Raw genomic sequence first — 117,026 nt, 5'->3', positions numbered from 1 at the left:
ACACTGCTTGTATTGACGAGTATTGATTCATCAATGTCTTCCTTATAATCAAACTCATGCGTCGCAATGTCCATATTACGCCGTTCAAACTCTTCCAGTAGACGCTTTTGAAGCTGGGCCTTATTGCCTGTTGTCGGCACCTCCAGTTTGCTCAATTCCTTTTTTAAGTCTTCCACACGAAGCTCATTAAACTTCATTGTAGATTTTTTTCCGTTATTTCACTTTCGACACCACTTGTTACGTTTTTATATTTAGGCGTTTTTAATTACCCGACAATTAAAACACAGTTCTTTTAAATAACGACAATCTACAATTTATTTACTATGACCTCACACTTTACAATTCGTTCACACTGGAGTTATTCGTTTGACGCTTTAATTAAGACTGACTCGTTAGCAGCATGCGAGCGCTTTTATATATGACGGTGTGGCAATTCGAGAACATTCTGGTAGCACTACAATATTCTGGCAACGCCAGAACATTCTTAGACAATGATAGAAGGATCTACGACCATTAAGTCATTCATCTGGTGGCTGCCAAACACATACACACTCACATAGATATGCGCTCGCATTACTACAAGAACAAAAACAATGACAATATACAATGAGATGAAATGAGAATGCAAAATAACAAAACAAAGGGGTTGTTATCAAAGAGAGTGAGAACTTACATGAAAATAAGCAAACAAAAGAACATAAAAGAAATTCAGGAAAGTGCTAGAAAATGAATAGATGATTCCAACAAGTTATAACGAAATTTTATCGTTACAATTTGAAATTTAAATTAACGGAAACTAATTTAAATAAACTTAAACTATAATTATCAAATTCGTAACAATACATTTAAATATCACTCGATCTGGAAGAATTTGATAGACTTCTACAAAATCTATAGACTCGAAATTTAAGTCGGCTAATGCACAAGGGTGGAACACAATGTTAGTAAAAAAATATGGGAAACGTTTAAATCTGAAGCAATTTTAAGGAAACTTCGAAAAAGTTTATTTATGATTTATCGCTCGATATATATATGTATTAGAAGTTTAGGAAAATTAGAGTCATTTTTACAACTTTTCGACTAAGCAGTGGCGATTTTACAAGGAAAATGTTGGTATTTTGACCATTTTTGCCGAAATCAGAAAAACATATATATGGGAGCTATATCTAAATCTGAACCGATTTCAACCAAATTTGGCACGCATAACAACAATGCTTATTCTACTCCCTGTGCAAAATTTCAACTAAATCGGAGTTAAAAATTGGCCTCTGTGGTCATATGAGTGTAAATCGGGCGAAAGCTATATATGGGAGATATATCTAAATCTGAACCGCTTTCAACCAAATTTGGCAAGCATAGCTATATTGCTAATTCTACTCCCTGTGCAAAATTTCAACTAAATCGGACCAAAAAATTGGCCTCTGTGGTCATATGAGTGTAAATCGGCCGAACGATATATATTGGAGCTATATCTAAATCTGAACCGATTTCAACCAAATTTTGCACGCATAGCTATAATGCTAATTCTACTCCCTGTGCAAAATTTCAACTAAATCGGAGCAAAAAATTAGCCTCTGTGGTCATATGAGTGTAAATCGGGCGAAAGCTATATATGGGAGCTATATCTAAATCTGAACCGATTTCAACCAAATTTGGCTCGCATAGCTACAATGCTGATTCTACTCCCTGTGCAAAATTTCAACCAAATTGGGGTAAAACTCTGGCTTCTGGGACCGTATTAGTCCATATCGGGCGAAAGATATATATGGGAGCTATATCTAAATCTGAACCGATTTCAATAAAATTTGGCACACTTGACTATAGTACTAATTGTTCTTCTTGTGCAAATTTTTAAGCAAATTACGGTAAAACTCTGGCTTCTGGGGCCATATAAGTCCATATCGGGCGAAATATATATATGGGAGCTATATCTAAATCTGAACCGATTTCTTCCAAAATCAATAGGGATCTATTCTGAGCCAAAACACATACTTGTGCCAAATTTGAAGTCGATTGGACTAAAACTGCGACCTAGACTTTGATTACAAAAATGTGTTCACGGACAGACGGACAGACGGACATCGCTATATCGACTCACGAGCCCACCCTGAGCATTTTTGCCAAAGACACCATGTGTCTATCTCGTCTCCTTCTGGGTGTTGCAAACATATGAACTAACTTATAATACCCTGTTCCACAGTGTGGGGCAGGGTATAATGAATGGTCAGGTACGTGATTTTCCCGACAATGCAATGGTCTCAAATTCTATCATTTAAATAATAGAACATGTTTGCGGCATTTGAGAACCATTTAAATGCTTATTGCCAACATATATTTTTCTCCGCTCAAAAATTATTTTTACAAAGACAAAATACATGGTTTTCGCGACAATTACCTACTCTAGATAAGCATTAAATGGATGCGGCAACCATATCCAAACATGTTTTTCTGTGCGTGTATATATAATCTGTGCCGTGGTGAAATTCTGAGTCGATCTAGCAATGTCCATCTGTCCGGCTGTCCGTCCGTCTGTGGAAATCACGCTAACTTCCGAACAAAACAAGCTATCGACTTGAAACTTGGCACAATTATTTGCTTGTATATGTCGAATTCAAATGGGCCATATCGGACCACTGCTAGGTATAGCCCCTATATAAAACGACCCACAGATTTACCTTGCGGCAATTTGGTACGTGTTGTTAGTAACTATATACATGAACGGTGTGCTCATTTCAAAACGATCCGTTCATTAAAGTGGATCGACACACACGTGGAGTGAAACGGAGAATAGGCGGTGCCAACCTGACAGCGATTAAATGACGTTCATGAAAACGTAAAGGTTACGAATTTATAAACAAAAGATATGCGTTAACAGCCGCCTTACCACCGGTGAAGTTGCCATAACAACGTCTAACGAATTTCACGAACGGCCATGAATGTTCATGAAATCGTGAACGCCCGTGGACGAAATCGTGAACATTCCGTTTTGATTTTTTGTGAACGTTTCCGTTTCATTTTGTCACCGTCCGTTCACGATTATGGAACGCATTTTTGTATTAGTGGACACTCTAACAAGCATGCACAAATTGGTTCATATCGGTCCATATTTATATATTGCCCCCACATAAACCGATCCACAGATTTGAAAACCAAATTTCATCAGATCCATCCATTCCATATATCCTCTAACATCCATGAAAAAATTTGTCCATATCGGTCGATAATTATATATAGCTCCCATATAAACCGAACGCCAAGTTTGACCACCGAAGAGTAATTTCATCTGATTCGGTTGAAATTTGGTTCTCTAATAGCTATAGCTATTCGTTAATATTTATAGACTCCTCTGTATAAAACGATCAAGAACTAAAAAGAAAGACATTTTGCGTTTTTGACTCCATGGACTAAATATGGACAAACACTCAATTTAGAAGACAGTGTTAAGGAGGGTTAATATACCTTGCATCGATAACTGTTACCACAACCCAAGTAATTCCATTGCGGGTGACAGTCTTTAGTAGAACATTCTACGCAACCCATGGTGGAGGGCCTGGTCGAACTTACAGCCGTATATACGTTCTTTAATTGATTAGGTTTCAACTTCAATAAAATTTTTAATTGGATATGTTGGTGATATTTTTTTCTGTGTGGCTATTTTCTTGGGCCCACCGGAATTGTTTTAGCCAATAATGGGATTGAAGCGTCAGAAAAACGTCAACCAAAATGTATCCAGCCATTTTAGCTTTATTATACTCACCACAATAGAATGGTGATGGGGCTATAATAAGTTTGTAACACATCGAAATATCCATTTCCAACTATATTCTTGACCATGGAGAAATTCTAAATCGAATAAACCATGTCCGTCCGCATGTCTATTGTAATCGTGATACAGCCTTCAATAATGACGCAATCTTCCTGAAATTTGACACAGATTCGTTTTTTGTCTGTAAGCAGGTCATGTTTGAAAATGGGCTATTTTGTCCCAGATTTTGATATAGCCCCCATATAAACCAACAACCCGATTCTGAATATTTATCAAATTGAGGCATAACAGCAAACACAATGTTTGCTGATCGTATTTAGGAGCTTGTAAGTATATTACAGCGCAAAAACATACCAAAAACTACATTTGGTTCTTAAATATGATTTGGAGAAAAATTTATAACCCAAAAATTTGCTTGAAAGGTAGTGCTATTTCCCTTCACGCCAACAATGCTATACTCAATATTTTATATCACTTCTGAGCAATATTTCCATTAAAATGAGCAATTATATCAGCGCTATGTAGAAGCTGCTCCAAATCGGGACATCGCCCACAAAAATCTGACTGATTCGGTTGTTTTGTAAGCAGTTGGTACTGGCTCTCTCCCAATCCTGCTGAAATAGTGCTCCACTTTTTGCTGGGTTGCTTAAATTAGTATTTTCCAGATCCACCAGCAATCTACACTCAGAAGAAAGTGACCCCTTCTTTAAGTTAAAATGAACTCATTGTGAGGAAAGTTGAACTTCGTATAGCGCCAAAGACATTTTTATTTGTTTGAACGATGTGATTTTCGTAGAAATTAGGTAGAATGCATCCCATATATTAGTTAACATTTTCCTATATTTATGTACCACTATACTACAGGATGAAAAAAATTTAACTGAATTGAATTCATATATGGAATGATTTTATTGAACTTTTTTCATTCATTTGGACAAATCTTACATATTTGTGGTAAACCGTTTACTTCAAAATTAGAACTGCTTACCTTCGTTTTTAAATACAATTTATTTATTTATATAAGCATTCTTTTTTTTTTCTTCTATAAAATACACGTTTTATTAATATATTAAATATACTTATTTAAAATCAACAGCATCGACTGGCCTTGAAATATTAGTTTATTATTTCACTATTTCCAATTTCCATGTAATGTTATCAACTGTAAACCGCATTTTCTTCTTCCTGTACCTTTCACTTTTAATAAGTTGCTGCGTAACGATTTTGTCCTCCTTTACAATTTCAATACCTACAAATATAAAAAATCATAAACCAAATTTTTCCCAAAAGGTTAGCGTCACTGAATGTTACCTGTTAATTGAAGATTCCAAAATGAAGACGAATGAAGGGGTTGTTATTCTGCTTTCTTTCTTTATACACCATCACGAACATAATTTTTTCTCGCTAATTTAAAATAACAAATATTTTATATATTTTATTTGTTATTTATTATATTATTTTACTAAATTATTTTTCAACAATCCCTCCGTATATCATAACAACGCGATTCCAACTAAAAAAATAACCCACGCGCAAACATATCGATTACAGGTAGATAAAAGAAATATAGGAAAATTTCCTATATTCTAACAAGTGTGTTTCCTTAAGTTTTGAAAGGATTCAATAATTCTTAGTACGAATGAACTAAAATATTTTTCTATGCCAAGTGTCATTCGTATGTATGATAAGCTTTCTATAACAAAGGAAGTCAAAATTATCATTTTATAGGAAATTTTACTAAATTTGAGGAAACTTGGGTTTAGTTCGGTTATTTATTTTAACGAATGCTTTGTTATCAGGGAATAGAATTTTCTTTTTCAGTAGTAAATTCTTATACCCAGAGAATAAAACAGTATGTCATGCCTTATTCTAGTTAATGAACTATTCCTAACTGCTTTCAGTTTAGGATATTTTTTACTGAAACAAGGAAATTTTATTATTTCACAAAAAAATTTACCTTAAAGGAAATAAAATGGCTAAACTAAATTGATAAACATTTTTCCTTTAGTTTAGAAGGCACTTTTTTCTGGGTGTAAAGCTGTATGCCCTGTATGTAACAGCATTCTCATGCAGTATAAACTTGTTCCCTGGTATATGTAAGATAGTTCCCCGGTATATGTAAGATAGTTCTTAGCCTCGCAAACTCATCTCTTTCCTGGTATGTTCCCGTGAAGAGACACCTATATTAGTTGAATATTGTACTGCTCAGTCATCAGTAGCAGCTACACAATAGGTTTGTTGTTTCAGCACTTGTATGTATGCTGAAACAGCAAACTTACTATTCACTATTTAGGCAAAGAGTTGCTATCATTTAGCTTTTTATAAACATGTTTTAGTGTAATGGAGCTTAAAAAATAGCACTCAATGTTTTCAACAAATAGTGATTGCTTCCTTTTTCAGCAGACTTTTTGCTGTTTTAGCAGACTTACCTGCTTTTTCTACTAACAAATTTCTTTGGGTGTACCAACATTTGGAGAAAATTATACAAAAAATCTACTAAAGAAAAAAATCATATTTTCCAAAGAAAATTTTATTAACATTTTATTTCTACTACAAATTTTGTCAAATTTAATTTTTTATATAAAAGATGTTTCCATATAAAATGTTCTTAAAATTTTATTTCTATAGAAAATTTTAATTTTTATAGAACATTTTGTCAAAAATTTATTTTTATTATTATGGAAAATTTGTGAAGTACCTCTTAGTTGGAGAATATTTTACGAAATCTTTCAAAACATCAGACTTACCTGCGGTGTCTGCTACCACATTTCTTGGGTGTCACGGTATCTTTTCTTTAATAATTCATTTTAGTAATAGTCATGCCTGTTCTGGGTCTGACCTCACTGTACACCACACTACACACATTCTTCACACCTCACAAAAAGTTAGTTGTTATGTATGAGCCACGCGTGAGAACGCATTTTTGGAATCTGTTCGAAAATTGAAAACAATAGATTTTTTCTGCATTGCCGGTAAAATTGAAATAGAATAAAAAGTAAAAAACACTCCCTAAACATATACACCAGTAGGAAGAAATTTTGGTTCAAATTTTATATGTTTTTTATTAAATAGTATTTCGTGCAATATGCATGTGATTTTACTTAATAAAATGTGCAAAAAAATATGAAAAACACATTAAAGTTTCAGAATCTGTTATTTATTTGTGATAAAAATCTTCTAACTGTGCATACGATATCTGTACACTTGGCTCACACAGAAAAAATGTTCGTGTACATTTTTCAGGTCTGTGACGGTGTGAAGTGTAGTCCAAAACTTAAGTGTGACACCTCACAAAAGCAATACATGTGTGTACCAGAACAGGCACGAATAGAGAGGTCGGTGTATAGCGACTACATCAAAACATGTTTCGATGTCCATATGTACAGTAATCCCTCGATTTACGTTGTTTCGATTTACGTCGTCAAATTTTTTATTCCATCCAACTTCGATTTACGTCGCCATTCGTTTTACGTCGTCGATTTGTTTTGCCAACTTTATCAGAAACGCCTTCCATAAGTGAAATAAGTACCAACGATGATGACATCGAAACATTTATTTCTGAAATTCGTACCGAAAATTCGACAAATTTTGATTGATGTGGCATATATAACGCAATTGTCGATGTTTTTTATGTATTCATTTATTTTTTATGTATATCTGTATATATGTTCAGCAAAAAAATCGCAATTTGTTTTGTGAACTATATCATATTCCAAAATAACGATTAAATTTCAGGCAAGGTAGATAAAAATTTCGAGTATTATATGTTTACGAAGGCAATCGGTCTACATGTTGGATTTCATACATATGTATAAATCTAAAACAAAATGCTTGTAGAAAAACGCTTTACAACATTATGATATTAATGTGTTCAAATCTCTAAAATTGATACCTTGTTCAAGGAAGTTTTTTTTTCAGCGAAAAAAACGAAAATTTTTAAAACAAAAATATATATGTAACTAGGATGACTTATTTAGACGCACCTTATGTATAGTTTAGAAAGTTTATCAACTTTGCACAATTTTCTAATAAATATTATTTTATTATTTACTTTTCATATATTACAAAATATTATACACTTAAAACGTAATAACTACTCAAAGAAATAAGCGATTAGAATTTGGTACGTACCATTAAAAATTTGCAGGTAGATAGATGTGAGATTTGGGTCTTTGGAATCAAAGATAACAATTTGCAACACACGGCGGTCAAACAATTTTGTAATGCAAATCGCACTACTCACAAACTGTGCCAGACTCATACACAATACTGTATCGATATTGCATACACTCATTACCAAATAAATCGGGGCCTACCTGTTTATGTTAAAATAATTAAGGGGGAAAACAATATGTTTTGCTATATGTTAAAACTGATAAAAAAATAAAATTGCTGCATTTGTGGTTAACACATTGAAGTTGATGTTAATATCCTTAAAATCATAACCATGCACAAACAAATTGACGAGTGTGCAGATTAACCAAAGCTATCACGAAGGAGCGCATTGCAAACGTTTACACTAATTATTCGAATTCAAAGCCTCATTTTTTACGATCGCAAAGAAGCCAGGCGAGATTGCATTTCCTGTAATTCTTCTTCGTCTTCCTCTTCCGGATCATCCTCCACAGCTGGCGTTTTCGTTTTCTCTGCTGCCGCCAATTCCTCCGGCGGCATAGGAGCTTCTCCAAGTTTGCCATCGGTGATTTCCCACAGGACTTTATCAACTTCCTTTGCAGCCTCCTCCTCCATCTCCTCAGTGTCTTCCAATGAATCCATTGTTTCATCCAACATCTCTTCTATAATGCCGGCCTTCATCATTTCTTTGGACATATCCCGCATAATACCAGCCAATTCTGGATAACGAACTAAATTTTGCATGGCCTGCATGACTTCGGTGGACTTTGAAAGTGATCCAGCTACCCGCAAAGTGGCTAGAAGAAAATATTCATTTTATCAATTATACACAATCTTGAAATGTCCATATTGCACTCACCCAATTGATTCTTCATTTGCAATTGAACTGAGTTTAAATGGGCTTTTGTTGTGTATATGCGATTAATAGCTTTGCGCGCTCCCACGATTTCTTTAGCCAAAATGACGCAAGTATCTCGGTCTCCCTTTGCAGCAGCTTGTTTCAAGGATCTTTTGACCTTTTCTTCTTCACGTTGTATGCTTCGTATTTGCCTATCCAGTTGGTTACCTTCTTTGCGTATTTTGTGTGTCCATTCCTGAACCTGAAAGAAAATACGATGTTTTGTTTTTATTCACGGTTAGCTGAAGCTGATGTCATGAAAGGCAACCTTCAAAACAATTGCCATTGAAATTCCCACGTTTCTCAGGGAACGCATAGTAGATTACCTGTTCTTTGGGATCCTTGCTCTTTGATGCACCAAACAAACCCATTATGAGGATTAATTTCGCAGTTAATTAGGTTTAATTTAAGAAAATAATATTCTTACTACACATAAAATGACTCATTTAGTGTCAGTGTATATTTACTTTTATTTGGATTGTTTTGACATATGACATATCTAACCAATGTTGCCCAGTTTTAATATAAAACATAAACAAATTAAAGAAGTGTTCACACTGTTGTGGTAATTTATATATTGATACTATTACTCGTGTTATGCTATATTCCCACCGAATTGTTTTCCTCATTCGTTTTTCCAAAACATTTCACCGTTCACACCGGGTTGAGATGCTTTAATTTGACAGTTACCATGGAAACTAGAAATTCACATATATGCAACCTATGTCCAAATAATTACCGCGAGCGAAAAGGGAAAAAAATTTTTATGTTATTTTCACATGTTCATGTTCTTAAAAGCCTTTCCCTGCCAGCATTTCAAAGTTCCATTTCAACCTCATCGTTACCACAGACTCGTAAATGTCACTTCAACCATCATGAAAAGGTACATCAAAAAGTACATGCAAGTAATTTGCCATCCCTACTGTTAAAAAAGCCATTTTTTTTGTGAAACGCCAAGCGCAACCAGCTTGTTATATTTTAATTAAATAAAAACGAAAATAAAGTTCTGAAAACATAGATTATACGCTTAAAATTGTGAAAGGTATATTGGTGAACAATTTGGTGATTTTCCAAATGGAATAAAGTGATTGTTTTTCAGATATTTTACAGACACGCTGCCTCCGTGGAATAAAAACACTGGTTGATAGACGCAGCAACATGTAACTCGCTACTTGTAACTCAACATCATCATTAATAGCTCCGTTCGAGAACCCGATAATTTTTGATAATTATTACAATTTTTTACTGGAAGTCGTTCGTTTACACCAAAACGCCAACAAAAGAGAGCCGGAGAGAGACTACATTTGACAGTTATGAGATAGAGAAATTGCAAGTTTTTGCTAGAGATTTTTCCCCCAGTAAAATCTTGCAAACCATAGCATAGTTTGTCAGCTGGTTTATGATAACAAACAAAGTACCAATACAATGTACATGTTCGGCAACTACGATTGGAAGTTAAATATACAGGATTTATTTTTTGTTTTCAATGTTTTAGCAGCTGAAATTTTCAATGTGCAAATAGTTACTGCATACCGTTCGTGTACTTTTCAGCAATTTTAAGCAAAGAGTGTAAAATACACTCTTACTCTCTTGCTAGTTTTTACTGGATATTTTTTATTGGAAAAGTACGCGAACAGACCTAATGCCAAAAATTATGTTAAATGTAATGTGATAGTGGTATAAATGTTATATTTTTAAGAATTTGTAAATGTTTAATCAAATTAATAAATATCTAAACAAACGTGTTTTACTCGACCACAATGATTCTTTTACAACTATCTTAAAATGCACTTTTTCTGATTGTTTGGAGGGTCCCTTATTGGCGTCGTTCTACATTGATCTATAAAGGCACCTAATAATTGCACTCATGCGAAACATTTTTGTAGTAACTTGGCGTGGTACAACTTCTCAATAGTGACGGCGCTTTTCCGACGAGTTTTTGATGTCGTATATGATTGTTTTCGACGTAGTGGGGATTCTCAAAAGAGTCCCCAAATTCAAAAAATGTTGGCAGGGAATTGTTTATTCTTTTTTTCTATGAAACGTATTTCAATATTTTGACATATATTTTGAATAGGGTATGTTATTCTGGGTATATTCCAAATTAGGTGGGTTCACATTCTAAAATTGACGTGTTTTGGAGGAAAACTTGTGTTTCGAACTTGTTTTTTAGTATGGCGAAAACGACTCGTTTTGAAGTGCTTATAAAGGGAAAACATTTCAAACCCCAAAACATGCTTGGTGAGAACACCGCATAAGGTGAGTATTAGCCGCTAAAGTAAAAACTAAATCAGTTAAAAAGGCATGAAATTATACATATTTGTTGCAAATTTTATTATAACTAGATGGGGAATAGCCCTAAGCAACTTTTTATAAAATGTATATTCTTTAAAATGAATTATTAAAGAAAAGTAATCGTGAAAAATTGCGATTTTAGCGGCTAAACTCGAACCTAATACCCACCTTTACTCTAAATTCAAATATACGCACCATTTGTTCAAATAAATACTGCGATCGCAAAGGGAAAACGTTCGTTAAGTTATTTTCACATACCCATGTACTTCAAAGCCTTTGGTTATTTATTTTTTCTACGAAATTTATTTTAATAATTTGACAAGTATTTTGAAAAGAATATGTTCAGTTAGAACATATTCCAAATTAGGGGCGTTTACATTATAAAATTGACGTGATTTGGAGTAAAACTTGTGTTTTGAACTTGATTTTTTTATGGAGAAAACGACTCATTTTAAAAAGGGAAAACATTTCAAACTCCAAAATATGCTTGGTGAGAATATATTACTCTTGATTGATTTTTAGATTGGTAGTGTGGGTGATTCACACTGTTTTATAAACTGCAAAACTTGGCAGCATTTTTGACGTCTGATAGATGTCTTTCGTTCTCGTTTTTGTTGCGCCCACAACAAAAGTTTGACAGTAAGATGCCGTTATTTTCATTTCAATTACTCGGATAAGTTTTTTTCTGGATTTTGTTTCTCAAGATCATATATATCATACTATGAAAAAATCGTCGATAAATTCTCGCATGGATTATGCTCGTGAGCATAATCAACTTGCAGCATTTTCGAAAGTACATAATGCTACAAATCCAACTCCGCCACCTAAAATTGCGAGTGATCCTTGGAATATTGGTACATCGAAGAAGACACTTGAACCAGAAATGAAAGATGGATGTATTTGCAATAGGAAACATCAAATTGTGGTGTGTGAAAATTGCAAAATGCTGTGCTATGGACGTATATCGCAAACGTGTCCAAAACATCCGAATGTAAGTGGAAGTTGTCCCACAAACAACCTCAATTAATATTGTTTCCTTGTCATAGGTTACTTATCTGTTGGATTTGTTCTATTGTCCATCGTGTACTTGTTCTCGTACATTCCTGAAGATAAAGGAAGCTTCGTAAAATCATTTCCTTTTTGACAACAATGAGCAGAACGTTGAACGTTCTATCACTTTATTTTTGGTTTAAGTTTTCCTATTACATGTTATATACATTTTACATAATGTATAAAGCCATTTAAAGCCAGAATAAAATTTGATGTATTACATTATTTTATTTCTATTATCTATTCGTAACTTTATCCATATAAATTTTCTTAAATGTGGTACGACGTTCGCATTATCGAGCGAAAAGTCGTTTTCCCACAATTACATTTTCTTAATTAATTTTAAACAATATACACATTATGAATTACTCCTTTGCCTTATCAGTAAGTTGCCCAATAAGTTATATTAAAATTTGTTCTAAAAATGAAAATTTTTGTGGTTTTGAACATTGATTTTAACGGATAAACTTGGACTTGGAACCAACATTTAGCATATCGCTATAATGAAAAAGACGACTTTTGGGGCTGCGACTTAAAACTTTTTGATGGTTTGTCAACACAAATGATCTACACCACATTCTCCTCGTTTTCGTTCGTTTTTTTTTTTCTTCTTAAAGGTGGGTACTAAGTTCGAGTTTTTTCACTAAAGTGAAAACTAAATCAATACAAAAAGGAATAAAATTATACATATTTGTTGCAGATTTTACTATAACTTGATGGGGAATAGCCCAAAGCAAGTTTTCACAAAGTTTGTATTCCTTAAAAAGTATTATTAAAGAAAAGTAATCGTGAAAAAATGGCGATTTTAGCGGCTAAACTCGAACTTAATACTCACCTTAAAAGTCCATTGTGTTCACTATTAAAAGTCGATTATTTCATTTTGGCTAACATCAAGAGTCGAATTTGTTGAATACGAAAAGTCGACTTCGATATTTTTTTTTTCAAAAAGTCATTAAGTAGATTTTTTACTTTTCCGTTTGATTATGTAGTTCTGGGAAGCATAAGAAGTTGCACGGTTTCAAATTGGAAGAATAGGGTAGCTTGCGTGATGATTTAAAACTCGGCCAATTCGGCCGAGTTGACTGCGTCTGGCCGAGACATCATGCTGAAAAAACACTTTCGCCTTCTATTTTTAATCCAGTGTGACAGTGTAAATCATCGTTTTACTTTTCACCATGTAGTCTATGGCTATCAAACGTTATGAATCCAAAGAAGCTTTTCCTCCCGACCACGACTAAATACTGACTAAAGATGATATCTTTTGAAATTACTACTATCGTGATTTTTTGTCACTTTATGGTCCATGGTACCGGTTGCCGGGCTCCCGCAAATAAGAATCGACGTTGACTTAGATTCTCTGTTTCCACTTTTACTAGAATTCATAGATGTTCGACCTAACCTAACCTAACTCCTCTAGAGAGTAGTCCATTGTAATTATTTTATTTTAGCCAAATAGGCTTAGAATTACATGCTCTGAATGAATAAATAAATAAATAATTACGAGAATGCACTGCATGTTTGTAAATTACATAAAGCATCAGTTCAAAAAGCAATCGTGATTTGTTTATTTTCATTACAATTTGTTATGTTTTTATTGTTGGTTTATTCTTGCATCATATTTGTGTTTTTGATTTCATCTTAAAAGCATACGTTGACTAAACTACAAGAGTACTAATCTTGTAGTTTTCCTTTGTTGGTTAAGCTACTCTAAGAGTAAGAGGCAAAGCCCTATAGACTGCATGATGGTTGGATGGAGCTCATCAGTATCCTCTACTTGTAGCAAAACTATCAACCAATTATCAGAATAAATTCGGGTAATTCATTAAACCCAAAGTAAATTAGTCTCGAACCTACTGAAAAAAGGTTTTCGATTGCCTAAATAAATTGTATACAAATATTAAATTTTAAGGTTGACACATTACTCAATTGATGCGTTCGGTCTTTTTCTTAGGTTTGGCACACACATTTTAAAATATTTTAAAAAAGTAATAGCGAAAATAAAGTTGTATTCAACTCGAAAACAGAATATAGTCCCGGCCTTAAGATGAGGAGACACCTTGGTGCAAAGGTTAACATACATAGGGTTCAATCCCAGATTTGGTTGAACAACCTAAATTTTTTTCAGCAGTGGTTTAACCCCACTCAGTAATGCTGATGACAATTCTGATTGTATAGAACCGACTATATTATATCTTGTCAAGCCATGGATAGATGAGATCCAGTTTAATGACTGCGAAACATTTCATATTCTTTGATTGAAAAAAGTAATCGCGAAAAAAATCGTTTTCGGCGGGGAAGACGAACATATTCACCGTCAAGGTTATTATTCTAATTTTAACTATTTTGTTTGCTAATTTTATTATACCTTGAATCATAAACCGGAACAATCGAAACAGATTATTTTCTTTAAAATGAATTATTAAAGAAAAGTAATCATGACTGCAATATTAATTAACGGTCTTTAATGAAAATTATAATTTGATACGTACGATTTACTACTTATTTGTCAGAACCGGTTCTTTTTCATACATCAGCTGACAGCACTCAATTTCAATCTCCCATCTGACATTATCAATGTTGAGGTTATGTATTTTGACATTTCAAAATTGCATCACAAGTCATTTACTATGGATTGCTAATTTTTATTAAGTATTTTTTCTGTAATTACATGTGATTAGTGAATGAAATTGCCGTCGCCAAAATTATCAAAGTGTGTTTTATTAGTTTGCGATGCAAAATTCTCGAAGAAGCCTGCAGTTACTTTGTACGGCTACACAAAATCTTTCGCTAAAATGTCCACATAGGCAAGGGCTTCTTGTGACTTCTAGCAGGGTGTTACACTATGGAGTAGTACACCGGGCACGTAATAGGAAACAACCACCTGCCAATGTTTCTCAATTGTTCAAACCAGTGCCCGTGCAGCATAACGTTGATGAATTTGATGTTGGTTCCGAATTGGCGGGCAAGTTGGAAAAGTCTGCTGTGTTAAAAATTTTAAATAAATTCACTCAGCGGAGAGAGATAAAAGCCCTTTGTGTTGAGAATGGTTTAGATAGTAAGGACCTATTGACATAGATTATAAAATTGTTATCTATCATCGAGGAATTGTTTCTTCCTAGATTACCTTCAACAGCAGGCATTCGCTTCATTTCGTCGATTCTGTATAGAATCGGAGAATCTGCCAGTAGATTTGCACATCACTTTTAGCGATATATTCAATGGTGCAGGTCATGTGGATGATATTTTTCCATATTTTATACGCCATGCTAAAACTATTTTTCCACATTTGGATTGTATGGATGATTTGAAGAAAATTTCGGATTTACGAACTCCTGCCAATTGGTATCCTAGTGCTCGGGCCATGACACGTAAAATTGTCTTCCATGCGGGTCCAACAAATTCGGGGAAAACCTATCATGCCATGGAACGATTTCTAAGCGCGAAGTCGGGTGTTTATTGTGGACCCCTAAAGCTTCTGGCTACAGAAGTTTTTAATAAATCAAATGAAAAGGTGAGATAAGTCGTATAAACAAAAAAATTCCAAAGTATTATACAAAAAAATTGTCGTCTTAAATTTGTCTAGGGAACTCCTTGTGATTTGGTTACTGGAGAGGAAAGAAAATATGGAATAAATGAAAACACACCTGCAGCTCATGTGGCCTGTACCGTGGAAATGACTTCTGTAAATACTCCCTGTAAGTAAAATAATTCTACTATAAATCCATATCAAAATATTCAACATTTGTACTGTGCTGACTTTTTTAGACGAGGTTGCTGTAATTGATGAAATACAGCAATTGAAAGATCCCCAAAGAGGTTGGGCATGGACAAGAGCATTCCTTGGTCTCATAGCTGACGAAGTTCATGTATGTGGCGAAGCTGGCTCTCTGGAGTTGTTGGAAAAAATTTGTGAAACCACAAACGAAACCGTAGAAGTCCACAATTATAATCGTCTAACGGAATTGACCATTGAAGATTCTGCTTTAGTAACATTGGATAATGTTCAACCTGGTGATTGTATTGTTTGCTTTAGTAAAAATGATATCTATACGGTATCTAGAGAAATAGAAGCAAGGTTTGTCTTTCGATTTTATTTTAGTACCAATTGTGGTAAACGTTTTTTATCCATTTAGAGGTAAAGAAGTTGCTGTTATTTATGGTGGCTTACCACCTGGCACAAAATTGGCACAGGCGGCGAAATTTAATGATCCTGAAAATAGCTGCAAAGTGATGGTTGCAACAGATGCCATTGGAATGGGATTGAATTTGTGAGTAATGGCTTTTAAGAAATATTAACAAAGATAGGTTTTAAGCAAACTAATAACAAGAAAAAATACGAACATCGCTGAGCTGAAGATTATACACCCATCACCATTGACTTGATAATTCTCAATCACAAAACAAGCATGTTTTACTATGAAATTTTCTTTAAATTTCATATTTCTTTCGTTTATAGGAGCATACGACGCATTATCTTTTACTCGCTGGTGAAACCATCTATGAATGAAAAGGGTGAACGTGAAATAGATACAATTTCTGTATCATCGGCATTGCAAATTGCTGGCAGAGCGGGGAGATATCGAACACAATGGGAACATGGCTATGTGACCACATTTAAATCCGATGATTTACCAACTCTCAGAAAACTACTTTCACAAACCCCAGAACCATTGAAACAAGCCGGTCTTCATCCCACAGCAGATCAAATAGAACTATATGCTTATCATTTACCAAATTCAACTTTAAGCAATTTAATGGTAAGCACACATTTGTAATCTGCAAGAAATTTACAGCTCATATTTATTTTTGTATGTATTTCTGTAGGACATTTTTGTTAATTTATGCACCGTTGATGATTCACTATACTTCATGTGCAATATAGAGGATTTTAAATTTTTAGCTGAAATGATCCAACATGTGCCGTTACCATTACGAGCACGATATGTGTTCTGTTGTGCTCCAATCAATAGAAAAATGCCATTTGTGTGTTCTATGTTCTTAAAGGTAAGTGACTTTCCATAATTTTTAAATTGCAAAGTGAACCTCAAAATAGGCGTTAATTTCTTGGTAGAAAAAAAAGAAAAAAATTTAAAAATTTAGACACATAGGAGCAAAATATTACCTTTCTGTATAATATTTTTAAATGATTGAGCCTATCCAATTCCATATTTGAGGAAACTTGTCTTCTAGCTATTGAAAGATTTGGATGGTGGTCTGAAAAGAAAATAGCCCAATTTTTTCATACATAGCCAATCTTTAATTCAATACACTCTGCACCAAGTGTTCTAACAAATATGTTTTCCGCACTCGTTGCAGTCGGGTCTACGGTCCGGGCGGACACAGTGTTTTCAACCCTGTCCAAGGACTGCAAACCCCCATTTGGAGTATCGAAAATGCCAACTCCAAAGAGATACAACAACAACAACAAATATGTTTTCTCGGGGCTTACAAAATGGCCCCGTAACGGCGATGACCTCCTGTTCGACTGATGTTGATACCTAGCGAGTGATTTTTTTAATCAAATCAGATGAACACGGTGGATATGTCATCAGCCCATAGTTCAATTGGACCATGGCGAGGCATTTGGTGTGAACCGGTGCATTATCGCGCTGTAAGAACACGTTTTTCTTCCCCAATGAGGCGGTTTAGCATAATGCAGCCCTGTGATTATTTCAACCTTATCCTTATATGAATGTCACGAAACGAAACAGAAGTTTTATCGCGTAAACGGCGTCAAACACTGATTTGGTCTTCCAATCGCGATGATATTCCCCTAATGTTGAACAGGATATGATTCATGGGATCTTTTAAAATGCCTACTGTCTCAGCGATCTCGTGAACCTTTAATCGGCAGAGTCTCACTACGATATCATGGATTTTTTGTTTTTATTTACTAATTGTTTGTTTTGTGTGTTGACATCTGGACCTGATTCATCAAATAACAACGTTCGAAATTGGTTGAAACAATTGTTGATGGTAGCCACAGCGTACTTTCTATTCCTTGGCGTGATTTATCTTCCAAAGAAAGAATTAAATCATTAAGATTTTATTAATGTTTCTAAAATCTGCGAAAATTTCCGCTTCCCCGCGGTAAAAAACAAAAACAAGTTTCCGATATAGCCGAAATGTGAGCCTCCTGTAAGAAGGAAGAAAAAATTCATTTATTAGCATCCTATGTTCGATAAAATATTGACGTTCTTAATCAGCATGAAATTCGCTATCTATCTATGAAATTGATATCATACACAAAAAATACGATTCTCTGAAATTTTAGAAGTTTCAATTGAAATTTTGAAAATCACAAGATGGTCGACATTTGGAGTATTTGGAAATGTGGAAAAGTAAACTTTTCTAATATGCCTTAATATTATCCATTGTGGAATATAGATTAAAGGTAGATTTTGCCATAGAATAGCAATGATAGCATAGTGGAGTAGGTCTAAAAGCTGTTGATTTAATTGACTAATTTATACCATAGTATCCCAGTTTTTAAAGCTTTCAATTATTATTTACATTTGTTTTTTTATACTTTTAGATTGCCAGACAATATAGCCGAAGTGAACCTATTACATTCGATTTCATTAAAAAGAATTGCGGATGGCCTTTGTCTTTGCCAAAAACGATTGTTGATTTAGTACATCTGGAAGCCGTTTTTGATGTTATGGACTTGTATCTTTGGCTTAGTTATCGTTTTATGGATATTTTTCCTGAAGCAGCATCTGTGAGAGCTGCTCAAGCAGAATTGGATGAAATCATACAGCAAGGTGTATTCCAAATAACCAAATTATTGAAAAACACCGAAGCCAATCAAGGTGCAACGGATGGTGACACATCCTACAACATGAGACGCATAGTACAAACAAAAGGTAAAACAAATCGAATGAATAAACACTGCCAAAAAATCGTCAGAAATGTTACATGAGTTTGACACAGTTTCGAACCATTTTTCTTTTCGAGATCGTGTCCTAAACGGTATCTATCTATATTCAGTAACAAATTATTGACAGAGAGTATGATTTGAAATAAAATTTAAGTCAAAGTGAAAGGAATATAAACTGACAGGAAAATCGTTGGAAGTATTACAAGTGTTTGACATCGTTTTGTATCATTTTGCCATTCGTGATCTAATTCTATGCGGGATCTTAATTCAGTAACAAATTATTAGCGTAGGATATAATTTTGTTACTGGATGTAAATATCGATATTTACTATCAAAATTTTAATGAAGCGGTATCTAACAGCGGAAATATTTTTTTTAATATTTTCTTGGTGAACCAATTATGTTCTCAACGAACTATAATTCAAAATGTCAAAATTCTCCAACGTGAAAAGTTAAAAAACATTGCCAAAGTTGGGCATGGAAACTTGGTCAAATTTTAATACAAATAATGTATCTATCTTTTATATTTTCACTTTCAGAACCTCGCATACCTAGCACATCAAGAGGTCGATTGACTGATCGTCTAATATCTCAGGGCCTGCTTACACCAGGAATGTTAAGCGAATTACGAAAGGAATGGGATGCTCAACAACAAGCCCTCAAACATCGAGAACACACCTCAAATCCTCATCACAAATCTGATGATTTTCCAAATGATTCCGATGATGATGATTCAACGTATAACAAAAATATGAGAAGAAAACGGAGAAAATGACTCGGATACTGGCTTCACTTTAGACTAATTTCATATTTAGAATTATAAATACTGTTTTTATTTGATTTGTTAAAAAAAAAAAAATATTAGATTGTACAAATATTTTTGTTGTAAGACCGCATGAAAAGATTCTGTGAGATAAATGTTTACCAATAATGAATGGTAGAATAAAAAAAATAAGATAAACTGAATTAAATTGAGACTTTGAAGGGACAAAAGGCATATTATTGGTCATAGGCAAATTTTGTTTTTTCAATCCATCAACCATAATATTCAATTTAGCAGGTATTTATAAAAAAAATAACCCCAGATTGTGACTATTTTTAGGTTTAATTTGAACGAAACTCTAAACTGAGAACTTGGTTTGGCTCTAATTGTTCTTGTTGTAGCAGTTTTGAGACGCTTATGTGGAAATACTTATAAGTTCTTGTTGGTATTGTTTCAGCTTTAAAGCATTCGATTACCGCAGGAGATTATTTTGTCAAATCTTGCCTCAGTTCGTATATAGATATAGTTCTTAGCAACTTTATACGGTGCTGGATTGGAACGACTGTGTTAAACCCAATAATTTTATTAAATTGATCCCAACAATGAATGAATTTTATAATGAAAATAAGTCAACACTCATAGTAGTTTTTGGTATGTTTTTGCACTGTAATATGCTTACAAGCTCCTAAATGCGATAGGCAAACATTTTGTTTGCTGTTATGCCTCAATTTTATAAATATTCAGATTTTTGGGCAAATATATTCATAAAATATTGTTTTAATTGTGTTACGATAGCCTCTAAGTTGACATTTTTATTTGTTTCAGCCAAAATAAAAAATATTTTAGTGTAATCGAGATTAAAAAAAAAGCAGACAATGTTTGCTATTTCAGCAAACAGTGAATGCTTTCCCTTTTTCAGCAGACTTTTCTGCTGTTGCCACTAACAAATTTCTTTGGGTTCATATAGTCATTTAAAATACTCACCAATGAATATTTACTTACAGTCACTTTCATATATAAATTATAAAACCTTTTATTCTTTCTTTGTTTTCAGATTTTATTAACAAAATTTGATATAATTTTTATAAGTATTTTATTTTTGTATTGTTTCATGATTTTCCATTTTTTCTTTAAGTATCAGGATATTTTTTATTGGCAAATATTACTTTTGGTATTTTTGTTGGTTCCATTCATTATTTTAGTTTTTTTTTGTATTATTTATTCTTTTCAAAAAATAATGTTTTATGGGTCATACACAGAAATGAAGTACCTAGAAATTTGGGATACATTAAAAAATATATTTGCTTTGATAATCAGGCATTAATTAAATAAAACATAGATTCGGTTTAATAAATATTTTAAAATGTTTCATAAATATTAGTTATAAAAATAAACTATTATTAAAAATACCACACATATGACCTAAAATAGTGCAGATTAATTTAAAATATATCCATCTTTAAATCGATACAAAGAATCGGAGAGATATTGGACATGTGTTTGTATGTGTGTGTGTGGGAGTGAAGCTAATTTATTTCTTTCAGATAAAAATAACATTTGTTGTTTAAATGTTGAATATTTTATATTATACAAATACTCGATATTATTCGAATTTCATAAAAAAATTAGAGATGATTCAAGGTAGTCATTGATTTGTTTGAATTAAATTATTGTAATATAAAAAATATCTATAATGTATTTCTATAATATCCAATTAATAGGCAATAAGCAACCATCTTTCAACAAAGTTTTTAAAAGACTTGCCACCATTTCTAAGAGACGCTTTGTTGTAGGAATACAGTGTAGCTGATATGTATTTAAACCAACTTCACGTTGCTGTCATTTCTAGGCTGCTCGTCTGACAACTGACAGATTTAGTCCATTGACAGTTCATTTTATTTATTTATTTATATAGATAAAGTTTTTCGTGTTGTAATTTGCCTGGAAAATCACAATTGGCGACCTTTGCCCACCAGTATTTAAATGTGAATAGATCTTTTGTTTCTACAGTTTTGTAATTTTAATGATTCATGGAATTCATGAGCCCCACTCGTAAAATTTTGAGAAATTTTTCTATAGAAATACAATTTTCTATCGAAATAAAATCTTGACAAAATTTTATTTTAGAAAAAAAAAATTGACAAAATTTTCTGTAGAAATAAAATTTTGACATTTTTTTTATAGAAATGACATTTTGAGAAAATTTTCTATAGAAATTACATTTTGAGAAAATCTTCAATAGAAATAAAATTTTGAGAACATTTTCTATAGAACTAAAATTTGGAGAAAATGTTCTATAGAAATATAATTTTGAGAAAATTTTCTATAGAAATAAAATTTTAACATAATTTTCTATAGCAATAAAAATATGACAAAATTTTCTATAGAAATACAATTTTGACAAAATTTTCTATAGAAATAAAATTTTAACAAAATTTTCTATAGCAATAAAAATATGACGAAATTTTCTATAGAAATACAATTTTGACAACATTTTCTATAGATTTTTTGTTTGGTAGTTTTTTTTTGCTAGAATTTCCTCAACTTTTGGTAGATTTTTCTCCAAATTGTGGTAGAGTATTTTTGGCTTGAGTGGCAACCGTGACCTCAGACCATTAGACTTTTGCGTCTGGGGCATTTTTAAGAGTATGTTTGGTTTGGCACTAACCAATTCTAAAGTGATGATCATCTCAAGACTTAGTCCAGTTTATTTTATTCAGAGAGCCCACCAATACTTAAATGTGAATAAATATTTTGTAATTTTAACGATTTATGGAATGCATTAGCCCCACTCCTAAAATTTTGAGAAAATTTTCTATAGAAATAAAATGACAATTGACAATTTTTTTAATAGAAATAACATTTTTACAAAATTTTCTATAGAAATAAAATTTTGAGAACATTTTCTATAGAAATGAAATTTTGACAATTTTTTTTATAGAAATAAAATTTTGACAAAATTTTCTATAGAAATAAAATTTTGACAACATTTTGATAAAATTTTGACAAAATTTTCTATATGAATGAAATTATGAGAAAATTTTCTATAAATTTTTTTGTTTGGTAGTTTTTTGGTAGAATTTTCTCCAAATTGTGGTAGATTATTTTCTATAGAAATATAATTTGAGAACATTTTCTATAGCAATACAAATATGACAAAATTTCTATAGAAATAAAATTTTGAGAAAATTTTCTATAAAAATATAATTTTGAGAAAATTTTCTATAGAAATATAATTTTGATAAAATTTTCTATAGCAATACAAATAAGACAAAATTTTCTATAGAAATAAAATTTTGAGAGAATTTTCTATAGAAATATAATTTTGAGAAAATTTTCTTTAGAAATAAAATTTTGAGAAAATTTTCTATAGAAATAAAATTTTTATAAAATTTTCTATAGAAATATAAGTTTGAGAAAATTTTCTATAGAAATATAATTTTAACAAAATTTTCTATAGCAATAAAAATATGACAAAATTTTCTATAGAAATAAAATTTTGAGAAAATTTTCTATAGAAATAAAATTTTGAGAAAATTTTCTATAGAAATATAATTTTGAGAAAATTTTCTATAGAAATATAATTTTGAGAAAATTTTCTATAGAAATATAATTTTGACAAAATTTTCTATAGAAATATAATTTGGAAAATTTTCTATAGCAATAAAAATATGACAAAATTTTCTATAAAAATAAAATTTTGAGAAAATTTTCTATAGAAATAAAATTTTGAGAAAATTTTTTATAGAAATATAATTTTGAGAAAATTTTCTATAGAAATATACTTTTGACAACATTTTCTATAGCAATAAAAATATGACAAAATTTTCTATAGAAATAAAATTTTGAGAAAATTTTCTATTAGAAATAAAATTTTGAGAAAATTTTTTGTTTGGTAGTTTTTTTTTGTTAGAATTTCCTCAAATTTTGGTAGAATTTTCTCCAAATTGTGGTGGAGTATTTTTGACCTTAGACCATTGGACTTTTGCGTCTGGGGCATTTTTAATTTTGAGAAAATTTTCTATAGAAATAAAATTTTCAGAAAATTTTCTATAGAAATATAATTTTGATAAAATTTACTATAGAAATAACATTTTGACAAATTTTTTTATAAAAATAACATTTTGACAAAATTTTCTATTGAAATAAAATTTTGATAAAATTTTCTATTAGAATAACATTTTTAGAAAATTTTCTATTAAAATAAAATTTTGAGAACATTTTCTATAAAAATGAAATTTTGAGAAAATTTTCTATAGATTTTTTTGTTTGGTAGTTTTTTGGTAGAATTTTCTTCAAATTGTGGTAGATTATTTTTGGCTTTAGTGGCAACCGTGACCTCAAACCATTGTCCTTTTGCGTCTGGGTCATTTTGAAGAGTAAGTTTGGCATTAACCAATTCTAAAGTGTCGATCATCTCAAGATTTGATTTTATTTCCGATATATTTTCCTTTTGAACAATAAAATTAAAAAAAAAATAATAATAATAAAATATAGCGATTTACTTTGTCGCATTACATATCAGCCACCCTTTATATTGCTTTGGCCTTATTGTTCGCTCATAATTTACTTTAATTTAATGTTCATTGAATATTTACCCACCATCGAGTTGTGAACTGTGGCTTCAATTAAAATTGGAATCATCTGCCATCGATAAAATCAATTTGGTCAAAGAAAGCAGACAGCTATACAGAAAAATATCATCAATACTCTTTCAATTGAATTTGAAAAATTGTTAGATTAAAAGTTTTTTGATTAAGGATTGTTCATGTTTTTATTTTTTTCAGCTATTAAGTGTGAACTGAAAAGACTGCTGTGTTAATACCAAACAATGAATGCTGTTTTTAAGCAGACAAAAAAAAAATGCCGATTTAACAGTTAGGAATAGGTACTATTATCTTTTGTGTTTGTTTTAGCTAAACTAAAATAAGTTTTAGTGTAATAGAATTTAGAAAATAATATAAAATTTTTGATATTTCAGCAAACAGCGACTGATTTTCCCTTTTCAAGAGACTATTTGCTGTTTTAGCAGATTTTTCTAATAACAAATTTCCTTGGGTGTACAATCATTCGAATAACGTTAAAATTGAAAAAAATTGATTTTGACAGCTGCCAAGCTTTGTTAGATGATGGGTAAAATTTATTCACACAATATGGATAATATCCCTAAAAACGAGATGGTTGCTTTCATTGAAAAATATATAATTTCATTATTTTCAATTAGTTGAGTAATTTGTATTAATTCTTTAAGGATACATTAGAACAATATAGTATCAAATAAAACAGTATTAATTCATTTAGTTAAATTTTATAATTTTAGGAATAAAACTTAGCAATTTCTATGACGAGGAGAAATAGCAATTTTTTCAAAAATTTAAGACGTATGCACTTTTTTGTTGGTTTGACTTAAAATTAGAAATAGTAGTTTCTTATAGAGATTAAGGGTTAATATTCGTTACCAATTTGTTTTATTTTAAAGACAGTCTCAATAACACATTAGTTAATAGTTAGTGTGGCTTTACCGATTACAAAATTATGATATTTAAGGGCTAAATAAGTTCTTTATAACTTTTGCCAATTTAGGTATTTTCAAAAATAATTATTTTTGTTTTAGTTTCTTTGTTAAAGCATTACAAAAAATATATACTATGCTGTATAATGTTGTTGCTGTTGTTTCCAATATGTTTTCGAATAAAAATTTCATGTAGAACACATTTGCTTTTTCGTTATTTAGTTTTTTTTATTAAGACAATTGAGTACAAAAAATTAATACATTTAGATTAATTTTTATATAATACCAATTTGTTTAAAAAAATAGTTTATTTTTAGTAAATTTATTTGTAAGGGTATGTTGTACATAAAAACATTTAAAAAGGTAGAAAAATAATTTACTTAATTAATTTAATTTATTTGGTTTATTTTTTTTTTATTTTATAAAAAAAAAAACATTAAACATCGACTAAGTTTAATTTGAAATGTATTTAGGTTTCTTTCTTTTATTTTCTGGGGATTTTTATTTTTTTCATAAATAATTTATGTTAAAGCTTTTATATTTCAATTACAAAATTTGGGTAACTAATTTTTTTCGGGTTAAATTTTCCTTTAAAGGATATGGGTTCAATATACTAACTCCGTTTACTACTTGTAATTTGTTTAAAAACACCGTTTTACCACTAATTAAAATAAACTGATGGGAGCAGTTGGAGAATTAATAATTAACATATAGGTTTTTATATAGGTTTATATTGTAACTAGAGTGATCAAAATCGGTGGACGAAAACCGCTGAACCAGTTTATCTTATTTCGCCGATTGTAGTTTTTATTGGAAATTAATTTTTCGGTTTTAATTTTAATTTTTGTGACAATAATATCAGATTTTCCTTTCCATACTACGCGTTTTTAAAATTTTCGAGGAACTCGGTTGAACCGGTCATAGCTGTTATTTCAATAAAAAACAAGTAGATACGGCCGTAAGTTCGGCCAGGCCGAAGCTTATGTACCCTCCACCATGGATTGCGTAGAAACCTCTTCCAAACACTGCCATCCACAATCGAATTACATAAGTTGCGTTAACGCTTGCCGATGGCAAGGTATATTAAAACCTCCTAACACCGTCTTCTAAATTGTATGTAAGTCCATACGTGGTATATATTAAATCAAAAAAGATCGATCAAATACGTATATAGTTCAGTTTGACAAAATTTTCTATAGAAATAATATATTAACAAAATGTTCTATAGAAATAAAATTTTGACAAAATTTTCTATAGAAATAAAATTTTGACAAAATTTTCTATAGAAATAAAATTTTGACAAAATTTTCTGTAGAAATAAAATTGTGACAAAATTTTCCATAGAAATAAAATTTTGGTAGTTTATTTTTGGCTCGAGTGGCAACCATGATTATGAACCGAATAAAATTTTAACAAAATTTTCTATAGAAATAAAATTTTGACAAAATTTTCTATAGAAATAAAATTTTGACAAAATTTTCTATAGAAATAAAATTTTGACAAAATTTTCTATAGAAATAAAATTTTGACAAAATTTTCTATAGAAATAAAATGTTAACAAAATTTTTCTAAAGAAATAAAATTTGGACAAATTTTTCTATAGAAATAAAATTTTAACAAAATTTCTATAGAAATAAAATTTTTACAAAAGTTTCTATAGAAATAAAATTTTGGTAGATTATTTTTGGCTCGAGTGGCAATCATGATTATGAACCGATATGGATCAATTTTTGTGTGATTGGAGATCAGCTATATATAGACCGATATGGACCAATTTTGGTATGGTTGTTAGCGGCCACATACTAACACTACGTTCCAAATTTGTACCGAATCGGATGAATTTTGCTCCTCCAAGAGGCTCCGGAGGTCAAATCTGGAGAACGTTTTACATGGGGGCTATATATAATTATGGACAGATATGGACCAATTCTGGCACGATTGTTAAAGATCATATACTAACACCATGTTCCAAATTAAAACCGGATTGGATGAAATTTGCTTCTCTTGGAGACTTCGCAAGCCAAATCTGGGGATCGGTTTATACGGGGGATATATATAATTATGAACCGATATGGACCAATTTTTGCACGGTTGTTAGAGACCATATACCAACATCATGTACCAAATTACAGGCGAATCGGATGAAATTTGCTTCTCTTTTAGGCTCCGCAATCCAAATCTGGGGATCGGTTTATATGGGGGCTATATATAATTATGGACCGATGTGGACCAATTTTTGCATGGTTGTTAGAGACCATATACCAACACTATATACCAAATTTCAGCCAGATCGAATGAAATATGCTTCTGTTAGAGGCTCCACAAGCCAAATCTGAGGGTCCCTTTATATGGGGGCTATACGTAAAAGTGGACCGATATGGCCCATTTGCAATACCATCCGACCTACATCAATAACAAATACTTGTGCCAAGTTCCAAGTCGATAGCTTGTTTCGTTCGGAAGTTAGCGTGATTTCAACAGACGGACTGACGGACAGCTTAGATCGACCCAGAATTTCACCACGACCCAGAATATATATACTTTATGGGGTCTTCGAGCAATATTTCGATGTGTTACAAACGGAATGACAAAGTTAATATACCCCCATCCTATGGTGGAGGGTATAAAAATAGGGTCCACCGGTTTGGGAAAATAATTCGGATTTTTTAAACCGAAAATATTTGACTTGTACTTATAAAATGTATTTTTTATCACTCTTATTGTAATCAGATCTTTTGAAAATTGTATAACTATGAGTTGTAATAAAATATTACCAACATTTTGTTATGTTCTACGAAATCGATAGTACGGAAATGTACCTGATGGAATGATTAGCGTTCTAAACTAGTTCCTTCCAGTTCTTGCAATATTCGTCTAATATGATTTTGGTACGATGTCTCCTCACATATAATAATATAGATCTGGAGGGGTGAGATGATGCAATTTGGTCTAATATATTAATTTCCTATGTTTGTCATAAATTTGGGTTTATATTCTATACATTTTACACTGATTGAAAAAGATTTGTAATATTAACGAAAGTGATATAATTTCATAAATACAATAAATCTTTTCCTTATTGTTATGATGTTTTCACTAAATAACGTACAATTTCATACTATTAATGAATACTTTCATTGTCTCAATGAAACATTTAAGTTATATCAATGAAAAAGAGTCGTTCACACAAAAAAAATGTATTTTGTCTTCAATCACGAAATTAATTGATCCAATTAATTTTTTAATGAAATGTCGTCAATGACAGAAATTATAGTATCAATTAAAAAAAATAATATTAAAAAATTAATTGATAGTATTAATTTTTGTGATTGATTTTTGTATCAATTAAGATACTGACTCTGTGTTCCTCAATTCGAAAACGGCCATCGACAGCCGCAAATCTCTCAATGAGATGGCTGAGCAGTACAATATTCACCTAATATGGGTGCCTGGCCATAGGAACATACCGGGGAACTGCGAAGCGGATGAGTTGGCAAGGCTAGGGACTACCTTACATATTTCAGGGGAACTAGAATCTGTTGGCTACCTGCAAGCTCATGCTGCGTGAGAAGGCTGTTATGATGGCAAATGTTCTATGGGAGAATTGCAAGGGCTGTAACGACACCAAGCAAATATGGCCCAATTTAAACCCCACACTAGATATGCTAGTGTTCTCGACACGTCAGATATCACTCCTGATACCTGCTATAACGGGTCGCTGCCAGATAGGCGATTTTGCAAAAACTATAGGCGCGAAGTATAATGACTATTGTATGAGCTGTCATGATGCGGGGGAAAAGGAATCTATTAAACAACTCTTGTGTGAGTGTCCTGCATTTTGTGTAAAGCGCAAGCAACTTTAAGGAGCATATAGCTTCAGATTACTGGCGGATCTAGAAAACGTTAACTAGCTTGGTTCAACAAAGAAAAATAATCAAGGAGGTTCAGCGGTTAAAACTAGAAGTGCCCACATGTAATAGGTACTTTTAGTTAATGTGGTATCACAATGGACTGATTAGTCTAAGTGAGCCTGAATCTTAATCGGGCTGCCACTTTAACCTAACCATCAATTAAGAAATTTGTTGAATCAATTAAATTAATTAATTGTATATTTTTAAACTCTATTAAAACTTTAATTCGATAAATAAATAATAAATGTTCATGACTTTTTTCCTATTGGCTCAATTTTAATGAAATTTTCTTTCTGCGTAAAAAGGGGAATTTCGTTTGTTTAAAATTTCGTTCCAAAGGAAAGTATTTTATTCTTTGTATGCATCATGTGGAAGTGACAGGGAGAATGCTTCTAAGCTCTCAACCCGATGTAATCCAACAGAGTTCTCACGATAGTGGTCATCTTGACTATTTTTGGGAACAAAGAAAAAAAATTATTTTTGTATCAAAAACAAAAAAAAAAAAAAACACAAGAATAATTGATTGAATCAATCAATTATGAATAATTGCCATAGATTATTCAGTCCATTGTGGAATATCGTGTGGTGAATTTCTCTGGTATCAAAGGATTCTGGTCGATTCAATGATTAATTCAATGAAAAGGGGCCTCCATACTACGGTGAAACCACTTAGAGAGGCTATGATATATTCAGAAATGTCACAAGCACTACTGACAGGCGATAACCCACCGCTGAAAAATGTTTAGATGTTCTGTCGAAACCGGTATTGAAAACTGACCTTTGCCATACTACACCGAAAAAAAATAATGTCGTATGGCCAAATATTTCTTCTACAAATGCGAATTTTGCTTAGTATAGAAGATGCATTTTCAAAAAATCAAATGTTGATTTTCTAAAACATAATGAAAGTTTCTCTTAATTAAAATTTAAAAAAAGTTTACATTTAGAAATACCGAAATTCAAATTTTCATAATGGCTTGAATAATCTATGTGAGCCTGAAATAATTCGAGCTGCCACTTTAACCTAATCTATTTTTTACAAATTTTCAAATAAAAAAGTAGACTTTTACAACTGCTAAGGTCGAGCTGTAGACCGAAGAATTAGCTTCGGTTTCAGCATTCGAACAAAAATCGATAATCGGCCACGAATCGGCCTTCGGTGTCAATAGATTAATTAACTGAAGCCGAAGTTTTTTAATAACGCTAGTTTACACTGAAAATGTACACTTGAGAGAGTCGACTTTTCTTATGTATTTTGATCTGCTGAATTCGAAAAAAAAAAATGTTTAAAAATTTTTTATGGAACAGTTTTTGAGATATGCCGTTATTTTTAGTTTTTCGCTCTTTTTTCATTAAACAAATTATATCAACAACGATTATATCGTTGTTGGTACTTAAATGAAAGGTATTAAGATGACTAATAATCGTGTATTGGATCTGTGATAAGTTAAGTGGTTCAAAAAATATGGATGGCGGAAAAGGTCCATTGCAAAATAAGATTTTTTTTTGAAAATTTGGCTTTTTCGCATCGATATATATTGAACCACTTAACTTATCACAGATCCAATTATACACAATTATTCGTTATCTTAATACCTTTCATTTAAGTTCCAACAACGATATAATTGGACATTTCTAACTCGAGATATAATTTGTTTAGTGAAAAAGAGCGAAAAACTAAAAATAACGATATCTCAAAAACTGTTCCATAAATTTTTTTCAATTTTTTCAAATTCAGCAGATGAAAATACATAAGAAAAGTTGCCACTCATGAAGTGTACATGAAAAAAAAATTGTAAACTAGTGTAATTTATTTCATTAACTTTCGTTAAAAAATCACGAAAATTCTTCCAATTAAATACTTGGTTGAATTTTAAAAATATTCAATTAAAAATTTAATTGATTCAACATTTTTTTAATTGAAACGAAAATCAATCACAAAAATTAATAGTATCAATTATTCTTTTAATTGGATCAATGAAGTTTTTAATTGACTTTCAATTTACATTATCAGACTACGTTCACACTATGCTCGAAATATCCTTTTGAACATTTGAAATAGATTCATATATTACAGAAAAACGATTGAATTTGCATGGAGAAAATAAATATACAAAAAATCCTCTTTTGTCATTATAATATCAAACTACGAAATTTTGAATACTAAAAAGTCAGTAAGTTCGAAAATAATTATATGGCTTAGACTGATGGCTTAGACTGAATTTTATTTTATTATTTTTTAGACCTTTTATCAATAAAATATTCCAATATTGAAGTAAAACAACCCAAATGTCATTAATTATAAATTTTAGGAAAATTTGCCGAGCATCGGCTTCGACCAAAAAATCCTATACGGTCAAGCTCTATGTATCCAAACCGATCAGTTTTATGATCACCATTTTTGGTTCATACGTTTTCAACCTGGTCATATAGAATTGTATAAATAATCGTAAAGTTATATACAACTACAAATGTTTTTTTTTCTTAACCCGAAGGCATAACAAGGTGTTCAAAGCAGTTTTTGTGTGTTTGTCCAATTCCGAAATTGCTCCCATTACTCTCTACGGACCAGGCATTGGTAAACATCTTAGTTATTTAAATTATAATACAAGAGCTCGCCTTCAGTTTATTTTTACAGTGATCATTATTTTTTTTTTTTTTTCGTACAAAAACACATCATAATATTACCGTCCGGCAAAAAAGTAAATAAAGGCTGAATAATTTTCAAAGACATTAAGGAAATATATATTCCCTGCAGCAAAATTCAATTGAATTGAAATCTTATTAAACCCTGAATGACAATCTTAATATTCAGTTAATTTTATGAATAAAACACAATCATACAATAATAGGCGTTTTTTTCGTTTATTACACGCAGAGAAGGAAAATTTTAATTTTGGGATAGGGAGAATCCAACATCGATACCGCAAAAATGTTGTTTTCTCGCCAAACATAAAATGGTTATGGAAATCAGATACATAATATCCGAGAAAATAAAATGGTTGCGACAAACATGTAACATATTCGCCGTTCAAAAATAACATTTTTCTTCTTCTCTGGATGTACTGGATATCCTAACCCTAGTATTCCACAGTATTCGTTTATCCAGAATATCTAAAAAAATTGAGTCAAACTGGCATCAGATCTTTAAATTCAACTACAGATAATAAATAAGTGAAATTCTACACTTGAGAAAATATTGTCGTGTCCTTAAAATCCGAATACAGTGCCAAAAGAAAGATATTTCAACAATCCAATATAGGCCACCATGTTGTATAAGCACTTTAATGTTCGAAATGTCATCAGCTTTTTTAAATACAATTACAGATAATAAATAAGTGAAATTCTACACAGAAGAAAATATTGTCGTGAAGCAAAGATTTCTTGTCCTTAAAATCTCAATGCAGAGTCAAAAGAAATCAAATCTGGGCCACCATGTTGTATGAGCACTTTAATGTTCAACACGTATACAACCCAATGAACGTTATTTCTATACCGCATTCAAATTGGCCTGGCTCTAATTTCAATATTATACCCTGTTCCTCTATCTCATACGAAAGCTTTTTGTCGTATTCCAAACGGGAGAAAATTGAGAGGTTTTTTTTATTTCGAAAAGGCCAGTCAACATATGTTAAGAAAAAGGTAAGAGAGTGCATGAAATCTCAGACCGAAAATTTGAAAATACTCATATTTCACAATCAATGTATTCTCATACAAACTAAATGAACTTTCAAAAACAGAAAAAAACAAATTTATTCGAATTCCAGTAATTGTTAGTCGTTCATATGGGTTTTCGTACAATTTAAAGAAACAGGGCATTTGCTTTAATCGGCTGTCAAAATAAAAAATAAATAAAAATAAATTTTCTAAATTTTTTTTAAGAAAATATCTTTAAAATAAATTGGCTTTCGTAAAGTTAAAAAAATTGCCGGACGGTATCCTATCCATATCTTCATTATAATTTATCAATAATTTTATGTAGGTATGAATGTTTCGTATGTACGTATGTATGTGGCTAGTATGCATGCATGCACATTTTTCACTACAATTTCCTATCCTAGACTTTATGCGTATCATTTTCATTTTTCTATAATATTTGTATTTTAACCATTTGACCATGTTTCCTTTAAAATACTGACTGGTAACAATGTTATGTATGTGTTTAATTCAGCTAAATTTTCGGTATACATGAGAAATAAAAATTTCGTATATGTATACATTTGTGTTTACGTATTAATTTGTTTTTAAACATACTCTATGCACCTGATGATGTTTTGACAAAATTTTACTGTTAAAAACAATTAAGAAGGTGTATTTGAAAATTATAGACTCATTAAAATTTCCCCAATGAATGAATACTTGAAATTTTAAAAAAATAAATAAAGATCTTTTGATAATTTTGTGGAAAAAAAATGTTTGTCTAAAATTGTTACTGTAGTTACCCACCACTTTAGTTATATTTGTCTGCGCAAAAAAATTAAATTAAATTAAAAATTAAACGTCAGCATCAATTAAAAAGCATTTCTAGTGTAGTTTATTTTTTAATTATTAGGGGCATCTTGGCTAGTAAAATTGTTATTTTTATACTTATATGAAACAGAATATAATCAAATTCTAGGCGATTTTGGAAACTACATTGAATTTTTTTCTGATTAAATCTTGTTCGTGCATATTTTTGCAACACCCAGAAGGAGACGAGATAGACACATGGTGTCTTTGGCAATAATTCTCGGGACCGGCCCTTGAGTCGATTTAGAAATGTCCGTCCGTCTGACGGTTTGTGAACATATGTTTGTGTCCAATTAGGTCGCATTTTTAGTCCAATCAACTTCAAATCTGGCACAAGTATATGTTTTGGATCATTGTAGAACTACTCGTATATTGGATTTGGAATAAGGAGTAGAATTCACATTTTTACAAAATATGGCTTTAGATTGAAATATTCCCCATATTTGTATTACCGTCTATCATAGGATGGGGGGTAAACTAACTTTGTCATTCCCTTTCTGGGTTCTGGTGAAATTCGGAGTCGATTTAACGCAATCCGTCCTTGTTTTAATAACAAGGACTTGTTACTTGTTTTTTAATAACATTTTGCTCCGTCCCAAAACATTAAGTCTAGAAGTTATGTAGAAGTATAAACAAATTTTTTTCCAATTCAGTTCAGATTTAAATATACGTATGTATGTATATGGGAATATAATCATTTATATATCAGTATATCAGTGTATAAAACAGTCGGCCCCGTCCGTCTTCGGACTTTCCTTACTTGTTTAATTTAAATACTTGATTAAAAAATTAATTGATTATTTCGGCACTTATTTTGATAAAATTAAAAATGTATATGATTTTGATAGCAAAACTGGCCACCACCACCAGAGAGTGGGGTTGAGGCTACACTACAGCTCTATTTATAAAATACGCAAAAAATTGTTTGTGATTCAATCACGAAATTAATTTATCCAATTAATTTCATAATTGAAAATGCTCCAATCACTTAAATGATAGTATCCATCACAGAATTAATTAAAAGTAAACAATATACTTGATTAACTTGATTCATCTCTTCGATACATTAATTTTTTAAAATTTTTAAATTTAATTGATTTTGGTCGCAATAGTCAATTATTTTTTTAAATTGAGACATTCATAATTCATATTTTCATAATTATTTGAATAAATTTTCTTTAATGGACCAATGAAGAGCATGTATATAGAAAATAATTAGATATTCCCGAACAAATTCGTTTAAATTCAAATTAAATTTTTAATTTAATATATATTTTGATTTAATTACAATTTGATTTTATTTTCTGCATACTGGTAATACTGGAGTTGCATGCGATTATGTAATTTTTGCTGATTTTTACATAATTACCTGTAATTACATCTTGTAATAGGAGGTAACTCTGGGTTATCGTAACTTTAGTGGAAAACAATTTCCAAATAAAAATGATCATTTTTCTATAGGCCAACTGGCTTTGTTTTACTGCACAGAAAAAATTTTCATGAAAATTTTTCCAATTAATGTTTTAATTGAGCTTTAAAGAATATTGAATTAAAAATTTAATTGATTCAACAAATTTTTTAATTCAAACAAAAATCAATCACAAGAATTGATAGTATCAATTAATTTTTTAATTCAATTTCAATTAATTTTGTAATTGAATTTCAATTAATTTTTTAATTGATAGTCTCATTTCTGTGATTGAAGACATTTCAATTAAAAAATTAATTGGATCAATTAATTTCGTGATTGAATCAGAAGGTTTTTTTTTTTGTGTGGCTTTTTAATATAAATGAGCGACTATGACTTTCAGATACACCTTCTTATTGTTTCTTTTTTTTCTCAAATAAATATTCTATTTCCTGTCAAATAAATATTCCATTTGTTTGTGTATTGAATAAAATTTAGAAAAATAATATATTCAACTTTTTTTCTCAAATATTTTTGTTTTTTTCTTTTCTAATTTTGTTTCCTAATAAAAGTGATTTAATAAAAACTATGATTTAGTATTACAAAATGTATTCTCTATTTCTGTCATGTAAAAATATGTAAGATATTCAAAATTCATTTCAAAATGTTCCATTATGAGTGGTTAAAATAACACCATTATCATATATAGTTCTATTCATTCCATTCGCTTAAATATGTTCTTCATTAAATTGTGCGTATAAGAAGTTGCATAAATATTTCAAGTTCTTTTTCAAGTTTGTTCGTTCACAAGAAAAATAAAAATATTTTCACTGATAGGTACTACGTTGCAATAACATTTTATATTTGTTGTTTTGGTAGTATTCATGACTATGTTTATATGTATGTTGTTGGTATTTATGCATAATTTCTGTTTTACTATTTTTTTTCTCTAGGGTATATATGTATGTATGTATGTAAATATGTCTATGTAAGTTCAAGCGGACCAGAGTTGCCACCACCAATGTATAGGTATATATGTGTATATAAGCATTCCAAACAATTTTCTCCAAAAAAAAACATTTTTGTATGTTCTTACATTCTAAATATTCCATGTTCTAGCTAACGCATCGTAAGTAGTATTTTAAAGTATTCGAGAATATTCATTTATAGTTTCAAAACTAAATTTCTTTATTTAAACATTGAATGTGGAATTTAACCCGAGTTTTTTTTTTAAGATTTCTGTTTCTTTTTTTTGTTTCATAGAAAACGGGCACAACGATGGCCTTTATGTGGAGATTATTTGTTATGGTTGTGTGTTTTTCTTTTTTTTTTTGTAGAGCTTTAATTTTTCTACAAAGATTTTGTTTATAGGTAATTTTAGAACTCTCACAAGGTTAAAGGTGAGCTTTACTTTTACTTTTTTTGAGTATCACTCAGACTCCATACATATTCATTAGGCTTTCAGCGTATTTTGTTTAGTAGCTTCGATTCAAAAATATTATACAGTTATAATGAAAGTTTTTAATGGCTCTTTTGTACCATTCGAATCGATTACACTGAAAAAAATATTGTCGTGAGTCCAAAGATTTCATGTCCTTAAAATACAAATACGAAAAAAGGTGAAAAATCGAATAAATTAAAATTTGTTTCCTAGAATCAAGTACGCAAAACTAATACTTAAAAAAAATTGTCCTTACTTCAATTCAACGGATCTTTGGCTCGGAATCAATACTAAATTAATTGGTGTAAAGTTTTTCTTGTTACATGTGTGGACGTGTTTCTAAGCTGTTTCAAATAAAATCAAAATTCTTTGTGGATACACCACTTAGTTGGTACTAAAAACTGTGCTAAATTGTGAATTAAAGCTTTTGCAATCTACTCGTAATATTCGTTTCGAGGTAAAGAGTGGTTAAATTGTAAGGGCCGATGTTGAATGTGAACCACACATAAACGCCAAGTTTTTTTCCGAATTTTATTTGACATTTCTCTATTTCAGACTTTGAACCATGGAGAGATACACAATCCAATAACGTGTTAAAGTTATCCAGACTTATTATGAAAATGGGCGTTCAAATCAAAATGCATATCGTGCACTTCGTGATTTTTTTGGTCAATTTGATCGTCCAAATGTGCGTACAATCGCAAAAATCGTGGAAAAATTCGAGCAAACCGGGTCTGTAGAAGATGTGAAAACAGCAGTGCATGCCCGTACAGCTCGTACTGCAGAAAATATTGCTGCTGTTCACGATAGTGCGGCTGAAGAGCCGTCCACCTCAACTCGTCGTCGTGCCCAACAATTGCACCTCTCACGCTCGTCGTTGATGAACATTATGAATAAAGACTTGCATTTACACGCTTACAAGGTGCAATTGGCTCAAGAACTAAAGCCTCTTGACCATTCCAAACGTCGTGAATGGACAGAATGGTTCCAAGAATTGGCAACAGTGGATGATCAATTTTCGAAGAAAATCATCTCCAGTGATGAGGCACATTTTCACCTCAGTGGATTCGTCAATAAACAGAATTGCCGCATTTGGGCGAATGAGAATCCAAGAGTGATTGTCGAAAAACCAATGCACCCACAAAGAGTGACTGTTTGGTGCGGTTTATGGGCTGGCGGAATCATCGGGCCGTATTTTTTCCAAAATGAGGCCGGTCAGGCAGTTACTGTGAATGGTGTTCGCTATCGTGAGATGATAACGAACTTGGCCCGAATGGCCCGAATTGGAAGATATGGATGTGGACGATATGTGGTTTCAGCAGGACGGTGCCACTTGCCACATAGCTAACGAAACAATGGCTCTTTTGCGCAACAATTTCAACGGCCGTGTTATCTCACGTAATAGCGATGTCAATTGGCCGCCAAGATCATGTGATTTGACACCGTTGGACTTTTTTCTTTGGGGTTATTTGAAAGAAAAGGTGTGCGTCGATAAGCCAGCAACAATTCAAGAGCTAAAGGATGAGATAATTCGGCACATTAACGGCATAGAACCTCCATTATGCCTCAGCGTCATCGAAAATTTGGACCATTGGATGAAGGTGTGCCACCGAAGTCGCGGCGCCCATTTGGCCGATATTTTGTTCCATACATAATTGAGTAATACCAATATATCATAATAAAATAAAATTACAATAATTTCCTAAATAGTTTGTGTTTTATTCAAAATCAACATCGGCCCTTGAAATTTTAACCACCTTTTATTTTGTGCTGAAAGCTGCATTTTTTGCTGTTTTTAAAATTGCAAAACATTGAAAGCTAAACAAGTGATTCCAGTTTTGTTGTTGTTTCGTCTTTGTAAACAAAGAGTAAAGGCTCTTTAACCTGTGAGTAGCATGGGTTTCAATGACTTAATGGTATCCTGGTTTGAAAGTTATCTGATAAATCGCACTCAATGTGTAGTATATGATAACATTATTTCGGAATGGATAGATGTGCCTTCTGGTGTTCCAGGCATCTTGGACCTTTATTGTTCTATTTATTTATAAATGACCTTTCATCAGCAATTCGATTTAGTAATACACTTATGTATGCTGACGATGTTAAAATTTTGAAAATTATCCGGAATAGTGATGACCAAGGTTTGATCTAAATAGCATGTACTACCGGTGTTCTCTAAATATGATGGAACTGAACATAAGAAAATGCAAGCACATCTCTTTTTAAAGATTGAACCACGTTGATACAAATTAACATACTATATTAATAAAGACATGCTTGAAACTGTTGAATCCTTTAAGGATCTCGGAATACTGTTGGATCGGAGACTAGATTTTAGATCTCACATATCTATGACCGTCAATAAATCATATGGATCAGTTGGATTTGTCAAACGCTGGAGTAAAGAGTTTGCTGACCCATTTGTAACAAGGAATTTGTACACTTCACTTGTGCGTCCAATCCTTGAATATGGATCTGTAATATGGGACCCACACTATCAAATTCATTGCAACTGTGTTGAATCTGTACAATTTCTACTGTTTTGTTAACGTCGGAACAACTGGACTCCTCAAACCATGCCATCTAACAAGGAAAGACTTTCACTTGTCAAATTGCCTACACCGAAAAGTAGACGTACTATGCTGAATATCTGTTTTATGGTTGATGTTATTAATGGTAGATTTAAATCTGAGTTCCTTCTTAACCATATTTCATTCAATATACCGTCAACTCGTATTTTTGATCTTTCAGAAGATAAATATAATATAAAAAGAAATATAACACTATTATTAAATACTTAGGCATAAAGGGTGATACGGTCAAAATTTGGTCAATATAAACTTGACGTATTTCTTTCAATTTTGCATTTAAAAAACTTGAACACCCCCCATTTTGAAGGTGTGTGTGTGTAGAATGTTGCTCCTAGTTTGATTTTGGAATTCACTCTTCAGTTGTCAAAATGCCGTCCAAGCAAGAAGAGCAGCGTATCAAAATTTTGCTCGCGCATCGCGAAAATCCGAGCTACTCGCACGCAAAGCGGGCAAAATCGCTAAAAGTTGCCAAATCAACTAACAAGGAAAGACTTTCACTTGTCAAATTGCCTACACCGAAAAGTAGACGTACTATGCTGAATATCTGTTTTATGGTTGATGTTATTAATGGTAGATTTAAATCTGAGTTCCTTCTTAACCATATTTCATTCAATATACCGTCAACTCGTATTTTTGATCTTTCAGAAGATAAATATAATATAAAAAGAAATATAACACTATTATTAAATACTTAGGCATAAAGGGTGATACGGTCAAAATTTGGTCAATATAAACTTGACGTATTTCTTTCAATTTTGCATTTAAAAAACTTGAACACCCCCCATTTTGAAGGTGTGTGTGTGTAGAATGTTGCTCCTAGTTTGATTTTGGAATTCACTCTTCAGTTGTCAAAATGCCGTCCAAGCAAGAAGAGCAGCGTATCAAAATTTTGCTCGCGCATCGCGAAAATCCGAGCTACTCGCACGCAAAGCGGGCAAAATCGCTAAAAGTTGCCAAATCAACCGTTACAAATGTAATTAAAGTGTTTGGGGAACGTTTGTCGACAGCCAGGAAGTCTGGATCGGGGGGAAATCGAAAACCGAAAGCCGCTGAGACGACAAAGAGAGTTGCCGGTAGTTTCAAGCGAAACCCTAACCTCTCTCCCCGAGATGCCGCAAATAAGCTGGGTGTATCGTCTACAACCGTGCATCGAGCCAAAAAAACGAGCCGGACTATCGACTTACAAGAAGGTAGTGACTCCAAATCGCGATGATAAACAAAATACGACGGCCAAAGCGCGATCCCGGAGGCTGTACACGACGATGCTGACGAAGTTTGATTGCGTGGTAATGGACGACGAAACCTACGTCAAAGCCGACTACAAGCAGCTTCCGGGACAGGAGTTTTATACGGCAAAAGGAAGGGGAAAGGTAGCAGATATTTTCAAGCACATAAAACTGTCAAAGTTCGCAAAGAAATATCTGGTTTGGCAAGCCATCTGTACCTGCGGCTTGAAAAGCAGCATTTTCATAGCTTCCGGGACTGTCAACCAAGAAATTTACGTGAAAGAGTGTTTGAATAAACGTCTGCTGCCTTTCCTGTTTTGGCCGGATTTGGCATCTTGCCATTACGGTAAAAAGGCCATGGAGTGGTACGCCGCCAACAACGTGCAGGTGGTTCCCAAGGACAAGAACCCTCCCAACACGCCAGAGCTCCGCCCAATTGAGAAATACTGGGCTATTGTCAAGCGGAACCTAAAGAAGACCAAAAAAACTGCTAAGGACGAGCAGCAGTTCAAGGCAAACTGGCTTTCTGTGGCGAAGAAGGTGGACAAGGTGGCTGTAAAAAATCTGAGGGCAGGTGTCAAGCGTGAGGCCCGGCAATTCGGATTTGGAAAAACGAAAGCCTAACTGAATATTTTTCCTGAATTTTATACTAGTTGAACTTGAAAAAGAAATTTAATTTGATTTTTTAAATAAACGATTTCACCGATTTACACGCGTTTTCCCTTGACCAAATTTTGACCGTATCACCCTTTAAAATGGTTTGTTTTGTCATTATAGACGTATTATGTTTTATTGGATTTTTTTACATTTTTTGATATTATTACAGTAGATGTATACTTAGATGTGCGCGTGAGTGAAATTTCACTTACGCTCACGCGCATTCACGAAGAAATATTTATACTCACGCACGCCATGTGGGTAGGAATTCACGTTCACGCAAATTCACGAAATGAAAAGTTATACTCGCGCACGCTCCCGCACGAACAAAGTTTATGCCTCATGTTCCTGCATGATTCACCACAATTTTCGTAATTCACAACAAATCTCGTGACTCAGGAAAATTTTCAGAACACGAGAATTTGCGTGATTCACGACAAATCTCATGACTCGCTGCAGTTACTGATCAGTAAGTTATATTCATAACTCACGACAGAACAATTAGCAAAATTCAAATATGATTCACAATCAAACAACGGACGCTATTGAAATCTTAAAAGTGATAAAATCCGCGAAGGTGATTCAAATCGGTGAGCTTGAATCGTGAACGTGAATTTGTTTGTGAGTGTGATCTTTTTTTTCTGTCTCTGTCTCTGTCTCTGTCTTAACGTGGATGTGAATTTTATCGTGAACGTGAATTTTATCGTGAGCGTGAATTGGATCTTGAACGTGATTTTTAATCGTGAGCGTGATTTCGGAGAAATTTTACTCACGTAAATCACGAACACAATTTGATTTTTGCCCATGCACGACACATTTTTGTTTAGTACCGTTCACGCACATTCACTAGATTCATTCACGGCTTCGCGTGAATCATGCGTGATTCACGAAAATGTTTTGTTTTTTTTTCGTTCTGAACCCATCCAGTTTATCTGGCGGTCTAAAAAACCAAAGTATAGCAAAGCGACAATATTCGTACTAATCCACTAGAATGTTTCCAAGAAGGCAGATATCTTTGGCTTCTTCCCTTTTTACGATTCCTTTCAAATTCCTCCTCAGCACTGCAGATATGTCTTCCACATCTTTGCCACATTCTTCGTCACCTCGTCGAAGTTCAAAATTTGTTTAATATCATTGTTTTTCAAACCTTTTTTCTCTAGGTCCCATGTCCAAAAAATATGTAATTTTACTACCACAATTGCCCAAAGTTGCCTGTGGGCAACTTTTCAATTTTAAAAATTTCTCACTTGTTGTGTTTTTGCAATTCTAAGATTTGACTTTTTTGAATATTTTATTTGCAAACCAAACCAAATTAACTGATTTTTCATTAAACTTGAAGAAAACACTTGTAGCTTTCGATATCTTTACAGTTTTATGAACAAACACAACGCTGACAGTGAGTCTCAAACACACAAAAAGTTGCCCACAGGCAACTTTAGGGACGATAGGGTTAAGAAAATTTTTACTTTGAAGTATCCGTTATAATTTGGATTCTTAAACTGACAATTGTTTGTACGTGAATAGCTTTATTAATATACCGCATAAAGATAATGAAAAATCGATAAATGAGATCTGTATCCTAATTTTAATTTTATAGATCCTAGATTTAAAGCCAGATAGGTCGCAAAAAATTCCTTATTTTAAAGAACCCGCATCTATGGCTGGAAATCAATACCAAAATCCTTAAAGGAAGGTCAAAATCTTTGGATCCAAGTAAGCTTTTTTTTTTTGAGAGTACAAAACAGTTAAAGAAAACTTGAAACCTACTTTTACCACATATAATTTCATTTGATAAACTGTCAATAAATTGTTTTGCATATGGCAATAGTCTGTGTTTATTGATAAATTCAATTTTTATGAGAAGTCTAAATCTATATATATATAAAATTCAATCTATGTTTGTTTATTTGTTTGTTTGTATGTTCCGAGTTGGCTCCGAAACGGCTGAACCGATTTACTTGAAACTTTCAGAGATCGTAGGGGGCGTTCATGTGGTGAAAATAGGGTACCTCATTTTTTGAGGGGGAGGAGGGGGAGGAGGGGGACCTCCCCTTTGTCGGACTTTTTGAAAATTGGACCAATGTTTACCGATTTGCAATCATTGAAGGTTGGGTTTGGTATCTAGACAAAGATCCGCTTTTTTATATTTCGATATTTGGAGGCGGAGGGGGACCTCCCCTTTGTTCGACTTTTTTTAAAGTACAGTGAAAAAACTAAAATTCTCTAAATTATCTGAGATTTACAGAGAACATGCGGTGACGTTATGGAATTAATATGGGGTACCTGATGGTTTCATATGTGGACGGGGAGGGGGACCTCCCCCTTGCCCTACTTTTTTAAACTTGGAACAAAATTATGCGATTTGCTTGAAATTTTCATTGAATGTTGGGATTGGCATCTAGACAAAAATCCGCTAAATTATTTTTCGATATTTGGTCGGGAAGGGGGACCCGACCCGACTTTTTTTTTAAAGTACAGTGAAAACAAAACTAAACTCCCCCGACTGAAATTTTACGGAAAAATTAGTGAGGTTATGATATTTATATCAGGTTCCTAAATTTTTAATAAAAATAAAAGGACATAGGGAGACATCCGCTTCTCTTAAGTAACTACATACAGAGAAACAATTAAACTTTACCGAGTTACGTGAAATGTACAGAGGACTGGGGAGAGGTTACGATATTAATAGTTGATACCTGATTTTGTGATATTTGGACGGAAGAGAGGCCGCCCCTTTAGGCTTATAATTTGCTTGACATTTTCTGGGACGTTTACAAAAGATACGCTACATCACTTTTCGATATTTGGTCGGGGAGTAGGTCCTCCTCCAAAACTGCAAAATTAAAAACAAAAATTCTTAAGTTTTCTTGAAATTTACAAAGGCAGTGGAGGAAGGTTATGAATGAAGGGAAGTTTCAAGAATTTTCAGTGAAGGTTAGGGGTGCTATTCACTACGGTGTTTGTCGATATTGTATCGGGGAAAGTGACGTCCCTTTAAAACAATAAGCAAAATTTAAACATCTCCGATCTACTTGAAATTTACAGGGAACGTGGGAGGAGGTGATTAAATTTATACATGATTTTTAAATTAATATATGATTTTTCGATATCTGGTTGGGGAAGGGGAAAATTGAAATAAACTTTGTCGATTTACTTCGATAGAATTCGTAGGGACAATTGAGTAGTTGTGAAATTAATATAGGGTACGTGATAGTCCGATACCAGATCGGAGTGGAGCGAAGGTGGGGAGAGGGTTCCCTTTTGTTCGTTTTTTTTCTTAAATTGAAAGTAGAGAGTTGCCCGTAAATGGGAACTCGGTACATAATTTTATGATTTTAGCACAGGCTTCTGCCAGACTTCTTTTTTTAGTAAAGTACTTAAATTTTTATGAAATTGGCAGCCAACGTAGAGTGTAATAAGTGACGCTTTTATTGTAATCATTTTAATCCTTAAGCATAGAAATATGGTAACTTTAGTTTGTAACATGTCATTGTATCATAAGCTGAATAAAATCGGTATTGCTTACTGAGGTTATGTGCAGACTTAACACATGGTGTCAGAAGTGAAAATCTTATTCAGTTAATAATATTGCAATCGTTGCAGTATTATCATAACACAAAATCGTAACCAATTGATAAACATTATTGGCGATGGCCTTGGTGAATAGCGACCGCATGCCACCTCCATTGGATGGCTCGAATTTGGCGCTTCAGTGGCCGGGATGGAAAAGGCATTTTCTTATTTATATGACCGGGAAAAAGTTGCTGAAAGAGGCAGAGAATGTTAAGATTGCGCAACTATTAATGATCGGCGACAGGCACATTATCGATATTTACAATGCTCTATACCCAAACGATGGATCAATTGACGAGTTATTGGGTGTGTCTGGCGGAGGAGAAGCTTCGAAACCCGGGCGTAAATTGGACGAAGTTCTTTCGCGTTTCGATGAGTATTTTACGCCGAAGAGAAACATATCCATGGAGGCATTCAAATTCAATTGTATTGTCCAAAAAGAACACCAACCATTTTCAGAATTTGAGACCGAGTTGAGGAAGCAAATACAACATTGTGACTTCAAATGCGTTTGTGGTGCATCCTATGAAAGTCGTATGCTGCGCGACCGTATTATCATTGGAGTATTCGACAAAAATTTACAGCTCCAGCTTTTAAATGGCAAAGATGAAACTTTGGAGACCGTGATTGAAAAATGTAAAATTATAGAATCTGCCAATACGAACAAGGTAATTCTGCAAGGCGAGCCAGCGGGTGTGTTGAAGGTTGAAACCGAAGGCAATCTGGTACAATCTGTTGTAAAAAAGTGTTTCAACTGTGGCGGCGCCTATACACTAACACATCGTCGTACGTGCAAAGCGGCAAGTGCTAACTGTTTCAACTGTGGGCGAAGAGGCCATTTCTCAAAATTTTGTAGGCAAGCAAGAGGCGGAGAAAGGGGTGGAAAAAGTGAAGTAGATGCTACGACAAGAGAGGATCGGAAGCAAAATGGAAAGAGATTTGATTCAAAACAAAAACAAGCACTCGGTATTTGTTGGGATGAATCAGGTATAGTGGAGCAATTTAATTCTAATACTAATGAACTGGATAGAAATGTTTTTTTTAGAATAAGTTCAACTTCATCTAGAAATAATTTTGTGAGGTGGACCAAAACATACCGTATATTTAATGAAAAAGTGAAATTTAAGATTGATACAGGATCTGACGTAAACTGTATTCCACTGAAATTTATTGAGAAGTCCAATATTGAATTAAATAATGAAAACAACAATTATCCCGTTTTTGATTACAGTAGGTCGAAGATTGATATAGTGGGCACAGTAGAATTGGAATGTGTAGATTTGGACACCGGATTTGGACGGACGGCAGAATTTCTTGTTGTCAATAATACATATGAGCCATTGTTAGGGCTACAGACTTGCATGGATTTTGGGTTAGTTAAGCGGATGGATGTCCGAATCGTCGGTCAGTATCCCAGTACAAAGGAGGAATTAATTTCTAGAAACAGGGATGTTTTTGATGGGTTGGGTAAATTTCCGAAGCCTTTTTCGATTACCTTAAGGGAGGATGCAGTACCATCTATACATTACAGGAAACGATTTCCCTTGTGTCTATTGGACCGATTAAAGTCAGAGATAGGAAATATGGTAGAAGCTGGTATTATAGCGCCAGTTAATTACCCCACTCAGTGGGTTAGTAATATCCAAGTGGTAGAGAAACGTGACGGGAGTTTGCGGATTTGTTTGGATCCGAAGAAATTGAACGAACAAATCCAACGGGAGCATTTTTTGATACCGACCGTCGATGATTTCACATCACGACTCATTGACATGAAAGTTTTTACTGTACTTGACTTGTCTCGGGGATTTTGGCATATGCAATTGGACGAAAAGAGTTCTGATTTGACTACCTTCATGACACCTTTTGGAAGGTACAAGTTTTTGCGGGTTCCATTTGGACTTAATAGTGCACCCGAGATGTTTCAGCGGGAGATGGTGAGAATATTTGGTGATCTGCCAAATGTCCTGATATATTTTGATGATATGGCGATAGTGGCTAGAGATGAACAGGAGCATGATAGCGTGTTGGCGGAAGTTTTAGATCGAGCTAGAAGGAATGGTGTGAGATTCAATTCGAATAAGATTCAGTACAGGAAATCAGAAATGATTTTTATGGGTAATATCGTTTCGGATGGTTCGGTCAGGCCAAACAGAAAATATTTAGATGCGATTTTGAATTTGAAGGTTCCCGAATCGAAAGGGGACGTAATGCGTTTGCTTGGATTATTTAAGTATTTAGGGAAGTATATTCCAAATTTGTCCCAAAAATCAGCCTCATTAAGGAAACTTACTCATAAGGATGCTGTTTTTAGTTGGGGTCAGGAACATGAAAGGGAATTCCATGAGCTATTACGTATTGCGAGTTCGGATCCGGTTTTAATCACGTACGATCCAACAAAGCCTGTGCTGGTGCAAACTGATGCATCGAAGGATGGTCTTGGATGTGTGTTGATGCAGGGTGGGAGACCTGTTGCGTATGCATCACGCACTTTAAGCAAAAGTGAACAGAAGTGGGCTCAAATAGAAAAGGAGCTTCTCGCTGTGGTCTTTGCATGCGAGCGATTCCACTTTTATTTATATGGTCGAGAATTCATGGTTGAAAGTGACCATAAGCCCCTTGAAACTTTGATCAGGCGGGATATAGACGATGTTACACTCCGATTGCAACGAATGTTAATGTTCTTGTTGAAGTATCCGGGAATGAGTATCGTGTTCAGGCCAGGAAGACAGATGTTGGTTGCTGATTGCCTTTCAAGGGCTCAGCTTCCCGATGTAGATGAGATCGAGGATATGGAGGCAATCATTCATACAGTAACGAAATCCGTTTGTTTGTCGGAATCGAATTATAAGTTGTACCTTTCTACGATTGAGAATGATGACAACTATAGCAAGCTTTGTCGCTATGTTGAGGGTGGTTGGCCGGGTTTTCACCAGCTAAATGCGATATGTCAGGAATTTTATAAATACAAATCTGAAATGCACTACGAAAATGGATTACTGTTTCGAAATCATAGACTTGTCATACCCACAGGACTTCAGGATAGAATAGTGAGATGGTTACATTCCCCACATTTGGGAATAGAGAAAACTCTCGCGCGTGCGAGAGTGTTGTACTTTTGGCCTGGCATGAACTTATCTATCAGGGAAAGAGTAAGGTCATGCCCAGTTTGTGAGAAATTCACTCGGAACGCCGGCAAAGAGACCCTCCTTCAGGACGAGGTTCCAAAATATCCCTTCTATAGGGTGGGCATGGATCTTTTTGAATATGGTGGGCGTGATTATATTTCGATTTTGGATGCTTATTCGGGATTCCTAATTTGCAGGATGTTACAAGGTAAATCGTCTAGCCATATTATTGACATTATTACAGAAACGTTCAACACTGTTGGTTTTCCCACGATAATTAGATGTGACAATAACCCTTTTGGTTCGGACAACTTTAGAAGCTTTGCTGACAGGTATAATTGTGAGATTCGGTATTGCAGCCCGAGATATCCGCAGAGTAATGGGTTGGCAGAAAAGGGCGTTGCAGTGGCCAAGAATATACTTAAACGTTGTTATGAGGCAAACGAGGTTGACCAGTTTCAATACCGTATTCTGGAGTACAACTCCACACCGGTAGCATCTTTGCAATTAGCCCCAGTGCAGTTATTTTTTGGGAGGATGACGAAGACAAGGTTGCCTATATCTGAGGCACTACTATATAGAAACAGCATAGACGAGGACGAGGTTCAAAAGAGGATAAGCAATAAGCGTATGAATCAGCGGCTCTACTATAATCGAAATGCAAGGGATCTACCACCTTTGGAGAAAGGAGACCGTGTAATCTTTAAAAAAAGTGGTAAAGAATGGCATTATGGTACAATTGTCGACATTATTGGAAGTAGATCATATATAATAATGGATAATCTTGGTAAATGTTTCAAGCGGAATCGACGATTTATTGCTAAGAGCTATAATAGTGAGCAGGATAACGATTTATTCGATCCAAATATTACCTCACGTGGCCCGAATAACGATAATATTCAAAATGAAATTCAGATTATACCTTCTCGAGATATGAACTCATCTGAGATTCAATTACATGATCATAGCACATCCTCTGATGAATTTATATCCGCGAGTAGTGATGAAACATTTAACAGTAGTGATACTTCGATTGAAGAACCAGAAAGTTTTGAACATTATAGAACAAGAAGTGGTCGAATAAGTCGCCCTGTCCAACGAATGAATATCTAATACAATAATACGGTATGTCTTGGTCAATAACCCGACTGCAATAAAATGGAAACAAGTATATACTGAGACTATATTTTGTTTGTAATATATTACACAGGCGTATATATAAAAAATAAGAAAAAAAAAAATGCGTGTAATAAGTGACGCTTTTATTGTAATCATTTTAATCCTTAAGCATAGAAATATGGTAACTTTAGTTTGTAACATGTCATTGTATCATAAGCTGAATAAAATCGGTATTGCTTACTGAGGTTATGTGCAGACTTAACACATAGAGGGTGCATCATTTTCCAACATTTTAGCAAATGTTAATGTGGTAAAATTGTTTACTACTTTTGCTTTTTCCGATTTATTGGATGGGAAACAGTAATTCTTTGTATGTTATTATAATATAGTGCTTAATTTTCAGATATGTTGAGGAGAAGGATACCTTTCCTTGACAAACCACACTTAAAATTCACAAGAAATATAGAAAATTATCCAACTACTTGAATGCAGAATATTATTTAAAAAAATTGGAGGAAAGGGTACACCCTCTCCACGACATTTTTAAGACGAACCGTTTTACATATGCATATCCGCCGTATTTGTACCTATAAACGAAAAAGCAAGTACTCCGATTTGTTTGAAAGAATTCAAATCTTTTCGAATTTGTTTTCAGCACGAAGGATATGGTTGACTAAGTTAACGCAAAATGTTCCTACAAATACGCTTCGGAAGGCGCAGCGAAGCGGGCCGGGTTACGCTAGTTATGTATACAATAGTAAAGATACGATTTCTTGATATAAAGACAGAGTTAGAAATAACTAATGTAAAGCTTTATTCTGAAGAAATTTTCATTATATTTCGACTTCCTGTCTTCGAAATTTGTCCTTGTCTTCGAAGTAAAACAATTTGTCCTTAATGTAAAAAAAAAAAAAACATTTTCTAACAAAAATAATCTTTAAATGAACTGATGTATTTATTAGATTAGATTAGAAATGTGAATATAATAAAATATTGATTTTTTAAATGGTATTGAAAATGGATTAAGTGCCAATTAACGACTATTCAATTTGATTAAAACGAAACTAATACATCCAAAAAAGTCAACCCAGTATGAAAAAAATGAAGATTTATTTTACACTGAAAAAAAGCATGCCCGTTTCCAAAGATTTTGTCTTTACTTTCAAAATTTTGGTATTGATTCCGAGCCAAAGAAGCAGAGAATACAAACAAGATTACTTTTAAGACACAATTCTCTTTTAAATTTGGGTTTTGTGTACTTGCTTCTATTAAGCAAATTTTAATTTATCGCTTTTTCAGCTTTTTTTCTTCATATGCTATCAAAGTCCTTTAAAAACGAGTTAACAACAGGGATTCGGAGCGGAGCGGAGCAAGCCCTTTTTTGCCGGAGCGGGAGCGGCATTTCTAAAATCCGGAGCAGAGCGGGAGCGGAGAGGTTTCCAAATGAAAAACCGCTCCGCTCCGAATAAAATATTACTTGAATGAAATGTGTAACTTTGAAATTACACTGTGTAGGTAATTTCAAATATAGCTAGTACTTAGCGTAGTGTGAGTAAACGTTTAAAATGTACGATATGTATTTTTGTACGTGTATACATTGGGGAAAACACAACGTGTTTTTTTAGTAATTGTTTTCAAAAACGGCAAATGTTAAAATATATCTCTAGTATGTGTTGTAAAAGTAACAACAGTACTTTCGATCAATTTCATCCCGTATTACTACAAAGATGTTTGTAATGAACGTCAAATAAATGCAATTAAACGATCTTATTTATATTCAATTTTTTAGTTTTCTACACTGAAAAAAATATTGTCGTGAAGTCAAAGATTTCATGTCCTTAGAATAAGAATGCAAATTTTGCTTAACATGGAAGACGCATTTCTCTAAAATAAAGTTTTTTTCCTTGTCCAAAAGTCAATAAACTTTTGAATGAAGTTGTAATGTCCTTATAATTAAGTGATTTTAGTTAAAAATGTGTATCATAACATGAAAGATAAAATTTTTGAGGTAAGGTCAACGTGACTTTAATAATTAAGAAAAATTCTTTAAAATTTATAAAATTGTTTTTAAATTTGTTTCCTTTTTGCATCTTGCCTACAAAGCAAAAAATCGTTTAAAAATTAGACATGTTTTTCAACACTTTATTTTAAAGACGCTTTTTACTTGAAACATAGCATAATTTCTACTGGAAGTCGAGTCTTAATATGGAAAAAAATTGTCGTTAACTCGTTTTTAAAGGATTTTGATAACAACTGACGATAAAATCTAAAAAAATGAAAAATTAACATTTGCTTCCTAGAAGCAAGTACATAACCCCCAAATTTAAAAGAGAATTGCGTCTTTAAAGTATCCTTACTTGTATTCTCCGCTTCTGTGGCTCGGAATTAAAACCCAAACTGTTAAAGTAAAGACAAAATCTTTGGAACCGGGCATGCTTTTTTTCAGTGTAAGGACATTCATATTTGCTTTACTATTGTACTATATCCTAGCATTCTCTTATTTCTGATATTAGTTCTCGAAAATTTAATTAAAATTATGGATATTTTCAATGAAAAATGTGCGCATATACATTTATTTTAATATTTTCTCACATTGAAAACTAATGACTCGATTTGTATTATTGCATGTTATATACTTTTTTTGAGAACGAACACTTCTTAAAAACGCTGTTCGAAAATGTATTTTTACAATAAAGGAGAAAAAAAGCGAAATTAGGTAACACTAGATCTGAGTAAGGATATTCGTAGGTATACCACGATGGAGGTTGTTGCAAACATAAACATACACACACACATTACAAATATAACAAAACCTCTTCTCTACGTCTGTTGCAAAACAAAACAAAAACTTTCGGAGAGTAGTTACTTCTACTCTGTGTACAGACTTTCAATTCCAATCAGCGTTGCCGTTTTGGTCCGATCGGAAATTGGTCCAAAAGATTTCTAATTTTTAAATTTGGTCCGATGGTCGGACCAAACAGAATTTGGTCCATGGACCAACCATTTTCATAAATTTGGTTTCTATCACATATTAAATAGTAGATAGTAGGTGTACCGCAAAGAATATTGTCGGTAGGCCAAATATTTCACATGCTTAAAATACGAATACTAATTTTGCTTAGAATAGAAGACGTATTTCTCTGAAATAAAGTTTTTTGCTTGTCTAAAAGTCTCTAAACTTTTCAATGAAGTCTGTTTGTCCTTATAGCTAAGTGATTCGACATAAAAATGTGTATCCTAGCATGAATGAAAATTTCGTTTTAATGAAGTCAAAAAGGATTTAATATTTCTGAAAAAATCTTCAAAATTGATAAAATATTTCAACACATTGTTTTAAAGTCATTATACCCTAAACCACATAGCGGAGCGGAGCGAAAAAAATGGACCGCTCCGGATCCCTGGTTAACAACGACTTTATTTTCCAAATTAAGACTCGACTTCCAGTAAAAATTATGCTATGTTTCAAGTAAAAAACTTCTTTAAAATAAAGTGTTGAAAAACATGTCCTATATTTGACAAATTTGCAAAAAGACAAAAAATTTAAAGAAAATTTCATAAAATTTAAAGAATTTTTCTGAATTATTAAAGTCAAGTTGACCTTAGCCCATTTTTTCTTTCATGTTATGATACGCATTTTTAAGTGAAATCACTTAATTATAAGGAAAATACGACTTCATTGAAAAGTTTATCGACTTTTGGACAAGGAAAAAAATCTTTTTATTAGGGAAATGCGTCTCCTATGCTAAGCAAAATTTGCATTCGTATTTTAAAGACATGAAATCTTTGATCTCACGACAATATTTTTTTCAGTGTAGAAAGATTTAATTAAACTAAATTATACGTTTTTTTTTTTGAGTGTAATTGCATAGTTTTTTATACTTTTCTATAGCATCATTTTTATATCTTGTAAATAATATCGTCAAAAGCCATAATGAATATGTTCTATTGGAGTTTATCACAAATACATAGACAAAATTAGGCATATAACATGTATGTCGAGTACCAAGTTTAGTTAAGAATGTTTAGTTAATTTCAATTGTTTTCCTTATTATTTGTATTCTTGTTGTTAATTTTAACGAAATGTTATGCTTTCAGCTTATTATTATTTGTTTTTATATTAAATTAATTAATTTAGAGTATATAATATTGTATGTATATTTTAGTTAATGTTAAGTGTAAAGTATAAAAAATGTTATGGACTTAGGTGTTAATTCTAAATAGTTTATTTTGTATGATTTTAATTATTTTTGTTTTATTTGTTTCATTAATTTAAATTTCAAATATAAAAAATTAATCTTAATTTTAGATATTTTGTTGTTGCTGTTTGTTGCCTATTTAGAGTTTTTGGTTACCAAAAAAGTTCTGTTGGTTTTTTGTTTTTATTATAATTAATTTATATTAATTTCATTTATGTTAAATATTATCAATATAATTAGTAATATGTGCGCGTAGAATTAATTTGTTAAAGTGACAATAATTATTTAATTAGTTACAAGCTAAATTGTTGTTTTTGTTGTTGTTCTTATATCCTTATACAAAAATTGTTTAATTTCACTTGCCAAAAATGTTACTTATTAACCCCCTGGGGCCAGCCAAGCAATTAACCAAACTTCTTGGACAGTTGGTGGTAGGAGGCCGGGGCTAAGCTATTTAATTTAGAAAATATTTTTTGATTTTCTGTTTTATAGTTATTTTTTTAAAAAAGTGTTGTTGTTTTTTTGTAAAAATTACAAATACAAATTTTCTTGTACAATTACTTACTTTTAGGTTTTGTGTGTGTGTATATGAGTAACATACACACACACTGACAAATTCTCCATAAACATTTCTAACTTCATGAAATGTCTATGATTTTTCACCACAAAAAAATGTAGCTTAGAAAAAAAATGTGTTGATAGAATTAGATTTTGATTACGACGGAGGCATGCATATGTGTGTGTGTGTGTGTGTATTTGTATTTGGAGGCGGGGAATTGAAGGAGGCACACTTGCGTCTTCTAAACAAAATCCAATTCAAGGCCAGTCTCTATGTCAACAGCAACCACATCAGGCTTTGTTGTGCCCTCCTCATCCTTGGGCTTTTTATTTAATTTGGACTTATCTTTCGTTGTGGTAAACGAGGTCAAGAGACCCAATGCACTACCACGTCGGGAAGATTGTCCCAACTGTTCAAATCAGGAATCCACCAAGACATGCCACCGAGCCAATAGCTCTCCCTTGGCCATATCACGCATATCCACCCAATGGGCTACCTCCTCTGGTCCAGATGAGTTTAGGCCGAGACTAAACCAACCGACCATTTCATTTTTCTTCATATTACGCTTGGCGTAAACGGAAACCATTAACGTAACATCGTTCAATTGAAACAAGGCCACCTGTGGGAGTAATCCATTTACATAAATTAATAATAAACGTTTTATTTAATTTAGAATTAAAATTATCTTAATATTATTTATCGGACATCCCAGCAAAGAAGAAACGTCGCCAAAAATGTTGTGGAAATATAATCTTTGGATCCGGGAGCGGTGCAAAATTGGAACAGAAGTGATGAGTTTAATTTGGGTCGGAGCTCAAAATACTTTTAAAAATTCGCATTTTTTCTAGATGGGATTTAGTAATTTTTTCGATAAAATATTAATCATTTGTATAATATGATTAATTCTTACTGTGTTTTAAAGGTATTTAAAATATAAAAGTTAAAACTCTTCCGCAAAAGACGAGTTATAAAAAATTAAATTAAATAAAATTCCTGAGTAGCTACGATAAAAAATCTTTTAGAGAACATTTTACGAAGTGCTTTTAAAGTTGCGTCTTCAGGACAACATCCAATATTTTTGCTGGGATATGTTAGCAAATAATAATTCTTACCTGAAATACAAATGTCTCTTTAAACAGAGGATTTGGCTGACCACGTCTCGTTGATGTTTTCGCTCTGGATATTTCTTGACCTATACTACTAACTAAACACAGCTTAACATATGTATCTGGCGCCTTGTTAATGGACAGCGTACGAAAATGGCTGCCTTTGACAATTTCAACGGTTAAACGCCCTGTGGTACCATTATAACCTAAACCTAAAAGTAGCTCGGGTACACCTCCATGTTGCATTGAAGTGGTCGAGCCGGCACTATCGGAACGGGCTAAACTTAATAGATCACTGGATGATCCCAAAATCTGAAAATACAAAGATTAAAAGTTTAATATTGAAAACGATGATGTAAAGAGAATGTAGAAAAGGAGGCAAAAAAGAGTCCACATATTAAAGGAGAGCAGCATTTTAGAAATTAATTTTATTGGAAGTAAAACGAATTGAAAATCTTAGGATAATTGTTGGAATAATTTTTGAAAACATTTTAGAATATTTCTCTAAACAATAGAACTTTCTTTGTTTGATTACCATATTTTCAGCTGAAATCCAATCTAAATATTTCTATATTCTTGATGTGTAACTTATTGTTATACCCTATGACCTTATTGTTATATTATGACAAAATTTTCTATAGAAATAAAATTTTGAGAAAATTTCCAATAGAAATAAAATTTTGAAAAATTTTCAATAGAAATAAAATTTTGACAAATTTTTCTATAGAAATAAAATTTTGACAAAATTTTCTATAGAAATAAAATTTTGACAAAATTTTCTATGGAAATAAAATTTCGAATGGGGTGTAGGGTTTGCAACGCATCGAAATATTGGCCACATGTCCCATAAACTACGTATTTTCTTGGTCTTGGTGATATTCTCAGTCGAACAGTCGATGTCCGTCGGTCCGTGTGTTGAAATCACACTTTCGAAATGATTAGGCGTAAAATTCTATAGCCCCCAAATAAAACGATCCCCAGAATTGACTTCTTGAACCTCCTCGCGGAGCAAATTTCACCTAATTCAATTGGTACGTAATGTTAGTATATGTTTTCCAACAACCAAACCAAAATTGGTTCATATTGGACCATAATTATATGCAGCCCCCATATAAACCGGTCCCCAAATTTGACTTCTGACTCATGGAAGAACAAGTTTCATTCGTCTATATAAATCGATGAAGAACGTATGTGGCTTATATAAGTATTTATAGGTATATAAAGGGTGATTTGTTAAGAGCTTGATAACTTTTTTTTTTTAAAAAACGCATAAAATTTGCAAAATCTCATCGGTTCTTTATTTGAAACGTTAGATTGGTCCATGACATTTACTTTTTGAAGATAATTTCATTTAAATGTTGACCGCGGCTGCGTCTTAGGTGGTCCATTCGGAAAGTCCAATTTTGGGCAACTTTTTCGAGCATTTCGGCCGGAATAGCCCGAATTTCTTCGGAAATGTTGTCTTCCAAAGCTGGAATAGTTGTTGGCTTATTTCTGTAGACTTTAGACTTGACGTAGCCCCACAAAAAATAGTCTAAAGGCGTCAAATCGCATGATCTTGGTGGCCAACTTACCGGTCCATTTCTTGAGATGAAATGTTCTCCGAAGTTTTCCCTCAAAATGGCCATAGAATCGCGAGCTGTGTGGCATGTAGCGCCATCTTGTTGAAACCACATGTCAACCAAGTTCAGTTCTTCCATTTTTGGCAACAAAAAGTTTGTTAGCATCGAACGATAGCGATCGCCATTCACCGTAACGTTGCGTCCAACAGCATCTTTGAAAAAATACGGTCCAATGATTCCACCAGCGTACAAACCACACCAAACAGTGCATTTTTCGGGATGCATGGGCAGTTCTTGAACGGCTTCTGGTTGCTCTTCACTCCAAATGCGGCAATTTTGCTTATTTACGTAGCCATTCAACCAGAAATGAGCCTCATCGCTGAACAAAATTTGTCGATAAAAAAGCGGATTTTCTGCCAACTTTTCTAGGGCCCATTCACTGAAAATTCGACGTTGTGGCTCGTTAGTAAGTCTATTCATGATGAAATGTCAAAGCATACTGAGCATCTTTCTCTTTGACACCATGTCTGAAATCCCACGTGATCTGTCAAATACTAATGCATGAAAATCCTAACCTCAAAAGAATCACCCTTTAGGTATTTATAGAGTTTATCGTTCGGCCTGGTCGAACTCTTATAACGCTGGATCGAAGTATTGATTATTCGACTTTTTTTTAAAACTAAAGAGAAAAGTCGGGGCAATGAGCCGGTATTCGTAAAATGGACTAATCGTTGTTATGCCTTTAGAAAAAATAACAACGAAAATTTCGATGGCCGATTTATCTTCGTTTTAGTTCGTGAAAATTATTTGAGTTTAGTTAAATTTTACCAAATGTGAGAAATGTCCCTTATTTTCGAAAATTATTACATTTTACTTAAATTGTACCTTGAACTTCGTATAGCGTTAAAGACATTTTTTTTTCATTTTGTACTTCAAAATTTTACTTTTTAATTACTATTACTTAAAAAATAGCTAATTTAGCGTTAGTTTAACTACGAAATTTTTTCGGTGTACTTTTTTAGGGACATCTCGTGTGGAACGGATTAAAACTAAGCCTTTTTGGGACATTCATGTCAAATCTGAGGGTTTAATTATAGACCCAATTTGATACCAACTTCATGTACAGAATTCACTCTTGCCAGTCGAGCCAAAATACCAAAAAACTTCCAAATCAAAAATCCTTATTTTGTCACAATTTCATTTCTACAGAAAATTTTGTCATAATTTTATTTTTATAGACAATTTTCGCAAAATTTTATTTCTATAGAAATGTTTGTCAAAATTTTATATCTATAAACAATTTTCTCAAAATTTTATTTCTATATAAAATTTTCTCAAAATTTTATTCCTATAGAAAATTTTCTTAAAATTTTATTTCTATAGAAAATTTTGTCGAAATTTTACTTCTATAGAAAATTTTGTCGAAATTTTATTTCTATGGAAAATTTTGTCAAAATTTTATTTCTATAGAAAATTTTGTCAAAATTTTATTTCTATAGAAAATTTTATCAAAATTTTATTTCTATAGAAAAATTTGAGAAAATTTTATTTTTATAGAAAATGTTGTCAAAATTTTATTTCGATAGAAAATTTTGTCAAAATTTTATTTCGATAGAAAATTTTGTCAATATTTTATTTCGATAGAAAATTTTGTCAATTTCTATAGAAATGTTTGTCAAAATTTTATATCTATAAACAATTTTCTCAAATTTTTTTTCTATAGAAAAATTTGTCATTTGTTATTTCGATAGAAAATTTTGTCAATTTCTATAGAAATGTTTGTCAAAATTTTATATCTATAAAAAATTTTCTCAAAATTTTTTTCTATAGAAAAATTTGTCAAAATTTTATTTCTATAGAAAATTTTGTCAAAATTTTATTTTGATAGAAAATTTTATCAAAATTTTATTTCGATAGAAAATTTTGTCAATATTATGTCATAATTTTATTTTTATAGAAAAATTTCGCAAAATTTTATTTCTATAGAAATGGTTGTCAAAATTTTATTTCTATAGACAATTTTCTCAAAATTATATTTCTATAGAAAATTTTGTCAACATTTTTTTTCTAAGAAAATTTTATTTTTATAGAAAATTTTCGAAAAATTTTATTTCTATAGAAATGTTTGTCAAAATTTTATTTCTATAGACAATTTTCTTAAAATGTTATTTTTATTTTTTTATAGAAAATTTGGTCAAAATTTTATTTCTATAGAAAATTTTGTCAACATTTTATTTCTATCCAAAATTTTGTCATAATTTTATTTTTAAAGAAATTTTTCGAAAAATGTTATTTCTATAGAAATGTTTGTCAAAATTTTATTTCTATAGACAAATTTCTCAAAATTTTATTTTTACAGAAAATTTTATTTCTATAGAACATTTTCTCAAAATTTTATTCCTATAGAAAATTTTGTCAAAATTTTATTTCTACAGAAAAATTTGTCAAAATTTTATTTCGATAGAAAATTTTGTTAAAATTTTATTTCGATAGAAAATTTTGCCAATATTTTATTTCTATAGAAAATTTTGTCAACATTTTATTTCGATAGAAAATTTTGTTAAAATTTTATTTCTATAGAAAAATTTGTCAAAATTTTATTTCGATAGAAAATTTTATTGCGATAGAAAATTTTACCAAAATTTTATTTCTATAGAAAATTTTGTCAAAAAATATTTTTCTATAGAAAATTTTGTCAAAATTTTATTTCTATAGAGAAAATTGCCAAAATTTTATTTCTATTGAAAATTTTGTCAAGATTTTATTTCTATAAAAAATTTTGTCAAAATTTTACTTCTATAGAAAATTAAAATTTTATTTCTATATTTTATTTCTATAGAAAATTTTGTCAAAATTTTATTTCTACAGAAAATTTTGTCAAAATTTTATTTCGATGGAAAATTTTGTCAACATTTTATTTCGATAGAAAATTTTGTCAATATTTTATTTCGATAGAAAATTTTGTCAAAATTTTATTTCGATAGAAAATTGTGTTAAAATTTTATTTCTATCGAAAAATTTGTCAAAATTTTATTTCTATTGAAAATTTTCTCAAAAATGTATTTCTGTTGAAAATTTTCTCAAAATTTTATTTCTATAGAACATTTTCTCAAAATTTTATTATACCCTGCGCCACACTGTGGAACAGGGTATTATAAGTTAGTGCATATGTTTGCAACACCCAGAAGGAGACGAGATAGACACATGGTGTCTTTGACAAAAATGCTTAGGGTGGGCTCCTGAGTCGATATAGCCATGTCCGTCTGTCCGTCTGTCCGTGAACACATTTTTGTAACCAAGGGATTAGGTAGTAATTTAAGGCCAATCAACTTCGAATTTGGCACAAGTATGTGTTTTGGGTCAAAATAGAACCCTATTGATTTTGGAAGAAATCGGTTCAGATTTAGATATAGCTCCCATATATATCTTTCGCCCGATATGCTCTTATACGGCCCTAGAAGCCTGAGTATTACCCCAATTCGGTTGACATTTTGCACAGGGAGTACAATTGGTAGTATAGTCAAATGTGCAAAATTTTATTGAAATCGGTTCAGATTTAGATATAGCTCCCATATATATCTTTCGCCCGATATGGACTAATACGGCCCCAGAAGCCAGAGTTTTCCTCCAATTTGGTTGAAATTTTGCACAGGGAGTAGAATTAGCATTGTAGCTATGCGTGCCAAATTTGCTTGAAATATATAGCTCCCATATATAGCTTTCCATATAGCTCCCATATATAGCTCCCATATATAGCTCCCATATATAGCTTTCGCCCGATTTACACTCATTTGCCCACAGAGGCCAATTTTTTCCTCCGATTTAGTTGAAATTTTGCACAGGGAGTAGAATTAGCATTGTTGCTATGCGTGCCAAATTTGGTTGAAATCGGTTCTGATTTAGTTATAGCTCCCATATATATGTTTTTCTGATTTCGACAAAAATGGTCAAAATACCAATATTTTCCTTGTAAAATCGCCACTTCTTAGTCGAAAAGTTATAAAAATGACTCTAATTTTCCTAAACTTCTAATACATATATATCGAGTGATAAATCATAAATAAATTTTTGCGAAGTTTCCTTAAAATTGCTTCAGATTTAAATGTTTCCCATATTTTTTTTTTACTAACATTGTGTTCCATCCTAGTGCATTAGCAGACTTAAATTTTGAGTCTATAAATTTTGTAGAAGTCTATCACATTCTGTCCAGATCGAGTGATACTTAAATGTATGTATTTGGGACAAATCTTTATATATAGCCCCCATCACAGTTGACGGTTGTCATATGGTACCGAAAATTTATATCTTTGCGCAGAGGCGATATCGTAACCAATGAAGTTCTACTGAGGTGCGATTATTGCTAGTTGAAAACTTTAACCAATACCCCGCCATGGGGACGTGAAATACCGTCCACTACGGCAATTTTTGCAAGCCCGAGAGGGATATTGGTTCTTCAACCGTCGAACTGAACGGACGTGTTTTTTTAATAGCGGAGTATTTCATCGTAATAAGTACTTATTACGAATTTCACGTGTGGTGGAAATAATAAACCACCATGCAGCGAAATTCAAAGTCATCCACTGGGTTGCTAACTTCAGGGCCCAGTGGACGGGTAACGACTGAAGTTATAAATTTGGGCATCGACCAAGAGTCAGGCCCAATTAGTCGACCTGTAGACGGGTCGACTGGCGGTGACACTTTGGCAAGTCGAACCTTTTCTAAGGTGACGATATCAAAAGGAGGCAATCCCTCTCGAAAGAGATTCAAGGAACGAAGAAATGCTTTGTTTATCCTAAAGAAATTAGGATCAGTCGACCCAAGCACGTTGTCGGCTAAGCAAAGCGATTCCTTAAAATGGGCTCAAGGAATTCTTGAAGCTGGAAAAAGGGAACGATCACCGGATGAGCTGCCATCCTCTAAACGGGATCAAAGATCGTTTGCCTCAGTTGCAAAAGACAGCCTTGTGATGGCTATTATTAATAAAGGAGCATTGGACGGTATGATTCCAAGGCAAAAATGGGGGGAAATTGAGAACGCGATGTCTGGTGTCTACTCAGAGGTGCGAAAAAAGTTTCCCGGACCAAGTCCTCGACGGCAAGATGCTGGATGGTATCAAGGACGATATAAGTTAATAGCTTTTGCAGACCAGAGGTCTATGGATTGCTTTAAAGCTGCATTGATGCTAATTGGTGAAGTTTGGGAAGGAGCCGCTTTGGAGTTAGTCGATAAAAAAGACATACCGGCTAAACCTAGCCGGCAAACCCTCCTGATCCTGAGTCAATACTAGAGAGACTAAAAGAATGTAACCCAGATCTTCCAACCGCCGATTGGAAGGTTGGTCGTTTGGATGAGGTGGATGGACCAAGACGACATGCGGTGTTTATATTAAACATAGAGTCGCTGCCACATCTAGCCCAGACCCAAGGACGCGTAAGTTATGGCTTTCATGATATCCATATGAAGGTATACAAAAGCGATCAGCCAAAGGATTCCGAAACGGACAAGCCTCCGGTAGAGTCAGCAGTGGAAAAATCTCCTAGCGAAGCCGAAGGAGACATAAAACCTGCAGACTATGGCGAAAATCATATGCGGGAAGTTTCTACAGGCTCAAGCCTCACCAAAACTGAACCGCGGATTGTTGCGAGAGTCACCGAGATCTGTGAAGAGGAAGCCCTTGATGACTCAATTGAAGCGGCTGATGTGACGGTGGTTGAAAATTTGGATGGTTCTACGGTTCCTCCAGATAAATCTTCACCATTGTAAGGCCGCTTGTGCTGCCTTAAAAGTTCTCCTGATGAAAGGAGACATAGATATAGTTCTTATTCAAGAACCATACATATATAAGAACAAGATCTGTGAATTAAGCACTCCGGGTTTCAAACTTTTGCATAATACCGGTACCGATATAAATCGAGCATGTATAATTGCTAAAAACGAACTAAACTTGTTTCTGCTTCCTTCATTGAGCAATGCAGACACTGTCGTAGCCAGTCTAGAGATATCCACATGCAAATATTGGGTATCTTCGGTCTACATGGGACATGATAGGGAGATGCCACCCTGTGCCGTTAAGACCTTAGTTGAGGAGTCACTAAAAACAAAGACAAAACTCATTATGGGATGCGATGCAAATGCACATCATAGTATTTGGGGAAGTAATGATACTAATGCAAGGGGAGAGTCGCTAATAGAGTTTATTTTGCGTACTAACCTGGTAGTTTGCAATAAGGGAGATGCACCAACCTTCGTCACCAGGAACAGACAAGAGGTTTTGGACGTAACGTTGACCTCTCCGGAACTGAATGATAAGATATCTGAGTGGCAAGTTTTGAGGGAATATAGCTTCTCAGATCATCGCTACATCAGTTTCAGATTGGCTGTTCGTACTTCAAAGACCATATTTCCGCCAAATGTTAGGAAAGCTGATTGGAATAGGTATAGGGAATCGTTCAATTCGATGATACCGGAAATGCCGGAGACAAATATGAGCACTGTGCAAGATATCGAACACGCAGTGGAGCGGATTACTAAGGCCTTCAACATTTCACTGAAAGCTACTTGCCCTAGAGGAAAGCCAAGGGGAAAAAATGGGCCGCCATGGTGGACTACGGAGTTAAGTAATATGAGGAAATCCTGCAGGAAGCTCTTTAACAAAGCAAAGTCCACAAGAGCTCCGGAGGATTGGGACACTTACAAGATGAATCTGAGAGAATATAAACGAGAACTGAGAAGGTCTCAACAAAACTCTTGGGATGATTACTGTAGCAGTATTGAGAATACGTCAGAGGTTTCCAGACTACGGAAGGTACTAGCATCCACTAACACCGCTCCAGGTTTCATTAAAACATCGGAGGGAAATTGGACAACGTCCAGTGAGGAGACGTTGGAGGTACTTTTGGACACACACTTCCCTGGAAATCAGACGGTTGAACCATGTTCCGGCGGTGTAACAGAGGCTCAGCGATCATTTCCTATCGAGGAAATTGTGTCGGAATCTAGAATAAAATGGGCTTTAAATAGCTTTGGACCATTCAAATCCCCCGGACCTGATGGAATTACTCCGGCGGAGTTACAGGCAGTGGCTGAAAGAGTTATCCCTTGGTTGACGGTGATATATAAACGATGTGTAAACTTAGCATATATTCCAGAAAAGTGGAGGGAAACAAAAGTCGTCTTCATACCTAAAGCAGGAAAAGCCTCTCACTCGAGTGCGAAGGATTTCCGACCAATCAGCTTATCCTCATTCCTACTTAAGACCCTGGAGAGGATGATAGACATGTATCTTAGAACTAGCGTGGATTCAAGTTTGCTCTCGAAACGACAGCATGCATACTCGAAGGGCAGGTCTACTGAGACCGCATTGCATGAACTAGTCAGCTTTATTGAAAGCTCACTATCTGTCAAAGAATACACAATCGTGGCGTTTCTAGACATCGAAGGGGCGTTCAATAATGTCCATCCGAGCTCGATATTAAATGGACTGACAACTCTGAATGTTGATCCAGGTATACTTAGGCTGTTAGACGAACTTCTAATAAAGAGACGTATTTCAGCCACACTAGGGCAAGCAAACATACAAAGGTATGTGAACAGAGGCACTCCCCAAGGAGGAGTTCTATCACCTCTTCTTTGGAATGTTGCTATAAACAACCTTCTGGTTTCCCTAGAAAAAGAAAGGATAAAAGTGGTGGCATACGCAGATGATGTGGCGCTAGCAGTCAGGGGAAAATTCCCATCCACAATCAGAGATATTATACAGAGAGCTCTCCGGATGACTGAGAAATGGGCGAAAGATAATGGTCTTGGTGTAAATCCAGCAAAGACAGAACTAGTCATGTACTGCAAAGATCGTAAAACTCCCACGGTTAGGCCCATTTCCTTAGGGGGTACTGAAATTCCCTTTGGTGAGTGTGCAAAATACCTTGGCGTTATTTTGGACAGGAAGCTGAATTTTAGGCTTAATATTGAAGAGAGGGCGAGAAAAGCCACGGTAGCTTTGTACTCGTGCAAAAAGGCAATAGGGAAAAAGTGGGGACTAAAACCAAAAATTGTGCATTGGCTATACACTGCAGTAGTTAGACCTATAATGCTATATGGTGTTGTAGTCTGGTGGCCGGCACTTCAGAAACCGACTTGTTTAGATAAAGTTCAGCGTATGGCGAGCTTATGTATCTCAGGCGCATTTAGTAAGACAGGAACAGACTCCCTTAATGTCATGCTACATCTATTGCCTTTAGACATTTTGGCCAAACAGTCAGCTGCAACAACGGCTGTGCGGTTGCGCGAGCTATCGCTGTGGTCGGAAAAAATGTACGGTCATAGTTCGGTCCTCAAAATAATGCCAGATGTGCCTAACGTAGTGGATTATACCCTGGCAAAACCACTTTTCGACAAAAAGTTTGAAACTCTAATTCCCAACAGTGAGGCGTGGTGTACACAGACCCCGGGAAATAAAAGATATATAGATTTCTATACTGATGGCTCCAAATTGAATGGACAAGTGGGGTTCGGAGTATATTCTAAAGATCTGGAAATTCGAATAGCGAAAAGATTACCTAATCACTGTAGTGTTTTTCAGGCTGAAATATTAGCAATAAGAGAGGTGGCGAATTGGCTGAGAAGTAATGTTCCAACAAATATTGGCATTAATATATACTCAGACAGTCAACCTGCAATAAAATCCTTGGACTCTGTGTTCCTCAACTCGAAAACGGCCATCGACTGCCGCAAATCTCTCAATGAGATGGCTGAGCAGTACAATATTCACCTAATATGGGTGCCTGGCCATAGGAACATACCGGGGAACTGCGAAGCGGATGAGTTGGCAAGGCTAGGGACTACCTTACATATTCCAGGGGAACTGGAATTTGTTGGTATGCCCCTAGCTACCTGCAAGCTCATGCTGCGTGAGAAGGCTGTTAGGATGGCAAATGTTCGATGGGAGAATTGCAAGGGTTGTAACGACACCAAGCAAATATGGCCCCATTTCAACTTAAACCGCACACTAGATATGCTAATGTTCTCGAGACGTCAGATATCACTCCTGATATCTGCTATAACGGGTCGCTGCCTGATAGGCGATTTTGCAAAAACTATTGGCGCGAAGTATAATGACTATTGTATGAGCTGTCATGATGCGGAGGAAAAAGAATCAATTAAACACCTCTTGTGTGAGTGTCCTGCATTTTGTGTAAAGCGCAAGCAACTTTTAGGAGCATATAGCTTCAGATTACTGGCGGATCTGGAAAACGTTAACTTAAGCAGTCTGCTAATGTTTTTGGAACAATCTGGTTGGTTCAACAAAGAAAAATAATCAAGAAGGTTCAGCGGTTAAAACTAGAAGTGCCCATATGTAATGGGTACTTTTAGTTAATGTGGTATCACAATGGACTGAATAGTCTAAGTGAGCCTGAATCTTAATCGGGCTGCCACTTTAACCTAACCTAACCATCTACAAAGTGGTGCAGGGTATAATATAGTCGGCCCCGCCCGACTTTAGACTTTCCATACTTGTTTCTATAGAAAATTTTCTCAAAATTTTATTTCTATAGAAAATTTGGTAAATATTTTATTTCGACAGAAAATTTTGTCACAGATTTTATTTCTATAGAAAATTTTGTCAAAAATATTTTTCTGCAGAAAAATTTGACAACATTTTATTTCTATAGAAAATTTTGTAAAAATTTTATTTCTATAAAATTTTTTGTCAAAATTTCATTTCTATAGAAAATTTTGTCAAATTTTTATTTCTATAGAAAATTTAGTCAAATTTTTATTTCTATAGAAAATTTTGTCAAAATTTTATTTCTATAGAAAATTTTGTCAAAATGTTATTTCTATATAAGATGAGTATTTTGCAAAATCTATTAACACATCAAGGATTCTACTAATCTACTAAACAGTAAAAAATCTACCATATTTTATAGAATTTTACTAACCGTGACCGAATTTCGATCAGATCGGATGTAAATCAAGCCTTTAGGACACTGAAGAAGACAAATCTCTGTATCAGTTTATATGAAGACTATACACGCTTAGAGCAATATGGATCAATTTTAATGTGGTTGCTTAGAAGTGAGTACCATCATTAGAACAACATTTTCGGCAGATCTGATGACAAATAAGTTATCATGAGACTTGAGAAGCCAAATCAAGGGATCGGATACGGGGGATGTACTTGTATATAGTACTAAAAATCTTTGTACCAAGTTTAAAGCTGATATCTCAATTCGCTAGACAATTAGTGTGATATCGAAAGACGGACATAGGGACAGACATGGCTAATAGACTCAATATTTTTAAAGATAGAAAAGTTAATATCTACAAAACGTGCCAAAGTCATTTTTTTCACTTCTGACTATAATTTCTAGTCCTATTAATTGAAACCTATTTCAAATAACTTACCGATGATGTATTTCTTGGCTCCAAGGGTAACCATAGATTTGTTTCCAATTCTAAGTCTATGGTAGCAAAGCTTACATATGCTTCACCAATCAGTCGTTCTTTGCGCAAACGTTCGCAACCATAAAGACGAACACGCAGACCCATGTTATTCACCTCTTCCGGTGTGACACGATGTAATAGAAAACTCTCCACATATTGTGGATTTTCTCCGGAGCGTATTTTTGTCTTATGTTTTTGCTTTTTATTCGGCAACATTAGAAGGCGCACTTGCGTGTGACATTGCTGGCCATTGCCCAGGGTGGGTACACCGCGTGCCTGAAATTGAAATAATAAATATCATAGTTACACAAATTGTCAAGTTCGTGTTTTCTGTAAAATATAAAAATATTGATTCTAAAATAACATTTATTTTGAATCCGTGGCGAAATGTACAGGATTTATATATAAATCTGCATTTGGCATGCATAGCTAAAATATTAATTCTACTCCCTGTGTAAAATTTAGAGCAAATTAGAGCAAAACTATGCCTTCTGGGGACATATAAGTATATATCGGGTATAATATATATATATATATATATATATATATATATATATATATATATATATATATATATATATATATATATATATATATATATATATATATATATATATATATATATATATATATATATATATATATATATATATATATATATATATATATATATATATATATATATATATATATATATATATATATATATATATATATATATATATATATATATATATATATATATATATTTATATATACATATATCTTAATCTGTACCGATTTCAACCAAATTCGGCACATTTCACAACACTATCAATTGCACTCCTTGTGCAAAATTTAAAGTAAATCAGGCTGAAATTCTGGCTTCTGGGGCCATATTAGTAGACATTGGTCGAAAAATATATATGGGAGCTATATCTAAAACTGAATCGATTTCTTCCAAAATCAATAGTGTTCTATTCTGACCCAAAATACATACTTGTGCCAAATTTGAATTTGATTGGACTAAAACTGCGACCTAGACTCTGATTACAAAAATGTCTTCACAGACAGACGGATATGGCTAGATCGACTCAGGGCCGCCCCTGAGCAATATTGCCAAAGACATCATATATCTATCTCGGCTCCTTCTGGGTGTTGCACACATATGCACTAGCTTATAATACCCTGTTCCACAGTGTGGTGCAGGGTATATACATTGATTTGTTCAAATTAACACCTTCTGTTAGAAATAAGGGTTGTAAGGGTCCCAATTTCGGTTGAACACAATATGTTTTTTCTCTCTCCGGTAATGTTGACATCTGAGTTATGATAGATGTGGTACCACTATAGGTTTCTAGATGTTAGAAAGCAATTTGCTCTTGCTATGCTTATCTAAAAAAGGATGAAGTCCCCACATCGTCAAAATCATTTTGATATATTTTATTGAATTCAGAAATAAAGTTTTTTGCGATGGCTAGAGCCCTTGAATAAATTTGAATAAATCTGTTGTTTGTCGCACCATCGCGTCCAAAATATGGACGAAAAGGGGCGGGAACATCACCAGAAATGTTCCAAAAAGCGAAGAAGCTGAAGATATCCCGAGAATGCAAATTGAACTTGGATTAAAGCAATTGAAGGTCCAAATGTGCAGGAGGTCATCGATGCATTTTAGTTAGGCTGGTGTCAAGGAGTTGCTTCGCTTACACGAAAGTGGCCAATTACAAAATACGACTCCCTTTGATCAGAATCCCTTACGAATTGAACAATTTATAAGGGATTACTTTACAAACAGATCAGTTGAAAATGTACACATACCAATTGCAGCCAGAACTTAAATGCCGCCGATGATAATGGTGTAGGCTTCCGTAACGGCCGATGGTCACACTTCGCCGAGCGTGGGGTCAAAATAAATGCCTTATCAATATCAGGAAAATGTCCTAAATACGGTTCTTGGACAGACAAATATTTCAGACGCAGACCCTGGACATTCCAATAGGAGTCAGCATGTCTCAACCAAAAATGGATTAAAACATGGTTCCTCGCTTCCTTAGATTTTGGATATCAATCCTTTGGAGTTTTGTGCCTGAATCATTTTGGAGAGTAAGGATGACACTAAAAATACCCTAATGTCAATCACCTCACGACGATGCTTTGCCGGGAACGAGCCAGAGGCAGTTTCATGCAGCGTATGATGGCTTTGTCAGGCCAGTTGAAGACCAATTCGAACAAATCTACACTGATTTTAAAATATTATATTATTTCCGACTTTTTATGCTTTAGAGTACATAATTTATTACAATATATAACAGCCAGCCTGTATGTCATCTTCTGTTGGATTGTTTGGAAATATTATAATGTTTCCATTAATATTTCCATTTGTACGTTGTGATCCACAAACTTATTACTGAAGGGAGTCACCATGCTGCAATGGTTAGTGTGACCGCTTTGTATACGAAGGCTTGTTTATGCCGTTCGGACTCGGCTATACGAAGGAGGTCCCTTGTCAATGGGTTCAACATAGATTCGGGCAGAACTCATTGATAAGAGCAAATTTCACCACTTGTAGTATCACAATGGACTCAATAGTCTAGTCTAGCCTAAAATAATGTATTGCCACCTACCTACCTAACCTAACCTAATATTGAGTCGTTTCGGAGGAAAGAATTACGTTAATTGTGCGTGTCTGTACCAGTATTTATATAATTTAATTACCTGAAGCACATGCACGGTCATCTTGCGCATGGGTGCATCATATAAGAGAGATATTTCAATGCTGCCAGATTTTCCGTAGCACTGAGTCTGCAGTGATATATCATCGGATTTAATTGATCTTAAATCGCTGGTATCAAACAAAGGTTCCTATTAATACAAAAAAATGGAAATATCAACTGGATTACTCAATATGTTTGGTGAAATTTCGATATATACTTACATCTTCATTATTGTTATTATTATTATTATTATTGGTGGTTGTTTGGACATTATTGTTGCACTGAATATTGGGCACATCGTCTAAACTTTCTTGGCGTGGTGGTGTTGTTGCATTTGAACTATTTGAGATTTTTTGATATTTGGCTGTTTTTGTAGATTCTCCACTTAGATCAATGCGAGCCTCTTTCAGCGGAGCACTATTTGATATATCGGAAGTTTTACTTATTGATGGATGACGTTCTAGAAGAAAAACAAAAAGAAACAATACTACATGATTAAGAATGAGCTAACAAAGGTCATTATTTTGTTTCTCTTTTTATGAAAAAAAAAAAAATAATTTGTACTAGAAAAGAATGCGCATTCTGTGGAACAGGATATTATAACTTATTGCATATGTTTGCAATACCCCGAAGGAGACGAAATGGACACATGGTGTCTTTAGCAATAATGCTCAGGATGGGTCCCAGATCCATCGATCTAGCTATGTCCGTCTGCCTGTGAGTTTTCTAATCAAAGTCTACTCCCTGTGCAAAATTTACCGCAAATCGGAATAAAACATTGGCTTCTGGAGCCATAGGAGTGTAAATCGGGCGAAAACTATATATGGGAGCCATATCAAAATCTAAGCCGATTTGGCTGATACTCTGCAAAATACAAAATATTCTAATATACGAAATTGGAAGAAGATCGGTTGATATATATATCATTTATATCTAAATCGGTTATAAATATATATGACAGCTATATCTAAATCTGAACTGAATCAATAGGGATCGTCTTTGAGCCGAAAAAACCATATGCCAAAATTGAGGACGATCGGACTTAAATTGCGAACTGGACTTTGCACACAAAAATACATGAACAGACAGACGGACATCGCTAAATCGACTCAGAATTTAATTCTAAGACGATCGGTACACTAAAAGATGGGTCTTTGAAAGTCTTTGAAATAAAGTATTGAAAACCATCTCCTACTTTTCAGCGCTATAGTTAAGATACAACAAGTCAACAAACCTAAAGACGATTTCATTAATTTTAAATAATTTTTCAGAATTATTAAAGCAAAGTGGACCTTATTCAAACAAAATATTTTTTTCATGTAAATATAAGCAGTTTTTGAAGTCGAATCATTTAAATATGATGGCAAAGAGACTTCATTGAAAAGTTTATCGACTTTTGGATAAGGGAAAAACTTTATATCAGAGACATGCATCTTCTATGCTAATCAAAATTCCCATTCGTATTTTAACGATATGACATATTTGGCCCCATTTTTAGTCTCTATCTTTGGTTTTTTACACCGCCAGTTAAAATGGCATGGGTTCAAAATAAAACAAGTAAGGAAAGTCTAAAGTCGGGCGGGGCCGACTATATTATACCCTCCACCACCTTGTAGATCTAAATTTTCGATACCATATCACATCCGTCAAATGTGTTGGGGGATATATATAAAGGTTTGTCCCAAATACATACAATTAAATATCACTCGATCTGGACAGAATTTGATAGACTTCTACAAAATCTATAGACTCAAAATTTAAGTCGGCTAATGCACTAGGGTGGAACACAATATTAGTAAAAAACAAGTATATACAGCACTAAGTTCGGCCGGGCCGAATCTAAAATACCCAACACCATGAACCAAATATTAGGGTTTCCTTTGAAATTTCAGGAGGGCTTGAAGACTTGAGGACACTTCCCGAAGATAAATTTAAAGATTTCACCTATGAGGACTATATCAGATTCTGGATTTATAAGAACCATTTTTGTTTGAGTTTTAGAGGAATCATTAACATCTCTTGTAAGTATGCAAGAAAATTATAAAATAACGTCTTGATTTGAAATCTTAAATCTGTAGAAGTAAAATATAGAAATTTTACATTGAGCTATTTTCATGATCAGTGCGCCTTCTACACCCTCAAGAAGTGAAGTCGGTCTATATGGAGGCATTACCAAATGGACCGATAAAAACTTAATCCGATACACGTTTTTGTGAGCATAAAATACCAGAATATTTACAATTTCAGGCAAATCAGATAAAAACTACGGTTTCTAGAAACCCAAGGAGTTAAATCGGGCGATCGTTCTTATGGGGCTATACTAAAATATGGACCGATACTCACCGTTTTCGGCACACCTCTTTATGACCCGAAAATACCTCTAGATTTCCAATTTCAGGCAAATAGGATAAAAATTTCGGATTCTAGAAGCCCAAGAAGTAAAATCGGGAAATCGGTCCATATGGCGGTACACCTCTTTATGGTCCTAAAATACCTTTAGATTTCCAATTTCAGACAAATTGGATAAAAACTACGGTTTCTATAAGCCCAATACCGGTCGTTTTATATGGGGACCATACCAAAACATGGACCGATACTCACAATTTTTGGCACACGTATTTGTGGTCCTACAATACCTCTAGATTTCCAATTTCAGGTAAATTGAATAAAAATTGCGGTTTCTATAAGCCCAAGAAGTAAAATCGGGAGATCGGTCTATATGGGGGCTATACCAAAATATGGACCGATACTCACAATTTTTGGCACACGTATTTGTGGTCCAACAATACCTCTAGATTTCCAATTTCAGGTAAATTGAATAAAAATTGCGGTTTCTATAAGCCCAAGAAGTAAATTCGGGAGATCGGTCTATATGGGGGATATACCAAAATATGGACCGATACTCACAATTTTTGGCACACGTATTTATGGTCCTACAATACCTCTAGATTTCCAATTTCAGGTAAATTGAATAAAAACTGCGGTTTCTATAAGCCCAAGAAATAAAATCGGCAGATCGGTCTATATGGGGGCTATACCAAAACATGGACCGATACTCACCATTTTTGGCACACCTCTTTATGGTCATAAAATACCTCCAGATTTCAAATTTCAGGCAAATCGGATAAAAACTACGATTTATATAAGCCCAAGACCCCAGATCGGGAGGTCGGTTTATATGGGGACTATATCAAAACCTGGACCGATATAGCCCGTCTTCGAACTTGACCTGCCTGCAGACAAAAGACGAGTTTGTGCAAAATTTCAGCACGATTGCTTCATTATTGAAGACTGTAGCGTGATTACAACAGACAGACAGACGCACAGACGGACATCATTATATCGTCTGAGAATTTATCCCTGATCAAGAATATATATACTTTATATAGTCGGAAATCGATATTTCGATGTGTTTCAAACGGAATTACAAACTTATTATACCCCCGTCACCATTCTATTGTGGTGGGTATAAAAAAATATGGGAAAGATTTAAATCTGAAGCAATTTTAAGGAAACTTCGCAAAAGTTTATTTATGATTTATCGCTCGATATATATGTATTAGGAGTTTAGGAAAATTAGAGTCATTTTTATAATTTTTCGACTAAGCAGTGGCGATTTAACAAGGAAAATGTTGGTATTTTGACCATTTTTGTCGAAATCAGAAAATATATATATATATATGTATATATATATATATATATATATATATATATATATATATATATATATATATATATATATATATATATATATATATATATATATATATATATATATATATATATATATATATATATATATATATATATATATATATATATATATATATATATATATATAGGAGGTCGGTTTATATGGGGACTATATCAAAACCTGGACCGATATAGCCCATCTTCGAACTTGACCTGCCTGCAGACAAAAGACGAGTTTGTGCAAAATTTCAGCACGATTGCTTCATTATTGAAGACTGTAGCGTGATTACAACAGACAGACAGACGCACAGACGGACATCATTATATCGTCTGAGAATTTATCCCTGATCAAGAATATATATACTTTATATAGTCGGAAATCGATATTTCGATGTGTTTCAAACGGAATTACAAACTTATTATACCCCCGTCACCATTCTATGGTGGTGGGTATAAAAAAATATGGGAAAGATTTAAATCTGAAGCAATTTTAAGGAAACTTCGCAAAAGTTTATTTATGATTTATCGCTCGATATATATGTATTAGGAGTTTAGGAAAATTAGAGTCATTTTTATAATTTTTCGACTAAGCAGTGGCGATTTAACAAGGAAACTGTTGGTATTTTGACCATTTTTGTCGAAATCAGAAAATATATATATATATATATATATATATATATATATATATATATATATATATATATATATATATATATATATATATATATATATATATATATATATATATATATATATATATATATATATATATATATATATATATATATATATATATATATATATATATATATATATATATATATATATATATATATATATATATATATATGGGAGACATATCTAAATCTGAACCGATTTCAACCAAATTTGGCACGTATAGCTACAATGCTAATTCTACTCCCTGTGCAAAATTTCAACTAAATCGGAGTTAAAAATTGACCTCTGTGGTCGTATGAGTGTAAATCGGGCGAAAGCTATATATGGGAGCTATACCTAAATCTGAACCGATTTCAACCACGCATAGCTAGAATGCTAAATCTACTCCCTGTGCAAAATTTCAACCAAATTGGGCCAAAACTCTAGCTTTTCGGACCATATTAGTCCAAATCGGGCGAAAGATATATATGGGAGCTATATCTAAATCTGAACCGATTTCAATCAAATTTTGCACACTTGACTATACAACTAAGTGTTATGTTTGTACAAAATTTCAAGCATATCGGTATAAAACTCTGGCTGCTGGGTCCATATTAGTGCATACCGGGCGAAAGATATATAAAGGGTGATACGGTCAAAATTTGGTCAATATAAACTTGACGTATTTCTTTCAATTTTGCATTTAAAAAACCTGAACACCCCTCATTTTGAAGGTGTGTGTGTGTAGAATGTTGCTCCTATTTTGATTTAGGAATTCACTCTTCAGTTGTCAAAATGCCGTCCATGCAAGAAGAGCAGCGTATCAAAATTTTGCTCGCGCATCGCGAAAATCCGAGCTACTCGCACGCAAAGCTGGCACAATCGCTAAAAGTTGCCAAATCAACCCTTACAAATGTAATTAAAGTGTTTGGGGAACGTTTGTCGACAGCCAGGAAGTCTGGATCGGGGGGAAATCGAAACCCGGAAGCCGCTGAGAAGACAAAGAGAGTTGCGGCATCTCTCTCTCCGAGATGCCGCAAATAAGCTGGGTGTATCGTCTACAACCGTGCATCGAGCCAAAAAACGAGCCGGACTCTCGACTTACAAGAAGGTAGTGACTCCAAATCGCGATAATAAACAAAATACGACGGCCAAAGCGCGATCCCGGAGGCTGTACACGACGATACTGACGAAGTTTGACTGCGTGGTAATGGACGACGAAACCTACGTCAAAGCCGACTACAAGCAGCTTCCGGGACAGGAGTTTTATGCGGCAAAAGGAAGGGGAAAGGTAGCAGATATTTTCAAGCACATAAAACTGTCAAAGTTCGCAAAGAAATATCTGGTTTGGCAAGCCATCTGTACCTGTGGCTTGAAAAGCAGCATTTTCATAGCTTCCGGGACTGTCAACCAAGAAATTTACGTGAAAGAGTGTTTGAATAAACGTCTGCTGCCTTTCCTGAAGAAACACGGTTGTTCCGTACTGTTTTGGCCGGATTTGGCATCTTGCCATTAGGGTAAAAAGGCCATGGAGTGGTACGCCGCCAACAACGTGCAGGTGGTTCCCAAGGACAAGAACCCTCCCAACACGCCAGAGCTCCGCCCAATTGAGAAATACTGGGCTATTGTCAAGCGGAACCTAAAGAAGACCAAAAAAACTGCTAAGGACGAGCAGCAGTTCAAGGAAAACTGGCTTTCTGTGGCGAAGAAGGCGGACAAGGTGGCTGTACAAAGTCTGATGGCAGGTGTCAAGCGTGAGGCCCGGCAATTCGGATTTGGAAAAGCGAAAGCCTAACTGAATATTTTTCCTGAATTTTATACTAATTGAACTTGAAAAAGAAATATAATTTAATTTTTTAAATAAACGACCGTATCGCCCTTTATGGGAGCTATATCTAAATCTGAACCGATTTCTTCCAAAATCAATAAGTTTCTATTCTGACCCAAATTAGGAACATGTGCCAAATTTGAAGGCGATTGGACTTAAATTTCGACCTAGACTTTGATCACAAAAATGTGTTCACAGACAGACGGACGGACGGAAGGGTAGACGGACAGACGGACATGGTTATATCGACTCAGGGACCCACCCTGAGCATTATTGCCAAAGACACCATGTGTCTATCTCGTCTCCTTCTGGGTGTTACAAACATATGTACTAACTTATAATACCCTGTTCCACAGTGTGGCGCAGGGTATAAATATGGGAAACATTTAAATCTGAAGCAATTTTAAGGAAACTTCGCAAAAGTTTATTTATGATTTATCGCTCGATATGTATGTATTAGAAGTTTAGGAAAATTACAGTCATTTTTACAACTTTTCGACTAAGCAGTGGCGATCAGAGATGGTCTGTATCAAACTTTTTTAGGTTTGCGACTGTCGCAAAGTTGTAAACGTCACATATGCGTCGTAAATGTAGAAAAAGTAACAAAAGTCGCAAACTCAAAATACTTTAGTCGCGTCAGCTAAGCAGCGAATTCGATGATATCCAAGACGATGGTATGTGCGAAGAAGTTTCAATTCCTAGGAATGTTCACAATTTTCGGTTTATTTATGATTTATCGCTCGATATGTATGTATTAGAAGTTTAGGAAAATTACAGTCATTTTTACAACTTTGTATCAAACTTTTTTAGGTTTGCGACTGTCGCAAAGTTGTAAACGTCACATATGCGTCGTAAATGTAGAAAAAGTAACAAAAGTCGCAAACTCAAAATACTTTAGTCGCGTCAGCTAAGCAGCGAATTCGATGATATCCAAGACGATGGTATGTGCGAAGAAGTTTCAATTCCTAGGAATGTTCACAATTTTCGGTTTCAGTCCCCACATTTTCCCTATTGCCTTTTGCACGAGTACAGGGTAACCGTGGATTTTCTCGTCCTTTCTTAGCTTTAAGTTCAGTCTCCTGTCCAATATAATCCCAAGGTATTTTGCACACTCACCAACGGGAATTTTGATACCACCTAAGAAAATAGGCTTAACCGTGGGAAAACTTTCACAAATCTCTACAGAAACTCACAGCGAATGCTGTCAAACTAAATTAAAAAATGTTCAGGATTTCTTCTATTCAAAATTAGGTTTTCTACAGTAGGTTTACGACTTTTGCGACATACGTATTATACCGTCGCAAATGTATGTCGCAAAAGTCACAGTTTGTGACAGGCCAACCCTGGTGGCGATTTAACAAGGAAAATGTTGGTATTTTGACCATTTTTGTCGAAATCAGAAACACATATATATGGGAGCTATATCTAAATCTGAACCGATTTCAATCAAATTTGGCTCACATGACTATATATACTAATTGTACTCCTAGTGCAAAATTTCAACTAAATCGGAGCAAAAAATTGGCCTCTGTGGTCAATTGAGTGTAAATCGGGCGAAAGTTATATATGAGAGCTATATCTAAATCTGAACCGATTTCAACCAAATTTGGCACGCATAGCTACAATGCTAATTCTACTCCCTGTACAAAATGTCAACTAAATCTGAGTTAAAAATTGGCCTCCGTGGTCATATGAGTGTAAATCGGGCGAGAGCTATATATGGGAGATATATCTAAATCTGAACCGATTTCAACCAAATTTGGCACGCATAGCTATAATACTAATTCTACTCCCTGTGCAAAATTTCAATTAAATCGGAGTAAAAGATTGGCCACTGTGGTCATATGAGTGTACATCGGGCGAACGATATATATGGGAGCTATATCTAAATCTGAACCGATTTCAATAAAATTTGGCACACTTGACTGTAGTACTAATTGTTCTTCTTGTGCAATATCGACTCAGGAGCCCACCCTGAGCATTTTTGCCAAAGACACCATGTCTCTATCTCGTCTCCTTCTGGGTCTTGCAAACATATGCACTAACTTATAATACCCTGTTCCACAGTGTGGCGCAGTGTATAAAAACAAAACATTTTCGTGAAGCACGTGTGATTCATGTGAAACCGTGAATGTGGCTCAGTATACTAATGGGCCACGAATTCGTTAATTTTACTGTGTAAGCTTGAATTCCTACCCACATGGCGTGCGTGAGAACAAAAATTTCTTCGTGAATGTGTCTGAGCGTGAGTTACATTAGAACACAAGCTATTTAGAAGCCACAATTGCCTAAAGTTGCCCACAGGCAACATTCTCTACCGCCTAAACGAATGGGCGTGGCGACCCGAAATTTTGGCTAGACACTTCTTAAATGAATTCAACATGATTAAAAGTAAAAAAAAAAGTTTACGATACATGTAAAAATTCGGGGTCGAAAGGGTCAAAGCTAGATAGTACCCTAAAAAATGACTTCATACACAAGAAACAATACACTAGAGATATTTCTCTTTAGAAAAAAATCGTGAAATTGATTAAGAGAAATGAACTCTTGCTTGCCATACTTCTAAAACAAAAATTACCTTTCTTTTCGCCACTTAGTATACCAGTCTGACTATCAATTGACGCTTCGACTGAATCATTTGAACTACATTCACTATGTGACGATGGTATACCAACTTTGCCTCGCTCAGCTATGGCCAAAGGATCCTTGGAAGAATCTCGAGGTGCTACAGTTACACGTTGTAGGTCACTGTTGAAATAATTGAAATTTTGAGACAATGGATTCAGTTGATTTATGCCATAGATGGTAAAAGATCCACTCCCACTGGTCGATGAAGCAATACGGGCCTGCTGCAAACGTAATCTTCTCAATATATCCTCTTCTGAATCAGAACTAGTGTTGTCGTAACGACGCTTTCGTGCTGAAACATAAAAATGTAGGCATATATGTATATTGAGTACAGATTAAAAGGAAATACTTTACGCTAATACTTACATAGCTTTTGTACACATTTAGATGCCAAATGCTTCTCATCACAACAATGTAGTCCACGGCGGGCATGAAAACACCATTTTCGGTTGACATACAGAAAAAACAATAGCATTAACGCTATCACGCCAAATACGGCTGACAGTACTGTGGTAATCTCAACGGTTCCTGAAACAAAGAAGTTAATTGGGAATATTACTTAGGATAACCGGCAATAATATGCAACATTGTAGAAAATTAAAACGATCGATAAATATTTATTTAAATATACATAAAGTTTAAGCCAATAAATAATGCATTAATCTAAACTTGACTCGATATATACTAAATTTGGAACATCTCCTTACCGATACACAAAAATTGCTTTTCTGATTCAATCACTAAATTAATTGAACCAATTAATTTTTAGTTGAAATGTCTTCAATCACAGAAATGAAAGTATTAATTAAAAAATTAATTGATACTATTAATTTTTGTTTCAATTAAAAAATTTGTTGAATTAATAAAATTTTTAATTGAATATTTTTTTTAAAACTCAATTAAGACTTCGATTGGAAAAATTTTCGTGAAATTTTTTGATCGAAGATTTCTATTTTCAGGAAAATAGTATAAAAGTAGCAGCGTTTATAAATTCAAACAAGTATATACAGCAGTAAGTTCGGCCGTGCCGAATCTTAAATGCCCACCACCATGAATCAAATATTATAGTTTCCTTTGAAATTTCAGGGAGGTTTGATAACAGATATTCTCCCAAGCAGAGCAGTTCAACCAGGACACTTCCCGAAGATAAATTTAAAGATTTAATCTATGAAGACTATATCAGATTCTAGATTTATAAGAACCATTTTTATATCCTCCACCATAGGATGGGGGTATATTAACTTTGCCATTCCGTTTGTAACACATCGAAATATTGCTCTAAGACCCCATAAAGTATATATATTAAAAAATTTTTTGAATTAATAAAATTTTTAATTGAATATTTTTTAAAACTCAATTAAGACTTCAATTGGAAAAATTTTCGTGAAATTTTTTTCTGTGGACTTAAAAACCTCTAGATTTCCATTTTCAGGAAAATAGTATAAAAGTAGCATCGTTTATAAATTCAAACAAGTATATACAGCAGTAAGTTCGGCCGTGCCGAATCTTAAATACCCACCACCATGAATTAAATATTATAGTTTTCTTTGAAATTTCAGGGAGGTTTGATGACAGATATTCTCCCAAGCAGAACAGTTCAACCAGTACACTTCCCGAAGATAAATTTAAAGATTTTACATATGAAGACTATATCAGATTCTGGATTTATAAGAACCATTTTTATAAACTCCACCATAGGATGGGGGTATATTAACTTTGTCATTCCGTTTGTAAAACATCGAAATATTGCTCTAAGACCCCATAAAGTATATATATTCTGGGTAGTGGTGAAATTCTGAGTCGATCTAAGCTGTCCGTCAGTCCGTCTGTTGAAATCACGCTAACTTCCGAACGAAACAAGCTATCGACTTGGAACTTGGCACAAGTATTTGTTATTGATGTAGGTCGGATGGTATTGCAAATGGGCCATATCGGTCCACTTTTACATATAGCCCCCATATAAACGGACCCCCAAATTTGGCTTGCAGACCCTCTAAGAGAAGCAAATTTCATCCGATCCTGCTGAAATTTGGTACATGGTGTTAGTATATGGTCTTTAACAACCATGCAAAAATTGGTCCACATCGGTCCATAATTATATATAGCCCCCATATAAACCGATCCCCAGATTTGGTTTTCGGAGCCTCTAAGGGAAGCAAATTTCATCCGATCTGGCTGAAATTTGGTACATGGTGTTAGTATATGGTCTTTAACAATCATGCAAAAATTGGTCCACATCGGTCCATAATTATATATAGCCCCCATATAAACCGATCCCCAGATTTGGCTTGCGGAGCCTCTAAGAGAAGAAAATTTCATCCGATCCGGCTGAAAGTTGGTACATGGTGTTAGTATATGGTCTATAACATCTATGCAAAAATTGGTCCACATCGGTCAATAATTATATTTGGCTTGCGAAGCCTCTTGGAAGACCAAAATTCATCTGATTCAGTTGACATTTGGTACATGGTGTTAGTGTATCTATGCAAAAATTGGTCCACATCGGTCAATAATTGGGAGCCACCGTAGTGCAATGGTTAGCATGCCCGCCTTGCATACACAAGGTCGTGGGTTCGATTCCTGCTTCGACCGAACACCAAAACGTTTTTCAGCGGTGGATTATCCCACCTCAGTAATGCTGGTGACATTTCTGAGGGTTTTCAAAGCTTCTCTAAGTGGTTTCACTGCAATGTGGAACGCCGTTCGGACTCGGCTATAAAAAGGAGGTCCCTTGTCATTGAGCTTAACATGGAATCGGGCAGCACTCAGTGATAAGAGAGAAGTTCACCAATGTGGTATCACAATGGACTGAATAGTCTAAGTGAGCCTGATACATCGGGCTGCCACCTAACCTAACCTAACCTATCGGTCAATAATTATATCTAGCCCCCATATAAACCGATCCCCCGATTTGGCTTGCGGAGCCTTTAAGAGAAGCAAATTTCATCCGATCCGGCTGAAATTTGGTACATGGTGTTAGTATATGGTCTCTAATGACCATGCAAAAATTGGTCCATATCGGTCTCTAATTATATATAGCCCCCATATAAACCGATCACCAGATTTGACCTCCTCTCTTCCTCTTGGAAGACCAAAATTCATCTGATTCAGTTGACATTTGGTACGTGATGTTACTATATGGTATCCAACATCCATACAGGGATTGGTTCATATCAGTCTATAATTATATATAACCCATATAAACCGATCCCTAGATTTGACCTCCGGTGCCTTTTGGAGAAGCAAAATTCATCCCGTTGAAATTTGGTACGTGGTAGTAGTATATGATATTTAACAAAAAGTGGTCCATATCAGTCCATAATCATATATAGCCCCCATATAAATCGATCCCGAGATTTGGTTTTGGAGCCTCTTGGAGGAGCAAATTTCATCCGAGTCAGTTGAAATTTGGTACATTGTGCTAGTATATGGCCGTTAACAACCATGTCTAACTAGGTCCATATCGGTCTATAGTTATGTATAGCCCTCAGATAAATCGATCCCCAATCACACAAAAATTGGCCCATATCAATTGCATAATTGTATATAGCCCCCATATAAGCGACCCCCATATTTCAATTGTGGCTCCCTACGTACCGTGCAAAAGTCCACATCGATTCGTAATTATTTGTAGACTTACCTACACATACCTTTTTTGTCTAATATATACCACGTATGGACTAACTCATAATTTAGAAAACGATTTAAGATACCACAACCCAAGTAATTCGATTGTGGATTACAGTCTTTCGTAGAAGTTTCTACGCTATCCATGGTGGAGGGTACATAAGATTCGGCCTGGCCGAACTTACGGCCATATATACTTGTTTTAATTGATTAATTAAAAATTTAATTGATGTTGATTGCGCTATATGGGGGTTGTACCGATATTCGACACACTTTTTTATACACCCAAAATATGGCTAGATTTCGAAATTCAGCAAAAAGGATAAAAATTGGGGTTTCTGGACGCTCAAGACCCAAAATCTGAGAGTCGTGTTTGCAGACAAAATTTCATTACGGTAGCTTCATTATTGAATACTGTAGCATAATGACAACACACGCAGAGAAGGAATATGGTCACCTCAAACATGTTTCAAGAGCAAAATGTTATTTTTGTATGGTGGCCATGTAACATGTTTGTCACTAAAATGTTATTTTCTCGTCAAATATAACCTGCTTGCCGAAATCAGATACATGATTTCCGAGGAAATAATATGGTTGCGAAAACAATGTTATATGGTCACCACCCAAAAATAACATTTTGCTCTTAAAACATGTTTGAGGTGATCATATTCCTTCTCTGGGTGCAGAAAGACAGCCAGACAAACGGACATGGTTATATCGTCTTAGAATTTCTCCCTGATCAAGAATATATATACTTTATGTAGTAGCAAAACTATATTTCGATGTGTTACAAACGGAATGAAAAACATATTATACCCTCATCACCATTCTATGGTGGAGGGTATAAAAACAGTATTAGCGAACAGAAAAAATTATTTATTCGCTCATAAAATACATTAAATTATGTTTTTTTTACATAGGCCTAAAAGCATAAGGCAGCATTTGAACTTGCAACATCGAATTCCATTTCATGTGAAATACACAAAGTAGTTCCTAATGCAACCGATTTATAGTTCCCTGTAGTACTACCCCAGTGGGAAATCTGTCTACGAAGAATTTGTCTTCAAAGACGTCTTAAAGAAAATATTGAAAACAATATGCCTTCTGTAGACAATTTTATCGACATGGTCTTAATGTTGTCTACAATACATTTGTTTGTCGACATTATAATCGACGTACTGTGCAAATGTCGCTACTTGTCGACTCGATAATCGAAGTACTGTGCAGATGTCATCATCGACATGTTCACTGCCAGCGTCCTGCGTATTGTCGTAGATAACAATTTTTTTCCTCTTTTAATGAAAGTTAACGGGATATCAGATAAAAAATACAAAGCAGTGCAGAATAATTTAGACGTTAAAATTTTGATCATTGAAAGTTGAAGACTCAAATATTGTGAACGGATTATAAGGTAAGTTTTTCTGTAACTCTAAATTATGTGTTTAAAAAATTTAAAGTTGTTTTAAATTTATTCTATATTTTTCAGATGCAGAAAAATGGACGAAAGGAAATAACTTGCCCTTGTAAACATGTGGTGTAAAATAAAAACAATGTGTATAAAAAGTAAAAACTATATTCATTAATTTTAAAATAGTCCTTTTTATGTAAATAATTCTAAAATAAAACTATATAATAAAAAACAAGTAAGGAAAGTCTAAAGTCGGGCGGGGCCGACTATTTTATACCCTGCACCACTTTGTAGATCTAAATTTTCGATACCATATCACATCCGTCAAATGTGTTGGGTGCTATATATAAAGGTTTGTCCCAAATACATACATTTAAATATCACTCGATTTGGACAGAATTTGATAGACTTTTCAAAATCTATAGACTCAAAATTTAAGTTGGCTAATGCTCTGGGGTGAAACACAATTTAAGTAAAAACTATGGGAAACATTTAAATCTGAAGCAATTTTAAGGAAACTTAGCAAAAGTTTATTTATGATTTATCGCTCGATATATATGTATTAGAAGTTTATGAAAATTAGAGTAATTTTAACAACTTTTCGACTAAGCAGTGGCGATTTAACAAGGAAAATGTTGGTATTTTGACCATTTTTGTCGAAATCAGAAAAACATGTATATGGGAGCTATATCTAAATCTGCACCGATTTCAATCAAATTTGGCACACATGACTATACTACAAATTGTACTCCTTGTGCAAAATTTCAAACTAATCGGGATAAAACTCTGGTTTCTTGGTCCATATAAGTGCATATCGGGCGAAAGATATATATGGGAGCTATATCTGAATCTGAATCGATTTCAACCAAATTTGGCACGCATAGCTACAATGCTAAATCTACTCCCTGTGCAAAATTTCAACCAAATTCGGCCAAAAATCTGGCTTCTGGGGCCATATAAGTCCATATCGGGCGAAATATATATATGGGAGCTATATCTAAATCTGAACCCATTTCTTCCAAAATCAATAGTGTTCTATTCTGGCCCAAATTAGGAACATGTGCCAAATTTGAAGGCGATTGGACTAAAAATGCGACCTAGACTTTGATCACAAAAATGTGTTCACAGACAGACGGACATGGTTATATCGACTCAGGGACCCACCCTGAGCATTATTGCCAAAGACCATGTGTCTATCTTGTCTCCTTCTGGGTGTTACAAACATATGCACTAACTTATAATACTCTGTTCCACAGTGTGGCGCAGGGTATAAATATGGGAAACATTTAAATCTGAAGCAATTTTAAGGAAACTTCGCAGAAGTTTTTTTTATGATTTATCGCTCGATATATATGTATTAGAAGTTTAGGAAAATTAGAGTAATTTTTATAACTTTTCGACTAAGCAGTGGCGATTTAACAAGGAAAATGTTGGTATTTTGACCATTTTTGTCGAAATGAGAAAAACATATATATGGGAGCTATATCTAAATCTGAACCGATTTCTACCAAATTTGACACGCATAGCTACAATGCTAATTCTACTCCCTGTGCAAAATTTCAACTAAATCGGAGTTAAAAATTTGCCTCTGTGGTCATATGAGTGTAAATCGGGCGAAAGCTATATATGGGAGATATATCCAAATCTGAACCGATTTCAACCAAATTTGGCGCGCATAGCTACAATGCTAATTCTACTCCCTATGCAAAATTTCAACTAAATCGGAGCAAAAAATTGGCCTCTGTGGGCAAATGAGTGGAAATCGGCCGAAAGCTATATATGGGAGCTATATCTAAATCTGAACCGATTTGGCTGATATTGTGCAAGTTTTTCGAGACTTATAAAATATTCAGATATACGGACAGATCGGTGAAAAATATATATGGCAGCTATATCTAAATCTGTACCGATTTTTTCCAAAATCAATAGAGATCGTCTTTGAGCCGTAACAGGACCCTATACCAAATTTTAGGACAATCGGACTAAAACTGCGAGCTGTACTTTGCACACAAAAATACACCAACAGACAGACAGACGGACAGACAGACAGACAAACGGACATCGCTAAATCGACTCAGAATTTAATTCTAAGCCGATCCGTATACTAAAAGGTTGGTCTATGATTACTCCTTCTTGGCGTTACACACAAATGCACAAATTTATTATACCCTGTACAACAGTAGTGGTGAGTAGTCGTCAAGGACGAAATTCTAGAAATTGTCATTAATATTGTCATCGACGAGAACATAGAAGATTCTGTCTCCTATTAAGTCATCAACGAAAATGTTTATGATTGTGTCTTCGACGAAACCGTGGAAGACTGCGTCTCCCAGCTTATCATTAACGACAAAGTAGACGAAACTGTAAGCGATGTTGTCGTCATTGACATGATCGTTCACATTGTCGCTTATAATTTCGTGCTGGAATTTTGCGACATTTGTGTGAAAATGTCGTCAACGATTTGAGTGAAGTGTCCACTAGATAGGGTCGCGAAAAAAAGTTGATGCGGTCACCCCCCAGTTTTGTAGCATATTCGAAGACAATTTCAGAACACCAAAACTTTTTTGTTTCCGTGCACCCTACGACCCCCCGAAATACAATTTATTGTGCTGTGTCGTCATTTGAAGTCCGATTGAAAAGAAACGCATATCGTTGTTCGTGGTTGATCAGGGGCTATATTTCGTGCATTGGTCATTTTTGACTCCGACGTCAAATTTGATTTTTAATTTTTTATTTCGCTTCGTATACCCCTATGATGCCCATTTCTTATGACCATTATAAACATCTTAACAAAATATGAAACTTTTGATTTGGAAGTATTTACTTATATTCATTAACAAAAAAGTTACAGAGATTTTAAAAAGTCAATAGGTCACCCTACACACCACCAAATAGTTTTTGTTCTGTTGTCATGATGTCCGATCGAAACCACATGCACATCGTTATTCACATCTACGAAATTAATTTATAAGGCATTTAGAACACAAAACCTGTTTATCTGTAAATTTCTAACGGTACCTTTGTATACATACTCGTTGTTTGCACTATGGCATTTTCTGCGTTATGCAAAGTGCATGTGTTTTTGCAAGAACAATTTGAGAGCCTACTGTTTTAAAATTCTAAAAGCGAATGTGATCGCTACATGATTTTTTAAGTCTGTCGAACGAACGATATGCGTTTCTTTTCAATCGGACTTCAAATGACGACACAGCACAATAAATTGTATTTCGGGGGGTCGTAGGGTGCACGGAAACAAAAAAGTTTTGGTGTTCTGAAATTGTCTTCGAATATGCTACAAAACTGGGGGGTGACCGCATCAATTTTTTTTTACCTTTAGGCCGTGACCCTATCTAGTGTCCACAGTATGTCTTTAAGGATTTTAAACGGTCGTGCACGATTCGTTGATGATGTCTTATAGACAAACAACTCTGGGACAATGTCTAAGCATGTTACATATATGTATACAGTCACCGGTACACACCAATACCTTCAAATCAACATAGGAAATCCCAAAATGAGTCATACAAGTAATGAATAACATTCATGCGGCTATGTGGTACCATAACATTGTGACTATTAAATAAACCACGGGAAGTAGAAATTCATTTATTGTTATTTCCAACAATGTGTTATAATTCCTTCATTCAAATCATAGTAGTGTCCATTAGGTGTTACAATTCAGGTGTTGGATTCATCGAATTGTTGACGTAAGACATTTTTGAAATTATCCATCTAAACCTAAAGTTGAATGAAGGTGATGAAAACTATTCATTGGCGTGTGTCATTTAAAAGACATCAACTCAAAACAAACTAATAATATATATTCACAATAATGAAAATATGTGTTCACAATAGGTATATTTTCATTTCGATAATGTTCACCATTACAAACAAATACAGCAATCCCTCGATTTACACCGACTCGGTTTACATTGTTTCGATATATGTCGTCAAATTTTTGCTCTATCCAACTTCGATTTACGTCGTCGATTTTTTGCCAACTTTATCAGAAACGCCTTCCATAAGTGAAATAAGTACCAACGATAATGACATCGAAACATTTATTTCGGAAATTCTTACCGAAAATTCGTCAAATTGTGAATATTAATGAATAAAAGACTGAATTACTAATTTTTGAAGTTTTTTATTATGTACACGCACATACATACATAATTAAATGCACTTAGGAATAAGTATAAGCAATTTTTAATTCGGTTTACGTCGTTTCGATTAACGTCGTCAAATTCCGGAAACAATCACGATGCAAATCGAGGGATTACTGTACATCATTGATGGTATACATTGCAAACTTTTTGTACCCTAAACCATACACAGAAAAAAATTCACGATAATTTTTCCAATTAAAATCTTAATTTAGTTTTAAAAAAAATATTCAATTAAAGATTTAATTGATTCAAGAAAATTTTTAATTGAAACCAAAATTAATCACACAAATTAATAGTATCAATTATTATTTTTTTTTTAATTGGATCAATTAATTTTTCAATTGATACTATAATTTCTATGATTGAAGACATTTCAATTAATAAATTAATTGGATCAATTAATTTCCGGATTGAATTAGGAAAAAAATATTTATGTGCATAGTGGTCAGGGTAGGTTAAAGTGGCAGCCCGATTAAATTTCAGGCTCACTTAGACTATTCAGTCCATTGTGATACCACATTTAACTAAAAGTACCTATTACATATGGGCACTTCTAGTCTTAACCACTGAACCTTATCTATTATTTACTTTTGTGGAACCAACCAGATTGCTCCAAAAACATTAACAAACTGCTTAAGTTAACGTTTTCCAGGTCAGCCAGTAATCTAAAGCTATATGCTCCTAAAATTCGCTTACGCCTTACACAAAAAGCAGGACACTCACACAAGAGGTGTTTAATTGATTCCTTTTCCTCCACGTCATGACAGCTTATACAATAGTCATTATACTTCGCACCTATAGTTTTTGCAAATTCGCCTATCAGGCAGCGACCCGTTATAGCAGATATTAGGAGTGCTATCTGACGCCTTGAGAACACTAGCATATCTAGTGTGCGGTTTAAGTTTAAATGGGGCCATATTTGCTTGGTGTCGTTACAACCCTTGCAATTTCCCATCGAATATTGGCCATCATAACAGCCTTCTCACGCAGTAAGAGCTTGCAGGTGGCCAGAGGCATACCAACAGATTCTAGTTCCCCTGGAATATGTAAGGTAGTTCCTAGCCTTGCTAACACATCTGCTTCACAGTTCCCCGGTATGTTCCTATGACCAGGCACCCATATTAGGTGAATATTGTACTGCTCAGCCATCTCGTTGAGAGATTTGCGGCAGTCTATGGCCGTTTTTGAGTTAAGGAACAAGGATTTTATTGCAGGTTGACTGTCTGAGTATATATTAATGCCAATATTTGTTGGAACATTACTTCTCAGCCAATTCACCACCTCTCTTATTGCCAATATTTCAGCCTGAAAAACACTACAGTGATTAGGTAATCTTTTCGCTATTCGAATTTCCAGATCTTTAGAATATACTCCGAACCCCACTTGTCCATTCAATTTGGAGCCATCAGTATAGAAATCTATATATCTTTTATTCCCCGGGGTCTGTGTACACCACGCCTCACTGTTGGGAATTAGAGTTTCAAACTTTTTGTCGAAAAGTGGTTTTGCCAGGGTGTAATCCACTACGTTAGGCACATCTGGCATTACTTTGAGGACCGAACTATGACCGTACATTTTTTCCGACCACAGCGATAGCTCGCGCAACCGCACAGCCGTTGTTGCAGCTGACTGTTTGGCCAAAATGTCTAAAGGCAATAGATGTAGCATGACATTAAGGGAGTCTGTTTCTGTCTTACTAAATGCGCCTGAGATACATAAGCTCGCCATACGCTGAACTTTATCTAAACAAGTCGATTTCTGAAGTGCCGGCCACCAGACTACAACACCATATAGCATTATAGGCCTAACCACTGCCGTGAATAGCCAATGCACAATTTTTGGTCTTAGTCCCCACTTTTTCCCTATTGCCTTTTTGCACGAGTACAAAGCTACCGTGGCTTTTCTCGCCCTCTCTTCAATATTAAGCCTAAAATTCAGCTTCCTGTCCAAAATAACGCCAAGGTATTTTGCACACTCACCAAAGGGAATTTCAGTACCCCCTAAGGAAATGGGCCTAACCGTGGGAGTTTTGCGATCTTTGCAGTACATGACTATTTCTGTCTTTGCTGGATTTACACCAAGACCATTATCTTTCGCCCATTTCTCAGTCATCCGGAGAGCTCTCTGTATAATATCTCTGATTGTGGATGGGAATTTTCCCCTGACTGCTAGCGCCACATCATCTGCGTATGCCACCACTTTTATCCTTTCGTTTTCTAGAGAAACCAGAAGGTTGTTTATAGCAACATTCCAAAGAAGAGGTGATAGAACTCCTCCTTGGCGAGTGCCTCTGTTGACATACCTTTGTATGTTTGCTTGCCCTAGTGTGGCTGAAATACGTCTCTTTATTAGAAGTTCGTCTAACAGCCTAAGTATACCTGGATCAACATTCAGAGTTGTCAGTCCATTTAATATCGAGCTCGGATGGACATTATTGAACGCCCCTTCGATGTCTAGAAACGCCACGATTGTGTATTCTTTGACAGATAGTGAGCTTTCAATAAAGCTGACCAGTTCATGCAATGCGGTCTCAGTAGACCTGCCCTTCGAGTATGCATGCTGTCGTTTCGAGAGCAAACTTGAATCCACGCTAGTTCTAAGATACATGTCTATCATCCTCTCCAGGGTCTTAAGTAGGAATGAGGATAAGCTGATTGGTCGGAAATCCTTCGCACTCGAGTGAGAGGCTTTTCCTGCTTTAGGTATGAAGACGACTTTTGTTTCCCTTCACTTTTCTGGAATATATGCTAAGTTTACACATCGTTTATATATCACCGTCAACCAGGGGATAATTCTTTCAGCCACTGCCTGTAATTCCGCCGGAGTCCATAATCATACATAGCCCCATATAAACCGATCCCGAGATTTGGTTTTGGAGCCTTTTGGAGGGGCAAATTTCATCCGAGTGAGTTGAAATTTGGTACATTGTGCTAGTATATGGTCGTTAACAACCATGCCTAACTAGGTCCATATCGGTCTATAGTTATATATGGCCCTCAGATAAATCGATCCTCAGTCACACAAAAATTGGTCCATATCACGTTCATAATTGTATATATATCAGCGACCCCCATATTTCAATTCTGGATACCGTGACACCGGTATCCATGGTGGAGGCTACATAAGATTCGGCCTGGCCGAACTTACGGCCGTATATACTTGTTTTTAAATTTGGTCCGATGGTCGGACCAAACATAATTTGGTCTATTTTGGTCCATTTTCATAAATTTGGATTCTATCACATATTAAATAGTAGATGGAGCACCGCAAAGAATATTGTCGGGAGGCCAAATATGCTTAAAATACGAATACGAATTTTGCTTAGAATAGAAGACGTATTTCTCTGAAATAAAGTTTTTTCCTTGTCTAAAGGTCTCTAAACTTTTCAATGATTCGACATAAAAATGTGTATCCTAACATGAATGAAAAGTTCGTTTTAATGAAGTTAAAATGGATTTAATATTTCTGAAAAAATCTTCAAAATTAATAAAATGTTTCAACACATTGTTTTAAAGTCATTATACCCTAAACCACATAGTGGTCAGGGTATAATACCTTTGATCTGCCAAAAAATGGGCTTACCAGAAATATTGATTTTAGACTCCATAAAATATATACCGATCGACTCAGAATTACCTTCTACCTTGGTGTCCGTCCGTCCGTCTGTCCGTGTATTTGTTGTTCGCAGGATTCCGGTCACATTTATTAACCGATTTTGACGAAAATTGGTATATGGCGTTTTTTTTTTTTTGCCACAAGGACGAACGCTATTGAATTTGGAAAAAATTGGATCAAATTTAAATATAGCTCTCATATATATGTATCGCTCGATTTTCCGAAATTTGTCCATAAACTATAGGTGTGCACGTGACACGAAATGTTCGTGACTCACGAAAATGTGAGTCGTGAGTCACGCTGACGGTAACGGCGTGAGTGTGCGTGAGCGTGATTAACCAATCAAATATCGTGCGTGAGCGTGAGTCACGAAAATGATATCGTCGTGAGTGTGCGTGAGTAACGAATTTCGGAAAAACACGCTCACGAAAAAAATCCCGCTTACGAACATAAAATACTTACGAGTTGAATTAATTTATAATTTTAGTGACATTCTAGGTGTTAAGAGTTTTATAACGCTCTCGATTTTAATCATACTCATGTTTTTAGTCAGGTTCTATTTATAGGTAAATTACTGATAAAATTATTCGTGAGTTACGAGGTTTTTCGTGAGTCACGACATTTTTCGTGAGTCACGACATTTAAAAGATTTTCGTGCGTGAGTGTGCGTGAATACAAGGTTTCTTTTCGTGAACGTGCGTGAGCGCACACAAAAAAATTTCACGAAAAATTGTCCAATTAAAATTTTAATTGAGTTTTCAAAAATATTCAATTAAAAATTTAATTGATTCAACAAATTTTTTAATTGAAAAAAAAATCAATCACAAAAATAATAGCATCAATTAATTTTTTAATTGGATCAATTAACTTTTTAATTGAACTTCAATTAATTTTTTAATTGATACTATCATTTCTGTGATTTCTGTGACATTTCAATTAAAAATTAATTGGATCAATTAATTTCGTGATTGAATCAGAAAAAAAAATTTTTGTGTGCGTGAGTCCTACGAAAAAATATCGTGCATGAGTGTGCGTGAATAAGGTTTCTCCGTCGTGAGTGTGCGTGAGCGTGAGCAAAATATTACTCATGTGCACACCTCTACCATAAACCCCTTCTTTATCAACCGATCTTCCTCAAAGTTGGCCAAATCTAAACTCCTATAGTCGTAACTATATGTGCACAAAATCATCCAAATCGCTTCGGATTTAGATATAGCTCTCATACATATACACGATTTTCCACAAATTGGCCATAAATCCTTATTTATAACCCCATCTTACTCAAATTTAGCAAAAGGTAACCTTCTGTCGTATCAACCAAACCTTCCAAATATCATCCAACTCGGTTCAGATATAGATATAGCTCCCATATATATGTATCACCTGATTTTCAAAAATTTGTCCCTAATAGCCCTATTTTTGACCAAAGTAGCCTTCTTTATTTACCGATCTCACTGAAATTTAACAAAAGGTAACCTTCTGTTGTAACAACCAAATTTGCTAAATATCATCCAAATCGGTTCAGATTTAGCTATAACTGCCACATACATGTATCACCCGATATTCAAAAATTTGGCAATAAAACCCTTATTTATTACCTGATCTTAATTTAGCACAAAATAACCATTTGAGGCGTGACCTAACCCTGCAAAATATCATCCAAATCGGTTTAGATTTGGATATATCTCCCATATATATCTCCCATATATGTATCGCCCGATTTTCCCAAATTTGGCCATAAAACCCTTATTTATTACCCGATCTACTAAAATTGAACAAAAGGTAACCTTCTTTTGCAGCAGCCAAAGCTGTTTTATATAATCCAAATCGGTTAAGATATAGCTCCCATATATATGTATCGCCCGACTTTCAAAAATTTCCCTAATAACCCTTTTTCTTTACCAAAATAGTCTTATTTATTACCCGATATTACTGATAGTTAGCACAAGGTAGCCTTCTATGGTATCAACCGAACCTGTCAAATATAAATAAGCCATAAATCCTTATTTATAACCCCATCTTACTCAAATTTAGCAAAAGGTAACCTTCTGTCGTATCAACCAAACCTGCCAAATATCATCCAACTCGGTTCAGATTTAGATATAGCTCCCACATATATGTATCGCGAGATTTTTAAAAATTTGCCCCTAATAACAGAAATGATAGTATCAATTAAAAAAATTAATTGAAGGTCAATTAAAAAGTTAATTGATCCAATTAAAAATTAATTGATACTATTATTTTTGTGATTGATTTTTGTTTCAATTAAAAAATTTGATGAATCAATTAAATTTTTAATTGAATATTTTTTAAAACTCAATTAAAATTTTAGTTGGAAAAATTTTCGTGAAATTTTTTTGTGTGTAGAGGCCTCATGTATTAACAGATTTTACTCAAATTTAGCACAAGGTAACCTTCTGTGGTATCAATCAAACATGCAAAATATTATTCAAATTGGTTTACATTTAGGTATAGCTGCCACACACAGAAAAAAAGTTCATGAAAATCTTTCCAATTAAATTCTTAATATTGAGTTTTAAAAAATATTAAATTAAAAATTTAATTGATTCAACAAAATTTTTTAATTGAACTGAAATCAATCACAAAAATTAATAGTATCAATTCATTTTTAATTGATAATATCATTTCTGTGATTGAAGACATTTCAATTAAAAAATTAATTGGATCAATTAATTTCGTAATTGAATCATGAAAAAAAAATTTTGTGTATATATGCATCGCTCGATTTTCCCAAATTCGGCCATAACACTCTTATTTATTAACCAATATTACTCAAATTTGAAATTTTGATGTATTAACCGAACGTATTTAGATACTTATGTACCTCTTACACAAATATATTAGCCGATTTCCACAAATTTGGTGTTATTACCCACACTAATTTGCCCATTTCCTCTTTTTTTATGATGGACTCAATATTAGTGGCATACTAACTCTGTAGGTGCAAAATCAACTATATCTCTTAATATCAGACATTTCTGTTCAGATTGTGATAAAACTCCCATAAACATATACCCCTTAATGTTCTTAAATATGGAAATGCGGTTCATTTCCCTAACCTATACCAATGATACCGCACAAATGCTTATGTTTACTAATTCTGTAGGTGGTTTAGGGTATAATATAATCGGCCCCGCCCGACTTTCTACTTTATTTACTTGTTTTTTAATGCAATTAATGACATTCCGTTTGTAAATCATCGAAATATGAATTTCAGTTCACATGAGTTGACTTGACATAAATGCATGAATCTTTCCGTCAAAGACATATCTATTTTTACTAGATAACAAATTCTTTGTAATTCTAAACATGGTTTTAGTTTAAATCTTTTGTCCCAGGGCGCGTATAAATACTGAGCGATATCCGTTTATCATACGCAGTGCTGTACTATAAAACACTGTCCCATTTTCTTGCAGTGATGCAAAGTTAGCTATTTTATAGCCAGATCTACTTATTTTTGATATTGGGTTACAAGAAAATTTGTAAACTTACTACACTGAAAAAAAAAAAAAAAAATATTGCAGTGAGGCCAAAGATTTCATGTCCCTAAAATATTTTACCAAATAGATAGTTTCCAAAAAAAAATTGTTATACCTTTTAAAATCAGAATTCGGAAATATTTCAAATGTCATTTTAACACGTACTAAACAACAACTGTGGAGATAAGAAAAGATGTAAAATTTACACGCACGTTATAGGTAAAAGGTTAAACTCTCTCTTATAGCAAAACCAACAATGCTGACTTTCTTGAACTAAATTCCATCATACTATTTATTTAAATTAATATATTTTAATCTATTCTAAAATTATATACATTTCATTTTTAAACTTTTTAAATATAGAAATTTCATTTCTATATATTTCATTTCATTCTATATAATTTCATTTCTATATAATGAAATTTCTATATTTAAAACGGAGTTAACTAAAATTTTTGATTAAATTTTCAATTAATATTAATTTTCATAATAGATATGTTATATAGTTATAATTTAATATTACGTTTATAAAATCCACCGATTGTAATTGTTATTGTTTAATCTGCAAATTATCCTAGCACATATCTGATAAGATTTAGTTCTTGTTGTGTTAGGTTTACAAATAAATAAATAAATAAATAAAATGCAAAAAGACAACAAAAAAGATTAAAACAAGTATATACGACCGTAAGTTCGGCCAGGCCGAAGCTTATGTACCCTCCACAATGGATTGCGTAGAAACTTCTACTGAAGACTGTCATCCACAATCGAATTACTTGGGTTGCGGTAACACTTACCGATGGCAAGGTATCTCAAAACTTCCTAACACCGTCTTCTAAATTACAAGGTAGTCCATACGTAGTATATATTAAACTAAAAAAACCCGATTAAATACGTATATAATTAAGTTTAAAGTTTCTATAGAAATAAAATTTTGACAACATTTTCTATAGAAGTAAAATTTGGAAAAAATTTTCTATAGAAATAAAATTTGGAAAAAATTGTCTATAGGAATAAAATTTTGACAAAATTTTCTATAGAAATAAAATTTTGACAAAATTTTCTATAGAAATAAAATTTTTACAAAATTTTCTATAGAAATAAAATTGTTACAAAATTTTCTATAGAAATAACATTTTGACAATGTTTTCCATAAAAATAAAATTTTGGTAGATTATTTTTGGCTCGAGTGGCAACCATGAATATGAACCGATATGGACCAATTTTTGTGTGATTGGGGATCGGCTATATATAACTATAGACCGATATAGACCAATTTTGGCATGGATATTAGCGGCCTTATACTAACACCACGTTGCAAATTTCAACCGGATCGGATGAATTTTGCTCCTCCAAGAGGCTCCGGAGATCAAATCTGGGGAACGGTTTATATGGGGGATATAAAGGGTGATTTGTTAAGAGCTTGATAACTTTTTTTTAAAAATAAACGCATAAAATTTGCAAAATCTCATCGGTTCTTTATTTGAAACGTTAGATTGGTCCATGACATTTACTTTTTGAAGATAATTTCATTTAAATGTTGACCGCGGCTGCGTCTTAGGTGGTCCATTCGGAAAGTCCAATTTTGGGCAACTTTTTCGAGCATTTCGGCCGGAATAGCCCGAATTTCTTCGGAAATGTTGTCTTCCAAAGCTGGAATAGTTGCTGGCTTATTTCTGTAGACTTTAGACTTGACGTAGCCCCACAAAAAATAGTCTAAAGGCGTCAAATCGCATGATCTTGGTGGCCAACTTACCGGTCCATTTCTTGAGATGAATTGTTCTCCGAAGTTTTCCCTCAAAATTGCCATAGAATCGCGAGCTGTGTGGCATGTAGCGCCATCTTGTTGAAACCACATGTCAACCAAGTTCAGTTCTTCCATTTTTGGCAACAAAAAGTTTGTTAGCATCGAACGATAGCGATCGCCATTCACCGTAACGTTGCGTCCAACAGCATCTTTGAAAAAATACGGTCCAATGATTCCACCAGCGTACAAACCACACCAAACAGTGCATTTTTCGGGATGCATGGTCAGTTCTTGAACGGCTTCTGGTTGCTCTTCACTCCAAATGCGGCAATTTTGCTTATTTACGTAGCCATTCAACCAGAAATGAGCCTCATCGCTGAACAAAATTTGTCGATAAAAAAGCGGATTTTCTGCCACTGATTTTGGTAATAAAATTAAATGATTTGCAAGCGTTGCTCGTTAGTAAGTCTATTCATGATGAAATGTCAAAGCATACTGAGCATCTTTCTCTTTGACACCATGTCTGAAATCCCACGTGATCTGTCAAATACTAATGCATGAAAATCCTAACCTCAAAAGATTCACCCTTTATATATAATTATGGACCTATATGGACCAATTCTTGCGTGCTTGTTAGTGACCACATTCTAACACCATGTTCCAAATTTTGCTCCTCCAAGAGGCTCCGGAGGACAAATCTGGGAATCGATTTATATGGGGGCTATATATAATTATGGACCAATTTTTGCATGGTCATTAGAGAACATATACCAATACCATGTACCAAATTTCAGCCGGATCGGATAAAATTTGCTTCTCTTAGAGGCTCCGCAAGCCAAATCGGGGGATCGGTTTATATGGGGGCTATATGTAATTACGGACCGATGTGGACCAATTTTTGCATGGTTGTTAGAGACCATATTCTAACACCATGCACCAAATTTCAGCCGGATTGGATGAAATTTGCTTCTCTTAGAGGGTCTGCAAGCCAAATTCGGGGGTCCGTTTATATGGGGGCTATACGTAAAAGTGGACCGATATGGCCCATTTGCAATACCATCTGACCTACATCAATAACAACTACTTGTGCCAAGTTTCAAGTCGATAGCTTGTTTCGTTCGGAAGTTAGCGTGATTTCAACAGACGGACGGACGGACGGACGGACATGCTTAGATCGACTCAGAATTTCACCACGACCCAGAATATATATACTTTATGGGGTCTTAGAGCAATATTTCGATGTGTTACAAACGGAATGACATAGTTAATGTACCCCCCATCCTATGGTGGAGGGTATAAAAAGACTATTTGTATACCCCCCACCATAGAATGGTGACGGGGGTATAATAAGTTTGTCATTCCGTTTGTAACACATAGAAATATCGATTTCCGACTATATATAAAGACGATATAACCATGCCCGTCTGTCTGTCTGTGTGGCTGGCTGTCTGTTGTATTCACGCTACACTCTTCAATAACGAAGCAATCGGGCTGAAATTTTTCACAAACTCGTCTTTTGTCTGCAAATTGGGTAAAGCCGTAGTTTTTACCCAATTTGCCTGAAATTTGAAATCTAGAGGTATTTTAAGAGCATAAGGAGGTGTGCCAAAAATGGTGAGTATCGGCCTATGTTTTGGTATAGCACCCATATAGACCGATCTCCCGATTTTACTTCTTGGACTTCTAGAATCCGTTTTTTTTTATCCAATTTGCTTGAAATTTTAAATCTAGAGTTACTTTATAACCATAAAGAGGTGTGTCAAAAATAATGGGCATAGAATCCGTTGTTTTTATCCAATTTGCCTGAAATTTGAAATCTAGAGGTATTTTAGGTCCGTAAAGAGTTGTGCCAAAAATGGACATTTTTGGAAGTGCTTTTAAAATTGTGCCTTTAGAAGAACTTCCAAATTTTCTAATATTTAGCGTTGTTTAGGGGCACAATGTAGGGACTTTTTCACTCAACACAATTTTTAATCATTTTGGTGACTCAAGAGAAGGAAATCAGAAGCCGAAAAGGCTTGATCTTTACCAATGTGTGGTAACCACGGTTTTCACTCGTGTCAAGAAATCTACCAAAATTTGAAGAAAATCTTACCACAAATCTACCAAACAAATATTTCTATAGAAAATTTTGTCAAAATTTTATTTCTATAGAAAATTTAGTCAAAATTTTATTTCTATAGAAAATTTTCTCAAAATTTTATTTCTATAGAAAATTTTGTCAAAATTTTGTTTCTGTTGAAACTTTTCTCAAAATGTTGTTTCTATAGAAAATTTTCTCAAAATTTTATTTCTATAGAAAATTTTCTAAAAATTTTATTTCTATAGAAAATTTACTCAAAATTGTATTTCTATAGAAAATTTTCTCAAAATATTTTTGTCAAAATTTTATTTCTATAGAATATTTTATCAAAAATTTATTTCTATAGAAAATTTTCTCAAAATTTTATTTCCATAGAAAATTTTCTCAAAATTTTGTTTCAATAGAAAATTTTGTCAAAATTTTCTTTCTATAGAAAATTTTGTCAAAATTTTATTTCTATAGAAAATTTTGTTAAAATTTTATTTCTATAGAAAATTTTATCAAAAATTTATTTCTATAGAAAATTTTGTCAAAATTTTGTTCCTATAGAAAATTTTCTCAAAATTTTATTTCAATAGAAAATTTTCTCAAAATATATTTTGCCAAAATTTTATTTCTATAGAAAATTTTGTCAAAATTATATTTCTATAGAATATTTTATCAAAATTTTATTTCCATAGAAAATTTTCTCAAAATTTTATTTCTATAGAAAATTTTGTCAAAATTTTATTTCTATAGAAAATTTTCTCAAAATTTTATTTCCATAGAAAATTTTCTCAAAATTTTGTTTCTATAGAAAACTTTCTCAAAATTTTATTTCTATAGAAAATTTTATCAAAAATTTATTTCTATAGAAAATTTTGTTAAAATTTTATTTCTATAGAAAATTTTATCAAAAATTTATTTCTATAGAAAATTTTGTCAAAATTTTGTTCCTATAGAAAATTTTCTCAAAATTTTATTTCAATAGAAAATTTTCTCAAAATATATTTTGCCAAAATTTTATTTCTATAGAAAATTTTGTCAAAATTATATTTCTATAGAATATTTTATCAAAATTTTATTTCCATAGAAAATTTTCTCAAAATTTTATTTCTATAGAAAATTTTGTTAAAATTTTATTTCTATAGAATTTTGTCAACATTTTTTTTCTATAGAAAATTTTCTCAAAATTTTGTTTCTATAGAAAACTTTCTCAAAATTTTATTTCTATAGAAAATTTTATCAAAAATTTATTTCTATAGAAAATTTTCTCAAAATTTAATTTCTATAGAAAATTTTGTCAAAATTTTGTTTCTATAGAAAATTTTCTCAAAATTTTATTTCTATAGAAAATTTTGTCAAAATTTTATTTCTATAGAAAATTTTATCAAAAATTTATTTCTATAGAAAATTTTCTCAAAATTTTATTTCCATAGAAAATTTTGTCAAAATTTTGTTTCTATAGAAAATTTTCTCAAAATTTTGTTTCTATAGAAAACTTTCTCAAAATTTTATTTCCATAGAAAATTTTTTCAAAATATATTTTGCCAAAATCTTATTTCTATAGAGATTTGATCTACCAAAACATCAAGAATTCTACCAAACAGAAAAATTGTTTAAATTTAACTAAAAATATTGTATGGGGAATTGTAGGGAATTTTTTTTTTGGGAATGTAGGGTAAAATAGGGAATTTTTTTTTTTGTCCTTTTAGGGTAAACCGAAAATTTTCCCTGTCAACACGTTTTAAGCAGTGTTCTGAGAATGGAGTCTTTTATACTAAGAATGGAGTCTTTTATACTAAGCAAAATAGCCATGCATTTTCTAGAGACATTTTCAAGACATTCGGCGAAGGAAGAAATACTCCGTCGAATTTCCTTAATAATACACATAATTAATTCTAAGCATATAATATCTGACTTCATCCATTTCTCATTTTCTTTGCATTGAAATCTGTGGATTGTTTTATTTGGAATTCATATTTGCTACAATTCACATATTTAAACTAATAGCCTCAGCGCCCATATTGGCATGTTTGAGGCAAATAGGCAACCTTACAAATCTGTTGTAATTTAAATTTTGTATAATTTTTCTTTTGTTATGTTACGTATTTTATTTTGTAGCATGTATATTTCGTCATACTCTTAAGAGGTATCTGACCTTGAAACTTCAGTTTTGTTTGTTTTTTTTTTTTTTATCCTACCATTGCTGTTGTTGTTGTATTAATTGTTCTAATGCCCGCAGTTAATATTATGAGTTTAAGCGCCTGTAGTTTAACAAAAAATTATAGAGCGTGTTGAACATGTGCCCTTAATTGGGATTTTCCATTCATGTTAACATTAATGATTCATTTTCCATATGGTCACAGTTGTTGGTATATAAAATGGTCTGTACGAGAATACGAAGAAATTCCCATTTTTTAATATTGACATAATGTAACAAATAACATAATTAACAACATATGCTTATTTGAATAGAGAATTTATATGAACTAAGTGCACCCCACATCTACCGTGCAAAGGTCACCAAAATTTCGGATCTCAACCCATTGGATTTTCATTACTTGCATTTAGGAAAGTAATGAAATGGGACCTTCGTTTTAAAGCCGTATCTGAACTGCGTTTTGCTTTATTGTGAAACTACTTAGAGAAATTTTGAAACAGCAAAATGTCAACCCTAACTGAAATCTGGACTAAAGTATAAGAGTTTCTACCATATTTTCTCAAATTAGGCGTACATAACAGGTTGGCTGATAAGTCCCCGGTCTGACACATAGATGGCGTCGCTAGTATTAAATGCATATTATTTTTATAAAGTACCAACCTTCAAATGATTCGTGTCATAATTTGACGTCTGTAAGTCAATTAGTTTGTGAGATAGAGCGTCTTTTGTGAAGCAACTTTTGTTATTGTGAAAAAAAATGGAAAAAAAGGAATTTCGTGTTTTGATAAAATACTGTTTTCTGAAGGGGAAAAATACGGAGGAAGCAAAAACTTGGCTTGATAATGAGTTTCCGGACTCTGCCCCAGGGAAATCATCAATAATTGATTGTTATGCAAAATTCAAGCGTGGTGAAATGAGCACGGAGGGCGGTAAACGCAGTGGACGCCCGAAAGAGGTGGTTACCGACGAAAACATCAAAAAAATCCAAAAAATGATTTTGAATGATCGTAAAATGAAGTTGATCGAGATAGCAGAGGCCTTAAAGATATCAAAGAAACGTGTTGGTCATATCATTCATCAATATTTGGATATGCGGAAGCTCTGTGCAAAATGGGTGCCGCGCGAGCTCACATTTGACCAAAAACAACAACGTGTTGATGATTCTGAGCGGTGTTTGCAGCTGTTAACTCGTAATACACCCGAGTTTTTCCGTCGATATGTGACAATGGATGAATCATGGCTCCATCACTACACTCCTGAGTCCAATCGACAGTCGGCTGAGTGGACAGCGACCGGTGAACCGTCTCCGAAGCGTGGAAAGACTCAAAAGTCCGCTGGCAAAGTAATGGACTCTGTTTTTTGGGATGCGCATGGAATAATTTTTATCGATTATCTTGAGAAGGGAAAAACCATCAACAGTGACTATTATATGGCGTTATTGGAGCGTTTGAAGGTCGAAATCGCGGCAAAAGAAGAAAAAAGTGTTGTTCCACCAAGACAACGCACCGTGCCACAAGTCATTGAGAACGATGGCAAAATTCATGAATTGGGCTTCGAATTGCTTCCCCACCCACCATATTCTCCAGATCTGGCCCCCAGCGACTTTTTCTTGTCCTCAGACCTCAAAAGGATGCTCGCAGGGAAAAAATTTGGCTGCAATGAAGAGGTGATCGCCGAAACTGAGGCCTATTTTGAGGCAAAACCGAAGGAGTACTACAAAAATGGTATCAAAAAATTGGAAGGTCGTTATTATCGTTGTATCGGTCTTGAAGGGAACTATGTTGAATAATAAAAACGAATTTTGACAAAAAAAAGTGTTTTTCTTTGTTAGACCGGGGACTTATCAGCCAACCTGTTATATATGGGCTCTACACCTAAATCTCCACCGATGTGAAATTTGATCACAATATTAATATCAATCTTAGTATATATCCAAAATGTTATATATAGAGCTATATGAAAATCTAAAGCGATTTAGAGTAAAATCGGTACACTTAAGTAGAATGTTAAGTAGAAAGTCAATTGGAGTAACATCTCGTTGAAATCATTCATTAGAACCCAAGCGATCATTGCAATTAGAGCGTCGGGTTTCTTTAATGTTCACCACACTGAAAAAATATTGTCGTGAGGCCAAAGATTTTGTCTTTAAAATACGAATGCAAATTTTGCTTAGCGTAGAAGACGCATTTCTCTAATATAAAGTTTTTTCCTTGTCGAAAAGTCGATAAACTTTTCAATGAAGTCGTGTTGTCCTTGCAATTAAGTGATTTGACTTAAAAATGGGTATCATACACACAAAAAAATAACTGCAAATAAATATTAACAACTTTATTTGTATGTAAAATCTGCTGATCCTCAACAAATGTGTCTATTGAATATGAGGCATTTGTTGTTGAAATGTGTTTGTATTTAGATGCTTGACAGAGGAAGTAATAGAAATATTCTGAATTTTCAACAAATTGTTTTGTTGCGCAAATAGTTGACTGCTATCGATATGAAAACAAAAACAAAAATACAAGACTGGTAACGCGCACATCGCTGAGAACATGTACAGTATGTCAAGAAAGTCTTTTGACATTGCCAACTATTTCAACTTCTAGAAATAATTGAAATATTAAATATTTTATTAAATTTTTAATTCTGTGTACGTATGTATACTTTGCAAAATACATAATAAAATATTTTTTTAAAATTTCATTATATTTAATTTTGGAACAAAACATAATTTTTATCCCATTGTCAAAACACTTTCTTGACAAACTGTACGAAAGCTAAAAGAAGTATGCGAAGAATACCGTTAGAACAAAATGAGTATGAGCACATTCACGTGTATGATAGCAAGCAAAGAGCTCATTCATCAGAGAATACAGAAAAGCATTTATAAATGTCTGTGAAAAAATTATATTTTTCAATTTGGTAGTTTCTTATATGTGTTTGTTGTATGAGATAATTAATTAAAATCATATTAATATCGGGATTAGAGTTATTACAATTCTAATTAACTAATTAACAAAATGCTTGTTAGACCCTGGAATACTCAAATTAAAAATCGTCATACATTTACAAAACTGAGTATAGGATTTTCGACACAAAAATGTTATATGTTCCCCGTCCAAAAATAGCATTTTGGTCATATTCCTACTCTGTGTGTACTTAACAAAATATCTCCAAAATTGTTCCGGAAATTTTGCAATTTTGGTGCAATAATTCTGTCAATTTCAATTTAATTTTTTGTCAATACACCAATAAATTTGTTACAGGTCATTGATAGACTCCAACAAACCACATAAAATTTTTTTCGTCCAAATCCAAAAATATTTGTGGAGGATTAAACGTAACGTTCAACAACAAATATTTTGTACTGTTGGATGCTCAACAAATTACTTACAAATTATGTTATTGAGAACACAAATTATTTGTTGCCTTCTGATGGTAACGATTGCTAACAACTTTTTTGTAATAATGGTTATAAAAAGTACAAATTTGTTTGTTGCAGGAAAATTAACAAATTTTGTTATTGGTTTTCCAACAAAAGTTCTCAAACTTATTTTTATCTGTGTAACATGAAAGAAAAATTTTTTGGGCTAAGGTCAACTTGACTTTAATAATTCAGAAAAATCTTTAAAATTAATGAAATTGTCTTTAAATTTGTTGTCTTTTTGCATATTGAATACAAAGCAAAAAATCGTTCAAAAATAGGACATGTTTTTCAACGCTTATTTTAAAGACGTTTTTACTTGAAATACATCATAATTTCTACTGAAAGTCGTGTCTCAATTTGGAAAATAAAGTTGTTGTTAACTTGTTTTTAAAGGACTTTGATAGCATATTAAGAAAAAAAAGCTGAAAAAGTGAAAAATTTAAATTTGCTTCCTAGAGTCAAAACCCAAATTTAAAAGAGAAATGTGTCTTAAAAGTAGAAATAGAAAGTAGAAAAAATAATTCTCCGCTTCTATGGCTTGGAATCAATACCAAAATTGTTAAAGTAAAGACAAAATCTTTGGGACCGGGCATGCTTTTTTCAGTGCAAGGTAAGAGAAAGATTATCTCTATACTGGATTCTTGAGGGAACACGGTATATTTTTTGTATACTTCAGCTATGATTGGTTAAGGAAACAAGAATTGAGATTCTTCCATGACGTGTTTTAAAGGTCATATTTTACCTGGTAAACTACCACGTTTAAGGCTATGTAGTAGGATAACAAAAAATAAATATTTACTCTTTGTGCACAATTACAACTAAACTGGAGTGAAAAATTTGGTCTCTTTGGTACATATCGGTATATTCTTTGGTACATTCTTCAAAATCAAATGGGGGAGGCATCGTAGGAAAGCAAATCTTTGAGGGACTTTGTTGATGGTCAAAACTAAAAAATATGTAAAGTTTGGTTCCTACACAGAAAAAAATATCACCAAAATATTACCAATTAAAAAGTTAATTGAAGTTGAAAATTTTTTCAATTAATAACTTAATTGATACAATTAACTTTTTAATCATGATAGAAACATTAAGTTAATTAAGTCAATGATTGAAAATTTTTAAATTTTTAATTAAAAAATTAATTGATACAATTAACTTTTTAATCAAATTCGGAAGACTAATTCCCTTTCACTACCGAAATAAACCTAATGTTAAAAACTTTAATTTTTCTTCTGTTTTTACTTGAACTAACAGCATGTAGAACAAAAATTGCCATTTTGAAAACCTACTTCAAATACTTCATGAGCTATATGAGCTTGTTTTGTAAATTTGATTCTTGAATTGTGACCAAGTGGCCTTACGAAAATAAGCGCTATTTGGCCTATAATGTCCTTCAAAGTGTGAGCAAAAATACAAAAAAAACCCGAAAAAGTGTCAGCTATAGTTTTGGTATGAATGTCCATTTACTAGAAACATACAGTAGAAAAATTGTCTCAAATTTACGTATTTTTCGTTTATTTCTAAAGAAGTTTACAAAAATGTATTTTGGACCTCACCAATATGGAAAATATTTATAGGTTATTTAGATTACTTTAAAATAACATCGAGAAATAAATCAAAACTAAGGGGAAAAATAGAATTTGGTGTCTTTTTCGAATGTCCTTCAAAGCGGACATCGGTAGTGAAAGGGTTAAAAAAAAGTGCTGATTTTTTGTTTAAATTTTTAATTAAAAATGTATTTCAAACAATCATTTGTTAATCCAAATAAAAACTCTAAGCCAATTCAGAAAGTAATTAAAAATAGTTACTTTTTTTAATTGATAAATTAATTGAGTTTTGCAATCAACATCAATTAAATTTTTAATTGAATCAATTAAAAAATTAATTGAAATTTGCTGAAAAAATCAATAATTTTTTTATTCAAGAATTTTTTCTATGCCCAATTAAAACTGTGATTGGTACTATCATTTTCGTGATTGAAGACATTTCAATTAAAAAATTAATTGGATCAATTAATTTGGTGATTGAATCAGAAAAATTTTTTTTTGTGTGTAATCAAAAATATCTGATTTCGCAGACGGGTGAGATAACACAAATAGCAATATGCCCATAATTTTGGAACAGTTATAGATCGCTCTTTGAAAATTAGCAAAATTTTATACACTCTGTAATCAACCTATACATAATCAACCTTTGTAAATTGTCCTTTTTAGGTAGAAAAATCCCAAAACTTTACAAAAATTTCAAAATTTTAATATGTTTAAATTTATTTTTTAGTTTTAGTTTAATAACTACCACCAACACCTATACAAAATATTTAATTTAGCTAAAATCGGACCATTTGTTCTTTGACACCACCCACATAATTTACCCCATTTTCGATCAATAAAGCTTAGAATTCAAATATTTTTTGAAAATAGTTCTAGTAAAATATTGCAAAATTTTATTTATGTGTTCAAAGCTAGGTATGATGGTGTAAATAGGGTATAAAAAGGCATACAAGGGCGTATTTCCTCAACATATATCTAAAGATTCATTTTATTGCAGTGACCGATACCACCGAAAATTGCATGCATATTTACTCATCTATATATAGTTAAGAAATTAAGGCATCCGGTTGATGGCAGGTACTGTCTCCAGCCAAATGAACTACGGTATTTACACCTACACTGAAGAAAACATATTAACCTAAACTGAAAGATTATGCAACCTAAATTTTAGGATAATCAATTTACACAATATTGAGAACAAATTTCTTTAAAATAGAGAAATTTTAATTAAAAGAAAGTTCATAAACTTTGCTTTAATACTTTTTTTTTTAATTTTGGACACTAATCTTTGAAATTATCGTCCCTCAGTTAAAGTCGCATGTCTTTGAAGTAAGGAGAATTTTCCTTAAAGCAAAGAAAAACATTTTTAATTTAAAAGTATAATCTTTAAATTAACTGAGATATTGAATCTTTGGATTATAGATAAAAATGAGAGAAGTTCACAACTGTGATATCACAATGGACTGAATAGTCTAAGTGAGCCTGAAATATCGGGCTGCCACTCAGCGTTGCCAGAATTGTTTCACCAAAAACCGCTAGATTTGTCCAAAAAACTAGCCAAAAAAGCTAAAAAAATAGCTAGAAAAAAAGCTAAATTTTTTTGTATCAAAATTCACATTTTTAATTGAAATTTAACAAACTTAAAGACTTTATTTCACTTAAAATGCATATTATTTTAATTGTATTCATTTTATTTCCATTTCTGTGAGACTGTAAGAAAATCTAAGTCATATTAGCTATGTTTGTGTACTATATACATTTTGATTACTATCACAAATTTTTACTGGAAGTCCTTCGTTTATATTTCCTAGTAAAAACAATTTTCCCAGTAAACTTGCGATTATCAGCTGGTTAATCATCAACGAGTCCAATGTGCAATATATTGCACAATGTCACATAGAACTGCATTAGAAAATATCAATATATTTCGTTTTAACTGAATTAATGATAAATTCGTGAACGTGTACACTTCTCCTAATATTACATTCCATTAATAAATAGCAGATTTGTTTTGATCCTATCACTACGAATTTTTTTATTGCATTTTGTTTTTTTTTTATGTTTAAAAAAAATAGTACCACATTCAAAACTTTATTATTATTATTATTATTTTATTTATTATTATTATATTATTTCTATGTTCGGTTCCAAAGATTTTGTACACTAATGATTTTGGTATTGATTCCGAGTCAAATTTGAATTTATTCGTTTTTTCAGCTTTTTCTTCATGAGCTATCACAGTGATTTAAAAACGTGCTAACGACAACTTAAATTTCCAAATTCAGACTCGACTTTAAGTAGACATTATTCTATGAATACGTTTTTAAAATGTTGAAAAACATCTTCTATTTTTGAACGCTTTTTTGGTTTGTGGTCAAGATACAAAAACTCCACAAATTTAAAGACTTTTTCATTAATTTTAAGAATTGTATAGAATTGACCCTAGCCTTCTTTCATGAAAAGATACCCATTTTTAAGTCGAATCACTTAACTATAACATAAGGACAAAACGATTTTATCGGCTTTTGGACAAGGAAAACAGTTTATATAAGAGAAATTCACAAATGCTATTATAACCAAAATTCGCGTTCGTATTTGAAGGACATGAAATCTTTGGCCTCACGACAATATTTTTTCAGAAACAATTTACATCTACTATTTTAATTTAGTAATATCATAATAACTTTAGAATATTATAATAACATAAAAAGGATAAACGAGCCAAATGCTAATATTCCTAATAATTTACTGACAGTTTATATGAGGAATTTGTATGGTAATAGTAGATTTTAAGTTTACGATAACTTTTATGAATACGAGATAAAAACTTTACATCAAGGTGTATTTGCTGCAAAAATGCCCGCATAATGGCTGGAATAATTATTAATGTTTCAATTGAGCTTTGAAATATGTGGAAAACCGTATTCTGGCAGCAAGGCTTAGATAAAATCGAAGTTTTATCCATATTTCAATAGGAACATGTCGAAAATAACAAAAGCCAAAAATAGCTAAAAGGGTCATGAAAAAAAAACAGAAAAAAGCTAAAAGCTAAATGCATTTTTTCCCGCTAAACGTCTTCAAAAAAGCCAAATCTAGCGGGAAAAAGCCAAATTGGCAATGCTGCTTCCACTATACCTAACCTAACCATAGATAAAAATACTTTAAAAGTAGGCTAATACTTATTTTGATGAATTTGCATCATTGTTTTAAATTAAGAATCATTTTTGTACTTTGAAGTATCAGTTATAATTTGGGTTTTTAAAGGGTGATTTGTTAAGAGCTTGATAACTTTTTTTAAAAAAAAAACGCATAAAATTTGCAAAATCTCATCGGTTCTTTATTTGAAACGTTAGATTGGTCCATGACATTTACTTTTTGAAGATAATTTCATTTAAATGTTGACCGCGGCTGCGTCTTAGGTGGTCCATTCGGAAAGTCCAATTTTGGGCAACTTTTTCGAGCATTTCGGCCGGAATAGCCCGAATTTCTTCGGAAATGTTGTCTTCCAAAGCTGGAATAGTTGCTGGCTTATTTCTGTAGACTTTAGACTTGACGTAGCCCCACAAAAAATAGTCTAAAGGCGTCAAATCGCATGATCTTGGTGGCCAACTTACCGGTCCATTTCTTGAGATGAATTGTTCTCCGAAGTTTTCCCTCAAAATGGCCATAGAATCGCGAGCTGTGTGGCATGTAGCGCCATCTTGTTGAAACCACATGTCAACCAAGTTCAGTTCTTCCATTTTTGGCAACAAAAAGTTTGTTAGCATCGAACGATAGCGATCGCCATTCACCGTAACGTTGCGTCCAACAGCATCTTTGAAAAAATACGGTCCAATGATTCCACCAGCGTACAAACCACACCAAACAGTGCATTTTTCGGGATGCATGGGCAGTTCTTGAACGGCTTCTGGTTGCTCTTCACTCCAAATGCGGCAATTTTGCTTATTTACGTAGCCATTCAACCAGAAATGAGCCTCATTGCTGAACAAAATTTGTCGATAAAAAAGCGGATTTTCTGCCAACTTTTCTAGGGCCCATTCACTGAAAATTCGACGTTGTGGCAGATCGTTCGGCTTCAGTTCTTGCACGAGCTGTATTTTATACGGTTTTACACCAAGATCTTTGCGTAAAATCTTCCATGTGGTCGAATAACACAAACCCAATTGCTGCGAACGGCGACGAATCGACATTTCACGGTCTTCAGCAACACTCTCAGAAACAGACGCAATATTCTCTTCTGTACGCACTGTACGCATTCGTGTGGTTGGTTTAATGTCCAATAAAGTAAACTGAGTGCGAAACTTGGTCACAATCGCATTAATTGTTTGCTCACTTGGTCGATTATGTAGACCATAAATCGGACGTAAAGCGCGAAACACATTTCGAACCGAATTTTGGTAATAAAATTCAATGATTTGCAAGCGTTGCTCGTTAGTAAGTCTATTCATGATGAAATGTCAAAGCATACTGAGCATCTTTCTCTTTGACACCATGTCTGAAATCCCACGTGATCTGTCAAATACTAATGCATGAAAATCCTAACCTCAAAAGAATCACCCTTTAAAACTAAAATTTCTTTTTACATTAGTACATGTTTTGATATATCGCAAAAAGAGAACGAAATTCAATAAATGAGATCTGTATCCTAATTTTAAATTTATAGAGCATAGATTTAAAGCTCCCTAAAAAATTTCTTTATATTAAAAACCGTACTTTAGTTAGTTTAGTATCAAAAAACCAACCCCAAATTTAATTTTTCTTTCACAACATCAAGTTTCTATAGAAAATTTTGTCAAAATTTGATTTCTATAGTAAATTTTGTCAAAATTTTATTTCTATAGAAAATTTTGTCAAAATTTTATCTCTACAGTAAACTTTGTCAACATTTTTTTATTTGCATAGAAAATTTTTTCAAAAGTTTATTTCAATCGAAATTTTATGAAGAAGTACATCTTTGCAAAATCTACCAAAATCAAGAATTCTACCAATCTAGAAAACAGTAAGTAGAATTCTATCAATTGTGGCAACCGGACCAGCTCTAAGCACTATCTTATAAAGGGTGGTTAAATTGTTGAATGTGAACCACACCTAAACGCCAAGTTTTTTCCGAATTTTATTTGACATTTCTCCATTTCAGACTTACTTAATTTGAACCATGGAGAGATACACAATCCAACAACGTGTTAAAGTTATCCAGACTTATTATGAAAATGGGCGTTCAAATCAAAATGCATATCGTGCACTTCGTGATTTTTTGGTCAATTTGATTGTCCAAATGTGCGTACAATCGCAAAAATCGTGGAAAAATTCGAGCAAACCGGGTCTGTAGAAGATGTGAAAGCACCAGTGCATGCTCGTACTGCAGAAAATATTGCTGCTGTTCGCGATAGTGTGGCTGAAGAGCCGCCCACCTCAACTCGTCATCATGCCCAACAATTGCATCTCTCGCTCGTCGTTGATGAACATTATGCATAAAGACTTACATTTACACGCTTACAAGGTGCAATTGGCTCAAGAACTAAAGCCTCTTGACCATTCCAAACGTCGTGAATGGGCAGAATGGTTCCAAGAAATGGCAACAGTGGATGATCAATTTTCGAAGAAAATCATCTTCAATGATGAGGCACATTTTCACCTCAGTGGATTCGTCAATAAACAGAATTGCCGCATTTGGGCGAATGAGAATCCAAGAGTGATTGTCAAAAACCAATGCACCCACAAAGAGTGACTGTTTGGTGCGGTTTATGGGCTGGCGGCATCATCGGGCCGTATTTTTTCCAAAATGAGGTCGGTCAGCCAGTTACTGTGAATGGTGTTTGCTATCGTGAGATGATAATGAACTTTTTATGGCCCGAATTGGAAGATATGGATGTGGACGATATGTGGTTTCAGCAGGACGGTGCCACTTGCCACACAGCTAACGAAACAATGGCTCTTTTGCGCAACAAATTCAATGGCCGTGTTATCTCACGTAATGGCGATGTCAATTGACCGCCAAGATCATGTGATTTGACACCGTTGAACTTTTTTCTTTGGGGTTATTTGAAAGAAAAGTTGTACGTCGAAAAGCCAGCAACAATTCAAGAGCTAAAGGATGAGATAATTCGGCACATTAACGGCATAGAACCTCCATTATGCCTCAGCGTCATCGAAAATTTGGACCATCGGATGAAGGTGTGCCACCGAGGTCGTGGCGCCCATTTGGTCGGTATTTTGTTCCATACATAATTGAGTAATACCAATATATCATAATAAAATAAAATTACAATAATTTCTAAATAGTTTGTGTTTTATTCAAAATCAACATCGGCCCTTGAAATTTAACCACCTGTTCATTAATAACCTGTTCACGTTCACATTTAGGACAGAATAGCTCTATATAGAGTAATTGTTAAGGGGAAAGTACCAAATGGCTCGCGGTCGTGCGACGGTGTTTTTGGCAGTCGAAATGTATCAAAAAAGCACAAAGGTGCACTGAAAAAAAAAGCATATCCGGTTCCAAAGATTTTGTCTTTACACTAATGATTTTCGTATTGATTCTGAGCCAAAAAAGCGGAGAATTGAAGTAAGGATACTTTAAAGACAGAATTGTCTTTTAAATTTAAGTTTTGCGTACTTGATTCTAGGCAGCAAATTTTATTTTATTTTTTCTGCTTTTTTTTTCTTAATACACTGAAAAAAATATTGACCTAATGGAAGATTATGCAACTTAAACTCAACTGACATATTGACTTTTAAAATTTAAGATAAAAACGCTTCAAATATGGGCTAAGACTTATTTTAAGGATTTGCATCTTTGGTTTAAAGTTTTTTTTTAGCATTAAGAAAACAGTTTTTAGTTTCAAGTACTTGGCATAATTTGGATTTTGAAACTTGAATTTGTTTGTACATGAATACCTTTATTAATATATCGCAAACAGAGAATACAAATTCGACGAATGAGATCTGTATCCATTTTTAATTTTATCGATCCTAGATTTAAATCCAGGAAGGTCCGTAAAAAATGTCTTTATTTTAAAGAAGCCGCATCGTTGGCTCGGAATCAATACCAAAATCCTTACAGGAAATTAAAAATTTGATCCAAGTAAACTTTTTTTGAGTGTATGCAATTAAAGTCCTTTGAAAACGTGTTAACGACAACTTAAATTTTCAAATTCAGAATCGACTTCAAGTAGAAATTATGCTACTTCTCAAGTAAAAATCATCTTTAAAATAAAGTGTTGAAAAACGTCTCCTACTTTTAAACGCTTTTTTGCTTTGTTGTAGATGCAAAAAGACAACAAATTTAAAGACAATTTCTTGAAGAATTTTTCACAATTTTTAAAGACAAGTTGACCTTAGACAAACAAAATTTTCTTTAATTTTAAGATACCCATTTTTATACCATCCACCATAGGATGGCGGTATATTAACTTTGTCATTCCGTTTGTAACACATCGACATATTGCTCTAAGACCTCATAATGTATATATATTATGGGTCGTGGTGAAATTCTAAGTCAATCTGAGCATGTCCGTCCGCCCGCTAACTTCCGAAAGAAACAAGCTATCGACTTGAAACTTGGCACAAGTAAAGGGTGATTCTTTTGAGGTTAGGATTTTCATGCATTAGTATTTTACAGATCACGTGGGATTTCAGACATGGTGTCAAAGAGAAAGATGCTCAGTATGCTTTGACATTTCCTCATGAATAGACTTACGATCTGCCACAACGTCGAATTTTCAGTGAATGGGCCCTAGAAAAGTTGGCAGAAAATCCGCTTTTTTATCGACAAATTTTGTTCAGCGATGAGGCTCATTTCTGGTTGAATGGCTACGTAAATAAGCAAAATTGCCGCATTTGGAGTGAAGAGCAACCAGAAGCCGTTCAAGAACTGCCCATGCATCCCGAAAAATGCACTGTTTGGTGTGGTTTGTACGCTGGTGGAATCATTGGACCGTATTTTTTCAAAGATGCTGTTGGACGCAACGTTACGGTGAATGGCGATCGCTATCGTTCGATGCTAACAAACTTTTTGTTGCCAAAAATGGAAGAACTGAACTTGGTTGACATGTGGTTTCAACAAGATGGCGCTACATGCCACACAGCTCGCGATTCTATGGCCATTTTGAGGGAAAACTTCGGAGAACAATTCATCTCAAGAAATGGACCGGTAAGTTGGCCACCAAGATCATGCGATTTGACGCCTTTAGACTATTTTTTGTGGGGCTACGTCAAGTCTAAAGTCTACAGAAATAAGCCAGCAACTATTCCAGCTTTGGAAGACAACATTTCCGAAGAAATTCGGGCTATTCCGGCCGAAATGCTCGAAAAAGTTGCCCAAAATTGGACTTTCCGAATGGACCACCTAAGACGCAGCCGCGGTCAACATTTAAATGAAATTATCTTCAAAAAGTAAATGTCATGGACCAATCTAACGTTTCATATAAAGAACCGATGAGATTTTGCAAATTTTATGCGTTTTTTTTTAAAAAAAAGTTATCAAGCTCTTAACAAATCACCCTTTAGTTGTTATTGATGTAGGTCGGATGGTATTGCAAATGGGCCATATCGGTCCACTTTTACGTATAGCCCCCATATAAACGGACCCCAAATTTGGCTTGCCGATCCTCTAAGAGAAGCTAATTTCATCCGATCCGGCTGAAATTTGGTACATTGTGTTAGTCTCTAACAACCATGCAAAAATTGGTCCACATCGGTCCATAAATATATATAGCCCCCATATAAACCGATCCCCAGATTTGCCTTGCGGAGCCTCTAAGAGAAGCAAATTTCATCCGATTCGGTTGAAATTTGGTACGTGATGTTAGCATATGGTATCCAGCCCCCATATAAACCGACCCCAGATTTGACCTCCGGTGCCTTTTGGAGAAGCAAAATTCATCCGATCTGGTTGAAATTTGGTACGTGGTGGTAGTATATGATATTTAACAACCATGCCAAAAGTGGTCCATATTAGTCCATAATCATATATAGCCCCCATATAAACCGACCCCGAGATTTGGTTTTGTAGCCACTTGGAGGAACAAAATTCATCCGAGTTAGTTGAAATTTGGTACATTGTGCTAGTATATGGCCGTTAACAACCATGGCTAACTACACTGAAAAAATATTGTCGTGAGGCCAACGATTTCATGTCCTTAAAATAAGAATGCAAATTTTGCTTAGCATAAAAGACGCATTTCTGTAATATAAAGTTTTTTTTCTTTGTCCAAAAGTCGATAAACTTTTCAATGAAGTCGTATTGTCCTTATAATTAAGTAATTTGACTTAAAAACGGGTATCATAACATGAAAGAAAATTTTTTTGGGGTAAGGTCAACTTGACTTTGAAAATTCAGAAAAAATCTTTAAAATTAATGAAATTGTCTTTAAATTTGTTGTCTTTTTGCATCTTAACTACAAAGCAAAAAATCGTTCAAAAATAGGACATGTTTTTCAACACTTTACTTTAAAGACGTTTTTTACTTGAAACATAGCATAATTTCTACTGGAAGTCGAGTCTGAAATTTGAAAATAAAGTTGTCGTTAACTCGTTTATAAAGGACTTTGATAGCATATGAAGAAAAAAAGCTGGAAAAACGACAAATTAAAATTTGCTTCCTAGAAGCAAGTACACAAAACCCAAATTTAAAAGAGAATTGTGTCTTAAAAGTGTCCTTACTTGTATTCTCCGCTTCTTTGGCTCGGAATCAATACCAAAATTTTTAAAGTAAAGACAAAATCTTTGGAACCGGACATGCTTTTTTCAGTGTAGGTTCATATCGGTCTATAGTTATATATAGCCCTCAGATAAATCGATCCCCAATCACACAAAAATTGGTCCATATCAAGTTCATAATTGTATATAGCCCACATATAAGCGACCCCCATATTTCAATTCTGGCTCTCTACGTACCGTGCTAAAGTCCATATCGATTCGTAATTATTTGTAGACTTACCTTTTTTGTCTAATATATACCACGTATGGACTAACTAACTATTTAGAAGACGATTTTAAGAAGTTTTAAGATACCACAACCCAATTAATTCGATTGTGGATGACAGTCTGTCGTAGAAGTTTCTACGCAATCCATGGTGGAGGGTACATAAGATTCGGCCTGGCCGAACTTACGGCCGTATATACTTGTTAATTTTAATCACTTAATTATAAGGAAAAAACAACTTTATAGAAAAGTTCATCGTCTTTCGGACAAGGAAAAAAATTGTATATCAGAGAAATGCGTCTTCTATGCTAAGCAAAAAACGCATTCGTACATGAACTCTTTGGACTCACGACAATATTTTTTCAGTGTGACAACTTTATCAACCTTGATTTACATCAATTCCATTTTCACTATTCACGGCAAATCCACGCGAACGTGAAAAACTGGTGTCCTGAATTTCACGATGTTTTTTTGAACTCAGCTAGGTTGCACAAACCAGCAAAAAACTCGCTGGAGTGGATATCAAAATAAGTTGAATCAAGAGACTTTTATATATTTTTTAATAAAACTCGTATATTATAAATAAAATCGGAAATAAATCTATTGCGCACATAATTCAACTTTCATCATGACTTATGCTAGTGAATTTATTACACGAAAATTCCGGTGAAGGTGGAGAATACAATATGTACATATATTGATAATTAATAATTCTATGTAATTCCAATATATTTTAAGACAAAATAGTAATCAATACTAAATAAAAATAGAAACAACACGAAAATTAAAAAAAAAAATTAGATAAAATATAGATACCAAACAGTCCTGTGATAGGCCTACCAGTATTTCCCGTAAGGATATATACGCAGAGAAGGAATATTAATGGGAATATGTAACATGTTTGTCGCAACCATGTTATTTTCTCTGAAATTACATATCTAATTTCGGCAAGCATGTTATGTTTGACGAGAAAAGAAACTTTTTGCGACAAAAATGTTATAAGTATATTTGGGGTGATCATATTCCGTCTCTGGATGCTAATAAAGCCTCTCAGTGAACCTTATTAAAAATTAACGACTTTCTACATTTTACCATAGTTTTCCAATTTTACTCACCATTTAATGCGTAGTTATCCACATTCGAAGTAACTATCATTTCCGAATCTGCAAAACGAAATATTATTCGTTTATTACATCCGAAACATATAAAAACAGAATTAAACAAAAAATACAAGTTTTTTTATATTGAAAAGTAATAAGCACAACATAGAAACAAGTATGCAATTGGGCCGGTGTTTACAAAAATACAGAGCAAAACAAACGGTAAAAAGAATAAAAATCAAAATAACCCAAAGAAGAAGCTTTTTCTCAAAAAGTTTTAAAGAATCCAGAGGAAAACTCATAAAGGACAAAGAGGACAATGGTATGGGTAAAGGAGGATAATCGATTTTTCACATATTTCCATTAGGAATATTTAATGTACATCTTCAATGACTGGAGAATTTTACCTTTTTCTCTTATCACACTATACACAAAGGCTTTTATTGAACAAAAAAACTAAACAAACTGTTTGTTTTATTTAATTTTTTCTATTGCCTTTGGAAATTTACATATTTTTC

The 117,026-nt window shown here is 33.5% G+C and overlaps 4 protein-coding genes, 1 long non-coding RNA gene and 1 other non-coding gene across 6 annotated transcripts; 4 read left to right on the top strand and 2 right to left on the bottom strand.

Moving 5' to 3' along the window:
• Positions 1-7,787: 7,787 nt before the first annotated feature.
• Vps24 (vacuolar protein sorting 24) lies at positions 7,788-9,280 on the bottom strand. The gene is made up of 3 exons (XM_075291786.1): positions 9,125-9,280; positions 8,760-9,000; positions 7,788-8,697 (listed from the first exon to the last, which is right to left on the bottom strand). The coding sequence occupies exons 1-3, from the start codon at positions 9,167-9,169 to the stop codon at positions 8,315-8,317; spliced, it is 669 nt and encodes a 222-aa protein (XP_075147901.1). The 5' UTR covers positions 9,170-9,280; the 3' UTR covers positions 7,788-8,314.
• Positions 9,281-9,664: 384 nt separating this feature from the next.
• On the top strand, positions 9,665-10,553 carry LOC142221917 (uncharacterized). The gene is made up of 2 exons (XR_012718226.1): positions 9,665-9,840; positions 9,898-10,553. It is a non-coding gene; the product is annotated as an uncharacterized LOC142221917 (long non-coding RNA).
• Positions 10,554-11,716: 1,163 nt separating this feature from the next.
• LOC142221916 (uncharacterized) lies at positions 11,717-12,368 on the top strand. The gene is made up of 2 exons (XM_075291787.1): positions 11,717-12,084; positions 12,140-12,368. The coding sequence occupies exons 1-2, from the start codon at positions 11,815-11,817 to the stop codon at positions 12,218-12,220; spliced, it is 351 nt and encodes a 116-aa protein (XP_075147902.1). The 5' UTR covers positions 11,717-11,814; the 3' UTR covers positions 12,221-12,368.
• A 2,367-nt stretch (positions 12,369-14,735) lies between these two features.
• On the top strand, positions 14,736-19,994 carry Suv3 (Suv3 RNA helicase). Its single transcript, XM_075291785.1, has 9 exons — positions 14,736-15,198; positions 15,263-15,654; positions 15,727-15,838; positions 15,909-16,218; positions 16,277-16,411; positions 16,600-16,900; positions 16,968-17,147; positions 18,679-19,009; positions 19,563-19,994. The coding sequence occupies exons 1-9, from the start codon at positions 14,874-14,876 to the stop codon at positions 19,796-19,798; spliced, it is 2,322 nt and encodes a 773-aa protein (XP_075147900.1). The 5' UTR covers positions 14,736-14,873; the 3' UTR covers positions 19,799-19,994.
• A 33,772-nt stretch (positions 19,995-53,766) lies between these two features.
• Positions 53,767-100,681, bottom strand: Syt14 (Synaptotagmin 14). The gene is given in 10 exon segments (XM_075302691.1): positions 53,767-54,232; positions 54,726-55,031; positions 66,686-67,000; positions 69,419-69,565; positions 69,639-69,877; positions 78,174-78,515; positions 78,578-78,781; positions 82,995-83,142; positions 100,553-100,615; positions 100,658-100,681. Coding segments are annotated over 10 exon segments (1,989 nt in total). The 3' UTR covers positions 53,767-54,031.
• On the top strand, positions 60,585-60,723 carry LOC142222803 (U4 spliceosomal RNA). The gene has a single exon (XR_012718402.1). It is a non-coding gene; the product is annotated as a U4 spliceosomal RNA (small nuclear RNA).
• Positions 100,682-117,026: the final 16,345 nt, after the last annotated feature.

Source organism: Haematobia irritans, chromosome 1, assembly GCF_050003625.1.
Source record: "Haematobia irritans isolate KBUSLIRL chromosome 1, ASM5000362v1, whole genome shotgun sequence".
NCBI classification, from domain to species: Eukaryota; Metazoa; Arthropoda; class Insecta; order Diptera; family Muscidae; genus Haematobia; species Haematobia irritans.
The sequence above is the reverse complement of the archived record's forward strand: the minus strand, read 5'-3'. Positions and strand labels throughout refer to the sequence as shown.

What these genes read in the sequence shown, in the direction of transcription:
- LOC142221916 (XM_075291787.1), top strand. Translation starts at nt 11,815, where the DNA reads ATGAAAAAATCGTCGATAAATTCTCGCATGGATTATGCTCGTGAGCAT. An exon ending in CGTGTCCAAAACATCCGAAT is followed by an intron (nt 12,085 to 12,139) that starts GTAAGTGGAAGT and finishes TCCTTGTCATAG; the next exon opens with GTTACTTATCTGTTGGATTT.
- Suv3 (XM_075291785.1), top strand. Translation starts at nt 14,874, where the DNA reads ATGCAAAATTCTCGAAGAAGCCTGCAGTTACTTTGTACGGCTACACAA. An exon ending in GACTTCTGTAAATACTCCCT is followed by an intron (nt 15,839 to 15,908) that starts GTAAGTAAAATA and finishes TGACTTTTTTAG; the next exon opens with ACGAGGTTGCTGTAATTGAT. An exon ending in TCTAGAGAAATAGAAGCAAG is followed by an intron (nt 16,219 to 16,276) that starts GTTTGTCTTTCG and finishes TTATCCATTTAG; the next exon opens with AGGTAAAGAAGTTGCTGTTA.
- Vps24 (XM_075291786.1), bottom strand. Translation starts at nt 9,169, where the DNA reads ATGGGTTTGTTTGGTGCATCAAAGAGCAAGGATCCCAAAGAACAG. An exon ending in GCAAGGATCCCAAAGAACAG is followed by an intron (nt 9,001 to 9,124) that starts GTAATCTACTAT and finishes ATTTTCTTTCAG; the next exon opens with GTTCAGGAATGGACACACAA. An exon ending in GCAAATGAAGAATCAATTGG is followed by an intron (nt 8,698 to 8,759) that starts GTGAGTGCAATA and finishes ATTTTCTTCTAG; the next exon opens with CCACTTTGCGGGTAGCTGGA.